Raw genomic sequence first — 134,813 nt, 5'->3', positions numbered from 1 at the left:
CCATGTTGTTAATAGCAAAACAGGGGAGGTAATTGTGTTGTTATTTCCAGTGTCATAGATTTTTAAGGGTGGGAAATAATTCCCATGATCGTATCAAAGTGATTTGATAACCTATTGAGCAAAAGACATAGAAATAATTATGTTTTGACTTTCTTAGAAAATTTGAAATTCTCGCTTTAACTCATAATTTAACAACAATACAAATCACAAGATATTTATTTGTCAAAATTTGTGCATATGATTCTGGACCTTATTATAAGGCCCGTGATATTATCTTGTCATCCAGTACGATATTTTCAATAATATTCCAAATTAAAAACACGAATTATAATCTAATATTGGTCAATTTCAATCAATATTGGTCATTTTCTTTTTGCCATGAACCTATAGGATCCTAATGTCTAATATTTAAAACACAATTAACATTTTATAATCAGTACACGAGTAGTTTACCCTATTGTTTCGGGTGTCATTTTGTAATGAACAAATAAAAACTTATCTTACAAGACTATGCGGAAATAATTGCTAAAGGCTGGTTGACAAGCGACAAAAAAATAAATAAATAAATAAATAAAAAACAAAAAAAAACGCTTAGAATGAGCTAAGCAGTCGTAAACGACTGCCGTTCCATTTGAACTGATAACGTATTTCACCAAACATTATTAATTTATGTTGTTGGGTGGGGCGGTTTTTTTTTGTTTTTTTTTTTGGGGGGGGGGGGTCGAGTTTAGATGATTTTAGGTACGACTCCGAAAAGCTCAGCGCGTGGTATGATGATTTAGAAACATTTATATTTTTTGCGCCCCCCCCCCCCCCGCTTAACTAGTCATTTATACTTATAAATATAATATATACACGTCAATTGTCAAGTAAGCTTTAAAGAATTTTAATTGTGTCTGTATATACTACCTATGATCAACCTGTTGGGCATTTGGGACACAAGAAATATGCAATTTTTAACTTACCCGCGATTTGCCTACAGTAAGGGTGTCTTTAACCTGTACAGTCTATGGTATACATGGGACCTCGGTTTTTGCTCCATTCGAACGGCTAGGCGGATTTCCTTGACAGGCTCACCGCTCTCCGCCATTACCGAAGGTAGGCCCCTATCAAGCATAACCAGAACATTAATCGTTGTTGTGAGCCTCTACATTGCGCTAGTAGGTTCGATTGTTGAGGAAGGCCTGGCAAGGAACTGCGTCTAGTCGTTCGGATGGTACAAAAAACATGTCCCTTGTACACGCTAGTTCAATTTCGAAATAACATTAGGCCGTATAACGCCCACTATCAGGGAAATAATTTCCATCCATAGGTCCCTTGTACACACTGGCGTTCACGTAAAAAGAGTTCCTGCTAATTCAATTTCGAAATAACTTTAGGCCGTAACGCCGACTGTCCGGGAAATAATTTCCGCCATAGCACATTGCATGGCATAAGCACGTCTTCATTAGTCTGGGTGAAGCAGAACAGTAGACATTAAACCCCATTCCACACCCCTTTGACAGTTAAATAGATAGATAGATTCTATTACATAAAACACCATTTTCGGGCAGCATGAAAATTATATCTCGTATATCTGAAATGAACATAGATGAAGTTGTGGGAACAGAAAAGTGCTACTTGACATCTCGATTTGACTATATCAGGCCTATTTCGAATTCCACGGGACCTCGGTTTTCCATGTCATCCGAAAAACTACACAGTGGTTCCTTACCTGGCCCTCCACCCCGAACGACATATTATACGTGACTATTGATTAAGGGATATGGCTAAATCCGTTTTAACTTTCCCCTCTGGACTTGGAATTCACTTTGCTTGTAAAGACAACCAGTAAATGGATTTGTCTCCCCTTATATATAAACGTGCATTAGATTGGACAAGCCTGTTAGGTAAGTTAGTTAATTTGGGCCCTGTTTCACAAAAACTTAAATATCCTTAAAATCGTCTTAAACTAAAATTCCATCCTAACTTAAGATAGATGTGTTTCACAAAACGATTTTAAGCATTTTAGATAAAATCTACTAGTGGCGTTTCACAAAACTATTTTAGGGACAATTTTAACTAAAATCAATTTTAACTTAGGACAGCCGTCGTCCTATCCTAACTTAAAATTATAACATTAACAAACATTGATTAGAGCTACGTTTTGAGATCTATTGCGACAATAGATATATTTGGAATAATGATAATATTACCAATGGCCCGGGTTATATAATTCAAACATACTAAAATAATTTTCATTCAATTTCTTTTCATTGCATGGGAAATATAGCTGCGGCCCACCCGTTTATTTATTGTAAGGCAATATAAGCAATTCGATGACGCCCCAAATTAAAACCCCATGGCAAGAACCAAAAAACCCTCAAAATCCCAGCAAACAAACTCTTTATTACTATTTAATATGTTACCATATGATTCAAGTATAAATTATACTATTTTCAAATAATTAATAGACCCCCCCCCCCCAAAAAAAAAAAAAAAACCTAAAAAAGAAAATCTAAACTCACTTCATATCTAATGTCTATAAAAAAAATCTTTGTGGGCCTACAATTGTTTAAAATGAGAAAGAGAGAGAGAGAGAGAGAGAGAGAGAGAGGGGGGGGGTAACGTCCACTAGGTCATTAGGGGACTAACACATGGACACATGGTTCAATTTTATTTGAATAATTCGCTTGCGCGTGGTGGTTTTTAGTAGTGGGAGGATATCGGAGGACCCGGAGAAAACCCACGAGGTTGGGCGGGCGACACCACTCCCTGTCACGTACAACCGAGGAATCGAAACCCCGTCAGTCCTATAATACTAGATAGGCCATATAAAGGGGCGGATTGGGCCATCGGGCGATCACCCCAAGGGCCCGTCGGACAAAAAATGAAAACAAAATAATTTTGTCCAATTGGTCTAAAAAAAAACCCTTTTTTCTGCTGAACATTATATGGGGGGCGGGGGTATTGGACCGGCCACGGAACAATGATGATCATGTTGTATGTGGCCGGTGGCTTTAACGGGCCGCCACGCCATCACTGGAGTCTGGAATGGGCTGGTATAATAGATTTTCAAGGCCGGGTGTGCTGGGTGTAGGCCGGAATTCGGAATCTTGCAATTGGGATTCCGAATTTCATCTTCATCGGATTCACCCGACACTGTCGCCCGCAATTTTTATACTAATTATTAAGTCACCTGCACATTGTTTGTGGGTATACGCTGGTCTGCTGGCTGAATTTGAAGAGATTATAATCAGATATGCCACCAAATCGCATATTTGGGATTCATTTTTCAAAATTTTCCCGGGGGAGAGCACCCGGCCCCAATCCGTCCCTGGCCATATACAAATTATTCATGATTTTGGTGTTATTTTGATTTATATAGGAGCCAACGGTATTTTATATTGGGAAAAAATCATTTTAATTTATTAAGATAGATAGGCATTATCCAATAAAATAAGGAGTGTGGCATTTTGGCATTTTCAAAGTATTATTGAAAGGGTCCATGGGACTGACATTTCAAATCTTGGCATCGGAGCATTGGTTATTTCGTGAGTTTAAAAGTTGTTAAATACTTTTAAAATTCGACAATACTTTATTCTAGATTAATCCTTAGAGTCAGAAATATCACATGTTTGTGACAATTCTCAATACTTTCTGTTATTCAAAATACCATAAAACTACGAAATTCAAGCGATTTAGTTTATCGATACGCGTTATTTCCTGGCATTGAAGCCTGCGATTAATCAAATGCCAAGGTCACGAAAGCGACATGCAAGTTCAAGGCCAACTAACTGATACGAAATGAAATAAAATGAATTGGGGTTTAACGTCCTACTGTTCTGCTCCTATACTCGGCTTATGAAGACGGCATACGCCATACAGTGTGCTATGAGGGAAATTTTGCCCGGGAAGCGGCACTATCGCCTACTCTTATATCGAATTCCAACTGCCAAGGGATCTTTTACGTCCATCCCAATATATACACGGGACCTCGGTTTTTTCGTCTCACCCGAAGGACTAGACAGCTGTCCTTGTCAGGCCCTCCGTTCTGCACCACTGACAAGGGGAAACCACGTCGGAAAATCAGGATGAACCGGCCAATGCAGGGATCGAACACCCGACCTCCAGGCTAGCGAGCCAGCGTCTTAACAACCTAGCCACCGTGGCTCCCCTCTAACTGATACATTTCAAGACGAATAAACTTATTTATTTCATATCTCTACGACTGTCTGACATTGTTACAGCGTATGGAACTCTCCTCATTGGTATTGTAACGGTTAGTTCAATCTGGCACAGGGGCGGATCCAGCCCCCCCCCCCCCCCCAGCTAAGCTACATATTTTTTTTTGTAAATCAACACTTTTTATGAGAAAAGTTTCTCGGCCGTGTGCTTTATCCTTTATCGTCAGATGTGGGACAGGGCGGACACTCAAAGCACGAGATAATGATATAGACATCATGTAATATCACAATTAATTGTATTATGTATTAATTCATAATACAAGCTGACGTCAAACGAGGTGTTGAATTTCTCTGTTTAAAAAGCTCAATGTGTATGTATATACAAACCCCCTCCTGCCAAAATTTCTGGATCCACCCCTGTGGCAACAGTTTTCAGTTCCGAAGCGTTTATGCTTACACCCAGTGCCCTCACCGGAATTTTGCTATTTTAGTGATTTTAGTTTTCGTTTTTTATAGTTCAAAATTTCGTTTTATCGTTTTACTTGTCTTCACTACACTAGGATTAGGAAGAGTTGTTATATAAACCGCGTTCTGGTTAATGTGAGGGATTAGCCAATGGAGCGGTTTGTTACGGCGAGTTCTTGGCGTACTGGGCTCGGAACTGTGGGTAAACCACTAGAAACGTCAACACTGGTTGATTAATCAATGTCTGACGTCATAGGGTCAAAAGCAAGCTCGTATGACCTCTGACGCGAACTATCACTACAACCGGTCAGAACATCATGTAATGTAGGCCATCGAAAGTATAAAAAACGAAACGAAATATAGATCTGTATTTTAATCAGATTGCATTATGACTCGGCTGTACATAAATTGGACATTTATTGAGCAACGATAATATATGAAAGGAAATTTAAAAATATTTTCGAAATCTGATACGGATACTCTTTATGTTTATATGTACAAATGCTCAGCCGAGCCAAGTGATGTGAAAGTAATTTTAGAAAATAGTTATTTCATTTTAATCTTTCTGAACAGTGTCCGAATTACCTATGGGCCTCAAGATCCAGGGGATTTCGGGCCTAGATGTATAATATTTTTCACACTGTAATCCTCATTGGCTTTACTCAAACACACTTTCATTTTCCTCTAGTTGCGAGGGTGGGGGGATTGGAAGGGGCCCCATAAGCTTGTTGCCTAGGATATCTCTCCATCAGAATCCTATGGTGGCTGATAGTGGCCATTTTAAATCTCGCCCTTTTCATAACGCGACAACACGACATTACGACAGTATTGACTATGGTGGCTGATAGTGGCCATGTTAAATCTCGCCCTTTTCATAACGCGACAACACTACATCACGACAGAATTGACACAATCACACAACACTTTACTCTGTCGTATCGTCGTGTTAATTTTATCGTAAATGTCGGCTTAGTCTCTTTCTACAAGTCACAAAGCTGTACTCATTACATCATACAAGTAACAGATTAGATAAATATAAATAAGACTAGTGACCAAAAGTATGGTGGCTGATTGGTATCATGTCGTGATGTCGTGGTGTCGCCCTTCATAAGGCGACAACCCGACATCACGACATTATAACCCGACACCACGACAACCCGACATCACGACATTTTTAACCCAACACTACGACATTTAAGAATGTCGTAATGTCGCGTAAAAATGTCGTGATGTCGGGTTGTCGACTTTATTTATCAATGTTGAAGCGGCCACGAAATCAAGTCATCCCTCACTATCTCATCCTTCACTAAGAATACTTACCCTTCACTAACTGCGAATCAAGCTGGCCCTCACTACGAAATTCCAGATATCATGCTACATATCAGTAGAAAGCACGTTCACTGTTCTTTTCAAATATATAAATAATTTTCTGGCACATTTATATTTACTTGCCTTGAAAAGTGAAAAGGGGGAGGGGAGGGTATTTTAAATAAAAATTCGGGGCTTCATCCAAAATTCCGTATAAGCCTATATATACTGAAAAGTAAAGTTAATCCTCTCTTGAAATGTATTTATTATATTCTCGGCGGAATGCATATATACTTTTTTAAATTAAAATTGATACAAGTTTGGTAGCCTTCACTGGCTAAATTAAAGAGAGTGGTGGGGTGGGGCGAGTGTTTAATGTCAACACCCGAAGAATCTCAGAAAGACGAAAATTCTAAAATAAACAAGGGTAGAGTTGATAATTCCGTATTTGACAGTAATCAATTTCGCTCTATTATTCAAGAGGCTGTGTCCACAGCGGTAGAGGGAATAGAAAATAGACTGATTTCGTACATCGAAAACAAATTCTCTGCACAATATGAAAGACTAACTGAAGTCGAGCTCACCCAGCAAAAAATAGGTCAGGACGTAGATGACTTTCACGAAAGATTTGAGGCCCTTGAAAACAATCTAAAGAAAAAAGAAATAGAATATCAAGCCCTAGCCGACAAAATGAATAATCTTTAGCAATATACAAGAAAATCCCACTTACGAGTATTTGGCGTTCCAGAAACGGCTAACGAAGACTGTGTAAACAAAATAAATGACATTATTAAAAACAAACTGAAAATAGAGTGTCCCATCTCAGTCGAGGTAGCACATAGAGTTGGAGCTCCACAAAAACCAGGTGTTAGTACTAATTCCAAACCAAGGGGGATCATAGTTCGATTTCTCCGTCGTGATGAGAGGCAAATTGTCTTAACTAACAGGCGTAAACTGAGCAAAACTGGAATCTCATTTGCAGAAGACATGACGTTGGAAAGTGTAAAACAACTACAGCGTCTACAAAACCACCCACTAGTCAAAGCCTCATGGTTTACAAATGGTAAAATTCGTGCACAAGGGCATAACGACAAAATCTGCAAAATCGATCTCTACCCCGAAATAGAAGAACAGTTAATTAATAAGCTGAGTCGCTAAAACTACTGTGACCTATATTACTATCATATGTGTCGTGAAAAATGACATAAGAACAACAAAATGTGCAACTATAAAATCTACTACTTAATTGTGTCAACTGGACCTACCCACATAAAAACTCTTCCATTAAAATTATTAATGTAAATGCTAACTAACACTATAATTATAATATATAATAAATTCGATAACCCATGACTCCCAACTAAACCGTATTAACAAATACTATTAGATCTCTAACTTGAATTACATGTATAATCAGTAATGAGTAAAAACTAACCCCATTATTTTAATCATAATGTATCCAAAATCATCAATGCAGTAATACATAATTCTGGTACCTGATATTAATATACTATTCAAAAAAAAGTAGGGGATATTTGATTTTTAAGTGTTATTAAAGTCACCTAATGAAACTGACGAAGAAACAAATGACAAAATGAAATGAAGTTCACATTCATCGATTTATTCCAAATGATCGTTAGACTAAGTAAGGCACAGACTGACCATTATAAGGGTAAAATGATACCCGGGGTCAAACAGCAAAGTTACCACAGCATCACAACCAAGTTAGTAACGGGTAAATCCTCCTCTGTTTGCCAAACAAGCATTGATCCGACGTGGCATACTCCTAATGAGACGTCTAAGGTCATTTTGGTCCAGATTGTCCCATTCCTGTTGCAACGCAGCAGCAAGTTCTTGGACATTGGCAGGACGTTGTTGACGTTGACGTAACCTCTGTCCAAGCATGTCCCAGACATGCTCGATGGGGGAGAGGTCGGGACTCAGTGCTGGCCAAGGTAATGTGGTGATGTTCTGTTGTTGGAGGTAACCTGTAACGATCCTGGCCCTGTGACATCTTGCGTTGTCATCCTGGAAGATGAAACGGCGGCCATGACGTCGTGCGAACGGCACAACATGGACTGCCAAGATGTTGTCCCGGTAGTACTGGCCTGTAACACGCCCTGCAACAACATGTAAAGCCGTTCTTCCAGCAACAGTGATGCCTCCCCACACCATAACAGAACCACCCCCAAATCGATCATGTCTGATGACGTTAACGTCTTGGAAGCGCTCGTTTCGACGACGCCACACCCTCCTACGTCTGTCCAAAAAATTAACAGTGAACCTTGACTCATCTGAAAACATCACATTGCTCCAGCGTCGATTGTCCCAGTGTTGACGATCCCTACACCAACGACGTCTTGCCTGAATGTGATGATCTCTCAAACAATGGATCTGTAGCATGCCAAAGGCACGTAACCTTTCATTTTGGGTAAGCCGAAGCATATCAAAATTTGTTTTCTGGTCACTAAAACAATTAAACTGATGTTTCCACCCTGGAATTCAATGCCACAATGACTGTAACATTCAAAGTCAGAGTCGTGCAAATCTTGGGTTGGACCCCCATGATGATCCCAAGCATCACCTGCATTCCATGCGGTAGCTATTGGTGCGTTTGGGCGTCACATGTAACTGGAAATGTTTCTTCTGTTAGGTTCTATAGTGACTTTTTTCGTAGTCATTTGCATATTTTAGTATTATGCCCCCAAAATCAAATATCCCCTACTTTTTTTGAATAGTATACTATGGTGTGGGGAGGCATCACTGTTGCTGGAAGAACGGCTTTACATGTTGTTGCAGGGCGTGTTACAGGCCAGTACTACCGGGACAACATCTTGGCAGTCCATGTTGTGCCGTTCGCACGACGTCATGGCCGCCGTTTCATCTTCCAGGATGACAACGCAAGATGTCACAGGGCCAGGATCGTTACAGGTTACCTCCAACAACAGAACATCACCACATTACCTTGGCCAGCACTGAGTCCCGACCTCTCCCCCATCGAGCATGTCTGGGACATGCTTGGACAGAGGTTACGTCAACGTCAACAACGTCCTGCCAATGTCCAAGAACTTGCTGCTGCGTTGCAACAGGAATGGGACAATCTGGACCAAAATGACCTTAGACGTCTCATTAGGAGTATGCCACGTTGGATCAATGCTTGTTTGGCAAACAGAGGAGGATTTACCCTTTACTGACTTGGTTGTGATGCTGTGGTAACTTTGCTGTTTGACCCCGGGTATCATTTTACCCTTATAATGGTCAGTCTGTGCCTTACTTAGTCTAACGATCATTTGGAATAAATCGATGAATGTGAACTTCATTTCATTTTGTCATTTGTTTCTTCGTCAGTTTCATTAGGTGACTTTAATAACACTTAAAAATCAAATATCCCCTACTTTTTTTGAATAGTATACTAATAATACTTTCAGGTGATGTAGAACTTCATCCTTTAACTGTAAATAATTCACTGTTTTTGTCTGTATATATGTTTTATTTGTTTACTAGTTATTTACATCATGTTCTCATGTCTCTATATCCACCAAAACTAACTAAATATTTAAGATCTAACTGTTTGATAATTTCTTAGTCCCCTCGTGCAGTACTGGCGGAAGTGCAACACTCATTATATTTTCATCGCTACTGTAATAGTTGACATTTACTACACAGTAAAGCACGAGGCATCTGAGAAATGGCAATGTCGAATAATATCTCTAATAGTTTTATGTGAACTTGATAATTTATGTCTGCTAAGTACTGTTTTGGCCTTATTAGTTCTAAGATCAGGAGACGTTCATAAAAATCCTGGACCTTTAAATCACGATTCAAATGAAAAGCTATCAGTCTATCACTTAAATGCACGCAGTATAAGACACAAACTTGAAACAATATACAACGATGTCAATGATTACCATATTTGTAGTTTCACTGAGACTCATCTGGATAACTATGTGTTAGATTCATCTCTAAAATGGGACGGTTACCATTCTCCATACCGGAAGGATCGGACGTCGCATGGTGGCGGATTATTATTATATGTAAATAAAACCATTTATTGCAAACGGCGAGATGATCTTGAGGTTACAGGTATAGAGAGTATTTGGGTGGAATGCAAATTTCCAAACACCGTATTACTTGTTGCCTTATTTTATCGCCCGCCAAACAGCACAATTGAATTCTGGTCATTGTTCGAAAGATCCATTGAACTAGCCTATCAAACCACGTTTAAGGTTGTAATTTTAGGTGATCTAAATGATGACTTGCTAGCACCACGCTGCAAGCTACGGGGTGTTTTATCTTTAAATAATCTCAGAAATGTTATTGATGAACCTACACGCGTTACTCTGACATCATCAACCTTATTAGATGTAATTTTAGTAAATGATGAAATTCAGATTAGTTCCAGTGAAACGATTAAAGTCACTCCTGACATATCCGATCATAAGGGTGTTTATGCATTATTAGATTTTCCAGTTTCAAATCCCAGGAATTTTAAACGGGAGATATTTGTATATAAGGATGGTAATTATAATAGGTTAAATACTCTTATCAAAGAACACGATTGGGAGAGTACCTTTGCAAATTCTGATATAAACTTAGTATGTTCAAAATTTTATGAAATTCTAAATAGCTATATTACATTGTGCATACCAAAGAAATCAATAACTATAAGACTAACTGACAAACCATGGTTTAATACAGACAAACCATGGTTTAATACAGAAATACGTAGAGCGATAAGAATCAGAAACAGGTTACACAAAAAAGCTTTGAAAACACAACATGAATGCGATTTAAGAAAATACAAAGTTCAAAGAAATAAAGTAAATAATTTTAAAAAAGCGTTAAAAACAAAATACAAAGAAGAAATCACAAATTTCTTGAATTCTAACGATACAAATAACCAGAATTACTGTAATAATTTAAGGAAAGTATTAGGCCAAAATGTATCAAATGATATTCCTCCACTTTTAGACCTCAATGGAAGAATTGCTCATTCAAATTTTGATAAAGCTGAATTACTTAACAACTATTTCGGATCAATTTCAAATAACACTCAGCAAGGAGAATTACCAAAATTCAATAAGCGAACAAATTGTCTACTTGATATTCCTTTAGTCGAAGAAAAGGAAATCGCAGATCTAATAAGTACACTGAAATTGAAAAAAGCCAATGGATTTGATAATATTAGTAACAAGTTACTAAAATATACCAAAACCTCAATATGTGTACCATTAAAATATATCTTTAATAAATCACTAGAATCAGGCGTTTTTCCAACAATTTGGAAAAAAGCAAATGTCCTACCTTTCTATAAAAAAGGAGACAGCTCTCTAGTTTCAAACTACCGACCTATAAGCCTATTAAGTACTTTGAGTAAATTATTAGAAAAGGTAGTTTTCAAACACCTGTTTAACTACTTTCACGAAAACAATCTCTTGTACAAATACCAATCAGGGTTTCGACCAAACTACTCTACTGTTCACCAACTTTTAGAAGTGTATCATGATATCTCATCTGCAATAGATAAGCAACTATATTCCTGCTATGTTTTTTGCGATGTTTGATACACAAATTAAGTCAATATGGGGTTTCAGTTCAGGCATGCTAATTACGTGGCTGTCTAATTATGTCCAAGACCGGACTCAACGGGTATTCGTAAATGGCTCTGTGTCATAAGAAATTACTCTTCAATCAGGAGTTCCCCAGGGATCTGTTTTGGGCCCCTTTTTGTTTTTGACTTACATCAATGATGTACAAGATGTACTCCATAATGTGGCTAGATTATTTGCAGACGACACGGCACTTGGGTGTAGCAAACAGTCAGTTTCAGAGATAGAACAGTCCCTAAACTACGATATGACATATCTCAACATTTGGGCGAATAATTGGCTTATAAACTTTAATCCAAATAAAACAAAAGCTATTTTATTTAGCTCCAAAAAAACAGAAAATTATCCGAGTCTGATATTCGATAATCAAGCACTTGAAGTGGTTAAATGTCACAAACACTTGGGCATTACCCTTTCAAATGACGCCAAATGGACCATCCATATAGAAACTATTATCTCGTCCACCTCAAAATTATTAAATATTTTGCGTAAACTAAAATTCACCTTTAATAGACAAACTCTTAATAACGTATATTTGATATTCATAAGGCCAAAATTGGAATACGCATGTGAAGTGTGGGATGGGTGTAACGTTTCCAATACCGAAAAACTTGAAAAGGTACAGCTAGATGCTGCCAGGATTGTCACTGGACTAACTAAAACTTGTTCTCGTGAAGCGCTTTATTTTGAAACCGGATGGAATAAATTGTCAGACAGACGTACACAAAAGCGACTAACTACATTTTTTCAAATTAAAAATCAGAGAAACCCAGCATACTTATATGACATTCTAGAATATTATCAACAAACACCACAAAAATACAATTTAAGAAACATTAGCCAATATAGATATCCTTATTGTAGAACAACATTACACCAAACCTCGTATTCCCCACACCAATTCGAGATTGGGAATTATTAGAGGACCCCATAAAGCAATCAACCAACATTAAATCCTTCAAATATCTATACAAACAAAAATTACGTTCCTTAATACATAAAGCGCCAATCTACTACTGTAAAGGTAATAGACATGAAAATATTATTCACACTAGAATACGGCATGGGTGTAGTTCGTTGCAAAATGATTTGTATAAAATAAACGTTGTGAATGATCCCACATGTTCTTGTGGCAAATTTATAGAAAATGCCGAACACTATTTCCTGCAATGTCACTTATATGATGTAATTCGTGCCAAACTATTAAATACATTGTCAAATTATTTTATGATAAATATAGATATCCTATTGTGCGGCAATTCAGAATTGTCAATTGAGATGAATACAAACCTTTTCCTTGAAGTTCACAAATATATCAAACTTTCAAAACGATTTAAATAAAAGTTATTGTTAGTAGTTACATCTAAGATTTAATTATTAGCTATAGCTTTTTTTTTTGGTGGATAACATTTTTTTTTTTTTTTTTTTTTTTTTAAAAAATACATGGAACAGTTCATTTATATCCCATTTATTAAACTTTATTTTTCAATGTTTTAAATATAATTTTATATTCTCTTTATCACCTCTTCACTTATTGTATATAGAGCTTTGCGATATAATTCATCTGACTTTACTTATATTACTTATAAATTATTTATTATTCTATATACTATTTCGCAATCTTGTTTGTATTAAATTTTGTCTATCATTTATATGTATGGAAGGGGCTTATCTAAGTTTTTGAAACTTGTGCTCAATCCTTTTGATATTTGTCAATAAAATATGTTTAAACCAACATACGTGTCTTAATACGAAATTCCAGTTATTGTGTCATTCATCGGGGGGGGGGGGGGGTGAATGGTTAGCGTGTGCGCACTGTATCATATAAAGTCTGTGATTCATGAGTCAACTGGCGTGGTTTCTTTTCCCCGGTTGTACGTGACAAGGAGTAGAATCGCCTGTCCAACCTCGTGGGTTTCCTCCTGGTCCTCCGGTTTCCTCCCGCTTCTAAAGACCCCTACGCGCTAGCGAATTATTGAAATAAAATTAAACCATACGTTAGTTCCGAAATAACCTAGTTTGTGTCGAGTGGACTTTAAACCCCATTTCTCTCTCTCTCTCTCTCTCATCACCGGAAAGTAGGTTTCTTAGGTTCTTTAAATTACTTATTATTTTCTGGCACATTCACGATTACATACTTTAGAAGAGATAAAAGCATTTTTATAGTGAGCAAAGAAATGGGTTACTAAAAATAGACTACTTTCAATTCATTTTATTTATCGAAGGCTCGAATTAGCCCATACCGAGCACGTGATTACACTCAAGTCATGGTCATCCAGCGAATTTGGTAGTGAGGACCAGCTTGATTCGCAGTTAGTGAAGGGTACGTATTCTTAGTGAAGGATGAGATAGTGAGGGCTGACTTGATCTCGGCAAGGGACAGCACTCTATTATTCATGGCCGCTTCAAAATTGATAAATAAAGTTGACAACCCGATATCACAACCCGACATCACGACATCACGACATTTTTACGCGACAATACGACATTTTTACGCGACATTACGACATTACAAACAAAAATTACGTTCCTTAACACATAAAGCGGGAAAGTGGGAAAGGGGTTGTTGAAAGCCTCAAATCGGGCCACATTCTTTAAAATAACCGCATTGGTGTAGCACGCCACCCCAATAGTTGCAGGAGAGGTTTTTTTTTATGAGGCACAGAAAACGGTTCGCAGCTGTTATTGACCTTATCGCATATTCACCCGTTTGGCATCACTAATGGGATCGAGGCCTAGATGATTAAAAATAGGCCCAGTATTGCCTTCAACTATGAACACACTCTTAAAGTCCCATACGCCCCCTCCCCCACGTCTCTTATTTTGTTTTACAAAAAATTTCAGAATCAATAATATAGTATCAATGATGTTTGATACGACTGGAAAATAATATGTCTAAAATTGATTAAACAACATAGGGTAGTAATAGAAAATGTTAAAGTTTGAATCCGTATCGTACATTTACTCAATACATTCTTTCCAATGGATCATCATTTAACTTGAAAACAAGGGAAGCAGTCGATCGAAGAAAAAAGATTTAAAAAAAAAACACGTTTCAATATGACAGCAGTGGTTCGGTCATGCAGTTACATCAGAGGGTGTCATCCTTTCTTTGAAAGTAATGATTGTGCCAAACTTGAATAAACTTCATCTAGAATCGCGGCCTGTAGGTAGAGTGTTGACGTCGGAAAATGCAGGGATCGGCCAATGCAGGGATCGAACACTCGGCCTCCGGGTTACCGAACCAATGTCTTTCCCGCCTAGCCACTGTGGCGATATCAAGAAATAAGTTGGTGTCACAGACCCAAGAGGGCTTGGGCATGGAACAATCAAAATTGGGCATACACCAAAAACAATATGGACCATCCGTAGGGTACGTGTAAGGAATAAGCATGCTAACTTCACAGCCGATTCAGTCAGACTTGCGGCCTCCATGAGATCCACCCAAAAACGTGGCGGGGCTGTCCCCGGGGGCCGACCATGCACCCAAAAGAGAGAGAGAGAGAGAGAGAGAGATGGGCTTTAACGGCCACTCGACACAAACTAGGTCATTTCGGGACTAACATATTGTTTAATTTTATTTCATAGTTTTAAGACTCGCTTAGTCGCAACCATCAAAAGTGTAACGACGGGATGGACAATCCGATCGATGGACTTAACACGCTAACCCCTCATTCAACTAGTTTAAAAGGAACAAACAGACCTATAAATATATTTTCTAAAACTCTTTTAATTTTGAAATTATATTGTTTTCACATGCGTTAAGAGTTTTAGCGAATAGTTATAGAAAGGGTCTCGTAGATTAAGACTATAGCGCATGTGCAGTTTTAAACTTCCGAGACGACAAGTCGATAAGTCGATGATACGACAATTTGGTGTTTTGTCGTGCCGTTGTATCAGAAGAAAAGCAGGGGCACACCACTTTAATCTAAATTTAGTCTGATCCTATGTCCCTTTTCAGTCTGAAAAACAGAACAAATGTGACCGGATATCAGCCCACTGAAATTCATTGTCCGAATACCAAACATTTCGTACTATCCTATTTTACGGTTATTCACCCCCCCCCCCCCCCCCAACCCGCCATCTTGCAGGGGTCCCTCAGATTTCGCGGACACCAGGCTGGAAAACAATGTATTAAACATTATGGTTTTCTAATCTGCTTCAAAAACGACTTGGCAGTTGGAATTCGACAAAGAGTAGACAGTAGGCAGCAGCACTGCTGTCCGAGCAAAAACTCCATTGCACAATACACGGCTTTTATTTTGAAAGTGGGATCACGGTGGCTAAGTGGGTAAGACGCTGGCTCGCTTGTCTGGAGGTGGGGTGTTTGATCTCTGCATTGGTCAAGAAAGTTCATCCAGACTTTCCAGCATGGTTGCCCCTTGTCAGTGATGCGGGACGGCGGGACTGGCAAGGACAGCTGTCTAGTCATTCGGATGGGACAAAAACCGAGATCTCGTGTACACATTGGCGTGCACGTAAAAGATCCCTTGACAGTTGGAATTCGATATAAGAGTAGGCCGTAGTGCCGCTGTCCGGGCAAAATTTCCCTCATAGCACACTGTATGGCGTATGCCCGTCTTCATTAGCCCAGTTCGCAGCAGAACAGTAGGACGTTAAACCCCATTTCATTTCATTTCAAATTTTGAGAGTTATTCTTTTGTTATTATCATTTATTTGAAGCGCAATACATTCTACTTATTTCAGCAATGTTATAGTTAAGCATTTTATGATTTATTTACAGTTCTATATATTGGAACTTCAAGCTAATAGAAAAGTGTTAAAAGAAAGTCATTATGTTGTTTCAGTTTGTAAATAACAACTTGTACTTCATGTAAAGTCAATCCAGTAACATCTCACAACTAACATAAATTTGATGTTACGTTTGTCTGACAGTTTGATGCTAGTGCCAGTCAATACTCATATGACGTATATTGTAGAAATATATTTCTAGGCAGAATATTTCCAGCTTTCTTTTAAAAAAGTTACCTTTATGTCAACCCTGTAACAATTATTGTGTCTTTACTGTAACATGATAGTCCTTTCTGTAACACTGCGAATAAACAATTAGTAAAAATGATAGCAAGCCCATATCTTCAGTTTTTCTAATTATCTTCATGGAAATATTTGCATAATAATTCATATGAGAATAAATCAGGTAAAAGTACCTTCTTTTTTTAAAAAAAAAAAGTAGCCAAATTGAGGAAAACATGCTTAAGTATGCTTGTATGAACAATCATTAGAAATAATAGGCTTTTAAAAAATGGTTTATGGAATATTCACATATTTTCATCAAAATTGTTAATCGTTATGGGAAATTTCATATTTCCAACTGGTGACCGATAAAAGCTGACAAAAATTTTTAATTCTGTAAAATTGTTCTAAACTTATTCAGGACTGACACTTTGGACTGCACTTTATCAAAATAAACAATTAACCATATTTGAAATTTGGTGATTTGTGATTTGCAATTGCTACCAATGTTGATAATGACCCATATACAATACAGACGTCATTTTTCTTTAGTCTTGAGACGACCACATGCTATTTCAGTAGGGGCAGATGAATCCTCTGCCTCGGCATCACCAGTGGTATCGTTCCGTTCTACTCCACTAACCACCCTGTCCATTCAAGGGCTATTCACGAATTCAAATTTCATTGGCCACGTATGTTGTTTCTACGAACCAATCAAAAATTAGATTACATAACAGTCTTAGTATCATTGTTTATGTTCACCACAATACAGCAGCGATTTCGAATAGGTCCGTATCCATGGAAAAAGCTGGGATATGGTTCAAATGAAATGGCGAATGTTCTAATGCGTGTGCTGTAGATCATCAGGTGTGTCATTGAGAAAAGTGGTGTGGTGGCGATTTAAAACTTGTACGATACATTGAGTAGGCACACCTACTTGTCTTCGTGGGGTTTTTTTTATCATGGTTTCGCTACTGCTATAAGTTCCGGCGTGGTTTCCTCTTGTCAGTGGTGCAGGACGGAGGGCCTGGCAAGGACAGCTGTCTAGTCGTTCGAATGGGACGAAAAACCCAGTCTCGTGCACACATTGGTCCTGCACGTAAACGATCCCATCGCAGTCCGGACTTAATATCTATTATAGCACACTGTATGTGGTCCAGTCGGAGGAGAACAGTAGGACGTTAAACCCCATTTTATTTCATTTTTGCTACTGCTATAAGACCCCTATGCACAAGCGAATCATTGAAGTAATACATTCTAGAAATGATACAGTTTGCGTTGAATAGACGTTAAACCCCATTTCTGTCTTTTTCACCGATTTTGGGATTTGAGTTATGAAAAATATTTAATTTCACTTCTTGTTTATTTGTTTGTATTATATACAGTGTACACTGTAACTGAATATGATCTCATATCATACCAATAGGGTTAAGTATCTCCTCGTGGTCTTTCAATGGGTACAATTGGATCCATCTTACACTATAATGTGTCTAGTGACTTGTAGTACCTTTATAATCAATTGTCAATACAACCTTTAACCCTACTGAGTACATAAACTATACCAATCTACCTGACCATGTCACCCTATATTGGATATATGCCACTGATGCAGTCATTTAAAACATCTTTGGCGGTGTGCATCGTTAAAATGCAGCAAATATCCAAAAGAGGACCTATAATGCGACTATTCTGTTGGTGCATGAACTGAAACAGGGTTTACGGTCCTACTTTTCTGCACCGACTGCGCTAATGAAGACGGACATACGCTATACAGTGTGCTATGAGGGAAATTTTGACCGGACAGGCGGCCCATTCTTATTTCGAATTTCTACTGGCAAGGGTTCTTTTACGTGGACGCCAATATATACACGGAACCTCGGTTTTTGATACTATAGGTTGCCCCTTGTCAGACCCTCCGTCTTGCACCAATGACAGGGCAGAACCAAGCCGATGCATCCCGATGAAACTGGAGCAGTGGGCATCACATTAATCTAGGTAATATCCGGCATGACGGTTCAGTTGTCAACTGCAATACAATGAGGTTTAACGTCCTACTTTTCTACGGCCTACTCATATTCCGATTGTTCGGAGCAGAACAGTAGGACGTTAAACCCCATATTTCATTTCATTTCATTTCTCTTATTCCGAATTCCAATTGTCAATAGTTCTTTTACGTACACGCCAATATGTAAACGGGCTTGGGGTTACTCCCCCCCCCCCCCGCCTAAAGACTAGACACTGTTCGTTGCCAGTCCCTCCGTCCTGCGCCACCGACAAGGGTTAATTTACGACGGAAAATCCCGGGAGCGAACCCGAGACCTTGCTAACAGACCAGCGCTTTACTAAATTACAACGGGACCCGATTCAGGATGTTATCGCCCTTATATCTCATTGTACACTCTGAAGATTGTGTTAGGGTTAATGTGAACAATGAAAGTTGATAGCACTTACAGATAGACGATGTCGTTGTTGGCATAGGTTTATATGTATTCTGTGTCATGTACCCTTTTCATGAAGTCACAATGCCCGTTAATAGGTCGTATCTTATGGTCGCCCCTTTCACTTAAGACCTCTAGACACGTGTGTTGTCCCAGGTGACATATGACCCGTATTTTACTTGATGATGTCAAAATATACGTATTTTCATTATCAATACTGTACACATACACCTTTCATTTTTTATTGTCATGAACAAAACGGAAACCCCTCAAATATCGGTGAAATCAATACGATCAAAATAAACAAGCCAACAACGATATAACACTTACAAACAGAGACGGTTGCTTGGGAGGTGGTCGGTTTTGTAATGTGATTGTTCGTACAGACATGAAACACGTAGAAGAATGGCGTGTCCCGTTGGACGTGTTGTCTTAATATTCTCCGCAATTGCCTTATTTTAATAAATTCATTTAGATCGAGGGTCTGCAATCGAGGGCAGTAGTTTCGTTTTAATACGGAGTCGAGGTGGGTCAGTGAGAAAGACGTTGGCTCGCTAGCCTTGTGTTCCCGTGTTGAATCCCGATATTGGCCGAAAACGTTCATCGGGATTTCCCGGCGTGGTTCTCCCTTTTCAGTGATGCAGGGCAGAGGGCCTGACAAGTGACAATGTATAGTCGTTCTGATGGTAAGAAAACCGAGGCCTGTGTACACATTGGCGTGCACGTAAAAGAACCCTTCGCAGTTTTAATTCGAAATTAAGAGTATGTCAGTCATAGCACAGTGCATGGCATATTCCCGTCTTCATTAGCCCATTTTATTTCGCTATAATCCCCATCTTGTACAGGCGACAAGGGGTAGGATCATCCGTCAAACTACGTCAGTTCTATCCGAGGGTTCATCTACATCCTCCTGAGATTGCTCTCTCTCTCTCTCTCTCTCTCTCATATTATCCCCACAGTTCTTAGTTTTATTGGTGACTAATATGTATGTTGGGGTTACGTGGACGGGGAAACAATAACACAATACTAGGGTATTGATTGTTTCATAATACTAAACTAGGTTGAACTGTGTTAAATATTTAAGCACAACCTGACCTTGAATTAATGTTCAGCAATAGGCGTGTTATAGATTTTTATTTTACGCGAAGATGTATTGGTGTATAAGATATTAGAGTGGATAGAATTGTGAATAATAACAAAAGACAAACACGATATCTTAGTCATATATCACAAAACATTGTTTGAAATTAAATAGTTGGTCTAGACCTGTAACTAGTACGAATATGGTCGAAATATTGGAGTTGTGCATCAAGGCTACATTATGTCACCATACCATTTATATACGTTTAACAACGGTTTGTTATCCTAACCTGACCTGGCTCTCAGTGTAAATAGATCGCTGAGGTGAACTACAATGGACGGAAAAAGAATGATCTGTTGTGTAAATCTATTGAAATTGGTTATTAAAACATTCACTTTTAAGAAATATATTTCATATTTCATAAGAACGTATGTTGTCTTGTACGGTTTACTTTAAGGTGATCTACAGTGATGGAAACAAAGGAAGCTGCCGTAATTTATTGAGATTAAAATCAGGCGGCGATAAGTTGTTTGCCAGATATACTGTAGATTTTTAAAACTCAAAGGAATTGGGTGACTGTCACCGATACGTGGAAAGTTCAAAATTGCTTTTATTAAGTCTTGAATTTAGTAGTGATGTAAACGCATTCATGACTATGACGTTCGGGAGATCGAGGAGTTTTATTCTCGATTGGAAATTCCCGGCATTTGCCAAACGAATCAGGTCTTCAATTGTCAGAGGTGGAGTCTATTGGGCTAACAAGCAATGTGTGTCTGGTCGTTTGAAGGGTGTGAAAAAAAAGAGTCCCGATTATGTACATGCAATGTCGAGATGGGTATCACACAAAGAATCTTTTCTAGAACACCCAATAGCACCCCCTTGCTGAGTTTACATTGTCACCTTCGTTGAACATATTACATACTTTTTAGTTAGCCCTACAATCACTGAACCGTATCTAGAGAGAATTAGTTGCATCGTTTTATTGAATTCACCGAACAATAGTATCAGTTTGCATCTGGGTGCACCGTACAAAACTTATCACTCGAAACTAAATGTAGGTAACGTGTACCCACACATGCACCCAAGACACTTGCCAAATATTGAATCTTTTTATCGTATTTGTTATAAATATTAAACATGCGCAAGAATGGCACACAAGGCTGTTTTTCTATCTCTTGAGCACAATTCATCGGAATGTGATTAATTTATTAGTTTTTATGAATCTTTTACAGTTAATCTTTTTTTAAATATTATATACTGAGAGCAGCTTTATTTAGTTATAGTTAAAATTATATATATAAAATTGACAATACTATTAAGAGACGGAATATGGAAACATATTTTATTGACCGGTTCTTACCGGACTTAAATGCTTGATTTCTCCCTATGTTGATATATAATAATATTTAGATACATCTTAATATACACTTTTTACTTCGACACTGTATAAGAAAAATTTAAACCCTGTTATTCTTTATTTTTCTATTATCCGTTTATTAGAGAATTAAATTGATATAAATGCTATTGAAAGATTAAGTTTAAAGCCAAATTACATAACTGATCTATTGACATTTAATTCATCTCTTCTTTTCTGTATTGTACTATTGTCAGATTATACCAGGAAGACTATGCAAATTAGTGAAAGATTAAGTTGTTTTATAGCCAGATTACATAATTGGTCTATAAACAATTATTTCATCTTATTATTTCTAGATTGGCTATTGTCAAACTATGCCAGGAAGACAATGTAAATTAATGTCCTGTTAAGTATTATATACTTTTAACCGTTTGTTATGGATATCTTGTCAATATCTTGTATACATTATTGATATCTGAAGACGCCTATAGAGGGCAGGCAACTAGCTTATATGATTTAATGTATGTGAATGATGCAGTTATAGATCTCTTTAACAATTAACAATGGATTATATTTATATACACAGCTGTCAACATAAACAATATTTATAAAGAATTATTTTTTATAGTTATAATATTGAGACGCCTTGGGTTATTATACAATGAATAATGGGCATTGTTTGAACACGCCTGTGCATAATCACCCTTGCTGAAATCCGCAAATCTAGCAACACCTTATTGTTATACCCAAAATATATCCCTTTTTAGTGCATTCCATTTCCAATCATTAACCACAAGAAGGGATAAATTTGATATCTATGAGAGAGGACTTTTACCAAATCTTTTTCACGATAACTGTAGCTTATTAGTAAGGAATGCCATATATTACGTCAACACGAAATTAGACTAAAATAGTAGTGGTGTGTTGTATCTAAAGTCTGTCTTACGTAGTCGTGCGTTACCCGTACGTAAAACGACTCCGTGGTGACTTCGTGGACAGTGGTGCCGCCACAGTCAGGCAAGCGTAAAACCTAAACAATGTCTAGGTTAGTTCAAAAAGGCAAGACCGATGGTCGATTTCGTCACAGGGCATGCAGGGTCACTTTACAAAGTGACAATATAATCATAAATAAACAACAAGATTATGGACATGTTAACAATTGTATACAGAGTCAGTTAAAAGCCTGATTAAATAAATTTGTTTTAAGTTGTTTTTTAAAAGAATATAGAGATGTACAACATCTTAAACTAAATGGTAGATTGTTCATAAAACAGGTGCTTGATAATTAAAAGAGCGCTGACCATAAGAGACTAGTTGAACAGTTTTGGGCTTTAAAAGTAGTTTATCTGATGTACGTAATATTCGGCCAGTATAAAGTTCTAAAAGATCTGAGAGGTAAACAGTAGCTAAATTATTTAAACATTTAAAAGTAAGTAATAAAATCTTAAAATCAATTCGATATTTAACAGGTAACCAGTGTAAATTATATAAAACAGGAGTTATGTGGCCGCATTTCTTAGTTAAAGTAACAAGTCTAACTGCAGTATTCTGTACTTTTTGTAATTTATCTATACGCTTTAACGCTAAACCAACTAAAAGTGAATTAAAGTTATCTAATCGAGAAGTGACCAGAGAATTAACAAGTGACTTAATGACCTCTACAGTTACAAATTGACGTATTTTACCTACATTTCTGATATTAAAATAGCACAATTTGCAAATATTATTTACTTGAGCTCCCATAAAACTATCAAAGATTGCGCCAATATTACGAGCAGAAGAAGATGGAAATATATCGCAATTACAGTTACAACGGGGGGGGGGGGGTATCATGCGCAAATTTACTTAATCGAAGCCTTGAGCTTAATAACAAATATTCGGTTTTATCATCATTCAATTTTAGAAAGGTTTTTGACATCCATTTTCTAATTTCACTAATACAGTTCTCAAGTTGCAATTTGATAAATTGAAAGAAAAACAAGATGGACAATTAGGTGTAAATGAAATATATAAATGAGTATCATCGACATACAAATGAAAGCTGAGACCATATTTTCTGACAATATTACCTAATGGTGACGTATAAAGGGCGAATAAAATCGGACCAAGAACACAACCCTGAGGAACCCCAGATGACAAAACAGATTCAGGCAACGATTTACAATTAACGTGTGTGCGTGTGTTTCTTGTAGATTTCATGCTGGTTGTTATGCGTGGTGTGATCCTCCCATCTATCAATAGATATAGGCCTACATTACTGAGACTATATTTGAAACTGAACTGTAGAATTTCTGCACTAATCACCGCCAAGAGTCTTTTTGGCAAAAACGCCTAGTTTTGCAACCAACTTTTGTCACCTAGGCATGATATTTATAAGGGCGGGGTTGGGGATGGGGGTGCTGTTCAACCGTGGCTGTTTGCCACATTTGGTAAGCAAGAAGTTCAAAATAACCTGTCGCCTACTGACCGCAAGTATTACCCGATTTCAATGGGGTTACCACACATTTCATGTGGCACGACTGCAGACCGCAATTATAAACCGATATCAATGAAAATTACAGAATATGATAATATTCATAATATCTCAAGAGTAGCCAAAATGTCGACCACGTCCGGTTCACGGTAATCGAGATAAGGGGTTACCACACATTTCATGTGCGCACGGCTACAGCCCGAATAATCAACCGATTTCAATGCAACTTACAGATCACGATAACATCAATAATATCTCGGAGTAGCCAAGGTCTGCAGTAGTGCCATATGAAATCTTTTGTAAACTGATATCTCGGAAACCGCTAAAAGTGGCCGAAACTTTGCCTAATCTGAGATATTATTAATGTTATCATAATCTGCAAGTTTCATTGGAATGTGTGGTAATCCGGAAGTAGTCGAAATTTTGGTTACTCTGACATATTATTAATGTTATCGTGATCTGTAAGTTTCATTGGAATCGGTTGATAATTGCGGTACAGAGACTTGTCAAATGTGACAAATAGTCTCTGAATTGTCTGACCACATGTAGCAAATAGCCCAACCGGCCAAATCTGTAGCCTGGTGCTTTAATTCCGATGTTTTGAAATCTTTATTAGGCTAATTTAGAGAATGGTGTGTAGTATAACGACAAATACAGGGAAATTAGAATTTGTCTACTTGTTCTTCTTGGGAGAGACACCCTTCAAAATAAAAGTCTACAACTCCGCTATCTCTACTACGATAGACATGATTTCTATTTTGGATATGGTGCCACAATTCCAAGATGGCGATGATGACGTCATATTCGGTTACATGTCCATAATAATAGTTCTATAACTTTACAGCTTTGTGGTCGCATATTGTGGATAGCTAAAATTTCTGATATACGAGAGCACGTGCCCAATCAGATCGTCTGCTATCCGTACGTGTTACAATGTGAAGGTTACGGATATATTTATATTACATGTTCTTTGTAGTTTATTTAGTGTCGATGTTTATCTGGAATTCCCTCACTGAATATATATTTGATAATTACATACCATCTCTTATATGAAAAACAATAGTTTCAAGGATGTAGACTAGAGGCGGGACGTTAAAGAGCTAAATCGCTATTCTTTGGCACTTATAAATGGAGACAAATGGGTCGCAATGGATATAATAATGTAATATGAATGTATATATATAAACTGATTTAAATTCAATCGTTTCTATTTTTACTGAAATGTCTAATCATGTTCGGTGAAATACAGAGTCCGAATTGAATGACAGTCTTTGGTGTCTGGTTATTCCAGCCGATAAAACTTTATTTTAAAAACCCTGTTGTCTCGATTGTCATTGTTACCGCTGTCACGATAATTAACAAAGTTTCGATTATCCAATTTTGCGTTTACTCGTCAACGGACGTTGAACAACAGATCGGATTTAAATCCAATGACATTTGGACATACGCTGTCTTCTAGAGTTAATTATGGTCTTTTCATGTTAATAAATGTCTAATTATTAGTTATATACCATTTCAGGCCCAAAGAAAGACCTGCAATAGGCATATTTACATTCAATCGTTTCTATTTTTACTGAAATGTCTAATCAGTTATGTTCGGTGAAATACAGAGTCCGAATTGAATGGCAGTCTTTGGTGTCTGGTTATTCCAGCCGATAAAACTTTTTTTTTAAAACCATGTAGTTTCGATTGTCATTGTTACCGCTGTCACGATAATTACAAAGTTTCGATTATCCAGTTTTGCTTTACTCATCAACGGACCTTGAACAGCATATCGGATTTAAATCCAATGACAATCGGATAAATAAGATGTAATAGAGAGATCATTATGGTCTTTTCATGTTAATAAATGTTTAATTAATATTTCAGGTCCAACGAAAGACCTACAATAGTCCGATTTACCTCTTGCATAATACTGTTTAAATATTGGATATTAGAAACCTAACTTTCCACGGTAAGATAACAACATCAATGTTGATTTAAATTGACCAATAAGTCGTGTTTGCAGTGTCGAAGATTGTGAATGATATTGAGTTAAAGGTTGGGCTAATTTAATGTAAGGTCAAGTGGAAACCAGCCACCTTAAACTACAATCCATTTTTATACATCGAAAATTGTACACTTACAGTCCAAACTAAAAGTTAGTTCGAATGTTGTTTCTACAATAAAAACGTCCTCCTGGGATTTCAATGCTTCAGGTCAACGCCATGAGAAATATATGTTTCTAGGTGGGTTTGGTGAATTGCAACGACGATTTCCTTCTAATTAGCGTCGGCATAAAAAGAATATACTCTAGCATTATAATTGACTCCAGTTACCTGTTGGACGTTTAACAATAACTATAGAATGCAAAACCGTTGAATTCAGACCGTAGTAGAACAGTATTAAAAGCTTTCGGTATAACAGTTTTAGAAATCGTCATACAATGCGGTTTCCTTTTAGCTCATTTTCTGAAAACGAATTAAAAAGTTACCCATGTTTGCTAACAGAATCCCTATTTACCCCCCTCCCCCGCCCCGAACTTTCCACTTCTCATTTTAGCTACTTATATTAGATTTATGATGTTGAATGCGTAAATTGATTTATAAATGCTCCATATAAGGGCCTTCATATTAAAAAAAAAGCATAAACTGTTTGACTAGTTCTGTATAGATATATTATAAGAGGTACGTTAGCCATTGTTAGATCGTGATTTCTAAATTTGAAAACGCCCTGTTTAGAAAAAAGGGGAATATTATTTTACCAAAATCGTTGCTAAAAAAAGTATAGTACATGTAATACCGATTTTAAATTATACGATGTTTGTGCACAAACGGGGTGAATTTGTTTTTAAGTGTTTGGTTCGGAAACAACACGATATCCCTAAAATTGGAAGGTAAGACCTCATATTGTTTTAGTTTTATCATTATGCGACCACTCTGGACACACGTGATGATATTTTTTAATGCATTTCCTTTATAAGCAATAGTAGAAATTTCATTTTCAGGAAATATTTTTAAAGAAGTAGTTCTTGATTTTACCGGAAAACCGTTGATAAATTGGGGTTAAGTATGCAAAATGAAACGAACCACAAATGGCAACAAATTGCGCTGGTTAACAAAAGGTACAAAGAATCACATGTGTCTCATGGATTTCAGTACCCCATTCGATGTATCAAAATAAAATTTGCAAAACGACAAAAGATAAAAATGTTGAGATTGTGTGAATAATGCCAGGCTCAATAATAAGGGAATGTGATCATTTACATAATGGTCATGAAACGAGTAATGGATGATTCAAAATTCTTGTCCAATTAGCTTTTAGTTCAAAATGTGCGTCTACAATTTTACCATCTAAGGAATTAAATTATGTATATCTTACAAAATCTTAAAATTAAAGTCCCAATGCACCCTTTGCATTTTTCGCTAAAATATCAAATTTCTTACGGCTTAATCTACGCTAATATGTACCCAGATTTATTGTTTAACATTTAATTAAAAAAAAAATCCAAATACCAACGCTTGATAATGTCCCGTCTTGGATTCAACCGGATTTTGAAATAAAGGCCTATCAATAAATAAACTTTCACGTCGCAGCCGAGGGGTATGCTGGATCAGATTTTTTTTTTAGACTTCGACCCCGTGGGTACAGCAACTAGAAAGTAGTCCAATATTTATGTGATTTTGCAAGCGTCCCCGCCCCCCACCCACCCACCCACCCACAGACACACCCACAGACACACACCCACACACCACCACCCATGTCCCTACCTGAATTCCATATTTTCGGTGAGTGTGGGGGTGGAGGGGATTTGACAGAAGCAGGCGAGTTTCCCTTCTATTTCAGCTCGTAAGTACAACTGTTTGAATGATGTCCAATATAGCCTTTTTTTATATGGTTTTGCCACCGAAATTCCATTCTGTACCACATAAATTTTAAACAAGAGCTAAATCTGCAAGTGCTAAATCTGCCAATTGCAGGTCTTTCTTTTGGTCTGAAATGTTATCAAAATTATTAATTAGACATTAATTAATTTATCCAGACCATAATCAACTCTCGATGGCATCGCTAGACTGTGATATTTACTGGATTATGATCCCATTTGCTGTTCGACTTCCATTCATAGTTTAATCATGAAATGGATGATCGAGGCTATGTTTTTTATCGTGCAGACTTTAGTAATGATGATCGAGGCTAGGCCGAAATTTCAATCGCTTAATTCTCGGTTCATAGTCGATCAATTTGACCGAAATTTTCAGCAAATTGCCTCTACATTATCTAGTTTTTAACTATTATAGCGAGAACTGTCAGCTCTTTATTTTATCTCCCATAATGTATCTTTAAACTTTGGGTGAGAGGGGTGAGAGGGGTAAAATGGTATGGGCGCAAAAATTCAAAAGGTGGTGTGCTGAATTTACAAGGGACAGGATCAGCACTGAAGGCGCACTACAGTTTGATTGCCTATGTGAAGTGACCCCCCAACCCACAAACGAGTATTCCTTCTATTCCGACCTGGCAGTACAGCAACTTTATTTAAGTTAATTGGCAACCGAATTACAGATTTTGGCACAGGTATAGGGTGACCCACCATAAATAAATATCTCCATATATCTCGACAATTACGCCACAATACTGATATATATGCCAAGCCTCAAATCAGTTCCACACAATTATAGTCACTAAATAAACGATCATGTTGTACTTAATAAGCTATGGCCATTAATCACGTATAAATAATAGACTGAAAACTGGTTCCAAGAGTCGTCCATAACATCCAGACACTTTTGAGTAAAAGATAGGTTACGTGCCCTTGTTTTGAAATTAGTCTCGCTTAACCAGTCTATCGACCATTCTACGTCTGATTGACAGGTCGGGATAATCAAGACTACTTTTTTACGAAACATAACAGAAAGCTAGAACAAGAAATTGAATTTAGAAATAAGCACGTTAGGTAGCTCAACAATCGTTTTAAGAAGCTTGTAAAAGTAAAATGAAACTACTGCTAGTATCATGTTCTTGCCTAACCTGAGTGTTTCAGAGATATTATTTGTACTAAACCAAAAGATGCCGCTCTTAACGGTACAGTTAATGATAAAGCGATTTAAAAAATGAAACGAACGTAATTTCTAAATCTGCTGTAATAACCAAGAAGCTTAATTTTACTGCTATTCAAAATCGTCAACAATAAATTTTTTACGGCTGTAATAGTTGATAGATTTGTAGAGAATTGCACGTGCCATGGCTATTTATAGTATCTTACTGTCAGAAAGTTGGTCTCGGCACGGCGAATGTGCACGCTTCAGTGGTAGTCTCGAACTATCAGCGGTGGACTGTATTTCTGTGAGTACATGGGCCACCCTAACAGGTAGGCAGATAAAAAGACAGAAATATCTCCCGTCGGAATTTATGAAATTGCTGTCCCCCTGCATTTACAATTATAGATATACATATTCTACACTTCATATCAAAAAGTTTTTAAAAAATGACAAACAACCGCTCTTAATTGGTAAAACCGTTTTTGCCAAAATTCCAATTGTCCATCATTTTCTCAATTTGAATATTATGTAAATATTAAATATGCATATCTATAATATATCTATCCTTGTCGGCCACTTTTTGAAAATATTGGGGTCCTACTGACAAAAAAAAAAACATTCTTGTCGGTGATTAGTATGACCATTTTTGTCCATTTCAATTATCCATAATGTTGTCATTTGATATGTGTAGAATATGCACATCTATAACATATCTTTCCTTTTCGGTCAATGTTTGCAATACTGTGGACGCTACTGACCAAATAACGTTCTTGTCGGTCCTTGTCGGCAATTAGTACAATCTGATTAAAACACAGATAATATTTCGTTCCGTATTTTATAGTTCAAATTTAGTTTTACTTGTCTTTACTACATTAGGGTCTGGAATAGTTGTTATATAACCCGCGTTCTGGATGATGTGAGGGATTAGCCAATGAAACAGTCTGTTTCATGGAGTTTTTGGCGCGAGGTGCACGGAACTGTGGGTAACCCACTAGAAACATCAACGCTGATTGGTTAATCAAATGTCATAGCGTCAAACGCCGCTAGGAAACAAAAATTACATGCGCTACAATATCTTATATATGGCTGTCAAACAGCATGACCCTATCATCTGCTCTCAAAATGAAGAAACACAAATGCCGTGATTAAGTATCGTCATTTGAAAAAAGTTTTACGCCAAAGCAAATTCATGATGGCATGACACAAACATTAGCCGACAATGCTACGAACGTACTATACCATAGTTAAACAGTGATGTGCTGAATTTACTAGGGGCAGGATCAGCACTGAAGACGAACCACGGTTTGATCGTCTATGTGAAGTAATCATTCAAGATAAAATTAATGCTAATACACATGGCATTAGCAAACCACCAGGGAAAAATCTATGAACATTTGCACATGAACACGGTATCTGTCTGTTGGGTGGCAAAAATGTTGACTGAAGAATAAAAACGCCAGAGAGTCATGGTTAGTCAACAGCTTCCCGGGGACTATCGAGGAGATCCACGTGCTTTTTTGGGTCATTGTTACTCAGGATGAAACCTAGATTCCTCACTTTCATCTAGAGACAAAATAGGTCATGGCCTTCGTTTCATGCAACTCCGAGGGGTAAGCATGATAGATTATCTAAAGAATGGGGGGGGGGGGTAGGCATACTGCGCAGGTTGCGTGATCAAATCAAAGAAAACGCCGAGGTGTCTGATTGCTCCAGTTCTCACCGCCAATGTAGCAGTAAGGGCAACACAGCAATGTGACCTCAAGATCCTCCCTCGCCCAACCTTGGGACTCTGCTGAATTTGTTGTGTGGTGGGATAATTATTTTAGGCAGTCCCGGAATCAGTGGAGGCGCTAGCCGCGGTGGAAGGAGTGGCAAAGCTGGGGCAAAGGTGCGAGCTTCAACTAGGGGTATGGGGGGACCTCCCCAAGAAATGCTGGAAATGCAGTCTGGTGATATTTCAGACATTGATCGTCGAGATAAATAGATCTGACCAGATACCACCTGTCGCCTGACCACTAGTTATCCGACCAGACTGGAAAGTGTCAAACGAACGGAGTGAGTGGATCAAGGTGAATGAATATTTTTGAGACGATATTTTGAGAAACAGACGGCCGGAAATGCAGCCTGGCAGTATTTCAGACACTAGTTGTCGAGATAATTAGAGCTAACCAGATACTGTCTGTCGCCAAATCACTAGCTTATCCAAACAGAGAGGTAAACTTTGATTATCGTAAAAAGCACTTCTCGAGTGATTCACGTGTTATTCTTTATAGTAGGTTTACAGCAGGATAGGGCGGATAGGCTCGGTAAGAAATCACTCGGACTCTTGAGTGGATCAAGGTGAATGAATATTTTTGAGACGATATTTTGAGAAATAGACGGCCGGAAATGCAGCCTAGCAGTATTTCAGACACTAGTTGTCGAGATAATTAGAGCTAACCAGATACTGTCTCTCGCCAAATCACTAGCTTATCCGAACAGAGAGGTAAACTTTGATTATCGTAAAAAGCACTTCTCGAGTGATTCACGTGTTATTCTTTATAGTAGGTTTACAGCAGGATGGGGCGGATGGGCTCGGTAAGAAATCACTCAGACTCTACAACATGCAAGTTTATGACTGAGTGGGAATGTGGGATTTAATCACCGTAGATGGGTGGTATTGATTACCGCAACATATCACAAATATTTGGTTTTATTTTTATTTAATTATTGGGGGGGGGGCAAACGGAGAGCAGACCAGATTTATTGGAGGGCAAATGTCCCCCTCCCCGCCTTAAGCACATAAAAGATTTTTTGGTGCCCCATATACTGTATATGTAATTCAATTAATAAACAATAATAAACCAAAAACAACCGTCGGGCCCGTGATTAGAGTTTTCTGGGATTTTATACACATCATCATTAACTGCGACAAAACAGGTAACAATCTGAAAAGATAAAAACAAATGGAAAACTGATAGAAAGTTTTTAATTATTATTTAAATTAAATATTTTAAATTTGGCACCTAGCAAAGAGGGCATTCTGTGGTGTCCCCATTACCTTGATGCCCTAAGCACGTGCTTATTTTGCTTAATGGTTACACCAACACTGATCTTAGGTCATATTAATTTGTTTTGCAACTCGGTTGGATTACCTGGGTATTGATAAGATTGTTATAGCACACTAAAGCGGCCCATACACGTTCAATGTTTTCGTAAATTAATTGATGGCAATTAATTGGCGAAATTCACCTTGTCCACACACGATCAATTTTTTAGCGTCAATTTTCATTCTGATCTTAAACTTTGAGATGAAAGCATCTCTGGCACTAGCACACACGGTCAATAAAATATCAAAGGAACTTTGATCTGTCAATTAATTGACTCAATTAAATGGTATCAATTAATTCACCGTCAATTTCCTCCATACACGTTCAATTTCTCCGTCAATGTCAAGGGCCGCTGAAGACAATAACGTCAAGCCTGACTTCATTCGAGTGTGGAAATGAAATGAAATGGATATAACGTCCTACACCATACCCTACTGTTCTCCGACTGGGATAATGAAAACGGCATACGCCTACAGTGTACTATAAGGGAAATTTTTCACGGTCAGCGGCGCTTCGGTATACTATTATATCGAATTCCAACTGCCAAGGGGACCTCCTTTTTTCTTCCCATCCGAACGACTTGTCAGCCCCCCCCCCTCACCACTAACAAGGGAAAACCAAGCCGTTAACGAGCCAACGTCTTACTCACTTCGCAACCGTGGTTCCTCCACTCTTAATAATACGTTGGTCTATTTGACGTCGTTAGTAAGGGAGATCTGCAATTTTGTATCTAATTTGATCGAAAATAAACATGACACCAATGACCAGTCCCAATCATGTGTTGTTTTTTTTTTCATGCATATAAGAGCGTTGTGGAAAACCTGAAATTGATTGGACGTCCAGCCTGTCAAATATCGTCTTTCAAAAAAAACAAATAAAGGATGGATTTGTCGTCTACGTGGGAGTTGAAAGAAAATTTGGACATGCTTATAAATGTTATCATTACGTCAGAGGGGTGCACGCCTTTAGACACTCCTTGCTTACAATGAAGAGCCAATCGCTTTCATACATATGACTGGCAGGCCATGAGTGACTGGCGATGTAGATATCAATCACTGATATCTATTATCAATCTATTAATAGATGGGTATATAAAGACCGATGGGTATTTATTTATAAAATATTACATTCGGAGACTTTCACACCAATCGCATGGTGTCCATCACATTGCACCTCAGTAAAAAATAATGTATACCTTTGTCGCACACCGAGATCCTATTCGCTAGGCGAATTAACAACGTGTTATGTTGACAATAGGCATTGTCATGGTTTTTTTGAGTGGGTACTTGCTTACACATGTAACTAATAAACATATATACATATTCGCTTATTATAGGTGTCTTTCTTAAATAAATTTGAACAACCAAAGGACGTCAAAAAGTCTGTGTCTTACCCGTTGATTATTCAGTAACGTCATAAACAGTGTGGTAGTATTCTTCACAACGCATTAAAACATTATGGAGTGTTCTTTTAATTTAATTTATCGTATTAAAACATTTTTTATAGGAGCTTTCATATCTTGAGGGGATTGCGAATTAATATGGAATTTAAAGAGAGCATAATTTATCTGGCAAACTTTTAAGAACTTCGTGAGACTTAAGATTTTGTTGATTTCTATCATATTCTGGAAATAATGTCCTTTATATAATATGTTATCTTAATTTCAAAGCAAAAAGTATCATAACGTAGTTAACAATATCGGACCGGACCCATTCAGTAGTAGAGTAACTCTTCAACTTTGATTGTGTGAACTGGTACACAATACTACAGCCATTCTGGTGCAACTATATTGTCACTTCCAGTCAATTAACTCTTTTAATAATGGTGGGTGTAAACCGATACACTACATTGAACTTAAATGAGCTAAATCCTATTATTTCGGACCTAGAAATGGACACAAATTGGTCGCAACGCATACAATAATGTAATATGAATGTATATACAATCGTTTCTGGTTTTACTGTAATTTCTACTCAGTTATGTTCGGCACAATACGCCAGAAGACTCTAGCGTCTGGTTATTCCAGTCTAAACCGATAGTATTTATTGCATATGCTCTCCTGATAAGAATATGGCGTCACCGTTTGATATGGCTTGTGAAATATGTCCTGTCTCGTTATTCGAGTCCCTTGTTACAAATGGCGCTGAAACGCGTGATAAAATGTTTATCTTGTCTTAAATATTGGATATCAGAAGCCCATCTTCTCCCGGCAAGATCACAACATAAATGTTGATTTAAATTAACAAATAATTCGTGTTTTCAATGTCGAAGACTTTGGATGACATTGAGTTAGAGACTTAGCTACTTTAAACATGCATTATGCTAGAGCTAAATCTGCCTATTGCAAATCTGTCTTTTGGCCTGAAATGTTATATAAATTATAAATTAGATATTAACGAACTTACCAAGACCATATAATCAACTTTCGATGCCATCGGATGCCTGCGATATTTAGTAGATTTATATACGTTTTCTTATCGATGCGGCTACCGTACAAATGGATAATCGAGACTTTGTTCATTATCGTAACAACGGTAGTAATGACAATCGAGGCTAGCCTATAATTGTATCGCTCAGGGTGCAGTAATTTGACTGAAATTTTCAGCATATTCTCTTTTCTTTATCTATCTTTTAACTATTACAGCCAGAACTATCAGCGCTCTTTATCTAATCTTACCTAATGACACTTTAAGAACGTTATTTGCAACCGGGAATAAAGGGTACCTTGTAAAAACATTGTTTACGAATAAATATTACGTCGTAACCACAGTGTTTACGAATAGAGATCACCTCGTAACCGCCGGGTTTACGAATACATATTACTTGGTGTTGACTGATAAAGGTTACCTCGTGAAAACTGTGTTTTCGAATAAAGATTACCCGGAATCCATAGTGTTTGCGAATAAAGATTATTTCGTAAATACTTTATTTATGAATAGTAACCCTAGCCCATTACCTCGTGTATACAGTAATTATGGTAGGATTGCCCTAACATTAAACCACGGGCTAATCCTTATTATGAGTACCCTACTCCTACCCCTGTCCCAACCCTAGCAAGTGTTTACTAATAAAGATTAACCCTTTAAAGTCGTATTTATAAATCCTGACATATTACCTCGTAGATACAGTATTTATGACATAGGATTGTCCCAACTAAAACCTACCACGGGTTAAACTTTATTAGGAGCACCATACTCCTAACCCTATGCCACCCCAAACCACGGTGTTACCGGGTACAGATTACCTCTGGTAACCACAGTGTTTACGAGTACAGATTACCTCGTAACCAAAGTGTCTACGAGTACAGATTACCTCATAAACACAATGATTACGAGTACAGATTATTACCTCCTAGTCACAGTATTTACGAGTACAGATTACCACGTATTCACAGTGCTCCTCGTAACCAAAGTATTTACGAGTACAGATTACCTCATAACCACAATGTTTACGAGTACAGATTACCTCGTAATCACAGTGCTCCTCGTAACCAAAGTATTTCCGAGTACAGATTAAGTCATAACCACCGTGTTTACGAATACAGATTACATCGTAAATAATGTACTTTGAAAATAAACCTAACACTAAAGCACTATCTCGTAACTACAATGTTTACGAATAAAGATTACGTGGTGAATAGTGCGTTTATGAATCGTAACAGATTACCTCGTATACAGGTTTTTTGTTTCAAGTAAACTACATCTATAGACAGAATAATTTAATTTTAAACAAACACATGCTGTTGTTTTATGTATTTTTGATTTAATCCCTATTGTTAATTTCTGTTTTTTACCCTTCCTTTTGTGCCATATTTTAACTTTCGTTTTATATTGTGTACATCATCTTGGTTTAATTCTTTTAATATACCAGTACACTTGTAGAACGCTATAATTATTATCATAAGAACATATCTTTAAAATTGCTATTGATACAAATTTATAAAAAAGTTATCATAAGTGCTACTATTTATTTATAGGTGTGTCCATATTGCATACTCCGCTATTAAAATAAATATGCCTATTGTCCTAAATGTGGTTGCTAAAGCATAAAATTGAAAAACAAATATTTTATGACATATTCATTATCATAACTTTATACTGGCTTTTGAACATGTTTACAGTGTTTTGGGCGTATATGCAAATATCGTTAATCACAACCTCAAATTTCGTACATTATCTGTTGAAGAGAGATAATATAGGCCAAGTCTGTTCTTCAATACCTTTCGGTGAATAAATTTTTGTTTATTAAAAATATTTATTTAGTATAATGTAGTATTAGTCTGTAATAAACATGTGTATTTAGTTATAAGTTGTGTATTAACTCATATTTCAAGGAGACTGTTCACCTATTACTGTGTTCTAATACTATACAGGACAGCCTCTCTATCGTATCAACAACTTTAATTTCCGGCATCCCCAAAATGCGCCATTCTCAAGCCTCTGCCCAACAGATTACGATTTATTGACCATTGTCACTGAATGACCAAGAATCCACCAATGTAAATCATGGTGATTCGTGTGGACTAGTACTAGTCGTACCACGGTGTGTGACGAGTCACTGCGGTTTCCTACGAGTCGCTACGGTTTCCTACGAGCCATCACGGTTTGCGGCGAGGCGACACTGTTTGCCAAACATGGACAACGTTGGATAATTATAGAAAGAATCTTAAAGATACATTATGGGAGATAAGATAAAGAGATGGCAGTTCTCGCTATAATAGTTAAAAACTAGATAGTGTAAAGGTAATTTGCTGAAAATTTCAGTCAAATTGATCCACTATGAGCCGAGAAAGAAGCCGGTGAAATTTTTGCATAGTCTCGGTTATCATTACTAAAATCATTAATATAAACAGCATAGTCTCGATTATCTGCTTTTTCTGATTTAATTATCTTTGGCCGTTAGCGACATAATATAGGAATCTAAACCAGCCTACATCGAAGGATAGCCTTGACATCGAGAGTTTATTATGGTCTGGATAAGTTAATTAATGTCTAATTAATAATTTAGATAACATTTCAGGCCTAAAGAAAGACTTATAATAAGCAGATTTTGCTCTTGCATAATGCATGTTTAATGAAGAACCCGCGGCAAGCAAAACCGGGAGACTCAAAGTTAATCGTTTCTCCACGACACCATAACTACAAAATGCCTAAGAGAAAATTATAGTACAAAATGTAAAATGTTGACCAATTTATTCAAAACCTGCCATTTATCAACTCGGCGATACCAAATTGGAAATCCTAGTAGCATTCATTAAAAAGGGGTAGATCTTGAAATGGGCCGATGATTGAAGAAAAGAATTCGAGGAGTGCAACGGAAACGGTCTAATCGATCTGAGAACACGGTCTATGAGCATAAATTTAAAACCGAAGGCGACGCGATGTCTTTCCGTCTTCTGTATCTGTTTGTGCTCTTTCAAAAATGACCCTGGTGTCAATTTGTATCATTGTGTATCAATCTGTTTTACAGATGTTACGCGAAAGCTTTCTTGTAATTCTGTGTAAGATGGCTGACCTTTATAAGTTCACATGCATTATAGGTCTACGTGTGCGTCACATCACACTAGAGACTTTTGGCAAACGTAAATTATTGGTCCGTATTGCGTATCCGTAACGATTTTGCGTGTGACGTCATCAATGCGTGTGTATTTCTCATACGTAATACGGTACACGGTTACGACAGCACGTATCGAACAGCTTTCATATGAATGTGTATCCTAGAACACGAAGATGTATATTTGACTTGATTTTAACCATGGCAAAGACTGGAATTTAATCATTACTTTTGATGAGCTTTTCGCGGAATTTTCATATTTTCCCTGTCTGTCTGCACGCTGGTTGATCTATAGCGTGCTAAATTTAGGGAGGTGGGACCTTGCAAATCTGTAAAAGGGGTATATACTTTCTGAAATGATACATTAGTGAAGATTTTTAATAAGATTCGACATTAATTTTTAAAATTTTTTTTAAATAACTCGGCGACTGTCGAACGACTTCACTCCCTTCAGGAATTTGTAGGCTAGGTACTTGACTAGTACTGATGTTGATCTTGGTAGATAACTGCCATTATGCTGTAATAAACTACGCTCAGCTCAGCTACCCATACGTACGCGGCGCGAAGTCTGCCAAAACTCTAAAACTAAATTAACGCAACGTATCACGTGACGATACGGATGGGAAAAAATCCACTTGCCAAAAGTCTCTACTGTGTAGAAAGCTCATGCATTACATAGGACGGAGTAACGTAAACCGGGTCGGACAAAACTCAGTTTACGCCTTCGCGTACCCTTTTATGTACCCATGTACAAATATTTTTTATCCAGATACTTCCATCACATTTATTTTTTTCTTAATAATTTAAAAAATTGTTTTACAATTTAATTTGCAGAAGAAAAAAGGATAATATTAAGAGGTAATTAACTCGCGCGGATGTTATCCCTTTCAGTAATTGCAGCGTCCAGGCGAATATTCACTGCTGATCCATGATCTGTTTGGAATTACATAGTGAAATCATAATCACCTTAAAGCCCTATTCCCATTATGCCGAATTGAATAAAATATCGTGAGTAGATCAAGCGAAGCCTTTAATTTGAACAAGCCTTTGATTTTTCAAACCAAGGTTTCATTAGATCGAACGAAATTTTCTGTCGATCTAATGAAACTTTACATCGTTAAGAACCACGTGCGGGTCTGTATGTTTTGTATCAAGATGTTTTTGAAAGAGTTAAAGTTCCAACTCAAAATTATCCATAATATTTGAAATTAAATTCACCAATTACAATGCAATATTGACCGATGCTAATATCCAATATTAGAAACACAACGAACATTTGACAAGCAGTACACCACCTCGTGTACTCTATGGACATAGTGCTTTCAAGCGTCATTTGTAATGAACTAAAAAACACATATCCCTGGGGCCTGTTTCACGAAATTTTAACTAAGATAAAATCCAAATTTTAGTAATTTGATTGGACAATATTAGATTGATTTTAGTGCTTAGCCAATCAATATTTAAAAATCTACTAAAATTTGGATTTTATCATTAGTTACAATTGCGTGAAACAGGACCCAGAACCAGAAGACAATGCGGGAGTCATTAGACATGACTGATTGACAAACAACACAATACAACCAGTGTAGAATGGACTAAACGGGTGCAAACGATTGTCATTCAGTGTGGATTGTATTTCATTATTGATTAGAAAATACAATAATGTTTTAAAAATTGAATTTAAATCAGTTTTTATATATTCATATTACATTGTTTTTAAACCCATGTTCGTCTATTTAAAGATTTCGAGGCATACAGCTATACACCCTTTAATGCAAGTGAACAAAATCAACCAGCGTTCGTTTCGGTCTTTCTGTTCATATGTGAACACAGAATTGATGAATATTTCGCCTTACGGGACCTGGCAAAGAACAGAACCCCCGTGTACACATTGGCCTGTACGTAAAGGACCCTTGGCAGTTGGAATTTATTTCAGAGTAGGCCGTTACGCCGTTGTCCGTCTACATTTACAGTCATGCGTGTGGCCGTCTTCATTAGCCCAGTCTGTGCAAGAAAGTGTGGCTTCGAGCTCCATTTCATTTTATTTCTGGTGTTCGAATTGAATGCAAACGATCACCATTCGAACGAGTATATAGGCCTAAACATTCACAGTGGAGATAGGTCTAAAGTGTTTACACCGGTTGAAAGAAGCCCCTCGTGTAGTATTAGATTAATAAACAAGATTTATTATATGTTATTAAATAAATCTACCGTTGTTAAAAATAACGACAATACACGGAATTGTGTGATAAAATCAGGTAAAACGGACATTAACCCCTGGATTAACATAATCATGTATCGAGGTTATTTTATGAATACTTTTCTCTGTAGTTCAATAACATGTAGTCAATATCAAAAGGGAGTAGAATTAATATTAGGCATTTCAGTCCTAATAATTATGGAGCAAAATCGTTGTCATATTAAGAGAAATATCATGTGTAAAATTGCAAAATTGTTCAGGGTTAACGTGGAACTATTCTCTCTATTAGTAAGATTAGAGAAATTTGGGTATTTGAAATATAACTGAAAATTTCTGATAGTTGAAAATACAAAGAAAAGATTACAGTGAATTTTGCCATATTTGTTTTAATACTTTCATGATGTTAAATATCTATGAATTGTATTATGCGGTATTTACAAAAGAAAAATCTCGAAAATTACCATTTTACAATTTTGACTACGACAATTTTATAGTTTTAAATATGATATTTTCTCTTAAAGGGGCAATAACACTCCTGCTGGCTTGACAGCTCCAAAAAATAAAACATAGCCTTATTCTAAGTACTAGATGTGTTAATGTCCTACCTATTGTGTAAATTATCCATTAAATCCTATTTTACTTGTCCAGAGGGTTCAAAACTATTTTTAAATCCAAGTCACATTTGAAAAGCTTTACGTCAGGCTTTTCAAATCATTTAGTTGAATTTTTCCAATTTTTTAAATTAGGTGTGTTAAGATGAAATTTGTATCATCAATTAATTGGAATATTGTAAAATAGTACAATTTGTTGACCAGAATAAAGATTGGGACATATTATTCAGTATACAACAAGAGTGGTATTGAGTCTTTAATATAACAACGATTCGGCTCCATAGATAATTTAATTGTAATTGGCCTTTACTATACATGTATACTATTTACCCGTATTTGTATTCTATATTAAACGTTATTTTATAGGTTTTAACACGGTATATATTAATATATATGTATCAATAAATAAATAAATAAATAAATCTATGTACGCTTATGAATCAGTTCAATGTGAATGGCTCAAATTTTTCAGACTATCTATGGCCCACAACTTCGCCGGTCAATGGCCGGAATTTTGAATGAGACTTTATGTATACGTTTGGAGACTAACTGGTCAATCAATGGACGGATTTGGTATAATCTGTTTACGTCTGCTCGAATCACAGACTTGAATAACTTTTATCAATCAATAATTGAACTTAGTTATCTACCCGATACTCTTCTCTTTTCAATTATATCTCAGCTTATTTGTGCAGACATCTTTAATGAATATATGAAATAGGCCCTCACTGTGTCATGGATCAGAAGGCGGTGGGTATCAAGGTCAGTTATAGCACCTCACCCTCTCGGAAACAATAATTTATATAAGCCCAGTCTTCCACCTCTCTTCAGTAATATCTCAATTCATTTCTGTAGACATCGTAAATGAGTAAATGAAATGGAGTAGAATCCGATGGGTATCAAATAAAGTTGCACCTCACCCTCTTGAAACAATAGTTTATAAGCCCTAGTCACAGTACCAAGCCTTGGCTCAAACGCACAGACATCACGCAATCAATATTACGTGGAGTCGAACCACTAATTATTTTGAAATTAAGTGTGTATTATTTTTATACAAATATCTTCTTCTGATGTCCTCAATAATGCATGCAAATAAAAAATAAAAGAACACAAATTTAGATCTGTGTTTCATATGGTTTGAATAGAAGTCGGGTGCTCTCTTTCCTCGACCCGACCCCACCCAGCCCACCAATGCTTCGCTTCCAATACCATTATCTATCATCTTTCCTCGACCCGACCCCACCGCACCCATCAATGCTTCGATTCCGATACCATGGGGAAATTGCCTTATCTATCATAATACAATTTACAAGGAATATAAATTGATAATGTAGACATAGACGGGGTGTACCGGATTGGAGTGCTGGCGTTAGTCGTGAAGAATCTTTGAGATTTGCCAGGGTTTTCCACCTGGTGGATTGCCGAGGAAAGTTTTTCTAGGTGTACAAGAACTATTGTATCAAGTACGTTAAAGATTCATTAGCAGTTGGAATTTGAAGAAGAGAATATCTAAACGCCGCTTTCTAGGCACAATTATAACCCTTAAGATCAAAATATCGTGTTGTTGATGAGTCGATATATAAAAACCGTTCTGCTTCAGTCATTTTAAACTATGCGGACTACAGATATATTTGTCCTGTGGTGATAATATAATCTATATTAGTATGTAAATGTCATGGGTTTGGTTGCATTATTAAAAACTAGGTTTCTGCACTAGTGTGATTGTATACCACATTTTAAATGTACATTATATCTTTACAACCATCAATATCAAATAGGTAACATTTACATAACATGTACATTAAAGGATGTTTAATTGAAATGCATAATTCAATCAGGTCGGCTTATACCATCTTCTATTTTTGTGATATCTTAGATTATTAAAACCATTATGAAACTTTCCACGATTCATTAAAAATGGATGATCCACAAACGACTAAATCGAAAAGAGAAAAACGAACAAGACAATTCGAAAAACCAACAAGACGATTACAATTCAATTTGGACAGTCCATAACTCCTTAGAAAAACCAACAAAGCGATTACAATTCAATTTGGACAGGCCATAACTCATTAGAAACTACAATAAAAGAATAAGAAATATACCTAGTTCTAATTTTGAAAGTGTAATGAAAAACATAACAAACATATCAGACTATGTTTCGGATTAGTTCGGATAATTTAACAGTAATTCTATTTAATGGGAAATGGACGGTCTTTGCCTAATCGGTATAATTTCGTTATAATAGACCACCATTGATGATCAACGTATATTCTTATATATTAAAATGACACCCATGCTAAAAAATTTGTAAAATTCTATTCTTCTTCAAAAATGTGTATTAATTATTAGTAACATCAAATTTAGTGAGTTTATGTGAACAATTTTCCCGTCCCTGAATTCCTTTTTTTCTTCATAAAGTCGCTTTATCTATTTATGTATTTAAAAATATTTTTTATACACCAAATTATCAGCTACATTAAAAGATAAACAACTTTTTTTTTTTCAATTGGGTTGCTAAATAAAAAATTGAAAGGATAAAAATAGTTCAATATCCGTCCACTCACGCCATTCTATTTGGACATTTTCTTTCATTTCTGTCTTCAATTCAGCTGAAGGGTGTGGAACTCAAACTTCGTACAAATACCAATAATTGCTTTTATTATAGCTGACTCTCTCCCTTTTACATAGGTATTTAACTTTTAAAAAACACATCCTATATACAGATGGCATTTCAATAAGATCTTTTATTTATATACTCATATAGCCCACTTAATACTGAAGCACGGTAAACATTTTTATTTTAGGCATATATAAATGTATTTAATTTTAATTTCATAACCTTCTATTTTCGGCCTCTTATGTATTCACTAGATGATGATGTTCCCCGGCGACATAAACTCTTTAGATCACTTTTTTCTCGCCAATGACAAAAAAAAGAGTCAATCTATTTTCTTCTTTTAAAAAACTAGGTTTGGATTTTATACAGTGTATGTTGAATGCAGTATATAAAGACAGTAAATAAAGGTGATAATACGGCAAATAAAAATAATCAACTGGAAGAAAAAAAAAACCCGGGATATTGAACCTTTATGTGAATGTGAATTTATGTTAGGCCCTTTTTTATTCTTATTTTTTATACCATACACAGGGGCGTGTCGAGGTTTCGTGGTTTCCGGGGCTGAATCCTTGATTATTATAATAAACTCGAATATAGTACCGAGAACTGAAGACAATTTATATATATAGTCAGTGCCATTCTGCACAGAGATATATCTACTTCAGAATAAATGTGTGTGTGTGTGTGTGTTGTAATTGTTGTGTCAACCAATTATTCATCCAATGTGTGTTTGATTGTGATTTTAACCAAAATCATTGAATTATAAAACGAGTTTCAGCGAACTCCGATAAAAAGAAATTCTCTCTTTAAGTTGCCTTTATAAAGTTTGCATTTTACTTGTCACATCGTTACAAAAAGCAATAATTGGCAAAAAAATCCTTATACATGTATTTTTAAAAATCATTGAAGGTTTGAACATATACCGTTAAAAATGGTGTTTATTAAATGGGAGTACCCATTAATTCCCCCTTTTTTATATTTTATTTTTTAACCAACTAGTTTAAAGGTCCTGTATTGCGGGTTTGATTTTGTAAAGCTAAAAAAATATATTTTCAACAATTTATTTCAGGTATTTTTGAAAAACTGAGGCCACTCATTGTTTATTTGGGAAGATAGCATGAAAATTATGTTGATCGTTTTTATTTTAATTTCAATGGCAGCTGCGTCGTCTATTTAATCTCAAAATGGCATTTACTTCAACATCTCACTGCGTGAATAAGCAACTGAATAACAACAAATGGAAATTTACGTTTACGTATGAATCTTTAAACCACCCTAAAACAATATTTGATGACTACTGCTACCCAAACCATGTCCCGGTTGAATTTCCTAACTAAAGTTTTACAGACTTACTTATGGAAGATTTTCCATTTAAATGCCAAATGGCAATCTGTTTCACAGATGATTACGAAGGTATTTTAATATCCCTGTAAAAAAAAATGCCTACCATCAACACGTGACGTCTTACCACGCGGCGTCAATCATTGACCCAATGGCGCATGCATTAATAAGACGTTACTAGTTCGGGGGGAATGGAGTTTTTTCCTTATTTTAATACCCATTTACACTAAATAGGAAATAATTTTTACCTACAAATACGCCAAACGCCTTTATTTATTTTTCTAATACATAAAAAAAATGTTTTAGAATTTAATTTATCGGAGGAAAAAAGTTAATATTTGTGGCTCATTAAGTCGCATCGATGTCATCCTTATCAGTGATTGTCGCGGCCTAATGAATAGTCACTGCTGACCAGTGTGGCCAAATGGTATGCGGTATAATTTGGGTAGATTTCGCTCCTATTGTATCTGATGTTTATAAATTATTCAATCTACCGAAACACGTCGCTCGGTGATGTATTTGAATGAAATATATTGGAATTGAACTGGATTAAATTTCTACCACTCGGAATATTGTCAATACGCGAAAATGCGTCCTTTCCGGAAATCTGCACGGGTAATATACGCCATACAGTAAGAGAGAGGGAGAGAGAGAATGGAGTTTAACGTCCACTCGACAGAAACTAGGAATAACATATGGTTCAATTTTATTTCAACAATTTGCTTGCGTGTAGGGATCTTTAACAGCGGGAGAAAAAACCGGCGGACGCGGAGAAAACCCACGAGGTTGGAGAAAAATATAGGACGTTAAATTTATTTCATAAAAACCCAACGTATGGGCCTTTAAATAACGTGTTAGGTTATTTTTTTCCCACCACAAATTACATAACTCTAGGCCCTAGTTACCATCATTACAAAATAAAGACTGTTACTAGAGACTTACATCTCATGATCTGTGATGAAAAGTTTCTATTTATCATGGGGTATATCCACATGTTAAATGTATTTATACTTTAAAGTTCACGAAAGTTTCGTCAATTAACCACGATTTAATTCTTATTGCGTTCCGTTTTTTGTTGACGCAACATGTCCCGTTGAAAAGACGAACGTCGTGATGGAAATTCGTCGTAACATGGCAAACCCTTTAGATATTGTATGCCATTCAGGTTACACGGCGCATGTTTTGTATTAGGTGCAGAATATAACGGCCATTATTTCAAGGGCTTGTGCACGATTCAGTTACGTATTTAATATTAGAAATCTAAGGGTTTTATTAAGTATGTCCATGCATGCGTATTTAGCAACCCTTTTTATTGTATATTCTATTATATATACACTAGGATAACCCACGTTTAAAATCAATACATAAAAGCCCTTCCCTAACTTCTGTCGTTTCGCTACAATGTCGTATTACACCTTAATAATTATTCGATTTACATACCGAATGTATTAAACAAAACTGCTTAATTCATTAAAATTTATCAACGAATTCTTTAGAGGAGTGGTCTAATACGTAGTAATAGATTGGCGTGGGCAAGGAGGGGGTGGGGTTGAATTCGAAGTAACGAGTAGCTAAAAAGTTAATGTTGATAATTCCGGTTAGTTATTCCCACCTCCCGTATAAATGAAATAAATATGAAATATGAATCCAAATCAACGTTTTCTGCATGGTAATATACTAAACAGTTATGATGTAAACACCGGTTTGTTATGACGTCCAGCCCACACTTTTACGTGGCAAGGAGTAAATGTACCTGCCTAACTTCGTGGGTTTTCTCCTGGTCCTCTGCCCCCCCCCCTCTCTCTCTCTCTCTCATAGTAAAAAGTTATTCTCACGCCGCAAGTGGTGAATTTAATCTCAAGTCGTGTGTTCTATTTCACTATTTGTATCCTATAACACCACGTGACATTTAAATAGGGATATTCATGGAGGTTTAGTCAGAATTTTCGTTCCTAATCCTGTAATATATAACAAAGTAGGTCAACATATTTAAACGATCAATAAATTGTGGGTGTGTCTAATTCCTTAATCCACATGTTACTAAACAAAAACCTGTAAATTAAAAGTTTGGAGTTCACCTTCAATAACCGTGTTATTCGATACATTGCTTTTATTGGCTTCAATCAAAGCTTTTTGTACAACGGGGATCAAGCCTAGCCCTATAAAAATAATAATACTTTTATATAAATTTACAGGCGAGTCGAAGTTGAGATTAATCGATAATTTATCGATATTATATAAGGATTTGAATATTGTCAAAGTTAGACAGACTTAAATCTGAAAAGGAAGGTTTTTTGTCTGTGTTTTGGGGGTTTTGTAGTTCACTACTGCTTCTTAAAAGGAACCATAATCTAGACTTACGCCATAAAATGATTTGATCTAAAATAAGGCTTTGATTTACTTGTTTTGGGGATTTGGAGTTTATAAATGTTTGTTAAAAAGGAACCATTATCTAGACTATTCATTGCTCACTTTCCCAGAACATATTTTACACCCCAACTTCAAATTTATTGATAGATATACAATATATTATATATTTCGATATACCCACTTTAAACAACAATTGAGTTTTATTCTGTTTCAATAAACATAAGTAAAAGAATGAAAGTTTGTACTTAGAATCCGACATCTATATCTCTTCAAGACACCAACTATCCGATGCATTATGATACAAATTCGACGCAATCCAGAAAAGCACTGATTGGTCTATTAGTTTTTTCGACGAACTACTCAATTTCGTCGGAACTTTCAAGAGGTAAGTTAGAAAAAGATATTTGTTTTTTTTAAAACAATTTATAATTTATAATTGCGCCTTTTATATAATTTTCCGAGAGCCTATATTTCTAATACCCGATTAGTCGGTACATTGTATATACATGTAATTAAACATATATTATGCAGGAGCTAAATCTGCCTATTGCAGGACTTTCTTTAGGCCTGAAATGTTATCTAAGTTATTAATTGGACATTAATTGACTTATCCAGATCATAATCAACTCTCGGTGTCATCGCTAGCCTGCGATGTTTATTGGATTAGGTTCCGATTTGCTGTTCGACTTCCATTCATGATTTAATCATGAACTGGATAATCGAGACTATATTTTTTATCATACCGACTTTAGTAATGATGATCGAGTCTAGGCCAAAAATTCAATCACTAAAATCTCGGTTCAGAGTGGATCAATTTGACTGAAATTTTCAGCAAATTTCCTTTACACTATCTAGTTTTTAACTATTATAGTGCGATGGGATTCGACGAAGAGTAGGCGGATTCTCCGGTACACTCCAATCTCCATCTTCATTTGAATTTCGGTGCTGAAAAGTAGAAAATATTACGTTAAAGATACATTATGGGAGATTAGATAAAGAGCTGGTAGTTCTCACTATAAGTCATTCCATGTCAAGTGGACCAAATTTAGGAAAGTTGGGAACATGACCCCCTCCCAAATATTATAAAAAATATATGTTACAGTACATGGACTTAAGCTAACAAATCCAAAATAATACTTCTCTAGGTCGAAAATTCGCAGAGATATGGCCATTTGAAATTGTAATTTTGGTGTAGATTATGAATATTCCCGGTTGTACGTGACAAAGTGTAGGGTCGCCTGTCCAACATTTTCTCCGGGTCCTCCGGTTTCCTCTCACTGCTAAAGACCCCTACGCGCAAGCGAATTATTGAAATTAAAATGAACCATGTGTTAGTCCCGAAATGACCTGGTTTGTGTCGAGTGGACGTTGAACCCCCTCTCTCTCTCTCTCTCTCTCTCTCTTTCCCAGGCTTTCAACGACACCGAGAGTTGATTATGATCTGGATAAGTTACAACTCTCACGACCATTTCCAGACTACAATTCCCATGACCGTTACTTAAACGCAAAACCCAATTACACGATATCAGTTGGTGAATGACCATCGGTAATTTAAACTGATTCAATTGCTACTCATCTTGCTGTTCTTCTTGCTTATTTTGTGGGGGACGATGCTCTGCAAAAAAGCCCAAGGCTCTGTCATTGCATGTACGCACGTTCGACATGAAACTCGGCACGCATCTTCCTTGGACGGACTTCACACTTTCAAGATGGCTGCGATGACGTCACGCTGGTAAAGGCTAAAAGCTCAGGGTCCTTATTCACGAAAACTAACTAAGATAAAATCCAAATTTCAGTAATTTGATTGGATAATATTAGATTGATTTTAGTGCTTAGCCAATCAAAATTGAGGTATCTACTAAAATTTGGATTTTATCTTTAGTTAAAATTTCGTGAATCGGGGCCCAGGCACATTGCAGATTTTGTTATTGGTCACAAGATGTAATTAGGGTCTTAGCTTTAAGCCCCCATCTGTCACGATTGGTTCCTGGTCCATATAGTACACTCGTTTTGAGATATGCTTTTCATCATTTTGCCCAACCTCTTCTCCACCTTTCTATTGGCAATTGTTTCTTTATGATATGCCTTGACTACAATAGGGACGCCAGTCGGATTATTCTCCTTGACTATCGGAATTGTGGAAAGTCTTTATCGAGTTTAATGGAATTTAAGTAAGACTCAAAAAGGGCCGTGACGATCATTTCGAAGACTAAAATACAATTATTATAATATTAAGAAAACGACTTATGCATGCTTCGCTCAGCTGGTTATTTATACAGATTTGTCTTTAGCCCAGTTGGACGTTAAACCCCATTTCATTTCATTTCTTTACAAAAATAGGGATTTACACTGTTTATAAAACTGCCCACACCAATTTTCTTAATAAACACAAAAACATAATATGGAACACAATTTCTATCTATATCACTTTTCTATTTACACCCCTTTACGGTTCACGTACAATTTTCACAAACTGTTCTTGACTGTCGGGACAGTGGGATTTAGTTTTTTTCTTTAGTTTGTGGGATTTGTAATAAGACCCAAGATAGAACATGCACAATAGGACGAATAAAATGTTATTAAATATTTAATCAGACCCCCCCCCCTCCTCTGCTTGTTATTAATGTAAAAACTTAAAATGTATTCATAGACCTTAAAATATGCATTAAGCAAGATTTAGATAAAGAGCTGACAGTTCTCGCTATAATAGTTACAAAATAGAAGGGAATATGTTGAAAATTTCAGTCCAATTACATCATTCTGAGTGGAATTATCCTCGTTTACATAACAGTATAGTCTCGATTGGCATTGCCACCGTTTTACGTTAATTAACAACGTATTGATTATCCATTTTTAAATTAAATCATTAACTGCCAATCGGATTTAAATCTGTTGAAATTAAAAACCATCCGAAATTCTACATAGCTGATCATGGGCCTTGAATGAAAATAAATGTCTAATTAATAATTTATATAACATTTGAGGCCAAATGAAAGATCTGCATTAGGACACTTCGTAGTAGCCGCTATAAAATTTTTAAAAAAGACGGTACAATCAACATAATGTTTACTATATAAAACCTCAGTAGGTACAATCAGCATAATGTTTATTATATAAAACCTCAGAAGGTACAATCAATATAATATTTACTATATAAGACCTCAGTAGGTACAATCAACATAATGTTTACTATATAAAACCTCAGAAGGTACAATCAACATGGGGGGGGGGGGGTGGATGGCCGAATGATTAGCACGTGCGCGCTGTATCATAAAGCCTGTCATTGAGTCAACTGGCGTGGTTTCCAATCCACGGTTGTACGTGACAAGGAGTAGGGTCGCCTGTCCAACCTCGTGGGCTTTCTCCGGGTCCTCCGGTTTCCTCCCACTGCTAAAGACCCCTACGCGCAAGCGAATTATTGAAATAAAATTAAACCAAATGTTAGTCCCGAAATGACCGATTTTGTGTCGAGTGGACGTTAAACCACATCTCTCTCTCTCTCTCTCTCTCTCTCTCTCTCTCTCTCTCACAATCAACATGATGTTCTCTATATAAAACCTCAGTAGGTACAATCAGCATACTATTTGTTATATAAAACCTCAGAAGGTACAATCAATACAATGTTTACGATATAAAACCTCAGTTAGTACAACCAACATACTGTTTATTATATAAAACCTCAGAAGGTACAATCAACATAATGTTTACGATATAAAACCTCAGAAGGTACAACCAACATACTGTTCATTATATAAAACCTCAGAAGAAGGCATATCATTTATTACGCTTCATACTCCTCGCAGTGTTCCGTTTGATTAGAGCTAATGTCAGAGAGGGATTTCTCGGGCCATTGCTTCAGGAATATGATTACGCTTACGCTTCTGGTTCTTGACTGTGATATCTCAATTGCTCAAGCAGACGCTAAACCACCAAGAAATAGCTAGAAAGTGTTTGGACGGTTTATACCCAGTCTCGCTTTTGGCGCCTTACCGACCAGTCATTTTCTATGTTTTTAACAATACGCCGAGTAGGCGTAGCATTTTAATTGCAAAAAGGCCAATAAATTAATATATATTCTAAACGGATGAATTCATTCTAATTGAAAAAGTCTTTCTAAAAATATTCAATACAACATACCATTTATAAACTTTGGATGGAAACAGAGTGGTTTCAATACAACGCTTATAAAAAGCCATTCTATTTTCAAACATGTTTTGATAGATATTTAGGGCGTGTTCTATGATATTTATATATAATAGTCTAATGGATCGTCGCTTGTGTTTCGCTTTCTATTCATGAATACAAATCGTGTATTTCATCCCTTTCTCGTAAGACAACTCAGAACCATAATATCTTATTTTAGCCTTTCAGAATCCCTTGACCTAGGATATCATTTCTTAATGTATTTTCTTTAAATAAAAGAGCCAATAAGGGGCCATAACTGTAACCTATTTTCTATTCATATTATCAAATAACCATATATAATTGTGAATTTTCTCATAAGCAAATACACTTCTGTGTTGAAGGCTGTGAAAATAATCCCGCGTTTCAAAAAACTGGTGCTGGTCGCCAGTGGTGGGTACCATTTGATTTCTTTCTTTATTGATTGATTGATTAATTGATGTATTAGAAACTAATATTTTGTTAGGATAGATATTTAAATATTAACTTTGTAGTTAATACACAAGATAGGAGTTCATCATTTGATTAATATTTGAATATTTACAAATATTGGACTACTGACAATTTATTATTCTCTAACACATCTGAGAGTAGGCTAAAACTTATAAATTTTCATATTTGAATATTTGGGGCTATCGACTAGAGATATAAGTGATGGCGTTGTATAAATGTTTTGTTTGTTATCGTACATTTTGATCGGAGCTCGGGGGTGGGAGAATTTAATGTAACTTAACGTTGTATTGATAGGATATTTGAGTCTTATTATTTCAATTCTGGTTTTTTTTATTAGGACGGATGTGGGGTGGCTGGGGGTGGGGTGGGTGTTGTATTAATCTTTGCTTAATTATTATTGTCATTTGTTTCTTTTCTTGTAATTTTTATTTTTTATTTTTATACTTTTAATTATTGTTTACTTTTAATTTCTGTCTACATTTGTGCAATTACAGTTGAAGAGCCGTTCATGATTTAAATTAAGATTATCACGTGGATTAGCTCTCTTTCTTAAAGTCTCGTTGCGTCATGTTAGCGCATCAGAAACCCCTTGCAAACTACAATATTGTGAAAGATGAATCTCTAATAGGAATATCGGCCCAAAAATGGTTCAATTCCGTCCAGTATTTACACATGTATGTTGAACTGAAATTTCATCGATCTATGTAATAAGCCCGCGGCCATTTTGTTTTGGGAGAACAGAAATGATAGGCCTATTTTTAAATTGATTGAATCCAAGCCGGGAGATTATATAGTGTTGATAATATTGGTTTTGTTTTCCAAATAAATGTTAAATAATCATTTTAAGTATAAATTAGCGTGGTTTAAAAAGTGAGAAATTTGATATTTTAGCGAAAACTACGTGAAAGAGAAATGAGGTTTAACACCCACTCGACACAAAGTAGGCCATTTCTAGACTAGCGCATCATGGTTCAATTTTATTTCAATAATTCGCTTGTACGTAGGGGCTTTAGCAGTGGGAGGAAACCGGAGGACCCGGCCAATACCCACGAGGTTGGATAGGCGACCTACCCCTTGTCACGCATAAGCGGGGAATCGAAACAACACCACGTGATTTAATGACAGATCTTGTGATTTCATGCGCACGCGTTAAACCACTAGACCCCCCCCCCCCAACAAAAAACGAAAACGACGTATTGAAAATGATGCAACTTTAATGTGGTCATCAGAATGGGCAATATTTAGGAATCTTTATATAATTTGGCCTCACTTGAAAGTTTTGACAAACAGATTACCTGATAGGTGGAGCAAATGGTCAGGTAGGAATTAACCCGTGCGTGAAATGGCTTAAATAACGTCCACTTCAACTGGAATAATATCGTAGACAATGCCCCCACCTCGACCACCATGGATATCAGTCTAATTATAATTAAACAGATACTTTGTTACATTCAGTAATTCACAATAATTTGTGGTTGCTCGACTCTACAACAACCTTCCAATCACAACTAGTTTTGTGGTGGATTATGGTTATTCGTATATTAGAGTAATTTTAGTGGTTCAACTATTTCGAATACGAACTCTTGACATAAATTTTATTCTTCCTGTCAGAACAATTTCAATGGTAATTGTACATATTTTTAGATTATACCAAGAGAATTTTCGTAAATTGTATAATTTGTTCTGATCCAGTTTGATATACTTATATTATGTATGTATTTGTAAATAAACTATCTTATTTATAAATCTGTACATGTTCTTAATAACTGAAAGATGCATTTTGTAATATTTAGATAAAGAGTCCATCGTTTGGGTTATAATAGTTTAAAAGTAAAAAATAAAAACTGAATATATTGAAAATTTCAGTCATATTACTTTATTCTGAAGATTTGACGCAGTATGAAATATCGATTTTTCCATTTTAAAGGAGCTAAACCTCTAACTCAACAGCATCCATAATATTAAAAATTAAAAAAGCGAATCATTATTCGATATTTGACCATTTCAATCACCGTGAAAATATCTATGGCTTAGAGCTCCATTGGTATGAACAAAAACAACACATATCCATCAAGAGAAGTAATATAATTTAAAATGGACAATTCACAAAAGACAAAATAATAATCAAAACAAAAAAAGCCCTGTATAATGGACTAATGCTCGTTTTTAATGTACGCGTTTCCGTGTGCTTTTTCGCATACGAATGCAAATATAAGAAAGAAAACAGTTTCAATGTACGCATACATGAAAACGGACTTAAGCCGGCGGAAACGACTGCAGTTCAGTTTGGCCTGTTTACGTATTTCACGTATCTTGAGTGTTAATCAATTTATAAATACTCATATTACATTAGTATGTTCTGTTGGACCCATTTTCGTATACTTTAAGGTTCCTAAGGTTCCTAAGAATAGAGTTCTATACCCTTTAAAAGTTCGGGGATAAATCCAGCAATTTTCTTGATTATTTTAATGCGAATCTAGAGTAAATGGACACAACCTAATATCAAAATAGTGGTGTATCGTCATGGATTTAGACCCATGCATTATATTTCAAGGTTACGGGTGCTGGACCGAAATAATAACTTGATCAACAATTTCTTTCCTCAGCAGTAAAGCTGTCGGGTAGAAATAATTATTATAAACACCCATGACCACACCTTCTATTCAACTTCATTAGCTGTCGCGTCTATCGCTAAAGAGTTCCCATGGCGCACACAATTGCTTTCATTCTAAATTACTTACCAACTTAAGACGAACTGGCAGATGGTATCATACTCTGAAATTATGCGTTCTATTTTTAGAGAAATCGTGACCAGCGTTGAATACTACGACAAACTGCATAAAGCCATACCAAAATAAATATTCTTTTGAAAATGAATGTAATCGCGTTTTTTAAAACAAGAAAAAAACCTTTATGAAAAAATATGAAATTGTCATGGTTGTGACAGTTCGCACCAGTCAAAACAAAAACTGGTTACTGATGTTTCTCTTTCATTTGGATCGTTAAAAGATATTTAGTATTGCGTCGAAGTGTATTATTTTTGTGTGAAAATTTCTTTCTTTTTTTTTCTTAATAATAAAGAAGTAACAAAATTGAATGTTAACCCCACACAAAAGTTACGCTGATTGTCGAGCTCCGCTTGAGAACATACACGAAGCTTATAATGACAGTCATTTTAAAGATACATTATGTAAGATTTAGATTAAGAGCTAGTCATTCTTGCTATAATAGTTCGGAAATAGATAATGTAAAATGAATAATTTGAAAATTTCATTCAAATTACTCTATTGCGAGTGAAGATATTAGCCTTTGAAGGTTTGACAAGACGTGTGCAATAATTGCAACCACCGTACTGTTTGTTCGAAGCTGCGTCTCGCACCTCCATTTTTAGCTTAAATCAAAATATGGCCGAACTGTTCTAATCTATTTAATATCGGAGAAATCCCATGCCATCGAGAGTTGATTATGGCCTGGATAATGTAATTAATGTCAAATTAATAATTTAGAAAACATTTCAGGCCTAAAGAAAGACCTGCAATGGGCAGATTTAGCTCCAATGTATGTTTAAGTATATTTCAAGAACTTTTATCACTAAATATTCAAATATTGCGGGTGTTCTAATCCATTTAAATCTCGGCCATTCGATGAACTAGAAACTTTATAATAGGTTTGGCATGTGAATAAATGTCTAAACAATAGTTTATATAACAATTGAAGCCAAAATAAAGGCCCGTAATAGAACAATTTAACGCTGGCAAAATGCATTTTTAAATATACGTATGTCTATCTCTATTAGCCCGCGACGTCAAGAAAATTAGACGTCAAACCCAGTTTTTTAAAAATATTTTCCCAACTGTTTATTGTTGTTGTTTGTTTTAAAAGAAAACGCCCAGTATAGTTGTCAAGGAGTGATGTGAAAAAGATCGTCCCCCGTTGTTCTTCTTCGTGCGTCAATGGGTATTTATAACGTCTATTTTAAGAAGCGGTCCCCGACCTCTAACACAGTTGCACTAACAACCATTCATGTTTGTGCATCTTGAGTTACGGCTCAACTAAATATAGGACATATGACAATAATGCTGGAAAGGTAAATGACGTGATTATAAATTTAAGGTCATCACAAAATAGATATAAGGGGCGCCTTCTCAACCTCGTGGGTTTACTCCAAGTACTCCGGTCCTCCCATGGGAAAGTCCCTGCACATGCGCTGAATGTGCTACAATAATACTATCTGTCTGTGATATCACCCTCAAACAACAACAAAAAAACAATGTAAACGAATTATATAATTATCTTGTGGAACGGGAACTGTTCATCTTGTTGTTCCTGTTGTTGGAGAAAAGTTCTTCGAAATAATCCCAAGTCATAGACTTTTAATACGATGTCACAATTCCAAGATGGCTGTGATGACGTCACGCACAGTTCCTGGTCCATGGCACGGTACATGTTCGGACGTTGAATCACTAATGTGACATAAGATCAAAGATAATGATAACGATGACTGTGGATTTAAAGTAGCTAAGTCTCTAACCCAATATCATCCAAAGTCTTCGACATTGAAAACACGAATGATTTGTCAATTTAAATCAACATTGATGATGTGATCTTACCGGCAAAAGATGGGCTTCTGATATCCAATATTTAAGACAAAATAAACAGTTTACCACTGGTACACGAATCGTGTACCATAATGCGTTTCAGAGCCATTTGTAACAAGGGACTCGAAGAAAGGGGCTAAACATATTCCACAAGTCGTGACAAACGGAGACGCAAGATTCTTATCCGGAGAGCATGCGCAATAAATGCTATCTGTGTAGATTGGAATAACCAGACGCTAGAGGTTTTGTCGCTCGGAAAGGACCAAAAACCGTGGTGTGCACGTAAAAGAACCCATGCCAGTTGGAATTCGATTGCTGTCGGGGAAACATTTCTTTAGCCCAGTCGGTGCAGAAAAGTAGGACGTTAAAGCACATTTTTCATTTCATCAATAATGCGTGGCCATAAAAATTCACCAGATAGCGAAATAAAAAATTTGTCCATATTCATCAACCCATGACGGGTTGAAGGATATTGTAATAGATAACGTGCATGCTGTTTGAATTTCTCAAAAAAAGGTTGCCATAAAAACTTCACCAGCTTGGTAAATGAATAGTATATCTTTCGGATTATTACCCATCCTAAACATCGAATAATAGATGAGAACAGCGTGTATTTCATTTTTATCTACCATATAATTTATATAGTTCATTATATTTATATTGACTTTATTCATAGGGATTTACAATACGCTGTATGTTTATCCCTGCATTTAACTTGTTCAATTAGGCGAATCAGATTGTTTTCGTTGATATACGATGAGAACTTTACTTGTGCGTGAACAAAATTTTTTTTTCTTTTACTTTGATACATCAACCAATAACTACCATTCGTAATTTCTATTTTTCGCCCCTTCAGAACGCGATAGTCGAAAATTCGGAACGTGGGAGTCACGACAAAGGCAACAGCACCCGTACCAACGCGAGATAATCTTGATCCGGATATTAACATTCTCGTAAATGACCGCTATCAGTATAAAGAAATCTATCACACGAGGTGATATTAAAGTTCCCAGGTAGAATTGAACTCTAATGGAAATGTTCCAGTTTTGGAAATTACAAATTCTAAGACCTTCTTTACGCTAACTGTATATTTGAACAAAGATTAATATAATGCTTTCCATTTCCTTGAAGTCGTTTGCCTTGGTGTAAAAATGTAAATTGTGTTAACACGTCGTATGTGTTTCAGATGTTCAATTCTTTTAGCACACGAGGCTAACCGCGGTGGTTCATTGATTTTAAGACTCTAACTCACTACCAGGAGGTCCGGGGTTCGACCACCTTGTGGGGCAAGAAAGTTACGCGTAAAATAACCTTTGACACTTGAATTTTGATATAAGAGCAGGCCGTAACGCCAATGTCCTGGCCAAATAACCCTCATAACACACTGTATGACCTACGCCAGTCTTCATACGTCCAGTCGGTTCAGAACAGTAGGACGTTAACCCCAGTTCATTTTAACCTATAAACACTTTGATTACATGAATCGTTTAGCCAGACTTTGTTATATAGGAATGGATTAGTTAGATTTAGTCCGGCTCTCTTTATATGGGAATGGATTAGTTAGATTTAGTCAGACTTTGTTATGTGGGAATGGATTAGTTAGATTTAGTCAGACTTTGTTATATGGGAATGGATTAGTTAGATTCCCCATATTTCAACACTGGTTCGATCATTCTATATTATAGTTTTCCTTAGCACAATATCAGTACTAAAAATGTTTTATTTTTAAACAATTATTTTCCCTTACTTTCAGATTCGTGGGAGTCTCTGAACGTTTAGAGCATAAAGGTAAACTAATTTAAATTAAATTAATTTAAATTAAAGTGAACAAATGCTGGTTAAAATCTTACGTTTCAATTGTGTTACGATATTCTGTTTTTTACCATTAAAATTGTTGTTCCGTCTACCGATATTTCAATGAATTTATGCCAGTGGGAATCGAGTATTATGTGTAACAATGATCCGTGGGAATTGGACTATTGACGTAACAACAGCAGCAAGTTTGGGCACATCCTTGGTATTCCCAGTGGCCTCATTCCGTTCTACTCATCTATACCCGACCCGAGGGGTTTGCGTATTCAAATTATTTGCCCTTGATCGTAGCTTGATTCTTGAACCAATCAAAGAACAGTTTACAAACCAGTCTGAGCCTCATTGTTTACGTTCACAACAATATGGCGGCTTGTTTAGTCGATTATGAGAAAGTTTGCAAGAAATTTAATATAAAAGAAGTGACATGCACTTAAAAATATGCCACAAAACATGGGAAAAATGTTTTATGCCAGTTCTATTGTATTTAACTTATGTATGTAGAGAACAGATTTTCAAACTTGACAAATGAAGACGCTTGGTCACGTTAGATGATATTTCCATTTCAACCATTTAAACTTTTCAGCTGAAATAATCATTTGAAACATGATTAATAACTGTCTCCGCATTTAGATACTCTAAGCAGTTTGATAAATATTACACAAAATTGATAATCTATAATCAATAATTCTTCATTGGATTACTGCGCATCAGTTGGCAGAATTCGATTTTTGATATTCAAAGTGGGCTACGATGACGTCATGCTCGATTCCTGCTGAACAATACGGTCGTGCTTCTTGCTTTAAATAAAAGCTTACCCATTTATTTAAATCATATCATTGGGATTTCGTTTTTATGGTCACTCCATGTGTTTTAACCCAGGGAAAATATATCACTCAGATAAAAACTTGTACTGACTTTATAAAATGTTACTGATTTATTTTTTAATGTAAATCTCTTTTCTTTTCTTGTACAGATCTATCGTATTGTCAACAATCCTGTAACACCTATTTGTGTAAAGTCCGCGCTGGTAAGTAACAATATTTTGTCAGGTATTCTGAAAATGAACAGTAGTGGGTCTACTTCAGATAGAGGACATGCGTACAAAATATTTTACAAATCCACATATTCCCTTATTTTATTAATTATTACAAGAACATGTTTATCATCAATTTGTTCTCTACTGTTCTAAATTATACTCTTCACCTTCGTTCGGATTCTAACCCAAGGTGAACTTCTTAAGGTTCATGTCACATGGATGACTACGGTCCGCACTTATAAATTTAAACCCATTTCCTTGTCGTGAACCCAACTAAAAAGCACCTCTACTTTTTATGTACAATATGGCGGACAAGGCCACTCGGGTCACCGCAACTCTTTAATATATGACGCATTGAATACAATCTGGTTTAGTGATCCATTAAGGTTTCGTATTTTCTTTTTCAATAATGATTACACAAACTGTCTTGGTTCATGACTATTACCGGTAATAATGTACAAATTTGGCGTAGTATTACCTTTAATCATGCGAACTTGCCCAATTATGAGCAAATCTACATACAACCCGAGTAACTCCTTTTTAAATCGGTTTGTACAAATAACAAGAAATATTATCAAAACAATTTAAGGCACACATTTTATTCGAGTCCAGATCTAAAAAACCCAGTGACCTCTATGTTTACCGACAAAAATATATCATTGATCAAAATCTATGTTGGAGATCATACGGTTTATTTAATTTTCGACAATCACGTGATACCAATTAAGCGTTCTAGTAAAATAAAAAAATGTACCGTTATATCTGACATTAATTCATAATGTCCACTACACAGATAGAAATTAGTTGGCTATTCTTTTCCTATTCATGAAAAAATGTTATTCATATGTATTATATTATGTATGACTGCCCTCTTCTGATTGTTATCAGAACTCAAATAACGAGTCCCTCTGACCCTTAGTTCATTAAGACATCACGTACAGTTATTGACACTCAATAAAACGTTACCGTAAAAAAGGTACCGTTCATTTTTGTCCTTTTCACTAGACTAGCCGGTCAAATTGTTATAAATAAATGTATATTTTAATATCCCGATAAAATATATACCAAATGACATCAAGGAGGTCAATGTTATCATAGTGATACCACTTGAAGTACAATAATCTGATGTTCAAGAACTTCACCGAATAATTTCGATATTAATCGTCAGAATGAAACTAAAGATTGAATGAGATACTTGTCGGTCAAACCCCGCATGTGAAATTTCCAACAGACGTATGTTTACTTCAGATCACAATGGCCGCCATAGTGACGCATCTCGAACTATAATGCATATAACTGAACTAACTTCTATTGAAAAGAATCGGCTCCAATGGTAGTTTAGTAGATCCACTAACATTTCCAATCCCTATGGATGCCTTTCATTTGATCACTATTAAGCTGCGTAACAGTCGATTTGGCTTATGAGATTGCGACTAACGTCCGTTCAATCAAAATGGAAATGGTATCCATACGGGAGCAAGAACCTGCTGACTGATTTAAAAAAACCCTTGATGTTCATTGGATCTAAAGGCAATCATGTTCGGTGTATCGATACTGTGGTCCGAATGATAAAAGTCTAGTTCGATCTAGTCGTTTAGTTCCATATTGAATACGATTGATATGGCGGAAATGGGCTTTCTCTTAATTCCGATAAATGTTAAACCTGTCTATGATAAGTTTACCACAATCCCTAGTCTCTCCCAATACCCCAGCAACTTCACCAGAATTCAGAAGTCCCCGAGTCGGCTTCAGAAGTCCTTCCAGTCCAATGAGTGCTCTGAAACCACAACCCCTTTAGTATATTATGCGACCCTCTATATGTACTGTATTAATAATATACAATCATAATATCGTTTCGTATATTTTTGAATACGATTGATATGGCGGAAATGGGATTTCTCTTAATTCCGATAAATGTTAAACCTGTCTATGATAAGTTTACCACAATCCCTAGTCTCTCCCAATACCCCAGCAACTTCACCAGAATTCAGAAGTCCCCGAGTCGGCTTCAGAAGTCCTTCCAGTCCAATGAGTGCTCTGAAACCACAACCCCTTTAGTATATTATGCGACCCTCTATATGTACTGTATTAATAATATACAATCATAATATCGTTTCGTATATTTTTGGGTCAGGAACTGGGTCCCCAAGCACTACTCATATGGTTGTTCTTGTTGTTAGTGTTATTCTTCTTCTTCTTCGTGGTGATGCTCTTCGAAAAAAGCCCAACAGTCCGCCAATTCAAGTACTATCAATATTCAAAGATGGCTTTGGCCTTGATGGCGCCATGTTTCGTTTTCGTGTCCATGGTACGCTAGTAGACTGCGCGTTTCTCTTATTTACACTGCATTGTAATCTAGCATAATTTCTATCAGGATCCGGAAACTGTCCTAGATATAATATATCAATTAGAAAGACTATAACCATGTGAATAGGTTCATATAGCGTCCGCTTCCAATGAGGTGATTTAACTGACAACCCATCAGATCCACACTTGGAATTTAAATTTCCAATAATCCACCTCAAAACGAAGTCTCGTATATTGAAAGAGAGAATTTAATTAGTCAATAAATTTATATAATCTCAACACCGTCTTCAATGAAATGAAATAAAATGAAATGAAATGGGGGTTAACGTCCTACTGTTTTGCTCCGAACAGGACTAATGAAGACGGGCATACGCCGTACAGTGTGCTATGAGGGAAATTTTGCCTGCACAGCGGCACTACGGCCTACTCTTATATCGAATTCCAACTGTCAAGGGATCTTTTACGTGCACGGCAATGTGTACACGGGACCTCGGTGTTTCGTCCCATCCGAACGACTAGACAACTGTCCTTGTCAGGCCCTGTTATGCATCACTGACAAACACCGTCTTCAACGGAAAATAAAACATGGGTCAAAATAAAACGAAATGCAGTTAATTTTATTTTATTAAGATTGATAAAAACATCCGCGATCTATTGTTACTTTGGCGATATATGGGTGGACCTTTTAATACTTTTACAAACTATGACTCAACTGGTTGCTATTTCCCTGATATAGATATGCAAGGGAATGAGGGCTTAATGCATTTTTCTAACATATGTATACGACAATAGTCATGTCTATTTACAATCTTCATTGTTCAATATTTGTTTTACCAAATTGATGTTTAGTAATTTACACACAGGAGTCAAGTCTAGAATCATATTACTATTTAAAGATCTAGAATTATTTGAATTATTTTTAAAACACGCATGTGTGAAGTCTAATCCATTAGAAACACAGATGAATAGTTTTATGCTACCCGCGTTGTTAAAGACGCGCGAAGCCATTATCGTCTTCAGTTGGGGTAGAAAGAAACCAACGGTTTTTCATTATCGTCTTTTGAGGGAGCGGAAAGAAACCGCCCGTTTTAAATTCAGCAATCGATTCTTACATAATTTTTGCCTCTGACGCACTACATCTTTTGCAGAACTATCATTCCGTTCGTTTTCATTGACATTTATTTCGGAATATTTGCAATGTGTTGATCTATTAAACATACAGATTGGGTAACGAAATGGCCAGACGCTCTTAATATTTAACTATGGATCTGATAGACCATTAATCGAAAGAATCTTGGATCAGTCCAATAAGACGAGATCTATCGTTTTAGTCAACATTTAATAAATGTGTATGACTGAGTAAAACGGATCTTAAATTGAATCTCCACTCCCTGGAATTTCAATGCAAATACTATTCTCCACCCCACCACAACGCCCCCATTATATACTGATGACCAACAACTCACTGTAATTATATTATTATATCTTTGGACCAGGAACTGCTCGCTAACCGCTTCTTATCTTGTTCATGTTCTTCTTATTCTTCTTCTTGGGGTGACGCTCTTCGATAAAGCCTAAGGCTCCGTCAATTCAATGAAAACTGGCAGGCTTCTTCCTTGAACAATTCTGCATCGATTTGGTGAATTATATTATTGAATTTCAACCAACAACATGGCCAGTTTCCTGGTTCATAGTACGATCGTACTTGTTTCTTAATTCTGTAGCTTACTGCTCTTTGGTGTACTCTCAAATATCAGATATGTCATATTATATAGGAACCGGTTGGATCTATTTGACAAGGTCAAATGCATACGAGATGTAAAAATGGCTAGCGCTAACCCTTACCCTAACCCACAATCCATGGCAATAATCACGTGCCCTTACTTTGTTCACATCTCGTGACCTTGAGAAAATATGCATTTGGCCTTGTCAAATAGATCTGACCATTAGAAACCATTATGCACAAGCCTTTTGTTTGTTGTCGTATTTTTGAGACTATACTCCTGTACCCTTATTTGTAAATGTAATTTTTTTTTTTTTAAATATTGTTTAAACCGATACCAGTTCATATTTTCCTTACTTCATTTCAATAACCCGAACTGTATTACCCCGATTCACATACCCCGAATATCAAAGGTTGAAGTCACCCCAACTGTATTACATTTCCTTTATGCAGCATTTTATTGAACTTAACTTCATATAAAACCAACCGTGCATTGTGTATATTCAATTTGGAATAGCTATGCAGAGAAATGAAAATCTCATTTAAAGCTTATCACGTTGCTCAACAATAAAACAGTCTTGCTTATTTGAACTATTTTATTGTTAGATATTGCATAAATTTATTGTACCCTATTGTTAAAATTTAATAAGTAAATTTGATTCTGTGTACTGTTTAATACAAGACAGTTACTAGGTCATAATGTTGTTGTCGGTTAGGCCGTTTAGTGAAAAGGGCATGGGTCTAGACTTGCTGAGTTCCTTCTAAAATGGAGGCCGTGACACCTCAAGAAAATCATGTACATGTACATTATTTATTATTTGAAACCGAACCAATACATCGATCTATATTATTTTTCTTAATAAAACTAAAATACTAGGATTTCTTGTTTTGGGGTAAAGTAGGTTTTTTTCTATGTCATTTGGAGTAGAGCCGGATTTCCACGGTGTTTGCCTAATGAATAATCTCTAGCAATCAGTCATATTTAAAAGTATGACCATTGAAAGGAAATCAATATAGAACAAACAGACACCACTTTACTAATTTCTTTTTTTCAAAAGAATGAAACCACGTAGTGTATGTCATAATATCTGATGTCGAGTGGTTAAACTATATTCGACTTTAAACCAGTTTCCATACGACTCTTAAGTGATTTTCAATCAGGGGTAGAGTTTCTCTTTTTCTTTCTTTTTTTTTCTTTTTTGGGTTTTTTTTTTTTTTGAAAAAAACTTTTATTTACGTATATGTTTACATTTATATTAAGATAACATGCATTTCCGTATAAAAGTCTTCCTAACAAGGGTTCCTACAGTCTAAAAGAAGGTGGGTAAATAGTACTATATTTATATCTAGGGTTTCTGCTGATGACTTCAAAAGGTCATATTCCGTGTATGTTCCGTAAGAGACTAAACGTCTAGTATCCTTTATATTGATGTAATTGTCAAATCATGGATATATTAGATTTTTTTCCGACAAATGGACAAGAGAACCAACTGAAATCTTTTTTTTTTTAATTCAATACGGGTAACGCGCGTCCTATTACTGTCAATGAATTACTTCGAGACAAGACATTTTGTTAAGAAAGCTGAATAGGCTCAAAATGGATTTGTGTTCCGATTGTTTAAATAAAATGTCGCTATGTCGCTATCCAGTAATTGAAGAAGATAAACCCCGTTACACAATAAAACTAAGAGAATGTATCTTTTTAATTATAAAAAAGGGTGGAACAAAAAGTCCAGATCATCAGTATGCTAAAATGAATGGGGTAATTTGGATTTGGACTAGAACCAACATAGATTTTAAAACAGCGAATATTATGTCCTACGATCACACGGTTGAGACCGAAATGGACTTCGTTTGAACAATAAAATGTATTGTCGAGTACTAAGCTTTGCCAAGGAAAGCAAAAGGCGTCTATTGTTAAATATGGGATACACCTTCTTTTTTTTTATCTCCTTTGCAATCGGTTTACCTCTTAGTCTTACACTTACTTACATATTGAATAAGAATGGGGATAAGGCACAACCTTGTGGAATACCGCTCACACTAAAATGGATTTTAATATAGAGAAAAGGTTTTATTTTGGACCGTCGGATTGAATTTAAATATTTATAAATATGAGATCAATTTAGGTATGTTGTTTCTTTAAATTCCATCTGCCCTCTTTTTAAAAAATATATTTTTTTTCTTTTATATGTTAACATATAGAACAAATTCTCAATGCACTGCTCATTATTAAATCTGAATGAATGTATGAAATGGGGTTTAACGTCCTATATTTCTGTACGGATTAAATTTGGACGAATAAAAAATCATGGAATGTTTAGTTTATATGTAAGTTATTTTAATCCCAGCAAGACGAAAGAGGTCATAGCGCACCCAAATTAAAAATACGCAAACGATAGATAATCAACTAACATATTGTCCTAACCCAGAGACTGGATAATTATTCTTGCCAGTCCCTAATTTAAAGTATTCCAGGTCCTTCTTAATCAAAGTAAGAACCCCTCCCTCCTCGCCTCTCCCATTTATTTCCTGATCGAAACTACCAGGTAGTTTAGGAATTTGAATTGAATGAGATCTTTGACGTACACTATGAAATTGAACACGGGACGTCTGTTTTATTAGAGAAACTTTCATTCTCAGTCCCATGGGCTCCACCTTTGGCAAATTGGAACTGGGCTGAAAACAAATCCCGAAGATTGAAATTCGAACTTTGGCATTCTGGTTAAGGCATCCCGACCGAACAATTTCCGAGGATCCCGGTAGAGATTTTAAGATACGATTTAAGCCATTGACTGATTTGATACGTTAGTTATAAATGAGATGAAATGGGGTTTAACGACATACTTCTCTGTACCGACTGGACGGAACGTGTCTAACACGTTAGTTATAAATGGTTATTTCATAGTTGAAAGACAACTGTACAAAGGGCGTGGGAAAATATTAAACTATTAATGTAAAAGTGCATTGGGCTTGTGAACTGCTACAAACTGAAAATACAGTATAAGGCCTTGTAGAAAGAGTGGATATTCGCAGTTTCGTGCATCGTCTTCGTACTTGGGTTGAACACCCGCTTTCACTCTGTGTGATATCGCATAGAAACCTTTATTTTTAAGAAAATCAGTCCATGCACAGACCACCCACCTCCTGCCGCATGCAAGGTCTTCTTCTATATATTTTTTTAATGCGGCAGGGTATTTATTCGGAATCCCAAGATATATGCATTAACTGTTTTCAAACGGAACCTGTTTATAACAGCCCCCTCCCCCCGTTTCAGTTGTGCAGAACGGGAGTTAAGGAGGCTGACATGGGAAGTATCTGGTCGTTCGAATGATATGAAAAATAACGCATTGGCGTGCAATTATAAGAACACTTGACAGTTGTAATGTCCGTCTTCATTAACCCAGTCGGAGCAGTAAAGTGATTTAATTTATAACAGCCGAGAATTGATTTATCATGGTGCTGCAACTTTTCAATATATTTATGAAACACCCACTTAAGAGCTGTTTCTATAATTCAACTGTTCATTATTAATATAAATTTTGATTTGGTGGGAATTCTTATTTCTCTTATATACTTACTATTATTCGGTCTACTTTGACCTATTGAGTACTGTAACACATAACACAATTATATGGAATACCAGTTACGTTAGAAGTTTATTTCTTTGACTGATAAAGCCGAGGCCAGAAATAAACTTGTATACTAAAATGTATTCCATAAAATTACGTCTTGTGATATACCCATTCAATTACTAATTGCCATTTAAACAATTTATTAGTACCCCTATAATATGTCTAACAATTCTCATTTATGTCAAGGCTAAGGTCGGAGTTTTTGTAACGCGAAAATGGCACAGGTACATTAATGCAAATAAACGAAACAAAACTTTATTGATATTGATATTGAGAGCTTCATTTTTTAAATGTGTCGTGTATATATGTATATACAGGTATCGATTCAATGGCGGACCCCTGTATAAATGACAATATAAAATATTAACCTATATTGTTCTCTTTCTATGAAACGTGTAAATGCAATGAAGTGGGGTTTAACACCTTACATTGCTGTCCTGAGAGGCTAATGAAGACGTATGAAACGTGTAAATTTCAGGTTTTGTGGTTTGGTGTAATGCAGCTGATGAAATCGAAAATTATATTCAGGTTCAGATATGCCACGCAAAAGTCATCATTGACACAGCCATTTTTTACAATTTTCTCGAAGGAACTACCCGGGAACCCTCTAACCAAATATCCGCCACTGTAGGAATTTGTATTAATCTGATAGCCTAAGCGGCGAAAACATGTTTTATTGTTAATGTTATATCAGGTTATTTTCTCACGCTACCATATCAATTGACGGAGTGCTCTATGGTTCAACAAATATATTTTCAACGCCTGTACACGCTCATACAAAAAAGCTTCGACTGTTAAAGATTTATAGCTTGAATGTGATTGTTCTTTTACCCTGATAAAGCAACCTAAAACACTTATCTAGAATTAACAATTACGGCTGGCCAGAATATCTACGTTGTCCACAATGAAAAGATACATTGTGCGCATTTCATACACATAATATTTTCACCATTTTTAATAGCACATTTTATTGAAATATAATTAATGACACCCTGTGTACCGTGAAATACATGTGGTCAAAGTGCATAGGTTGCTATTAACGCGAATAACGTGTATTATAAATGGTGGGGATAACATATGGAAGCACCGCTGCGTAACATTCTAATCCACCATGTAACCGCGGTAAACAACCATGTGTTAGTCTCAAAACGAACTATATACAGAGTAGACGTTCCTTACATCGTGGTATCCCTTTAAAGGGGGTAGGTAATTTGTAGGTGTGTTAATATAAATCATAATTAATAAGATCTATTGGACTTGTTTGTTAGTGTATATGGTCAAGGTTAATCCCTGTATCCGCCCGTAGTCAGCTTTGATCACAATAATAAAATACATTATCGTTATTCAAAGGTGTGTTTAAGTAAACAGGTCGATATAATAACAAATAAGCCACACAGTTCTCCGCTAATAAAACATATTAATGTTAAATGGTCAATGTACACTTTGCAATATAACGAATGTATGGAAAAACACCCACACACCCACAAATTAGGGACTACCATATGCTACAATTTCATTTAACTAATTCTCTTGAACTTTTATGATCTTTATCAGTCGGAGGAAACCGGTGGATTTCAATAATTCATTCGCTTGCAGTTGGAGGCAACCGAGAGACACTAAGAAAACTTCCCGGGTCCTTCAGTTCTCTACCACTGCTAAAGACTCCTAGTTTATATCGAGTACACCTTACCACCACCCCCCCCCCCCCTTCTCTCTCTCTCCCTCGCTCCCCGAATAATTCTAAAGACAATCACCATTAATATACACAGTCCGTGTTCTTCACTGACTAATTGACCAGCCTCCAGTGTATTTTTATGATTTATAACCGCCAGTTCTGTTTATGATTTAGAACCGCCAGTTCTGTTTATGATTTAGAACCGCCAGTTCTTTTTATGATTTAAATTTATTTATAATAACCCGAAGTGTTTTATTTTATGTTTTATTTTATGAATAATAACCTATAGTGTTTTTGTTATGTACAATAAGATTTTTTGCTAGGATTTGTCTTAAGGGGTCAATCCATTAGCGTGACTCTGTCTCTAGTGATTGTGGTGCATTCATCTGTTAGGGATTGGAAATAGATTAGCTGGACGTAAGACACCAATTGAACGGAAATGAAGTTCGCCAACTGACTTTCTGTATCGATAAGTTCCTCAGCATTTTCCAGCTTGGTTTCCAACCTATCTGTGGTAAAGGATTGTGAAAATGGTGGAATACAGGATACATCATGCAGTCGTATGGAACGAAAAACCGAGGCCCCGTTTACACATTGACGTGCACGTAAAAGAAACCTAGACAGTTGTAATTCGATATAAGAGTAGGAATTATCCCAGTCGGTGCAGAAAAGTAGGATGTAAAACCCAATTTCATTAAAACCGTCTCATTGACAATGATTAAAGCTATGAATTGAAAGGAGACTTAAGCGAAGACTAGTGGTATATTATTCATTTTTCCATTGCGAAATAAAAATAGTTTTCTTTTGTATGGCTCATTTGATTGTGGATTCTTAGTTTCAAAAATAGAAATAATCCTATTCAATTTTTTTTTTTTTTTTTTTTTTTTTTGAGATATGAAAGGTGATTTCGGATTCGGAACATGATTTAATATAATACCCGATTATAACCACTGTAAAACATATTTTGTATGCAAACATTACATTTCAATATACGTAAACTTATCAATTCTATCTATACATATTTTCTATTAAACATTGATCGAGTAGACGTTAAGGAGCTTAACAAATGAAAGACGTTTATGGGTGTAACTAAAGTGATCTTCGTGGCCTTTGAATTCATCTTTTAAAAATATGCCCTTTAGTTCACCATGGATTCCATGGGTGACACGGTCTAAGGTGTGTGATTTTTCTCAAGGTTATTTGGTCTGTTTATTGCAGATAGAAGACGAATTTACTTGAAGAGACGAGGGGGGGGGGGGGATGGCTGAATGGTTAGCACGCGCGTGCTGTATCATAATGTCTGTCATTGAGTCAACTGGCGTGGTTTCGAATCCCCGGTTGTACGTGACAAGGAGTAGGGTCGCCTGTCCAACCTCGTGGATTTTCTCTGGGACCTCCGGTTTCCTCCCACTGCTAAAGACCCCTACGCGCAAGCGAATTATTGAAATAAAATTAAACCATATGTTAGTCCCGAAATGACCTAGTTTGTGTCGAGTGGACGTTAAACCCCATTTCTCTCTCTCTCTCCCTCTCTCTCTCTCTCACTTGAAGAGATACCATTTTAAATTACATGTATTGATCCACAGCCATCTTAACATCTGTAGATGGCCGAAACTTTTACATGCCATGTGTCAATTTGTTCACTCACGAATTCAGATGCGCCCATGGACAGTGGACGATTGCAGAACAAAAGTTCATCTTTCCTAGTTTGATTCATTAAAAATACATTATGCAAGAGCTAAATCTGCCAATTGCAGGTCTTTCTTTGGACCTGAAATGTTATCTAAATTATTACTTATCCAGACCATAATCAACTCTAGATGGTATCCCTAGCCTGTGATATTTACTGGATTAGAACCCGGTCTGTTGCTTCTGATTAAATTAAAAAATGGATAATCGAGACTATGTTTTTTTATCATACCGACTTTAGTAATGATAATCGAGGCTAGACCCAAAATTCAAATTCCCTTTACATTTTCTAGTTTTTAACTATTAAATTGAGAACTACTAGCTCTTTATCTAATCTCCATAATGTATCTTTAAGCAAAGTTTTAACTGGAAACAGATTAATGTGAAAAGGATAACATTCTCTAATTGGGGTTTACATGCACGAAATATTAAAATCGCTAAAAAAAAATGAGTAGGTTTACTGCCTTACTGTTTTTTATTATGACATAAATGCAATGCGTCACTTAAAATCATCCATTGTGCCACCTTTTGCGCATGCGCCGGATGGTCATCACCCCCTGTTCTGTGGTCTCATTAACAGATTCACATTTTGCAAGTGCACATAGTCATTAAACTGTTACTATACACGGAATACAAGTACATTACCGATAAACGTTTCGACTAGAATTCTCAAGCAATGATAAAATTGGTAGAGTAATGATTGGACAAATGGTATCTGAGTAAAACACAGTCACATTATTCTATAGAATTGTGTCACGTGTAATCGTTTACTAACTTTTGGTTTTAACGATAACGAATCATTGGTCCACACCCATGACTTACATTTTACATGAAGAACAGAGGTGTTTAAAAGCATTTTACAACTACTGCTAACCCTATCCGAATTGGGGATCCGATTCAAGAGCCGAAATTTACTATTCCGCACTTTATCATAAAAAATCTACAAATAAAAATAGCCTATGTAAGGTTAAACCCCACTCCTTCCCTTGTCTGCGATATCACCTCGATGGAAGCGGACGTAAAATACAACTAACTCACTCCCTCCCCTACCTTTATGTTCCTTTACTTCCTACCCCTTTCCTCTTCTTTTCTTCCCCATTCCTTTCTATTACTTTCACTTCCTTCCTATCTATTTCATTTATATTCCTTTACTTTATATCCCTTTCTTTTCTATTTCTTTACTTCCTACCCTGTTCCACTTCTTTTCTTTCCCTTTCCTTTCAATTCATTTCATGTCCTTCCTATCCCGTTCCTTTACTTTATATTCCTTTCCTTTCTATGCATTTCCTTTACTTCTTATTCCTTCCTACCCCTGTCATTTTCTTTTTATCCCTTTCCTTTACTTTATATTCCTTTCCTTTCTCTGCATTTCCTTTACTTTCTATTCATTTCCTTTCTATTCATTCCCTTTACTTCGTATTCCTTCCTACCCCTGTCATTTTCGTCCTATTCCTTTCTTTTACTTTCCATCTATCACATCTCATTTTTAGTTATCAAATAATAACATGCATGCACTCAGTTGCTCGTATAGGGTAATAAAATGCATTTTATCTACAATGTAAATTCATCTAACGTACATTAACTATTTTCCAGGTTCGTGGACGAAAATTTGAAGAAGCCTTCAGTCGTACCCCTAACCTTTAATTGATTAATTCGTTTCTTTCGAGAAAGTGAACAGGTTTGTTGACAACCATATTATCCGAAAGTTTGATTTAATGTCTTTCTTTATTTGTAACTTTGTAGCCGATTATGCTTAAATAAATGGGACGAAGGGTATAGCTTTGTTGGTGTTAAAGAAACTGAGGTGGTGATATTATATGAGGTTTTATGTTCGTTCTCTTTAACGTTTTTGTGGTAAAAAATGTCCCCAGGGGTTTATAGCACATACATCATGCCACGTCTAGCTCAAAACATCCCCACGTCGGTGCGTAATACAATTCGGCTAGCCATACCTCCTTTCAAAAAACCTTAAAGTTAAAATGAAATGCCCTAGGAAGTAAAGTCTTACTGACCTAGAGATTTTTTATTTGCATAAGAATATTATTAGTTCATCTTTCAGTTCGATTTTACACAAAACCAGAAACAAACGGTTACTCATACTATTGAAATTCTCTTACAAAGAAAGTTCAATTCAAATATTATGACATTGAATACATTCACATAGGTTTGGCGATGATGCATTGAACTGTTGCTTATTCGGATTCGCTCGATTGAACACTAAACGGGTTTATATTCAATTAAAACAAATCTATTTGAGAGCATGAATAGGGTACTTGATCAAGTAGGTTAACTAACCTATTTCTGATACGGAAGATACAATATTAAATATTTTCTTAGTCGTCTCATCCTACTAATAATTTCTGTACCAAACAAATTAAGAAGTGATGGTAACCCGAGAAGTACATTTCTAAAATGTACTATTATAAGTCAAAGTACCAAATTTTCTTGAAGGACATTATCTCCTACCACCAGCACCCAACCAATTAAATCCTATACTCCCTACCTCATACGGTATGTCATTGAGTCAACTGGCGGGGTTTCGATTCCCCGGTTGTATGTGACAAGGAGTTGGGTCGCCTGTCCAACTTCGTGGGTTTTCTCCGGGTCCTCCGGTTTCCTCCCACTGCTAAAAAGACTCCTACGCGCAAGCGAATAATTGAAATAAAATTGAACCATGTGTTAGTCCCGAAATGACCTATTTTGTGTCGAGTGGACGTTAAACCCCATCTCTCTTCCCCCCCCCCCCCCCAACCTACCTAAAACGCCGACATATCAAGTCACTTTTTGTATTAGAATCATCGAGTTTTTGCTTAATTTAAATTATGTCTAGAGAGTATAGTTGGCATACAGAGGTTTGGTAGGGTTAGATCTAATTGATAAGGCCAACTTTAAGTTTGTTCAAAGATCACGAGATGTAAACAGTGCTAGCGCTAACCCTAACCGTAACTCTGGACTTAGCCCTAACGTTTACCCTAACCCTATCCTACAATCTCGCCAACAACGTGTCCTAACCTTATTTACATCTCAGCGATCTTGACGAAAATTGAGTTGACCTTAACAAATAGATATAGCCGGTTTGGTAATGGCTGGGACCAACTCCTTATCTGTATGCACCAAGACTCAAGTATGGGATTTAGCACACAGAAATGTGAGAAAGGTTTTAAATATGTAAAATCACATTAAATAAACGTTTTATTCACAAAGTTTACAGCGCTAATTTCAAATTTCTAAAAGCTTTAATTTTACTCTTTAAAATGGGTGCTCCACTAAACAGGATGGCCTCAGGGAGGAAGGCCGACCAGTTAAAGGTCGTGCTTGAATATATTGGGCGCAATACCTTTTGTAGTATACTAAATTTTTCGAATAAAACATATTAAATGTATCTAATAGGATGGTTTGTTCTATTGAATTAGTCAAGTATTTGAACCTATATTCACATGACATATTTCGTATTAACATAAATTCTTTGGATACAACCCCTTCTCTGTGAAGCGATTTTTGGCTTTGGGTTAAACCACACCCTTTCTTTACAATGTATTCATGCCAATCGTTTCAGTTTACACAGAAACACTTCAATGTCCTGTAATGCTGTTTAATTACGCTTCCCTAAAAAAAAGTAATAAGTTGTTATTGAATGGTAGATATCGAGAGCTATGTGCGCTGAAATAACGGATTAGGATTAGGATTATACGAAAATACGGCTATAAATTAACTTGATTATTGGAAATCCTAAGCTACGTAATAATACCGGAACAATCCTCGAAATAATAATTACCATAGAATAGAAATAATCTCGCGTATAGATTAACGTACGTTCGTATAGCTGTAATTCCTATAACATTATACGCACGAGATAGATTAAATACCTGCGAGTGTTATAGATAATATCATAAACGATAGAATGCCAATAAAAAACCGAAAAGGGGTTGAAATGTGTTTTTTGATTTAGAGACAAATTATAGGACAGTTCATGTAGGGTAATAATAGATTTAAGAAATATCTCAAATTAATTCAATATTATATCAATCATAAAATAGTTACTCTATAGCCATACAACAAAATGACAATAAAAAATACGAGACAGGGCTAAAAAAAAGTGGGATTTTGTTTAATATTATTTATTATTATAGTTGAATAAAGATGGCAGCGGGAGATCAATAAAAAAAATTCAATAGATTTGAAATTGTCAGACGCTCCGTTAGAATTGACAGATTTGAGTAATTTGTCGAGTTTTGGGGGGTTTTGGGGTTGGGGGGGGGGGGTGGGTGGGGGGGGGGGGCTGTGCAAATTGGGCCTTTATTCTGGTGAAGTATATTCCTTTAATCCCTATCCTAGGTGGGGTGGAGTGGGGGTGAATATGTGGATAGGTGGATTATTTAACATACCAGAAAGGTTTTGAAGTTTAAATTCATTTCACTTCCTATGACTAGGACTTGTGCAATATTAAATTTATAACAGACGAAAAGTCACTCAAGAGACGTTATATCGCACAAAGAAAGGGTTTGTCATATATATATATAATGTTAATAAATATTCATACATTCGTACTATATTGGTAGTATTTTTTTTTATGAATGGTAAATAAATCTATTCTACAATCACGAGTTGTACATGATACGGATTTACTTGTTTTTTATTAACATACAGCGAATGGTCATAATGAAGGGTGGGGTCGTTGTCGTGACGAAAGACACACCTAGGTAATGCACTGGCCACAAAAGCCTTAACATATTGATATATCACCCTATTGAACAACGATAAAAATGAATATTTTGAGCGCATATTTACCCGCTTTTAATAGGTTGAAATAATATTAGCTCATTATTATGTAAATGATCCTACGTCACTATGAACGCATGCGCATTACCGCTAATCGCCCCTGTGAATGGATTAAGTTATATGTATATCGTTGAGATCTATATCACAACAAGTCTTAGTGTTAACTATAGGATTATAGCGGTTGTAGATTTCTCCGTTGATCGTAGAAAATAGGCAATGCAGGCACTGCCTATGTGTGGGATTATTAATATACGTTATGACATTCTATTTAAATACTGTTATACGGAATTTACAACATAATTGGATAATTTATATTTTCACTTTTCATAGAACTTTCGATGAATTTACGGATTATACTTATAGTTAGTTTCTTCGTAAACATTTTCGGTAAGTAAATAATAATATCTTATTCCATAGAGATTTTTTCTTTTTTTTTTTCTGTATTCTTTTTTGATCTTATTTAATTTGTAAAAATAACGGACCTTGTTCTTCACTTTTTTCTCTAGTCCTAATTTGCTCTTTACTTTTTTACACAATTTTTTTTTTTAAATTGATACGAAACTATTATTCCTTAATTTTAATCGTTTATTTTTTTGCGTTCAATTTCAATTAACAAATTTATAAGTAATAGTTTGTTTGTTTTTATTCTGTCATTAAGTCAAAGTTGTAATAGATTTCATTATATATGCTTAAATTTGCATATTGTTATTTTCTGGAGAAAAAAAATTAAATTAATTAATCTTTTACAATTTATCTCTTTAATTCTACCATTTCTGGCGTTTTAGCTGACCAATCGAAGTGGTTTATACACGATGACGCCAAGGAATGGAATGACGACGATGGCGTCGATTTTATGTCGAAAGAATTACTCCTACCGGTTAAAACAAAAAATACACAGGAACCGAAACCGGTTAAAGTAACCAGGCCCGCCAAGCCCCAAATTAACCAATTAAAAACAGGTACGTACGGAAAAAGGATGTCAGGTTGAAATATTTGTGATCTTTCAAATGTCACAGATTTTAAATGATCTAAAGATGTTTATTGAACTTTCGGCTATAACAAATTTTAAAACTGAATTTTTACAAGAAAAAGATGACTATCTAGAGTAGAGTCTTGGAGGTATCAGTGAACGTTACCCCAAATTAGAATTTTATAAAAATCCTTTGGGTATGAATCTTTCCCTTTAATTAACATGTTTTAGATTATAATGACTGTCAATGGTTCAAGTGGCATTGTCCTTGTGTATTAAAAGCTTGTGCGTAACACTGTGTTGGATCGCCATCCCTACCTCTAGGTCTTCATTCAGCCATTCACCCCCACCCCACTCCGACTGTTAAAGAAAGCCTCGTATGCACGGATTATTGAGAGAAAAATATACATGAACGCTAATAATTTATTCAAGTACTAGATAGATACGGGTTTACGTATACAATACACACGGTCTTCAAAATAGTGGATTCACTATACCTAGAACAATTCAGAAGGCCCTATGCTTTTAATACTAACCTATTCATTGTTTCATTCCTGCCATTTCAGAATGTTAGTTAAGGTTAACTCATATAAAGGTACCGGAAGTCAATCTTTGCTAAAGTCTTAGTTTTGAGTCTATTACCCAGGCGGTTGGCAGTTGAAATAGTTTGCGGTGTAGAATCATGTTTCACCTTTAAAGTCCACACATAAGAATAGATGATTTTGTATCTTAAAAGAATTCTGATCTGCATAAACTTCTTAAGAGAGAAAAGTGTGTCATTGGGTGTTCTGAAAAGAGTGCTAATATACTTTTATTCAAGGAATGTTATAATTAACTTTATCTATTTTTTTCAGAAACTGTGCAATCAAAGCCCGCAACTGATAATAAAAAGACAATTAAAAAGGCTTCCAATGTTCCAAGTGTAGGAAAGCGTAACTTAGTTATAGACGATGACGAACTTTCGTCACACGAGTTTATTATTGTAGATCATAGTAAAACAAAGCCAAAACCCTCTGCCAAAAAAATACCAGTCAAATCTCAGTCTGTCTCATCTCATAATGGTAAGAATTAATACACTTTAATAGAATACTCTTGTAGAATATATTGATTGCTTATTCTACACATCATGTGTCAATTACCGTTCCCATATTTCAGCGGTAGGCACTGAAATGAAATATAATCTGGATTTACGTCATGCTTTTCGTCTCTAATCGGATTATTCAAGACGGGTACACCCCCTACCGAGTGCTATTGGGACATTTTTGCCAGGGGCTCTTCGACGTGCTGCTAACGTGCAGACCTCGGCTTTCTGTGCCATCTGAACAGCTAGACACCGTTCCTTGTCCGGCCGCCTCATTGCAACGCTGGTAATATGAAACAACGCCACATAATACCGAGGTACGTTCTCGGCCTACACCAGAATCAAACCAAGCACCTCCATGTTACTTATTAACCACCACGACTCTCTTCAGCTGTAGAAAATCGTCATTATGGGAACAACTATAATAAGGTCTAACCGTGTGCAAATTGTTGTCCACTAAAGTATATTATCCACATGTTCGTCTCAAAATGGCATTCAACCCGATGCGACTTCAAGTTCTCATTGTAATATTTCGCGAATAATTCTCCCGGGGATGACGTAGCACGCCTGTTTTCTGTTGGAATGAAACGTTTTAATATGCCATTTTGAGTGAGACTCGTTGGAATTTTGCCACGTCATACTGAAGCTAACTAGTTACTATGTGTATGCTTACGTGTTCAATACGAGTGTGCGGGGGTGGGCTGGGTGGTGTTGCGCCACCGTGGTTCAGTTACCAGGATTCTCCAGATTTGATCCCGGTGTTTGATCGAGAAAGTTCCTCATTTGTGCAGGACGGAAATGTTTTTAGTCGAAAAACTATGGTCCCGTCTACACATTGTCTTGCACGTAAAGGAGAACACTTTAAGCGGAAGCCCTGCTACCCGGGCAATATGTCCCCTATGGCGCACGGTGTCGTCTTCTTTAGGTCGATTGGTGCACGTTACATTCGACGTTTTTTTCGATATTTTCTATATCGGGAATGATTCCGGATATCTACCCGTGACTGGTAGTTTCATGCACATTCGTTAAGAAATCAAAGCGTGGGATGGGATGAGCGATAAATGATATTTCTATTTTGGGTGGTATTATATGCACACAAATCACGACGTCGCTTTCTTTCTTTGATTCCTTTATGTTTCTCCACTTATCTTTCAATATGAAGGTCCAATCCTAGACCTTCGGTGGGTGTTTGCCCCATACGGCAAAGAAATGCACTATCAGTGATAAATAAAAACTTGTAAAAGGGCTTTTGATCAGTTGGTATTTAATTACTATGCGACAAGAAATATACTGCGACATCTGGTCATTCGCAATTATCGCAATATTACAACATTATTCAGTAACTCCATGTTCAACAATGAAAGGTGTAAGAGATTTTATCCCAATAATCCCGCTCGAAACGGCGGTGTTCTCAGCCGGTAGAAATAGTTTTCAACAACACCACCTAAGAATACTTCCCTGTGCGTGAATAACGGTGCCCCGGTGAGTATTTCGCTGGCTCACTAATCAGGAGATCGTGTGTTTGATTCCTGGGTTGGCCCAGAAAGTTCCACAAGATTTTCCACTCGGTTTCAATTGTGAGTCTAATCCCTCGAATATGACGAATAATCGTGTACACATATACCTTTGGGCGCAAGTTAAATATTCTCTGGCAGTTGAAAATCGATATAAGAGTAGACCATAGTTCCCAATCAGAGGTACAACTTTTATAGCCAACAGGATCCGCTGTTCTCGATAAGCAGGAGACTTCCGGAGTTGGCCTTGTAAGTTCCTCACTTTTTCCGGCTTGGTTTCACCTTGTCAGTGGTTCATGACGGGGTCCTTTCCGATCAATTGGCGTGCACGTAAAAAAACACACCTTGACTTATAGCTAACAGGAGCCGCGGTTCTCGATAAGCAGGAGGCATCAGGTTCGCTCCCGGTTTTGGCCAAGAAAGGTCCTCGGTTTTCAGGCTTGGTTTCACCTTGTAAGTGGCTCATGACGGCGTGCACGTAAAATACCCCGAGAGTCTGCGTTCAAAATAAAAGTATAGTGCGTCATTATCCTGACAGAATAATTAGCCATGGTGATGGTTTGGCCATTTATTTCAGAAGCCAAACACACAACGATATTTGGTCTACTTAACCACGGTGTATTGTTCTCAAGCTCTCCGATCTCATCCTTAAGTTTCGATATAGAATAAGAAAAGTTTTGCCTTTCAAAGAGTTTTTTTCGGGCATATTTCCAGGGAGGCCATATCTTATTGACAAATTTGACATTATTGAACCCAAAGCCACAACCCTCCTTTCCTGTCTAGTCCCCGAATCTCTACCAAAATTAGCCATGGGGCTCGAGTAGATTTCATAGTTCGTCCAAAGTGTACTGCACCGATTCTTCCGTAACATCCTGTTGAAAATAAATTTTATAATCTCCAATAATGTACTTCTGTTTCAGCAGCAAAAAATAAAACAAAAGTTTTACCTGATTCACCTAATTCTCCGTGCTTTGACAAAGATGTCAATTGCTTATTAGCCATGGAGGAACTTTTAGCTCACTCTAAGAAATCTGCAGTGGCACCACGAGTAGCATTTATACCTAGTGTAAAAACAACAACCCCGGAACCTAAAGCAGCGGTGCAGGCTCACCGTGTAGCTGATAATGTAGTTAATGCTGGTGAACACGCCCAAAGACATCTTTTACTCGTAGAACGTAAGTATTTTTAAACGAGAACTTCACGCTTTGTAATTTAACATTTTTATATAATATTAAAGACCAATTAAAGGTGGGCATTATGCTTTCCGGTTTAAATGGAAATTATGGGAGATTAAATATTAGCGATATTAGGCCTAGCCTCGATTATCATTAGTAAAGTCGCTACGATAAAAAAAAAGTCTCTATTATCCATTATCCAATGTATTCAAATCCAGTAAATATAGCAGGCTAGCGATGGCATCGAGGGTTGATTGTGGTCTGGATACGTTAATTAAGGTCTAATTAATAATTTAGATAACATTTCAGACCTAAAAATTAGACCTGCAATAGGCAGATTTAGCTCTTGTATAATGTATGTTAACTTTTAAAAAATATAGTTTAGTCACTAATCAGTTCAGGGACACGACCGTTACCTGTATAACGTCACTTCCGTTTATATGTTAATTAGTTTGCCATTTGGGATTTGCATGGTTGAGATAATCAATAAAATGTATAAATTTTGAATCTTTGTTGCTAAGGCATTCAGTCCATAAATAGCACTTTAAACATTCTTCGCTAGTCGATGATGCCTATAAATGCACGTTAGGTCTGCTGGACGGAAAACATTGTTACCATTCAAACTGACATCCAAACTATCACGCCAATTAGTTAAAAGCACACACTATCGCGCCATTTAGTTTTAAGTACAAACTAACCCGCCAATGGTTCTAAATGATACCTAATTGTTCTTCACATAGATAACAATTAGGTATCAAACCTAGTGAATATTGTGAGCCATCAACATGTCAGTTAAGTATGTAATGAAGTAATTAGCGCCCTGAGTGAGCCGCTAAAGACGGTTTCCGGTTCGGATAACATTTAAATGGTTAAAACTATCTGATTTTGGTTCAAACTATAAAGTATTGAACTGGGTTCGCTTGATGGTTGTGTTTTCGCAAGATGAATGGAATAATGTTTTTGTATTTTAGTTCCATTGTAGTTTCAGTTTAATTGGCGTAACATAATCAACTAACACAGATTGTCATCCCCAAAAAACGCGATAATCAAAAAATTCATTTTTAAACTCATAAAAGCATGTCATTATACAACTCGACTCTCTTCACAAGGTTTAGCATTAACTCAAACATATTAAATATAGCATGAACTATAATGAAACAGCCTGTGTTCATTCCCTAATTTTATTGGCTATTGTATTGTTTCAGATGAAGTCAATGACGAATCTGACGAAGACATTTTAAATTCCATCAACGATCAACAAGTTAAACGATACCGACGACAAGCTACCGGCGAAGGCGATGGTGGCTCCGGAGCAGGTAACTTTCATAACTTTCACTATCTTATCCAAGTGTTCCCTGTCCATGATCTAAACAGACAGTCCCGATTTTACGGTGATATTCTTTAACTCCGAACATCTAAACCAGTGGTTCTCAACCTTTTTTTGCCAACGGCACACCTTGGAACATATGAAGAAATTGGGGCACACCTGACTAAATATATATGAAAAATATTTGAATTTTTCAAAAAAAAAAAATGGCAAGTCATAGACGACATACAACCGTAGACACAAACTAGTCATAGACACATAGAATGACCCAAACTAAATACATGTAAAGAAAAACACAGCTATGAACTTACGTCGTACATTATTGCATTGTTTCGAATTCCATCAGTCCAATAGCTGGCTTCTTTAGTAGGAAATTTTCTAAGTGTGACGTTCAAAATTCCGTGTCACACTTAGGAAGATCTTGCGACACACAGGTGTGCCGCGGCACACTGGTTGAGAATCACTGATCTAAACGAACGGATATTCGGAAATTTTGTGGTGGCTCAATGAGTAGGACTAGAGTTCCATCCTGGTATTGGCTGAGAAATTGTCAGTCTGCAGAACGGAGGTACAGCGTCTAGTCATTCGGATGGCAACAAAATCCAAGGCCTCGTGTACACTTGATAGTTGGAATTCGAAATAAGAGTAGGTTGTAGCACCGCTGTCCGGGCAAAATTCCCTCGTATGCCCGCTTCATTAAACCGAATAGAGCAGAGATTGGGACGCTAAACGCACGTTCCTTTTTTTTCAGAAGTTGTCATTATTTTGTAGTTCAGTTATTCAATTCGTGCCCTTCAAAATCATTTCTACATGGGCAAGCACCTTGAATACATTTTATTTTCCAACAGTTAAGCCTAGTATGCCTTCACAACCATTATGATCATAACATTTTGTACTACTTCCCATGAATGGCCGTATTACCTGCTTGTATTTAACAGAAGTTCCCAATCTTTATTTATATATATTTACTTACAGGATTCTTCGAAGAAACAACAGACGCTTTGCGTAAGTAATTACCTTTTCTATTATAAACGCTGGTGCAGAAATCATTGCTGCATGAAACCAATAAAAGAAATGAAATGAAATGAAATGGGGTTTAACGTCCTACTCTTCTGCACCTAACCTGGGCTAATTGAAGACGGGCATACGCCATACAGTGTGCTATGAGGGAAATTTTGCCCGGGCAGCGGCGCTACGGCCTCCTCTTATATCGAATTCCAACTGCCAATGGATCTTTTACGTGCACGCCAATGTGTACACGGGACCTCGGTTTTTCGTCCCATCCGAACGACTAGGCAACTGTCCTTGTCAGGCCCTCCGTTCTGCATCACTGACAAGGGGAAACCACGCTGGAAAATCGAGATGAACTTTCTCGGCCAATGCAGGGATCGAACACCCGACCTCCAGGCTAGCGAGCCAGCGCCATACCCACTTAGCCACGTGATCCCCCCCCCCAATAAAAGAAGATGAGAACATTAGAAATCAATCGCCGTATTGGTGAAGAAGAATAATATGATATTATTATGATAAAAGCGTCTTTCAGTTAGCTATATTGTCTTTTTCAGCACCGGCGGAATTGGAATTCTCGATATCCCAAACCATTACTTTAGAAGATACAGTTCAAGGCCCTTTATCAGAGACAGATAGAGCGCTTTATTCAGCAGCATTTAAAAAGGAGGTTAGTTGTTGATTTAGTCAATTTGTCGTACCTTAGGTTTGGCAGACTGAAGCCTGGGGCCTCCGGGCCTTCTGTATAATATTTTTGACGCGATCATAAAGCTTTCTTACACGTACTGTAGTCTTTAACATCCCTCATCATCTTCGGCTTTATGCTAGGTTCTCCACTTTCTTGTGATGCGTTACGAAAGGATTGTTCCCAATGAGTTCACGTACGGATACGTTTCGATACGATCAACACGATTGCTACGACTGACCTCGATATATGATAAGACCTGATAGGATCACTACGATTACTCCGCGATTAATAATAGTGATAGTGGGAATCGATCATTACTTAATTGTGTTTAATACACACTTCTATCTTACTCTAATCGTGAGGGTGGGGGACTGGGGGGGGGGGGGCTCATTCATAAGTTGAATAGCCTAGGACCTATCTTCATCTAAATCATTACGTCACTGACAGTGGGTAATGTATATTCAAGCAAAGCACACAGCCCAGCGATTCTAATTTCAGTTGTATGCACATTTTAAATGTAAATTACATATATACCAACTTAGAAAGGAGATTTACCGCATCAAATTTAATCAACAAATTAACCCATATCGGAAGAAGTTGTGTCCCTTTAAATTAAAATTAATTTACATAATAAAGGTGTTTCTGATTATTCATTTTATTTATTTTTTTTAGCTGGAAAGACTGTACGCTTTTTTCCCCGGATTTAAAAGAGTCGATATTACAGATGTAACACTAAATGCGTATGTAATTTTTCAAATATAATTTGACGATATTTATTTTATTTCATTTCATTTTATTGTATTTTGACCAATGAAAGGATGGTTCGGATAACAAAAAAAGACTTTAAAGAAAGTATTTCGGGTCTGTTTGATCTTTATTGGTCATAATTTTAACTTGAGAATCTAAGGTTTTGATGACATGATATAGATTTTTTTCTTTCAGAGAAGGAAAGCCACAGGTCCAATATTCTATTGTTCTGAATGGTGCGAAAATTGGTGCATTTGGAAGTACACCCGACGAAAGGTTGGCAAACATTCTTGGAGAAATCAAAAGTGCGGGAAATGTTTTCAGTGAATCAAATCCAATCCTTGGAAGCAATATTGTCCCACCAGACCTCAACCTTGAAGACTTTAACCAAACAGGTTGGTTTTCTTTTTGTTTTCTTTGATAACAATAACAGAGGCCCGTGTATACATTGGCGTGCACGTAAAAGATCTCTTGACAGTTGGAATTTGATATTATAAGAGTAGGGCGTAGCGACGCTGTCTGGGAAGAAATTCACTCATTAGGCCAGTGGGACGTTAAATCCCATTTCATTTCATTTTTTTGTAAATAGCGAACCATTAAAGAACTGATATTCCTTTGACATCTTCAACTTTTCACAATGTTATACTTTACAAGGCATTAACAATTCAGTAAATACTGAACTACAAGCAGAGGGGCGCTATGACGAGCTTTGCGTCATTGTTTTGAGTCTTTGCGCCCCCTTGAGTTTTTGTGCCCCCTCGCAAATGGCAAAAATCAAGGTTTTCAACATTATGCTTAACCAGTGTCAAACATATACTGTGGGTCAGTTTCCACACAGACCAATATTACCCGGCGGCAATGGGACCCCCCCCCCCCCCGACACACACACACGCGCACACACATATAAATATTGTTGGGTTTTTTTTTTTGGGGGGGGGGGGCTTGATGGGATCTTGTTCCTCGTGCAAAATCTTTGCTCATCACACCCTGATTTCAAAGGGGTTCCCAATCCCACAAATGACTATCAAGGGCTTTGAGCTTAAATTCAATTACCTTTAACTTCATCTTCAGTCTCTCTTTTACTATCGGATGTGTGTAATGCTGACGATCCTTGTCCAGCTGGTTATATGTGTACAGCCAATAAAACAGACACCGGCGAATATTCAGATGATACCGTCTGTATGCATGCTTGTTACTTTACTAAGTTAAATGTTTTGTGTCAAAATGATGCTATTTGCACACTGGATAGCAACAACGAACCTTATTGCCAGTAAGTCGACATTTGTTATTATTTATTGTACATCTATTCATTTGATTTGATATATACGCTGTTGTTTTTATATCAAGGTTTTTGTGGTCTGTGTGTTTTGTCCGCGAGTTTGGCTGCCACGTTGTATTGATGTTTGTTCCTAATGCATCAAAGCATAAAATTTACTCGATGTCAGCACTAACAAACACTCAGATTTTATTGAGAGGTCACTCCCGTTAAGCGGCCAGTCATGAAAATTCCCTTGAGTGGCTGCTTAATACAGATTCTACTGTATATGGAATAGCAAAATTATTATAAATATGTTTGTTTTAGATGAGAAAACCCTATTCCAATCTTAATAACGCAATTAGGATATCAACATTTTTAAAAGCAATTTTTTTGTCGAAGTTACGACCTTACAGTTCTGAAATTTTGCATAGAGAAGCCCCCCAATGTGATTAGTGATCCTACGCAAAAAAACTATTTGGGTCATAAGTGGCACTTACAACCTTCCAGAACTATGGCATCGAGATATACATTATGCAAGAGCTAAATTTGTCTATTGCAGGTCTTTCTTTAGGTCTGAAATGTTATCTAAATTATTAATTAGACATTAATTAACTTATCCAGACCATAATCAACCTTCGGTGTCATCGCTAGCCTGTGGTATTTACTGGATTAGGATCCGATTCTCATGATTAAATCAGGAAAAGGATAATCGAGACTATGTATTTTATCGTACCGACTTTAGTAATGATGATCGAGGCTACGTCCAAAATTCAATCGCTAAATTCTCGGTTCTGCAAATTCCCTTTATATTACATTGCCAGCTCTTTATCTAATCCCCCATAATGTATCTTTTAGTCAGAATTGGTCGATTTGGTGAACTTTTGGATCAAATTGGTTTTGTTTTTTGATTGTGTATGGTTTAAATGTTATATTTAACTATTATTCGGTGTATAGTGGTTTTAAAAGATGATATTCGTTTTATTAATTTCAGATGCGGAACATCACATAGTGGTGTTTTTTGTGAAAATGAAGGTGCACAGACATCTGACAGTCTTTCTACTGCTGAAGTCATTGGAATTACCACCGGTACTTTGCTTGCTGTTGCAGCCTGTGCATCATGTTGTTTCTTCCTGCTTTTCTGTAGAAAAAAGAGTGGCACGTAAGTAGGCTCTACAGCTCTAAAAATGTTGATCTGTTTTTGAAATTGGCTTTAGAAAGAAATGTGGTTTGGCGTCCACTCGACACAAACTAGGTCATTTCGGAACTAACATATGGTTTAAGTTTATTTTAATAATTCGCTTGCTCGTAGAGGTCTTTAACAGTAGGGGGAAACCAAGGGACCCGGAGAAAACTCTCAACGTTGGACAGACGATCCAACATGCGTAAAACCGGGGAATCGAAACCACGCCAGTTGACTCAATGACAGACTTTATGATACAACGCGCACACGCTAACCATTCGGTCATCCAACCCCCCGAAAATACCTTTAGGAACTTGATTAACAAATTATGTATGTAATGATTTGTATACTGTTTAGAATATTTTATTTTTGATACTGATTAGTACCAGTTTGACGATTGTTAACACAACCTACACCTAGTCCCAATTGATGTCGTTTTGTTGTGCCACGGCTAATATCATTTTTGTTGTTGTTGCTAGGGACATGGAATACAGTTACTATGGTGATGATGATAATTTAATGGAAGGCTATATGGACCAAGCTTCCAGTCTTGGTATCTCAAATATGGTAAGGATTATAATGCTTTATTTAGCCCAACTGTCCCTTTTTTTGAAGTTACAATTTCATATTTTTAAGTTATATTTTTAAAATGTTTTAAAATAAAGCCCTAAAATAGATGGTATCTATAAACAGTCCTACCGTGTTAAAGAATAATCATATTAATCCCATAATTCAATATTGCCAGTTGAGAAGTTGGCAAAAATATCATTTTAAACTTTAAATTCAAACGTTTGAAGATTTGATTTCTTGCTATTATACTGTCATTACTTACTTGAGAACGGCACGAGGAACTTATTGAAACGTTGTTGTGTGAAATAAACTCAGTGATTGTTTTCCATATACATTTGTGTTTTATATCAGATGTTCAGTTACTAAATGCCGTATAAGAATTTAAATCTTATTAATTAAATACGTATGCAAATTATATATGAAAATATACACTTCTACAATGTCTTGGCAAATACTAAACGGCACTGACATAAAGATGCTTCAACTTTTACAATATTGTAGTTTGCAAGTGAATAACAATTCCCTCAAATATGACGAACAGAGATATAAATTATCATTTTTACTGGTTTACATTCAATTTGATGCTTACATTGCTTGTTAATTAATTATTATAATTATCTGTTTTTGATGATTTCAGTATATTGATCGACCACGAGTTTCTATACAGCCACTAGATATATACAACGATCGAAACTTAGGAGCTCAAGCTTAATTAAGGTAAGTTAATCTTTGATATTACAGGTCTTTGTCTGTTTTTTAGCTTCAAATGTTATGTAAATTATTATTCAGATATTTATATACCGAAGTTTAAGTCTCTGAATGTTCTTGCAATCGTTAGCCATTAGATCAAAACAATAGAAGGGCTTCTTACGTCTACCAGTTAAGGATACCTTCACATTTTTGTCTTGTGCGCGTCCCATGGGTGTGCTTCGGGGCAATTATACGATACTTTTATTGGACATAACTACCCTTTAAAATGTATCTTTAACGTTGTATAAACTTTTTTATCCAGGTATGGAGGTTGAATTTCGCTTCGGTATCAACTAAGCCAAAATTCAGCGTTAACCAGAACCGTTCCAAGTGTTATTCCCGGTGCTTTTCCAAAGCTTGATTATGCACTGCCGTAGTGAAAGCATCATCTAAACATTAGTGAAACAAGACCAAATGATCGCGTAAAATCTGAACTCGAATCTTAGTATCTGTTTCGTATATCCAGTGCATATTGTGTATTTCATAGTGTTATTCAATATCAATAAGGGGATGCTAAAGCATAAATAGCCTAGTTTGCCAAGTCTTTCTTGCTCAAAAAAACGGGTGCCATGTTGTGCTCAACGATTGGTTAATTGTGTTACTATTTAATTCTTGTGTCATGTAATCGTGTATTCGTAAGGGCCTTTGTGAATAACCTTTTATTTTAAAACAATTCGTGTATTCTTAAAGTTCTTTTATTTGTATCGATTTGTGTACTTTAAAATGTCTTTTTGTTTCAATTTGTGTATCCTTAAATGTCACTTTTGTTTCAATATGTTTATCTTTAAATGCCTTTTTTGTATATGCTTATTATATTAACTCAATTACTCACGCCTGCTTTTCTTAGTTCGTTATATTTATCACCATCGGGGATCTCATCTACTTACTGAATTTATTAAAGGGACAATAAGCCAGAATAAAAAAAAATCCTTTACCACCAACACATATAAGTCAGAATATTACTTAAATCGACCGCACTAAAACATGTATTATGCAAGAGCTAAATCTGCCTATTGCAAGTCCTTCTTTAGGCCTGAAATGTTATCTAAACTATTAATTAGACATTAATTAACTTATCCAGACCATGATCAACTCTCGATGGCATCGTTAGCCTGTGATGTTTATTGGATTAGGTTCCGATTTGCTGTTCGACTTCCATTTGTAATTAAATCATGAAATAGATAATCGAGACTATGTTTTTTTATCCTACCGACTTTAGTAATGATGATGGAGCCTAGGCCGAAAATTCAATCGCTAAATTCTCCGTTCATAGTGGATCATTTTGGCTGAAATTTTCAGAACTATCAGCTCTTTATCTAATCTCCCATACTGTATCTTTAACTAAATATGATTTGTGAACTTGTTTGTTCTCTAGAGTGCTTAATATTTGCCTACACTTTGTGAACCACCTGGCTTACTGTTCCTTTAATTACAGATCATATTTGCATTACAATAAATATACTAATTTCGTTTCGTTTTACAGATTGAATCAAATGTTAAACAAATAATTTAACGAAACGCAATAACGAGATTTATTTTAATCAGATGCCAAATCGGGTATTACAGTTTAAATATTTAGAATTTAACCCAGGGGCCAATATTCAATTTAATTTCTTTAGAATCATTATTAATCCATTTCTGTTAAATTTGATATTATTTTCTATTTCATCAAGGATGAGAGTTAACAAAATATCAAAGATGAATCAATTGTAATAAATTATTTGTAATAGATTGTTTGAAGGAGATTGTATATTTTTAACATGCATCTTAATGTTCTTATATTATTATGAAATAACCCCCAGAAATGACATGACCTAGAAATATCAAATATCATTTTGGCGACAATGAAAATAATCAGAGATTTCTCGACTGAACTAAGATAAAAACGATTACCAATGTACTGTGGACGCGGAACTGAGAATGACGTCATCGCAACCGTCTTTGAATTGTTACGTCATATCAAAAATCGAAGTAAAACGATGCGCATGGAACAGGTATGCCAAGTGTTAAGTCGATCGTACTTGAATTGGCGGACCCTTGGACTTTTTACGAACAGCGTCGCACAAAACATCAACAAAAAGAACGGTTAGGGCTTAGTTCCGGATCCAATAAAAGAGGTTTTTTTTATAACGTGTTTTCGTGATCATAATTTTTTTTCTTGAACCCCATAAACTAGATATTGTAATTTTTAAACATTGTTACGGAAATTATCTTGAAATTTGCTATTGCCTTGATATAGCCTTCATTTATTTGTTTTTCAAAGAGGGAAATTTTTTATTGGTATTGTTTTATTTATTATGCGGGATAAAATGGTCAACACCTTATTCTAAAATCCTTTGTATTTTTTTCAGAGTTGAATAATTATTATTATATAATATAATAAAAAGAAATCATCCCATTTATCCTTGAACGTAGAATCAAAACTCTTCGTGTTTCACACAATAATGAAACAAAAAGATGTCTTTAGCTTTATCCCTTTTTATTATACTTTCTCCTTGGAAACATGAGTCCGAACGCTGGTCGTTCACAAAGGACAAAAAGTCATTCTTATTGTTAAAATAATTTTCACCTATGTATTATAGAAATTATATTGTTAATAATTGATATTTATTAAAAGATCCAAATAAGAAAGATGTGTATGTGATAACATGGGGTAATTTGCTTTTGCGTTTAATTGAGAAATGGTGTTAAGTTACGTCATACGGCATATTGCCGTCCTCCTGGTGAAACTCTATAATATAGATGAGTCAAGTACACTGTTTAATGCCATCTTCCTGGAGAAACTCAGTACTATGGACCCAAAGTGTTAGTGGTTAAGTGCACGATAGAATCTTTGCTGGAACTCTCTATACGATAGATCCAAACTGAGCGGAGTCAATTGTATGGTAAAATTATGATACGGCATAATGGTTTATAATATAGATGAGTCAAGTACACTGTATAATGCCGTCTTCCTGGAGAAACTCAGTACTATGGGTCCAAAGTGTTAGTGGTTAAGTGCGCGGTAGAATCTTGCTGGAGCCCTATACGATAGATCCAAATCCAACTGAGCGGAGTCAATTGTACGGTAAAATTATGATGAAAGTCTATATGATACATCCAAAGTATACACGGATTATTGTTGTCACCCTGCCCAAATTCAATACGGTAGTCTCAAATTGTAATGGTTGAATTACGTGGCATAATGTCCTCTTCCAGCTAAAACTATAGAAGACATATCTAAAGTGTGGGGAGATGTCGTCTCCAGTTGCAACTTTATGCGATAGATCCAAAGGCGGTAGGAACTCGTCTTCCTAACGAGTCAAATGGTCTTCATTAGCCCTTTCGGAGCAGAACAATGAGACGTTAAACCTCATTTCATATAATTATGTCCTTTTGCTGAAACTCGGTACGTCCTCCTATGATGAAACTCTATACGATAGATCCTAGGAACATGTCTTTCCAACGTGTCAAGTGCACGGTATAATGATGTCCTCCTACTGATATATCAAACTGTAATGAGCCAAGTGCACGGTTCAATGCCGTTTTCCAAAGTATAGCATCATCCCCAGCTGTCATCCAATAAATAAACGCAAAGGCACAGAATTCAGAAAGAGTAAGATTCCATGAGTGCTATACCCAGTCCTCTGGTCTAACACACACATACCCACCCCTCCCCCAACACACACACACATACCATTAAGTGTGATAAACATTTATGAAATGATATGAAATAGAGTTTAACGTCCGTCGATTCTTACGGACAGGTGGACATTAAACCTTATCTCATTGCATATCTTATTTCGTTTGTTGTTATGGATTTGTCAGACGGTTATTTTTTTCCGATCACTACGATATTAGGCCATGGTATCCATATTCACATATCCCCACAATGGATAACAAAACATCATATATTTTAATAGCTTGATCTTTAATTGTCTTCCTTACTGTCGACGTTGAACATATACTCAGAGAAAAACGTATCGCAACTATTTGAATGTGTTAGTTATTTTACCTTCTGGAAAGTATTCAGTTTTGTCCGGGCAGCGGATCTGTACAATCTACTATTATATCGACTTCCAACTGCGATGGGATCTTTTACTTGTGTACGGGTATACGTCATACATTGTACATTGAGGGAAATTTTGCCCGGACAGCGGCGCTACGACCTACTCTTATATCGAATTTCAACTGCTATGGGATCATTTACGTGCATACGGATATGCCCCATACAGTGTGCTTTGAGGGACATTTTGCCTACTCTTATATCGAATTCCAACCGCTTGGGGATCCGATGGGCTTTCTCAGCGCCTATTAGCATTCTATATCGATTCGAAAGGGCTGATGTCACTGTCATTTCCAAATCACAGCTATTATAATCAAAAAATCAAAGAAAGTATAAACAGATTACATTATCAGTGAGAGATGTTAGTAAAAATACAAAATGATGTGTGTGAGTTAGTTGTATTTTACGTCCGCTTCCACCTAGGTGATATCGCAGACAAAACAAAATGTCCGCTGAGGATGCTTAAAGGGAGAGAATTCACTTTTCACTTGGTTTAATTTCGACTGTACTTGTGTACAGAGAGAACAAAATGGGGTTTAACGTTCACTCGCCATAAACTAGGTCATTTCGGGACTAATATATGGTTCAGTTTTATTTCAATTATAACATATGAGACTATCAATTGAGAGATAATAGCTGTCCTAAATTTTATCTTCTGATCTGTAGCTGTTAAAGTGATTGGGTAAGAATGGTGTGAAATTTAAATTTCGTTTACGTGATAGCCCGCAGGTTAAAGATACACTTTCAAGTAAATACTGTACTGTTAGTAAAATATTTTAATTTTCACTTTGTCAAGGGCCATAATTTTTTTATCTGAATACAAAAATGTTCTCCCTTGTAGGTGTTGCGACTAGTTTACAACAAGACATCATTTATGAGTTAGTGGATGGCCGGATGGGTAGCGCGTGCGCGTTGCATCATAAGGTATGTCATTGAGTCAACAGGCGTGGTTTCGATTCCCCGGTTGTACGTGACAAGGAGTAGGGTCGCCTGTCTAGCCTCGTGGGTTTTCTCCGATTTCCACCCACTGCTAAAGACCCCTCCGCTCAATAGTCACTATCATCCAGAAAGATATTCTACGACTATATGTCTGGATGCGTTGTCAACATTGAGAATAATAGGTCATTGGCTATATTATCCAGTCTTTTACATTATCATAAACAATGTCTAAGGGAGGTAACTAGTCATAAAACAAGATGTTAGCACCCATGATATTAATTTAATCCTTATCCTTATCATTGCAGCGTATGTATGTAAGGCCATGGGGGCCTTTTGTTGATCGTAAGGTCAATTACAATCATAATAAGTATTTGGCACAGTTATGATAATGTTAATATTCCCCACTGGGTCATTGTGGCGTATCAAGTTGTATATCGTGTGTCATGGCACAAAACGAGAGTTCCAGTCACAAAGCGTCCTGGCTCATAACTTAATGATTTAATTTAAACACAATATACATAATCAAGTTCAGTTTCTGGAATACTCTAGTTTTAATCATCATCAATGTTATAATTTGCAAATGCACCCCCCCCCCCCTCTCTCTCTCTCTCTCTCTCCCTCTCTCTCTCTCTGATTTAGGAGATAAACACCATCCGTTTAGAATTAAGGTCTCCTATCCTGCTTCGTGGGCTGATGCTGCAAACCCCTGTCCCCTGACTTGGCCAAAGATACTGGATAATCAACCACATAAAAAAACAAACTCCCGGTTACGCATGGGCACTGGAACTTTTTGTCAAATATTAACAACGGTCCAGACCCTCCGTACGTTCAAGACTAGGAGGCTCGCTGCAAACCCCTGCCCCCCCCCCCTCTCTCTCTCTCTCTCTCACGAGCGCTTTTAGATTGCTGTGATATATCGAAATTTGATACTAAGATTATTATTCGACTACCCTATAAATCCACCTTTTGCAAACAACAGTTAAAATAAATTTGTAACTGAATCCACGACGATCTTATCAGTGACCTACATTTATTTATTCGTTGTCAATATTTCATATAATGCATCCTGTAGTTGGATTATTTTGGCCGTTGTTTTTAGTAAGTACAAAGGTAGGTATTTGTATATTAATATTCACGTTTTACAATTTTCATACAAGGTATTGGCTATATTTTAATTGCTTAGAAAATGTACCAAAGTTGCGGCAAAATTTAAATAATTCATCACAGTCCGGTATAAAACTTGGTTTTTAAGTCTTTTTTAGATATATTAAATTGCTTAGAAAATAAACAAAATGGCGGTAAAAATCAATTATAAAACTTGGTGTTCAGACGTTGTTCAGCCATCAGTAATGAAGGACAATTTCTCCCCGCGCAATCACTAAGGCCTAACTCACAACCCATCGTAAGTCTTTTGATACGCACGGGTCGTAAGGTTTGGTAGCTCGCAAACCAGCCGCATGTAACCGAGTAAAAAATTTTGTATGTGCAAGACCAAAAGTCTCTACGGCCAGTCTGCAATCTTCTAGGGTGCAGACCACACGCAAGTGACGCGTAACTCTCACGCACGGGTTTATTAAAATTTTAAGGCTAACACGTTGTACATTTTGTAATATAGTATAGTAAATTCCTGGTCCTTATGCGTGTGACGTCATCAATGTGTGTGAATTTTTCATACGTGATACGGCACACGGATACGGCAGCACGTACCGAACAGCTTTCATACGGAAAAGGTCCGTATAACATCGTTGTCTTTTCATCGGTTTTTTTTTTCGTTTTTTTTTTTTTACTATTTTTAGACGCTGAAATGTTGTGTCATAGCGTTTTTATGAATCTATGTGTATCCTAGAACACGAAGGTGTATATTTGAGGTGATTTTAACCATGATAAAGACTGGAATTTAATCATTATTTTTGATGAGTTTTTCTCGGAATTTTCATATTTTTCCCACTTGTCTGTCAGCATGCTGATTGATCTACGTGCTAAATTTAGGGAGGTGCGACCATGCAAATCTGTAAATGATGTGATTCTACAGTAAACGGCTATAAACTTTCTTCACTTGACTCGCACTGATGGTGATTTTATTAGATAACCGCCATCATGTTGTAATAGAACTAAGCTCAGATCAGCTACTCCTACGTACGCGGTGCGAAAGTCTGCCAAAATTCTAAAACCACTGTGACGCAACATATGAAGTATACGATACGGATACACAATACGGATGTGAAAAATCCGCTTGCCAAAAGTCCTTAATAATGGGCTTACGTCTACTCATTAGAGTGTGATACGTAAAACATGGGGAAATCCATGAGATTACGTAGGAGGTTGTTCTTATTGTCACGTACCACAATGGAGTAGAAAGGCATCGACACCGTAATTCCTGTCTGTGTTTACAATTTAATGAATCTTGGAATTTGGAGATTATGTGAACGACATCTGTAAAATTCGTGGGGTCAATTCGTAATCTCACAGAAGATGCTACTGAAACCAAATCTATACCCTTTGTGCTGTCCAGAACTGTCTATTATAATTACCATAATCCCCCGTCTTCATTAGCCCAGTCGCAGCAGAACAGTAGAACGTTAAACCCCACTTCATATCATTTATTACGATAATCCATCCGAAAAGCTCCAATGAATTCAAGATCGAGCTGCTTGCGTCGTCACTAAAATACAAGTCTATAGGGATAACTATATATCTGTTCCAGGTTATCTTTAAATCTGTTTCTGGTTATCTACAATTATGTTCCTGGTTTTCTTTAAATCTTCACCTGGTTATCTTTAAATCTAGCAATGTCTTTAAATGGATTATCAAGAAGGTTCGGTTCATTACTGGGCCCAGGCCGCGTCGGCTGTGTGGAATGCACACTTGGTTATTTAGTCGGATTATCGTTAATAATCAAATATGAAAACATTTTCTATGTGATTAAATAGTTACACATTTATTATTTTTCAATTTTTCAATCGGTGAAACGTAAATTAAATTTATAAATTGATTATAATTATGTTTTTAAAAACATTTGGAAACATGTCCGGATAGTTGAGTTGGCATTACATCATATTGGGGTTTTTTTTTCAGGAATGATGACGCGAGTTTTCACTACGATTTTTCTCTATACGTGTAAGTTTTTTGTATTATTTAAATACCACCGCTGAGTATACGACATATGCCAACTGCTAAATCAATGATTCTTAATTGATAATTTTAATAATCAATAACGCAACAAACATTTTTTTGTAAGCTCAAATAAAAATACATGTACATAACATTATCGTGTGCTTAGAATCACACGATCTCAATGATTCGACCACAATATAAAACCATCAACCTTGATTTTATTTGTTGTTACATGAATTGGGGAGAGTGGAGGGGGTCCACTTTTAATTGTTAACCTTTCGTTAATCTATATAACACCTGAGATCATCCCAATTCAATTCTTTATATTGACCTATAGAAAAAAGACTTAGATCATTCAATGTGGCTTTCGAAGACGAGCGTGTCAAACTTAAATGAATTGTATTGCAAGATTACTCCTTTGTTCATAAATGTAATGTAGTATATGCTTGTTCATTAAAGATTGCATTGGATTGGCGACGGCAAACAACAGAAGTGATGATACTAATGAATCGGAATCATCAGCTGCTTCAATTGTATCACCAAACATAGATTTGTCAGCTTTTTTATCAGCTACCGAAATCTCGGGTATTGAAGAGTCAATATCTGATTCTATATCGGTGAATGTACCCATCAGTTCTACAGAGACTCTTCTAATGACTTCAGCAACCACAGCCACGGATTCCTCAATAACCGATGCAGTTGATTCTTTATTGGAGAGTAACTCGCCGGCGCTTGAAGCATCAAAAACTCCACTCGACTCTGGTAGTACTGTTCCGACTCTCATGCACTCAGAGTCTTCAGTCACCGCCTCTGAGAGCAGCTTGTCGAACTCTGAAGAATCAAACAGTCTACTAGAATCTGGTAGTACTGGGTTAAATGCCCTTTCCCCGGAGTCCACAGCAATTACATCAGCTACCGAAATCTCTGGTATTGAAGAGTCAACATCTGGCTCTATATCAGTGAATGTACCCATAAGTTCTACAGATAGTCTTCTAATGACTCCATCAACTACAGCCACGGATTCCTCAATAATCGATGCAGTTGCTACTGATATGTGGACATCCTCAGGTAGGTGATATATTCTTTCTAAATTGTTACCCGATGGTGACAATTGCTCCAAGGTTGCCATCTATCACTACCAGGGTAGGTGTATGTTTTTATAATTACGATACTTTGTAAATGTATACGTATGACGGAATCAATATTTTATAATCATCACAGTCCATATAAATCAATTTTCTGACCTAGTATTACTCCTCGTGTGATATCGTTTGGTATTTTAGACAAACGGCACAAGTGGTGACGATCAGTGTATAGATATATTGATACAAAAACCAATGAAATTGTCTGATAACATTCTCAATGTAACATCCTTACAGCCCCTATTCTACTTTCGTTTTCATTAGCTGGTTGGTGCAGAACAGTAGGTCGTTAAACATCCGTTAATTTCATTTCCCTTTCTACTACTATAGATACGACACCAGCCATGTATCCTTCAACACAAGATGTTAACACTGGAAATGTAATACTACCAACACCAACGTCCTTGTTGCAGACAGTTATTGAATCTTCACATCCTGTTTCAGATACTTCAACTACTAGCTTATCGACACGTGCAGTATCAAACAGTCCACTAGACTCTGGTAGTACGGTACTGAATGTAGCCCCCTCACAGTCTTTGGTCACCACCTCGGAGAACAGGCTGTCGACATTAGAAGCATCACACGGATCACTAGACTCTGGTAGGACTGTATCAAATATCCTGCCCTCGGAGACTTCGGCCAGCACATCGCCTCTTGATAAACCGTCCATTTCACCAACGATGACTTCTAGTCCAGTACCAACTTCTAGTAACATATTGACATCCACAGCTCTTCCAACATTTTCTCCTACGACCCCGTCACCAGTTTCAAAGTATCCAACAGAGAAACCAAATATAGGTTTGTGATATTAAATTATTCCTTTTATAACATAGATATCGAAGGTCATAGTGACCATCGCCCAAAGGTTGCCATCTGTCATTTCACCTTATTTCTAAGAAACATATTTTATGCTGTTCATCGTCTTTTTACTGTGTTCCTGTTTGTACTCGATATGGCTAGGTAACCAGTAAAAAAGCGACCTTAGCATCGATATTCTTACAATTAATTACACAAATAAATAGTTAAATAGCTCTCTAGAAAAGTGATTCATAAAAACAATGAAAGGAAATATGAAGCAACATGCCAAATTCGTGGCCGTGTGAACACGGACAATCGGAATTTAAAATAGTTTCAGTAAATGTCTTTCTTTTAATTAAATGGTTTACTCATTATAGACAAACTCCTGTCAGCCTGTTACAAATGGTGGCAATAAAACAAACATCCATGACGTCACGATATAATTATTTTGAAGTCTCAAAAAATATGGCGGTTTGATTGTGGGTTATTTGTTTGTTTTTTTTAATCTTTGAATCAAATTCTAACACCTAAGAAGTTATATGTTTATTAAATATTCTTGGGTTCTTTTTTCCTTATTTTAATAGAAAAGGCTCATTTTGATGTAGAATTAGAAATTACGATGAAAATGGATATAAAAGACTTCGATGAAAAAAACTTCACCAAATTTGTAAGCTTTTGAATAATAATCTTCTTCGTTTAATATATTAAGGGCGAAGTGGCTATAGGATAACCACCTCTCAAAGCTTAAAGTGCCCGCCCTTGTGTCAAAATATCGATAAGCTACGTTTCATTCAAGGAGTCAACATACCAGGCATTAACTTCATATCTTCAGTTTTTTTGATACCTAGAGAGGAATACATTGTAGGAATAAAACAAAAGGACAACTGTCTAGTCATCCGGATGGGACGAAATATCGAGGCCCCGTGTATACATTGGCGTGCAGTTGGAATTCGATACAGGAGTAGACCATTGTGCTCTGACCCGGCAAAATTTTCCTCATAGCACACTGTATGGCGCATGCCCGTCTTAATTAGCCCAGTCCGGGCAGAACAGTAGGACGTTAAACCCCATTTCATTTGATTTCCTTGTTGAAATAATTTAATGTGTGTTTTATATGTTCATTATATTCTAATTATAGATGATAGATCTGACATTGAAACAATGTGAAATATGTATAACTTACATCTTAAAAAATGTTAGGTAATGTATCTTTGTTAATAACCATACTGCCATGTCTACGAATGATATCTTTAAAATAAAAACAGTAATTTCCTTCTAAGGAAAATCCAGCTTTCTATAACAATCGGCGCGGTTGGGTGGTCATGTGGTATAACGCGTGTGATTTATATCACAAGATATGTCATTGAGTCAAGTCACGTGGTTTCGATCCCAAGCTTGTACGCAAGAGAATCGTTGGAATAAAGTTCTTACCATGTGTAAATACCAAAATGAACTATACACAAAGAAAAAAGTGAAGCAACCTATATAATTTTCACACTGACTTGCGAGGTTTGGCGTTGAAACCCCGAAAACATAATCTCGGAAAATCAAAAATGATTTGCAAGAATACATCTTTGGCGATAAGAAAACATAATAGAGTTTATACAATTTTGAGATTTTAATAAGTATGAAGGTGAAGAGTCATGAACACAATTCAATATCGTGATTGAAGATGGAAAATGTCATTTAAATTCCCCAGATGACATTGATGACACAAATCACCACATGCTCGGATGAATATTTTACATGTATAATATATAGTCTTAATATGATACAAGTTATGAAACACTTTGTCACAATCATTTTCGGCCTAAAAATGCTGGGGCCTGTTTCACGAAATTTTAACTCAAGATAAAAATCTAAATTTTAGTAGATACTTCAATTTTGATTGGCTAAGCACTAAAATCAATCTAATATTATCCAATCAAATTACTAAAACTTGGATTTTATCTTAGTTAGAATTTGGTGAAACGGGCCCCAGAGATGTAAGTTACGTAGAATCGAGGTGCATTACAAACCTTTTTCCCGATGTCTAATGATCGAACGAGTCCATGGCCGGGATTTACATCATTCGGGTGTAGCACAGATGGCGAAGACAATAAGTTAATGTCATACTAGATAAATGCCTAGTCTCTATCATCCAGAAAAATATTCTACGAATATTAGTCTGGACAGGTTGTCAACATTTGAGAAAAATTGGCTAGATAATCCGGTCTTTCGCATTATTGTAAACAATGTCTAAGGGAGGTAACTCCTCTTAAAACAAGATGTTTACGCCCATGAAATTAATTTAAGAATGTCATTTCAAAAAACCCATTTGATTGCATGCGAGTTCAATATCTAACACTCTTAATTTTTTATTGTAAAATTTCTCTCTCCATGGGCCATATCTCTGCTTTTAAAATTAATCCTTATTCGTCGTCACGATTCATGTTTGTTTATATTAATGCAAGAATTATGGGATTTATTGTGGGAAGGGGCGCAACTCTTACTTGACTTGGCTAAAGAGACTAGATGGACACAGATCACTAAAGATTTCCCCATTGAATCCAATGTTAATTCTCGTATCTTAGACCGGCTCTAACTTTTTCCCAAATTTTCGTTGGGTAGAACGCTTTCTACCACAGATGGAGCAACATGTGGCAACCACTTGCCCAAAAGCACGTGTGAGGTTCTTCATGAAAAACTTGAGATACACAAGCTGGAAGTAGAGACAAGTAAACATGCAATTTCAGGCCCTACATTTCAACCTAACCAACCTCTCAACTCTTGTCTCCTTCCGCATCAAAATTATGAATATTCACCAAAACCTGGCAGAAAATGTATTTTCAAACCCTTTTCCTCGATTCTACACCAAAAAGTCAACAAAAATCTCCATGCAAAAGGGGGGAAAAGGAAAAGGGCGAGGAAGACTAAAAATAGCTTTGGCCCTTGTTTCGTTTTGGTGATCTGTGTCCGGATGATCAATAACATTAAAAACCACACTCCCGGTTACGCATGGGCAATGGACATTACGTCAAATATTGACAACCTTCCCAGACCCTCCGTATGTTGAAGACTAGGAGGTTCTGGGTGACCGAGACTAATAAATGCCCTGCTTGTATTTGTAGAAATGGAAGTGTTATCGTACAAGGTGTCGTGGAGGTAAACGCCGATGAAGTCGTGAAGAATAAAACACAGAGTGCGAAGACATTAACCGAATTAACAGAATATATCAACTCTACAAAATATAATAACGCCCCTATGACTTATACTGGAGACTCTTCACAATGTAAGATAATTCTTATTATTTCTCAATGATTTAGGAAATGAAATGAAATGAAAAGGGGGTTTAACGTCCTACTGTTCTACTCCGACTGGGCTAACGAAGACGGGTATACGCCATACAGTGTGCTATGGGGGACATTTTGCCCCGGCAGCGGCACTATGGCCTACTCTTATATCGAATTCCAACTTCAAAGGTGCACGCCAATGTATACACGAGACCTCGTCTTTTCGTCCTATCCGAACTACTAGACAGCTGTCCTTGCCAGGCCCTTCGTCCTGCACCACTGACAAGGGGAAACTACACCAGAAAATCCCGTTGAACTTTTTCCGTCAATGCAGGGATCAAACACAGATTTAGGTCTATAGCCATAGCACTTGTTTCACATTAAAGGACCCATCCCAGGTATAATTTAGTAAATCAAACGATATTTTAATTCGGTGTGGATATTCTAGTCTTTTGGAGCGCAAGTCTGTAAATAGCACGTTTTCTCCAAGCGACACTGTACTGTAGTTCGAAGGTAAACGGAAACGAAAGTAAATTCTCATCTTAATTGGACTTAACTGCATTTACTTCTTTAATATGGTCAATTATACATTTAAACAGTTGAGAAATTATTTGCTGATGTCTGTAACGCTGTGGGTACAGTGTGCAGTAACTGGACTTATACCTGTCAAGATAGTGTCTGTCGTAGTCGATGTGGCGATGTTTCTTGTGGTGATCATGGGATATGCGAATTCACCGAGGAAATATTAATTTGTAGGTGAGTGAATGAAATGAAATGGGCTTTAACGTCCCACGTTTCTGTACAAATCTGGATTACGAAGATCGGCATATAGTGGGCAGTGGAGGCCAAGTTGTCCGTACAGCTGTATTTACAACTGTAAAGTGTTATTTTAGGCGCACGCCAAGGTGTACACAGAGCCTAGTTTTTTTCTCCTATCGGAACGACTAGGCGTTTTTAATGCCATACCCTCCCTCGTGCACCAGTGACAAGTGGAAGTCACAATGAAAAGTCTCGGGCAACTTTCTTGGCCAATACTGGGATTGCACCCCGCACCTTACTCGCTGTGGCTCATCTGCAGGTGAGCTAGCTTAACTGCATTAGAGAGAGAGAAATGGGGTTTAACGTCCACTCGACACAAACTAGGTCATTTCGGGACTAACATATGGTTTAATTTTATTTCAATAATTCGCTTGCGCGTAGGGGTCTTTAGCAGTGGGAGGAAACCGGAGGACCCGGGGAAAACCAACGAGGTTGGACAGGCGGACCCTACTCCTTGCCACGTACAACCGGGGATTCGAAACCACGCCAGTTGACTCAATGACAGGCCTTATGATACAGCACGCACGTGCTAACCATTCGGCCATCCAACCCCCCTTAACTGCATTAGTTGATGCCCTTAGTAAGAATGGCCATTGTGATACGTGTTAAATTAGTAACATAAGATTTATATACTTTCATATAAAGGTTTTCCAGTGATGATTTATATAGTTCCTATGGTGATATATGTGATAATAGTAACATAATGTTTATATATTTTTTATATAAAGGTTTTCCAGTGATAATTTATATAGTTACTATGGTGATAAATGTGATAATAGTAACATAATGTTTATATATTTTTTATATAAAGGTTTTCCAGTGATAATTTATATAGTTACTATGGTGATAAATGTGATAATAGTAACATAATGTTTATATATTTTTTATATAAAGGTTTTCCAGTGATAATTTATATAGTTACTATGGTGATAAATGTGATAATAGTAACATAATGTTTATATACTTTTTATATAAAGATGTTCCAGTGATAATTTATATAGTTACTATGGTGATAAATATGAAAATAGTAATATAATGTATTATATAAAAGTGATAATTTATATAGTTACAATGGTGATCATTGTGAAAATAGTAATATAATATTTATATACTTTTTATATAAAGGTGTTCCAGTGATAATTTATATAGTTACTATGGTGATAAATGTGAAAATAGTAACATGAAATGGGAAATACTGGTCAGTATCACAGCAGCTGTTGGAATTGTTCTAATAATTCTATTAACAATAGCCTTCATCTGTTACTGTCAGAGAAAAAAGAAACGGTCTCAACAAGAAAAGTAAGTTAATATAGTAGGTATATTGGTAAAAATATACACATCTCGGTCTGCTTTGAAGACCATTTCATCTTTAAATTGTAGTTTTCTGATCTCTAAATAGTATATCATTAAACAGTCTGATTAAAATACAGATCTATATTTCGTTTCTTTTTTTATATACTTTTGATGGCCTCTACTACATGAAGATCTGACCAGTTAGGCATTTGATTAACCAATAATCGTTGATGTTTCTAGTGGATTACCCACTGTTCCATGCAACTCACGCCAAAAACTAACCGTAACAGAACGTTTCATTGGCTTATCCCTCACATCAGTAGGGAGAGAGAGAGAGAAAAATGGGGTTTAACGTCCACTCGACACAAACTAGGTCATTTCGGGACTAACATATGGTTTAATTTTATTTCAATAATTCGCTTGCGCGTAGGGGTCTTTAGCAGTGGGAGGAAACCGGAGGGCCCGGAGAAAACCCACGAGGTTGGACAGGCGACCCTACTCCTTGTCACGTACAACCGGGGATTCGAAACCACGCCAGTTGACTCAATGACAGGCTTTATGATACAGCACGCACGTGCTAACCATTCGGCCATCCACCCCCCCCCCCCCCACATCAGTAGGAATCCGGGTTATATAATAACTCTTCCAAATCCTAGTGTAGTAAAGACAAGTAAAAACGAAATTTTGGACTATAAAAACGAAACGAAATAGGATCTGTGTTTTAATCAAATTGATCTTTAAACTAATTAGAGACAATGTGTCCAATCATTGTCTAACATTTTTAGGCCAGGCTGTTATCATATTATATTATATGGCACTAATCCCCAATTAAAAATCATGCACCCCTGTTAAAGAAAAAACACACCGGAAAATACCTAGGAACTGTCTCGGCCAACAGCAGGAGTGATCACGGGACCTGAAGGTTCCGGATGTAATTGCTGGCCCATGACATCTCGCAGGTATTCGAGATATAAGTCAAGTACCTGAATTTATTCAACTTTATTTAAAATACTATAGTGTGATTCAAATCGTGTTGGTACTACATGTCTGATCCTTAACTTCTTATAGTATATCTTCAAACGGAGCCACGGTGGCTAAGTGAGTAAGACGCTGGAGGTCGGTCTCGGTGTTGGGCCTGCAACGTTCATCGGGATATTCCGGGTTGGTTTCCCTTTGCGCACATAAAAGATCCCTTGGCAGTTGGAATTCGATATAAGAGTAGGCCGTAGCGCCGCCGTCCAGGCAACATTTCCCCCATAGCACAGAGTATGCCAGTCTGGGCAGAACAGTAGGACGTTAAACCCCATTTTATTTCATTTATATTTCCAAACACAGCATTAAGTACAGTATATAAACTTATAATATTATTTATTTTAACCAGGGGTACTGAAAACGTGTCGGTTCACTCTATAAGTTCTGGTCTTCCTGACGACATACCGCTACAAGAGAAGGGGAACCAAGAAGAAAATCAACTCTATGATGGACGATATTTTGGAAAAAGACATCCTAATTCAGTAAGTATCCGACTTCTGGTCATAAATACCATGCCGTACATTTTTTTAAATGGATGTTTATTTTAGGAGGTGGGAAGGGGTTCTATCAGTATCCAGATACCCAGTTCCAGTTTCCACTAGCAATTCTGAATTTGTTTCGAGCTGCATATATACATTTCCTGGACTATCTAATTGCTCGACATTCCAAGATTGTCTGTTCAAACAGTAATCCCAGCCTTAATCCCCTGTCCACCGGATACGATTTACCAACAATATTCACTAATATTTACCGTATACTAAAATTAACATTTGTATCTTAGAATCAACATTTGTTTTACAAATGAGACATTTGCAATTGTCATTTCAGATTTGTAAAATGGATCTTTCTTAATTTAATTTTATTTTAATATAAAGATAAAATTTATTTTAGAAACAAATTTCCAAATACCAATCTTGCAAAACCATTGTCAAAAACATTTCGCCAATTCATTTACCTTGAATATTATGACGACAGAGGGCGCTAGTGGTTTAAACACTGCTTATGTAAAATCGCAAGTGGCGGGCTGTAAAATGCCGAAATAAATCACCATGCAATAAGTCGGCTTACCAGAAAAAAACGGGGAATCAAACCAGCATACATAGGTAATATTTGGGATCTAGAAATTGACACAAATGGGCCGCAACGCATATAATAATGTAATGTGAATGTATATAAACTGATTTACATTCAATCGTTTCTGTTTTTACTGTAATTTAAATCAGTTATGTTCCGGTTCGTTGAAATACGTCAGACGTCTCAATCCAATGGCAATCTCTAGCGTCTGGGTATCCCAGTCAACACCGATAGTATTTATTGCGCATGCTCTCCAGTTAAGAATATAAGAATATGGTGTGACCGTTCTTCGAGTCCCTTGTTACAAATGCTGCTGAAACGTACCGTGTACGTGTACCAATGGTAAAAAGTTTATTTTGTCTTAAATATTGGATATCAGAAGCCCATCTTTTCCTTGCAAGATCACAACGTCAATTTTGATTTAAATTGACAAATATTTCGTATTTCAATGTCGAAGACTTTGGATGGTATTGAGATTTAGCTACTTTAAGATAAATAGTTGTAAAAACATTAAATATTCTTCTTTATAAAAGAAATGTGCGTACATCCCTTCCTTATACCTTACTCACATAACATGTTATTATCTATTTACCGGTGCATCATTCGATATAAAGAGGAACTTTTTTGCACTGTAAATTTATGAATTTTGTATTCACTGCTTTCGTTTCGAATTTCAATTAATTCGCTGGAGCTTGTGGAACGCCGAATATCGATAGGGATCGTCCTCTCATCAAATTTTCCGGCACATTTATATGTAGATACCTTGAAATAAGATGAAATTTGGATGGTACTAAACTCTATTAATGGAGATGAGGGGATCGTAATGCGAAATTCGTTCGTGATATCGTTTCATATACTGCCGGAATGTATGTTTAGGCTTGCTTTAAAAATGTAATTTATATTCTGGCAAATTTATATTTAGATACCTTGAAAAAGATCAAATTTGGATGGCATTTAACCTCAAAATACGGGCCATTATACGAATTCAAGGTATTGAGATGCATTCTATTGGAAAGCAGGTCCATATACCTTTTTTTAAAATGTTACTTATATTCTGGCAAAATCATATTTACGTAACTTGATCACAGATTTGGATCGAACTGAAAACTGTTTAGTGAAGGTGGGGTGGGGGAGATTTAACAATCAAAATACGGGTCTTAATATATAATTCCAGTTATCGTGTAATGCATCACCGTAAAGTATTTTTCCATCGCTCTGTGATTTCACAACAGTAACGGTCATCCAGTTAATTTTCTTACTGTGTTCTGGCTTGATTCCCCGATTTGTTTTATGGTGACTTATTGTATGCCAGGTTGATTTCGGCATATGCCAGCACCTCCACTAGCGCCCCTGTCGTCATAATATTCAGGTTAGATGAATTTGGAGAAATGTTTTTTGACAATGGTTTTGCAAGACTGGTATTTGGAGATTTGTTATTGGAAATTTGATGTTCGAGATTTGTTTTTCGTTGTATGTGTTTCTGATGAATTTTTTTTATTTCCTGAAATAAATTTTATCATTATATTAAAATACAATTAAATTAAACATAGATGCAATTAACAAATCTGATATGACAAATGTCTGATTTGTAAAACAAATATTGATTTTCAGATACAAAATGTCGAAATACGACAACAAATGTAGAAATAAGAATTAAATACTATGAATTAAGAATTAAGAACTTTGAATAAAGAGATCTTTGGTCTTCCATAGAGGCGATAGTCTGTCTGTCAATAGATAGTGTGAAGCGAGGTTTGGAAAGAAGGTTTGTATCGACGATATATTCCCTTGCAAATTCCTCTAAAAATTATTTGTCACTTTAAATTTTTTAGTCTTAAAGTTTCTTGACCGCGCCAACGAATCTAACACAACGCGAAAAAGAAACGTAGCACCAACAATAACGTTCATATAAACTGTTTGAAAATTGATAATCTTTGAACATAATATTTATAACAGGCCACAGCCGAGATACATCAAATAAATTTGCTAATAAATTAAAAACTATAAATTACACTTCATATAAAAGTTAACCGTTGATATTCACGTAATAACTGATTCAAGATGGGTGACTTAATGGCAAGAAAGTAAACAGTACGTTTTCAAAATGGCTGACCTCTATATTTCTATGTGCAGAAGGACTAAAATGACTTCACGGATTGCTTATTGACGGAAAGTTCCGACTACCGACGGAGAACGGCGGAAATTACTAATGTTGAAATTTACCTGTTGCAGGTAATATTGACGTTCGGGCTGGGGTTATACTTATGGAAAGGATATGTTGACATAATTACTTGCATTATTTTAAAAAAGTTGATACTTTTCCGGTGACCTTTAAACAACGCTTTAAAATATTATAAAAATGCACTCTGGTAGACATAACTAATGTAATGTCCCAGTCAGTGTCAAATTTACCTAAAGTTTTGGCAGGCTGAAGCCTAGGGCCTCAAGATTTATGGAGTCTCCGGCATCATCATCGACTTTGCACAATTATTGTATTTAAAATACACGTTTGTCTTCTTCCAGTCTCAAGATCTACGGAGTCTCCGTCATCATCCTCGGCTTTGCTCAATTGTGTTTTAAACACAATTTTGTCTTCCTCTAGTCTCAAGATCTATGGAGTCTCCGGCATCAACCTCGACTTTGCTCAATTGTGTTTAAAACAAACTTGGGAATTGGGAGGGTCCTAACACGTGGAATAGATAGGAACCCTCTTCATTTAAATTTTGTTGTTTGGTTCTTGTTGTTTGAACAGTGTACAATTTAAGTCATATTCATTTCATTTTATTGTTAAAATCATTTTTGTTTCTTAAAGTTGAATGAACCACGCAACTATGAATATCCTGTAAAATTAGGACCATCACGAGGAGATTATGTTGATGTTGAGGAAAGGGAGAGTCGTCACAGTTCGGTATCACCTGCCTATCGGTCTAAATTTGGTCATATTAATCCACAAGCTGACGTAAGTGGCAGGAGTCTGCATTTATTGTTTTAATGTATATCATATTTTAGTTAAAGGGAAGTTTGCCTCTGTTTCGAATTGGATTGAAATAATACCCAAAGTTATGTACGGAATCCTGTAAAAGGCAATACATCAAACTCTGTATGTCAATTTTTAAATAACTGGTTTGTGTATATAGCGCTGAAAACGTTTACGACCATCCCTGAACTTCAGTTAACTTTGGTCCAGTTACAAAAATAACTTCGCCTGCAAGAGTTTTATGTGTATGATATTTTTAATTTCAGTATAGTATTAAAAGGCCGCAGTTAATACTACGACCCGGTAAGTATTTCTTTTACATGCGGTATTTAAAACATAGCCACGTTATTTTCGGTTTATTTTGACATTTGCACAAGACACGTTATTTTCGGTTTATTTTGATATTTGCACAAGAAGGTTCTTTTTTGGCATACGTTGTTATGCGTTATGCTGCACTGTACATTACGGTTAGCATAAAAGATGTGCAGATATCACATCTTGGAACACTAGGGCCCAGACAAACAAGTGTAGGTTCTTCTTTCTCTCCCTTTCGATTTTCACGATTTTCCCATTATGATTTTAGTTGATTTAGTTTACATTGTCTGTTAATGTCGGTGAATATGTACCATTTAGAGGCGGATGTTTACGAAGTTCTTTGCGTTGAGGTGTAGAGTGGCTATCGTTCCACTCTAACTAGTATACTGCTTCCTGTTTGTACATCCATAGTGAACGTCATACCTGCTCTTAGACAAGACGTTGTCACGTGTTGCTCCATCTTTGGTAGAACACGTTTCAACCCGACGATAATGGGGGGGGGGGGGTTGAGGCCGGCAATGAAACAAGACATTTTGCCATTAAACTCGCCGGATGTTAATTCAAACGGTGTGATGGCCATACTTTTTTGAAATTCGCTATGACAACATTGCTCCATCTTCGGTAGAACACGTTTCAACCCGACGATAATTTGGGAAGGGGGGGGGGGTGAGGCAGGTAATGGGACAAGAAATGCCATCAAACTCGCCGGATGTAAATTCAAATGGCGTGATGGCCATACTTTTTGGAATTCGCTATGACAACATTGCTCCATCTTCGGTAGAACACGTTTCAACCCGACGATTATTTGGGAAGGGTGGGGGGTGGAGGGGTAGGCAGGGCAATGGGCCAAGAATTGTCATTAAACTCGCCGGATGTAAATTCAAATGGCGTGATGGCCATACTTTTTGAAATTCGCTATCACAACATTAGGCCTTAGTTCGTTTAACATCGTTAGTTTATAGGCTTATCCTTACTTCATATACATGTGTTTTATAATTTCAGGAAAAGGACCCGGTTTGGGACTGCGATAAAAACTTGACTTCTGTCCAAGATAACATGAAACATAATTATAAGAGAAGAAATCGATGTTTTTAACAATATCTATACATGCTTAATAATAACGAAAATAAGAGCTGATAGTGAAATTATGTCCATTTTAAACGGGGATCTTTGCCCCCGAAATAAAAGATATAAATCCGAATGGAAATAGATCCGCATAATATTGGTGTATATTATATGATTTAAATTAAATATTAATTATTTGTGAAATGAAATTAAATGAAATGGGGGTTAACGTCCTACTGTTCTGCTCTGACTGTGCTAATGAAGACGGGCATGCATACGCCATACGGTGCTATGAGGGGAAATTTGAACCGGCCAATGCAGGGATCGAACACGCGACCTCCACACTAGCGAACCAGCATATTACCCACCTAGCCACCGTGACTCCCTAATTATTTGTATTCAACATTCGAACGCTATACCAGGCAGGGTTCTTGGCTTGACAAAGACGGGAGAACCCTCGTCGAAACGTCGCTGTAATAAACTCTTTAAGTAACTTGTATTTCATATAATTGTGTCATGTGTTACACCTTTAACACCATTAAAATGGTGTTATGAAATATTAAATGTCTAAAAGATGTGTGAATTGTTGTTTTGATGATGTAACTATAACAGTAGTTAATTATTTGAATGATCAATATGTATTTTTTTATTTTATTTAATATGTATCCTAGCGTTTTGAGTTCCCGTGTGTAATGGCACGGGTGGCGGTTTTTGTTGCGCTTTTGTACAACGTTGTTATGCACACCAAGTTCCTGTGAATCAGGAACACTTATAGATAGCATGGAGCACACAGCTGTAGGTGGGCGTAGCCTAAATATAGCTGTTGTCCATCTTGTTTAACTCATTTTATGCAGTTAAACTTCCCATCTCAAGCATTGCACACGTGACCATGGAATAAAATAACTGTATGTTAGTCCCAAAATGACGGACATGATGCGTTGAGGAGTCGTTAAACTTCAGTGACCATGCAATAAATAAGAGTATGTTAGTCCTTAAATGACTCGCCTGTTTGGTCGAGGAGACGTTAAACCCCATTCTTCTAGCTATGGTGTTTATTACTAGTTATGTTTTATGGTAAGGATATAAACTACGTTGATTGCTGTTAAAGTCGTTAAGTAATAAATCTTCACATTTCATTACGCCATCTTTGTTGCCCAATATATAAATATTGTAAATTTTAAAACGCATTAAATGAAGTAATGACGTGTATTTAGACTGAAATCTCTATATTATCTATATTAAAGGTTCATGGCTATTTGTTTGTTACCTCCATATTGGGATAAAAGTACTTGTTAACATGGTCACGCTTTTCTTTGTACGCCTGTCACTTTAAGAATGAATGAGTGAAATTGGGTTTAACGTCCTACTTTTCTGAACGAAACAGGATAATGAAGACGATACATATGATATTCGGTGTTCTATGAGGAACATTTGGCATGGATTGAATTCCACCTCCCCCCCCACCCCCAAGTTTTTTTTACAAGCACGCAGGCCTGCAGACTAGTGCCACTGACAAGGGGAAACCATGTTGGAAAATCCCAGACAAATTTCTAGGCCAACATAGGGACCAACCCCGGACCTGTCGCTTTAAGGCGTCGTCGGCACGATGCATACAGGCAGATGACAAATAATTTCTAGGTTGGGTATCTTCGACATAATGTGTAATATAACCCTGATAAGGAAATAACTTTACAACATAATAACCTCACTTAGTCAACATAGTTATACCATAGCAGGTAGCACTATACGTCATTCATTCATAGCACTTGTAGCAATCATACTGTTATCGCGGTCATAAATCCCAGTAAAATCAAATATTCCAACATATCTCTGTATCGACGTTTCTTCAAGTAGACTAAATACTGTGAGTACTATGTTATATTGTTAACCGCTACCAGAGAGTAACACGTATTAAGGAGAACCCCTATTCATTTTACCCGTGGACTGTTTTAAAGGTAAGTAACACAATGTTTATACATATTTATAAACCTGTAACGGTAAATATCTTTGATCTTTGGGGTATATTCTAATGCCCGGAATAAATTGAGGTCTGAAAGATATATACAGGGAAATTTGGGGTTATTCTTCTGAAAGTTTTTCTTTAAACCTGTACCGGGTTATTCTTCCAGGGTAGGGGGTTTTTTTTCACAAGAAAACACGATATAAGGTTTTTCTTACGGGAATTCTGGGATATTCTCATCTTGCGTACATGTAAACATAGACGTTTTATAAGCACGATAAAGTCCTCGACTTCGGGTATGCTGTGGAAGAAAGACTTCAGAAAAAACCCTCGACAGAACAACTTTATCGGGTTATTTTCTTCAGTCTTTTTTCCCCAGCATAACCTCTGTCTCGTGCTTTATCCTACACATAGATACTATTATATTAAACCCAGGATATTATCAATCATGACAATTACTCGGACAATAGGTTCTAACTGAGAAATTCGAATCTGTGGTTCGGATGATTTTCATTGAATTTAAGGCTTTGGCAATTATCAGTCATGGTGGAGGAATTTTTTTTTTGGTAGATGGGACGAAAAACAGCGCGGCCCCGTGTAAACACTGACGCGCACGTAAAAGAACCCTAGATAGTCGAATTCGAAATAAGAGTAGGCCCTAGCGCCGCTGTCCGGGCAAACTTTCCATCATAACTCACTGCATGGAGTTTGCCCGTCTTCTTTGGCCTGGTCGGTGGAGACAGATAGAATTATATCTTAAACTCTATATAAAAGAATATGAAATGTGTAAATGGACAATCACAAAGCTTTAAGCCCTATTCCTACTGGTAATAATCAAGTGTGCAGATGGAGGGAAACACAATGAGATCGAACCAACTTGTGATCGTTCCAATCATTGTCTTCTGATCGAATGTCAGTTAATTGTCTGTCGTCTTAGAATAAGACCATGGTTGATAAATCTTTAATTAAATGGATACTATAATATAATGTATGGGTATTCATCATTTTGATAAATTCTCAGTATCCATTGACCATTTTTTTAATCTGGCATTATGTTTAATGGATTCTTATATGTGGCTAACCCATTTACTTGCAAATCAATTTCCAGTATCATTTGCTTTTCCTGCTCCATCGGGTGAAATTAACACAATTTTAACAAAATAAAGTTTGGGTTGTCTTATAATCGGTAGCCTATTTGGTAGCCTATGAGAGAGAGGGAGGGGGGGGGGGTAACATCCACTCGACACAAATTTGGTCATTTCAGGAGTATGTTATGGTTCAATTTTTTATTTCAAAAATTCGCTTGCGAGTAGGGATCTTTAGCAATGGGAGAAAACTACTCACTGTCACGTACAAGCGTGAAATCGAAACCACGCCACTTGACTCACTTGACTCACTTATGGTTTCACGCACACTCGTTCACCCATTAGACCATCTAATCCCCGAACGAGTTTGGCACGGTTCGAATAAATCCGAATTTCATTGGAATGATGCAGGGGGGAGTCGGATCTTTTTCATTCTGAAATAAAATAGAGTTTAACGGCCCTATTTAAAGAACAAACTCGGTTATTGAAGACGGTATTCATTTTAAATAAATGGATATATATATATAAAGTTTCGTTTAACAATAACCAGCTGAAAACTAAGAACAATTAAGGTACATTATGGTGAGGTTACAAAATATTACAGGTATATATTGCGGTGTTGACTGTATGGATATATAATCATTTAGGTCGTTCATCTATATGATTTTCCAGCGTGCCCCCCCCCCTTGTCAGTGGAGCAGGACAGAGGACCTGACAAGGGACAATGTATAGTCGTTCGAATGGGATGAGAAACCGAGGTCCAGTTTACACATCGGATGCACGTAAAAGATCCATAGGTTTTTGTAATTCGATGTAAGAGTAGGCCGTAGCGAAGCTGCCCGGAGAAAATTCCCCTCTACACTGTATGGTGTATGCCCATCTCCGGAGCAGAACAGTGGGACGTTAACCCCCATTTCATTTCATTCTATTTCCTTCATATGGGACTTCCTTAATTCACCAGGATGTTCACACAGGTGAAACCAGGCTATCTTTCAATTTTATCGAACAATTAAAACAATTTGTGTTAAAGGCGCTCGGATATATACATTGCGTTTTTCTTCTAAATCTTTGTTTTGTTTTTCATTTTGAGCAAAACCTGAATCATTACAGGCCCAGGTTGTACAACTTACGGTTGATTCCCGGATCCATTCACTTGATTTGATATTTGTTGTTTACAGCTTGCAATGTCTGTGTAATTTGTTTCTTGTTCATGGGTTTGTCTTTTCGGTTCTGTTTGTGTGTAGTGGAAAACGCTAGGTCGGAGACGGTCAAAAACATATGACGTCATATGTGGAGTGTGGGTTAGGGTTAGGATAGGGTTAGGACTGTAGATTTCGTCAAGGTCTCGAGATATAATTATTAACTTAATTGGATTCGGTATTATCCGACCTTATATGTCCCCTCGATTTTATCCACCCCTAAACAAGGCTGGCGCTAAACCTAACCCTATCCCTAGACGTAGCCCTAAACCTTATCCTAACCCTAACCCACAATCCACATATGACATCATTTGTGCTAGACGGTCTTCGATCTAGCGTTCTCAATGTGTAGTACTGTCCCCTGCACTTACTATTTAAGAATTATATGCAAATTGAACACTTACATCCTAGCCTTATCAAGAATTTTTCGTGTAAGTATGACATACTTTAGAATAGAATTTATGTGATCCTAGTCTTATCAATTGATCCTGTCCACATAAAGATGGGGGGTTGGATGGCTGAATGGTTAGCGTGCGCGCGCTTTATCATTAAGTCTTTCATTGAGTCGACTGGCGTGGTTTCGAATCCCCGGTTGTACGTGACAAGTAGTATGGTCGCCTGTCCAACCTCGTGGGTTTTCTCCGGGTCCTCCGGTTTCCTCCCACTGCTAAAGACCCCTACGCGCAAGCGAATTATTGAAATAAAATTAAACCATATGTTAGTCCCGAAATGACCTAGTTTGTGTCGAGTGGACGTTAAACTCCATTTCTCTCTCTCTGTCCACATAAAGATTTCGCTGTCCACTTGTATCAAACTTTTGTCATGTGTAATAGTCAGTACAACAACGGAGATCATCTGTCTTTGTGTGAGGGGCGAGGGTGACCAACAAAACCAATTTAATTTTTCTTAAAATCTCCTACATACACCATTGAGCATTCCGGACTGGTGTGACATCCTACATACACCATGGGAAATTCCAGAGAGGTGAACATCCTGCATGCACCATTGGACATTCCGGAGTGGCTTACTCTTGTCAGTGGTGCAAGACGAGAGGCCTCGCAAGTATTGTCGGACAAACATCTGAGTTCCCATGTACAAATTGACGTACACGTAAAAGAACCCATGGTAGTTAGAATTCGAATTAAGAGTAGGCCATAATGCTGTTATCCGGGTAAAAGTTCCCGTATACATGTAGCTCACTATATGCTCGTCTTCATTAGTCCAGACGGAGCAGAACAATAGGACGCTTACCACCATATAATTTCATTTCACCATTGATCAGAGCTAAAGACATTAATTAGAACCAAGGAAAACGGAAACCCGACGCTCGACCCTTGATCAACCGTCCCTTTAAACGTTTTTATGGAATGTGCCTATCCTGTATACTGACTACAGGTGTTACACCCTGATTTATTGACTATTGAGATTAAAGTGACATTATATACGTGTAGATATCATATGTCAAGAATATAGATAAAGATATAACATTGTGATGACAAGTGCTACGTCAATATTTGTCAATATGCACACATTTTTAAAAATAGACCTCCTGCGTGATCCTCAAACACAGAACGAACCAAATACCTCAACATTGAAATCACATCGTCAACTGGGAATAGAAATCAACACCTCTACTGATCGACATACTTCTCTAGTTAAAGGATTACTTCTCAGTTTGATCGAGGTGCGATAGGCATTTTTTAATCAACTCATATTACATAACGACATACCGTACCGACTAGAGAAAGATCTCTTTTACGTTTTCCTTGTTCCGGTTTGCGTGTTTCCTTTTACCAACAAAGAAAAATAGGGGAATAACCGGGAATGGGAATAATCATATGTAACAAAATCCTTGAAAGACATTTAACAATAATTGACTTATTACATAATATGTGACACGTGCTGGCAAAATGAGTCACAGTGAGGAAATTTTAAAAATGGGGGTCCATGTTATTTACACATTCTTCATCTCAGTATCTTGAAAATGATTCACGGTTTGTTTGAATCTAGCAAAAATGGACTGAAATATATCCGTTTGTAGTTGACTAATGAAATGGGTTTTAACTTCCTACATTTCTGATTCATCCGGGTTAGTGAAGACTGACATACGACATATACAGTGTGGGGTATGGAAAATGTTACCCCAGACAGCTACTGAATTACAACGGGCAAGGCTTCTTTTACCTACCTGAAAGGTTTTTCGTGCTATTGCACCACTGACAAGGGGAAACCACGATCGAAAATTTCGGGGAACTTTGTGTGCCAACACCTGGGTCGAACCCCAGATCTACTGGTTAGTGAGCTTTTCAGTTCTAAGTACAAGTGTCTATAGCAAACATTAAAAAGTTCAACATTGTCAAATAGGAACAAGTGAAGTATTACAAACTTAGAATGAAAATATCCAACTGTTCTGCTCCGACTGGGCTAATGAGGACGGGCATACGCCATACAGTGTGCTATGCCGGAAATTTTGCCCGGACAGCGGCACTACGGCCTACTCTTATGTCGAATTCCAACTGCCAAAGGATCTTTTACGTGCACGCTAATGTGTACATGGGTCTTCGGTTTTTCGTCCCACCCGAACGACTATACATCTGTACTTGTCAGACCCTCCGTCCTGCACCGCTGACAAGGTTAAACCACGTCGGAAGTGAAACAGAAAGGGGGTGATATTATTTCATTCCAGTGGAATATATATTATAAATGGCCAAAACGCGAACTCGAACACGAATGCCTTTTTCTGATGGAATGTAACTTCTATGTCTAAAATATATCCACACTATTGTTTCACAATTACCTGTCCCGTGGTGGCGCAGTGAGTAAGACGATGGCTCGCTAACCTAGAGGTCTCGTGTTCGATCTTGGTGTTGGATTTTCCGCCGGCGTGGTTCCTCGTTGTCAATGATATATGACGGAGGGCGACGAAAAACCGAGGTCCCCTTTACACATTGGCGTGTACGAGAGAGAGAAGAGAGAGAGAGAGAGAGAGAGGAATTTAACGTCCACTCGACACAAACTAGGTCATTTCGGGACAAACATATGGTTTAATTTTATTTCAATAATTCGCTTGCGCGTAGGGGTCTTTAGCAGTTGGAGGAAACTGGAGAACCCGGAGAAAACCCACGAGGTTAGACAGGCGACCCTAATCCTTGTCACGTGCAACCAGGGGGACCCGGAGAAAACCCGAGAGGTTGGACAGACAACCTACTCCTTGTCACGTACAAGTGGGGATTCGAAACCACGCCATGTGACTCAATGAGAGACACTGTGATCTAACGTTAACCATTGGGCCACCCAACCTCCTGGTGTGCACGTAACACTACCCTTAAACAGTTAGAATTTGAAATAAAAATATGCTGTAGCACCCCTATCCCTGTCCGTCTTCATGAGCCAGTCGAACTGTCCAATGCTGTATGCACTTTTATATATAACGCTTTCACTTAACCCAATCATAACCCGGGGATATCACGACCAAATGAAAATATATTGTATGAATCACAATTATGTTCTTTATGTGGCACGGGTTTTATGTTTGTTTCCATTTTCCAGTTTTTTACTGCTTTCATATAAACGTTATGTAGGTACTTTGATATTATAAAATCTTATGTTATCTTTGGTTTTTCAGGTATTTTCAAAAATGTTAATCCTTAGTGTCCATAGGATTCTACTTTGTTTTCGTAAGTAATCTTCTTATGCTTCTTATCCAGTGTTTATCACAAAGGACTTTGATTTAAATCAATACAATTACCGATGTGGCTACGTTTTATGTTGAGGTTTTCTAAACTAAAATTAACCAACAACAAGCTTAGTACAATAGCTCAATTAGTCGTAATGAAAGCGTAAATATCACTCATCGCAATAGCACACCACCTGAGCGACCAAATCCAACATTTATATATTGACTTAAATAGAAGCCTTTGATGTATGGTATTTCCTGTTCTCTGATTCACCTATATCGCTCATTATCTCACGAATTTAATTTTGAAATATGACATTTATTGCCATATCGTCTGAGATATACACGTGATTTTAGTTTATTGTTATCCATATCATCATTTTAGTATTGATAATGAACTGTTCAAACATACTAGCCAGCGTTTCAACATCACCGCCATCATCCGAATTCAGTACCGCATCAGCATCAACATCTACAAGCTCCACGCTGTCAGAGACAAATACACCTGAAATATACGCTACGACCCCTGTCGTAACGCCTACATCATCACCAGATGGTTCTACAGAAGAAAACTCTCAACCGACGTCTACAGATGGAAACACAGCAACGAGTTCCACAACAGAGGCTATTAATTCTACACCAGCCGGATCAGAATCTACACCATCACAAGCTCAATCGACTTCTACAGATGGAAACACGGCAACAGGTTCCACAGCAGTCACACAAGTGTCTAGTTCTGCACCAGTCACAACAGAGACTACATTATCACCAGATGGTTCTACAGCAGAACAATCTCAACCGACGTCTACAGATGGAAACACGGTGACGAGTTCCACATCAGGGGTTAGTTCAACACCGGTTACACCCGATACTACATCATCACCATATGGTTCTACAGAAGAACACTCTCAATCTACAGACGGAAATCCGGCAATAAGTTCCACAACAATGACACTAGAACCCAGTTTCACAGCAGTCACATCAGGGACTAGTTCTACACCAGTCACATCAGGGGTTAGTTCTTCACCAGTCACACTGGAGACTACATCATCACCAAGTGGTTCTACAGAAGAACATTCGCAACCGACTTCAACAGATGGAAGCCCGTCCACAAGTTCCACGGCAGTCACACCAGAACCCAGTTCCACGGCAACATCAGTCGCACCTGAATCTAGTTCTACGGCAGCTACATCAACACAACTACCGTTAACAAGTCCACAAACACAATCTGCAACTCCCACATCAGCACCTCAAACAACTCTGTTTCCTACTTTAAAGCCAGATACAGGTAAAGTACATTTAGAGCATGATATACATTTCACTTTTTATGTTAATCCCGCTGTACCGCTTCTCTTTTGATTAAACAATTCCATGTCATATTATCAAAATATACTATGCTCTATTATAGTATATTAGCGTTGCTTTAGGTGTCATAACACGGGCTTTTCTTTTTCTATTTCAGAGGGTTCATATTTTGCATTCAAGTTGGAAGTAACAATTCAGATGAATCTCAGTCTGTTTGATAAGCAAGACTTTAATGAATTTGTAAGTACACGTTGAGCCCGTTTTAGTGCCTTCGATACTAAATTCAATAGGTATACACAAACACAAAAGTTGAGTACCCCCTAGTTATTTTTACAGTGACTTATCATACGATGTTTGGCGTCAAAATCCTAATGAATAACCACGCAAAACAAATGTGGTTTCCAAGAATGCATATTTGACAATACGATGTCATTTTGAGTCCACAGATGACGTCCCGTGTATAACTTGGCGTGTACGTAAAAGAACCCTAGACAGTTGGAATTCGATTGTTGTTCGAACAAAATTGCCCTCATATATAGTATTTTTAAGTTTAAATTCTTATAGTTTAAGAACCAATGTGTATAATGCTGTTGAAAATGGTTAGCATTTTGATTGTAGATGTTTGGTATCTTGGCAGAGCAATGTGGAATATATATCTGCAGATCATATCACATCTATGATATAAGGTAACCTTGAGTAATGTATTAATTATAAGGTCCTTCTAATTACCGTCAAAGACCGACAAGAGCGTTTTATATAAAATTTCTTAAATTTGGTGCTTAGTAGGTGTAGATCTATAGCATACCGTTCCCTGTAGGACACCTTTAGAAATGTTAAGGGCGCGGTTGACAAAAAGAAACACTCTTGTCGATTCTAGTGCCTGACCAGTTTCTTACAAACTAGTCATAATAACTCTTGACTGTTGGAATTTCTTCCAAGCAGTCAATGATGTGAACAATGAACCGTTACATGTATCGTCTATCTTGAATAAATTTGTACTTTCTCACAGACATGATGGCCTGTTAGCCCAGTAGGTCTTTAAGTGGCTCCTATGTAGTTTTGTCCACAGGTTTGTTATCCGCTTTGCTTGTGTGTAGTGCTCCCATCCTGTTCTTGCTATTTAGGACAGATGGTCAGCTGGTGGACAAAAATACTCACTTTTAACAGACGTTTACCTCTGCTGAATACTTATATCTGCTAGAGACTTCGGCGCCCCCACTCTTCTTTCATATAAATTTAAGAAACTTATTATTTCCAGTCTGTTTTTTTGTGTTAAATTGTATTAATTTGTGGATATTTTTCGAAGGGTATCAGTTGACTTAATTTGATTACAAATTTGTTGCGTTGTTTTAATATCATAGTATACTAACTAGTTTGGTTATATTTTTCAGAAATGGTAGTACTATAGTTGAAGCCAATGTGGGAATCCCCATGACGGCAGTGAGAAATGAGAGTATTAAAGTCATCGAAACACTAGAAAAATTGACGAGCTATATCTCCAGCACACCTTACCTTGACAACTATACTATGAATTATACAGACAGTTTTGATAAGTGTAAGATTATAGACATATATATATATAAATCGCTTTTCGGGCAGTTAACATATAACACTTTGTTTTTGCTATACGTATTTGATACGACATCGTTTTCGGAGTAGGAGACGTGTTCGCTCCCGGTGTCCAGATTTTCCGTTGCGGTTTCTCCTTGTCTGTGGTGCAAACCGGGAGGTCTGGTGAGGACAGTGTATAGACGTTGGGATGGGACGACAACCGAGATCCCGTGTTGGCGAGCATGTAAAAGAACTCATGGCAGTTGTCGATTTGAGATATGTGTAGACCGTAGCCACGCTGTCTGGACACCCCCCCCCCCCCACACACACACACACACACCATAATCGATGCAGAAAAGTAGGACATTAACCCCTGTTTCATTTCCTGTCGTTTTCGGAGTTTTTTTCGACCAACCAGATAAAGCGATATATTCGACCAACCAGACTGAAGATAATGCGATATTTTCGGTCAACCAGGCTGAAGATAATGAGATATCTTCGGCCAACCAGACTGAAGATAATGCGATATTTTATACATATCAGACTGAATATAACGCGATAAAACAGCAGAGAATTTAACATCTCGTTCACTCCTCTTTAAAGAGTCCCTCTGCAGTGCTGGGAATCACACGGGATATCTCGACATCGACCCCGCATAACTATTTTAAGCTCTTGGGCCGTTTCACACAAAAATACCAAAGTTTCAGGATCCATATGCTTTTGATCAATTATCTTACCTTCCCATATTATATGTTTTAGTTAAAGTTTTAATACAAGATGATTGTAATGCTGTGGGTGCAGTATGTGAAAGTTGGTTATATGAATGTACAAATAGCGCCTGTATACATAGATGCGAAGGTAAAGACTGTGGACAACATGGAGAGTGTACTGCAACTGATGAAAATCCTCTAATCTGCAGGTATATCTTTGCACAGTAACTGTGGCGTCTTATTTTTATGATGCCCTTACTATGAATATAAGCCGGGTGAGGTAGTAGTCTAACGCGTGTAGTAGTAGTAACAGTAGTAGTATTAGTAGCAGCTGCAGCAGTAGTAGTAGTAGTAGTAGTAGTAGTAGCAGTAGTAGTAGCAGCAGCAGCAGTTGTAGTAGTAGTAGTAGTAGTAGTAGTAGCAGCCGGGGTAGTAGTTAAAGTTTATACATTTTAATATTAAGGTGTTGAAGTGATAATTCATAAAGTTACTATGGTGATAAATGTGAAAACAGTAATATATAGTTTATATATTTTTAATATAAAGGTGTTGAAGTGATAATTTTTATAGTTACTATGGTGATCATTGTGAAAATAGTAATATAAAGTTTATATACTTTTATATAAAGGTGTTCCAGTGATTATTTATATAGTTACTATGGTGACTGATATGTGAAAATAGTAATATAATGTTTATATAAATTATATAGTTACTATGGTGATAAACGTGAAAATAGTAATATAATGTTTATATGCTTTTTATATAAAGGTGTTCCAGTGATGATTTATATAGTTACTGTGGTAATAAATGTGAAAATACTAATATAATGTTTATATACTTTTTATATAAAGGTGTCCCAGTGATGATTTATATAGTTACTATGGTGATATATGTGAAAATAGTAATAAAGTTTATATATTTTTTATATTAAGGTGTTCCAGTGATAAATTATATAGTTACTATGGTGATAAATGCGAAAATAGTAATATAAAGTTTATATACTTTTTATATAAAGGTGTCCCAGTGATTATTTATATAATAAACTATAACACATACTTATGGAAGAACAATTACTGATTTATTTGGGCGACGTTTCGAAGAGTATTCTCTCAACGTTTTCAAGCAAGTGCAGTAACAAATGTGTAGAGCAATTATATATAGACAAGCAATAACAACAATTCAGAAACCATGCATGACAACAACAAGATCAAAGGATTAAAAAAACAACATGATCAAAGGCAATATACATATGACGGATTATAGGGGTAAATAATTTTAATTGGACAACCAATCATGACAAATGAGAAACCATACATGATGTGATTGGCTAGGTGAGGGTACATCAAGGGAATAATAAAGGACTGATGATAGGGGTAAACATACCATTAAACCAAACAAGAGGGAAGCCATACATGTTACGAAAACATCAGAGGAGTAGTGGCTACATAGGGATTAAATGGTTAAGCCATATTTAAGTGAATTACAAAATATTAGTATTAAAATGCACACAACATAGCACAACTAATGATAGTCCAACATTCTTCCTTCCGACAGACTCACACATACATTTATTCCTAGGATAAGTACAAGAGACACTTAACTGTTTACAAAGGATAATTACATAAATGACCATAAATAAGTGGTAAATTATAAATATTGGAAAGCCACACCACAGTCCTATCCACAGGCTTCTAAGTAATTATGTCCTGCACACTCCTTCCCATTAGACACACACTTATTAAGATTAGTTCTACAAATGGATAACGAGAATAAACAAGTAATACACATGATACGCGAACTGAGTAACCTAAGCACGAATGGAAGTGTAGGCATGTACACATTAGTTGAGAATTAGTTCATCATAGGCTCTTGGGAGGAATATTCCTGTGTCGCGATTGAGGTCTGGTTTGGATCTCCTGATGTGTATTGTTTCCATGATTTTCCGCGTCTTTTCGTTGTGTTGGTTGAGGGCTAGGGTCTTAGAGGACTGGGTTTTGTGGCCTGGATTGGACTGGAGGTGCTGGGCAACTGCTGATTCTGCTGTGGGGGACCTTGAGTTATGCTGGGCGAGTCTTTTAGGTAGGGGTTGTCGAGTTTCACCAATGTATGTCATATCACACGAGCACACAACTTCATAGACACATCCTTTTAAGTGGCAGTGGAATGGTGGGGTGCAGTTTACCATTCGCTTTCAGGTGGTCTTTAAGCGTGCGTCCTTTGGAAAAAATGACTTGGATGCCTGTCGTTGCGAGTAGCCTTCGGATGTGGTACGATAACGTTCCTTGAAACGGGATGGTTATCCGTATGGGTGGTTTATCTGGCTTGGGCTGTTCAGCAACGGTTTTCTTTTTTGTTTCTTTTATGGTATTCTTGACTAACTGGGGCGGATATCCGTTCAAATTAGAGAGTATGTTTTCTATATGGGGTGAGTTCACTGGGGAGGGAGTTGTCGTCACATATATTGATGGCTCGACGGGCTAGGGTAGTTATGGTTGACTTTTTGACACTATGTGGGTGGTTCGAATCATAATGGATATACTGGTCGGTATGGGTAGGTTTTCTGTATACACTAGTGGTGAGTCCTGTGTCTGTTTTCGTAACAAGGACGTCTAAGAAGGGTAGGCACTGGTTATTTTCTTTTTCAATAGTGAACTTAATTCTATTATTCTGGTTGTTTAAATGCTGGAGAAGGGTGTCTGGATCATCATTTTGGTCAAGGATTACGAAAGTATCATCAACTTTTCGAAACCAAGCTATCGGCTGGACAGGTGATCTTGACAGGGCCACCTCTTCAAAGTTTGTCAAATGAATCTCGGTAAGCACTGGGGAAAGGGGACTTCCCATTGGTAAACCATGTGTCTGTTCATAAAAATCATCTCCCCATGCAAAGTATGTGGATTCGATGCATGCTTTGGTTAGTTCTATGATGTCCTCGACTGTTAAACTGGTTTCTAATGGAGTTTCTAAGTTGTTTAGTCTCGTCGGATTACTGTTATGGCATCTTCACGGGGGATATTGGTGAATAAGTCAATAACACCATAAGATAAGATCTGTACATCATGGGGTTGGTTTTGTAATTTGTTGCAAAAGTCTTTTGAATCTTTAATGAAGGAGTCTGCTTCTTTACCTAATGGGGACAGCAGTCTTGATAAGTGTTGTGAGGTGTTATAATAAGCTGAGTCACGGGAACAAACTAATAATCTAGCTTTGATGGGGTTTTTGTGTGTCTTGATGGTTGCCCTGGCATAAGGTGGTCTTGGATGGGAGGGTTTGAGCTTGTAGAAAAGCGAAGGTGTTAGTCGGTTCTGGGTCTTCAGGTTAGTAAGTTGAGCTGTGTGGTTGTCATTGTGGGCCTTAGTTGGGTCTTTTCTTAACTTTCTGTAGGTGATGCGGTCGGACAGTAGAAGGGAGACGGTTTCATGGTAGTCACTTTTGTCCATAATGACAGTTGATTTTCCTTTATCTGCAGCTACTATAGTGATAGTCTGGTCTTTCTTCAACTCTTTAAGGGCTGTATTTTGGGCCTGGGTTAAGTTGTGGGATGGTCGTTGAGTCTTAGACTTAGTTATGAGGTTGGTGACTTGGTGTCTAAGAAAATCGATCTTCCCGCCAGGTGCTAACTGTCTTAAGCCTCTCTCTATATTGGTGATGAATTGATCATGGTTGACTGGACGGTTCGTTGGGGTGAACTTCAGACCTCGGGACAGTAGTGTGATCTGGTCATTGGTTAGATTGCGACTGCTCAGGTTGATGACTGTTTTAGTAAGAAAATCTTCTTTGGTTGTCTTGGTTGTTGTGGGGGACGACGGGGTGGTCTTGAGGTTATTAAATTTCTTCAGATGGTTGGAGCGAGTCGTTTCTCTAAGATTTTCTAGGGACTTTAGCTGCTTGGTGCGGAACTGATGGAAGTCAGCTGGGGACATGAGGTCCTTCAGATCAGAGAGTTTATCTTCACGTAGGTTATCAACCTGAGCAGTCGCAATCTAACCGATGACCAGATCACACTACTGTCCCGAGGTCTGAAGTTCACCCCAACGAACCGTCCAGTCAACCATGATCAATTCATCACCTGACCACCTGAAAGCGAATGGTAAACTGCAACCCACCATTCCACTGCCACTTAAAAGGATGTGTCTATGAAGTTGTGTGCTCGTGTGATATGACATACATTGGTGAAACTCGACAACCCCTACCTAAAAGACTCGCCCAGCATAACTCAAGGTCCCCCACAGCAGAATCAGCAGTTGCCCAGCACCTCCAGTCCAATCCAGGCCACAAAACCCAGTCCTCTAAGACCCTAGCCCTCAACCAACACAACGAACAGACGCGGAAAATCATGGAAGCAATACACATCAGGAGATCCAAACCAGACCTCAATCGCGACACAGGAATATTCCTCCCAAGAGCCTATGATGAACTAATTCTCAACTAATGTGTACATGCCTACACTTCCATACGTGCTTAAGTTATTCAGTTTGCGTATCATGTGTATTACTTGTTTATTCTCGTTATCCATTTGTAGAACTAATCTTAATAAGTGTGTGTGTCTAATGGGAAGGAGTGTACAGGACATAATTACTTAGAAGCCTGTGGATAGGACTGTGGTGTGGCTTTCCAATATTTATAATTTACCACTTATTTATGGTCATTTATGTAATTATCCTTTGTAAACAGTTAAGTGTCTCTTGTACTTATCCTAGGAATAAATGTATGTGTGAGTCTGTCGGAAGGAAGAATGTTGGACTATCATTAGTTGTGCTATGTTGTGTGCATTTTAATACTAATATTTTGTAATTCACTTAAATATGGCTTAACCATTTAATCCCTATGTAGCCACTACTCCTCTGATGTTTTCGTAACATGTATGGCTTCCCTTTTGTTTGATTTAATGGTATGTTTACCCCTATCATCAGTCCTTTATTATTCCCTTGATGTACCCTCACCTAGCCAATCACATCATGTATGGTTTCTCATTTGTCATGATTGGTTGTCCAATTAAAATTATTTACCCCTATAATCCGTCATATGTATATTGCCTTTGATCATGTTGTTTTTTTTAATCCTTTGATCTTGTTGTTGTCATGCATGGTTTCTGAATTGTTGTTATTGCTTGTCTATATATAATTGCTCTACACATTTGTTACTGTACTTGCTTGAAAACGTTGAGAGAATACTCTTCGAAACGTCGCCCAAATAAATCAGTAATTGTTCTTCCATAAGTATGTGTTATAGTTTATTGCTCTATCCAGTTACTAAATGCCTCTAAAAGAATATTATTTATATAGTTACTATGGTGACTGATATGTGAATATAATGTTTATATACTTTTTATATAAAGGTGTTCCAGTGATAATTTATATAGTTACTATGGTGATAAATGTGAAAATAGTAATATAATGTATATATACTTTTTATATAAAGGTGTTCCAGTGATAAATTATATAGTTACCATGGTGATAAATGTGAGAATAGTAATATAACGTTTATATATATTTTATATAAAGGTGGGGGGTTGGGTGGCTGAATGGTTAGCGTATGCGCGCTGTATCATAAAGTCTGTCATTGAGTCGACTGGCGTGGTTTCGAATCCCCGGTTGTACGTGGCAAGGAGTTGGGTCGCCTGTCCAACCTCGTGGGTTTTCTCCGGGTCCTCCGGTTTCCTCCCACTGCTAAAGACCCCTACGCGCAAGCGAATTATGTAAATAAAATTAAACCATATGTTAGTCCCGAAATGACCTAGTTTGTGTCGAGTGGACGTTAAACCCCATTTCTCTCTCTCTCTTATATAAAGGTATTCCAGTGATGATTTATATAGTTACTGTGGTGATACGTGTGAAAATAGTAATATAATGTTTATATACTTTTTATATAAAGGTGTTCCAGTGATGATTTATATAGTTACTATGGTGATAAATGTGAAAATAGTAACATAAAGTGGGAAATACTTGTCAGTATCACAGCAGCTGTTGGAGTTGTTCTACTGATTATATTAACAATAGCCTTCATCTGTTACTGTCAGAGATCTGGGAAGAGTTCAGAACGGTAGGTTCTCATTGCCATCTTCATTATCCTAGTTCTCTTTTAGACTGACATGAACTAAGCCTCTTTGATTTAGGGCAAAATAGATATTAAATGAAATGGGGTTTAACGTCCCTACTGGTCTGCACCGACTGGGCTCATAACGATAGGCGTACACCATGCAGTGTGTTACGATGGACATTTTTCACTGCGGCCTACTCTTTTTTCGAATTTGAACTGTCAAGGGCTCTTTTACATATTCTCTGTTTTTGTTAGGCCCTCCATCCTGCACCACTGACAAGGGGAAATCACGCTGGAAAATCCCATGGAACATTCTGGGTCAACAGTAACACCCACTGAAACAGGGTTGTTTATACAGAAGCTTGATCACCCATAAAGCTTGAAGATGACGGATAGGTTTGAAGTGGGAACAAGTCGGCTATTTTTTAAGAATTTCATCATGTACAAATGGCATTATAAAATTGGAAAATTTCTTTTGATAGAACATATACTGGCTACCATAATTTAAATGTCGGTTAGCGGGTGTATGTTCGGACCGAAATTCGTGCATATTGTTTATTATGGATACTGTATTTTCAGGGGATACCAGAAGGATTTTGATGATGCTTCATATAATCCTGGTGACATTTCACTACAGGAATATTCACAACGACAAGAAGACAAAATAAACCGCTATGGAGAACTAAAAGATGGCGGTGTCACTAATACTGTAAGTAGTAATCTACCGTCAAATGGCAACACCTGGTAACTCACGTTTGTCTTATTTTGAGAAAACAAAGGAAAACGTAATGAATGAATATTAAACCCCAGCTTAACCATTGATTTGACTATTGAATTACCAAGTTTTTATATGGCATTCTAGTCAAATGAAGGAAGTTGCTAGATTGCGTCATGGGTGCAAACAATAAGAATATCTAGTACAACAACCGGAAGCACATACCCTAGTAACTACAAATTTGGTCCTAACTGAATTTTGAGAAAAAAAAAGCGAGTTACTAGGTTTTGACTTTTGACGGGAGTAATATTCTCAAATTTAATTAAATCGCTATGCTTAGCTAGGCCTTTTCATCAGGCGATACGTTTCAAGTCAGTAGCTTGAAGCGTATATATGGTATTAGTGTCAGTGGCCTGTGGCACGAAGTAACAGTATATTGTCGCATACATAATATATTATGTCAACGCTTGGGCGATATAATATATTATGTCAACGCTTGGAACTAGGATGGAGGTGACTAGGCATGAACTTGCAACGATAGATTTAATTGGCGCTTTGATAACCAATGAATGCTTTGGAGACATATTTTGGCGGTATTTTCCATCATGGAATCGGTAAGTTTCGATTGTTTTTTTCTTTTCTGTTTTTTCTCTCTTTTCTGTGTCCTAACCCTAACCCTAACCCTAACCCTAATCCGAAAGAAAAGTGCCCTTTTTTGAAATTCTGACATCACAGGTGCCCTTTTTCTGATAAGGATGCCCTCTTTTATTTACAGGGACACTTTCTATTGTTAAGGGGGTGGACCGGTCCCCATGGTCCAACCCCTGGATCCGCTCTGATGACGCGTACATTCCACTGAGTCTACAGGTCTAATATGCTAACACGCTTGGAGCGTCAACACAATATATTATGTCGCCCAAGCGTTGACATAATATATTATGTATGCGACAATATACTGTTATTTCGTGCCACAAGCCACTGACACTAATACCATATATACGCTTCAAGCTACTGACTTGAAACGTGCAGGGTGTTTTCATATACAAGCACTGGGTGAAAACGATGACATCTGAATCGATTAAAGACCTTCTTCTCTAAATCAGGAAAAGACATTGTTATATGTACTAACGTATGTCCTGGGACAACTAGTTATAATATAATTTGGGGTTGAAGCCGAGTAGCTATTTCCATCGGGATTTTGGAATTGCTATGTGGACAGTAGGGGGTGTTGGAATGATCGCACTGCTCTGCCATAGACGTCAAGAGCATTTGTTATTGCAGTTCCACATGCTTTAAAGTTCAAAATGTTGACGAAAATGTTGGCGAAGATATAAACACGTTTCATAATATTTCAGGTCTATCAACCGTCTGGGTATGATCATCTACATGAAGCTGACCCAAGATATCGTGGTTATCCAGATAATGATGATGGGCTAAATAGCAGCAGGACACATGCCGAGGTTACTACATTTTCATCATCCTATGAATACATAGATCCCCAAATGGACGTAAGTAGTTCATTTTGTTTTTTGATTATTACTCTGACCTAGTGCCGGGTTTCGAAATGTTTTCTTCTGGGATAATGAGTACCAGCATACATCATACAGTGTGCCCGGACCGTGGCGCTACGGTCTGCTCTTATTTCCAATTCTGTCAGGGTTTCTTTTACGTACACACCAACAAGGGACCTCGGATTTACATCCCATCCGAACGACTATACGTTGTTCCGTGTCGGGTCGTCCATCTACACCACTGACCAGGGGAACCACAACGGAAAATCGAAGACTGTGAACTACCGTAGCTCCCTCCTCGGAAATAAAAAGACTTTTGTAGTTAAAATATGGCATGCAATTCTTAATACCTTTATTTCGTCAATATATGACGTTAAACCGAATACAACAGACTACTATACATTTTGCTGATCATTTTCAGATACGGTACTAGAGCTATTTTGTTCCACTTGGGGAGGTGCGTAGCCAAGTGGTCTAATGCTTGTACTGTAGATCTGAAGATCTGTAATTTATGCCAGTCGTGTATTTGATCCCGGATTTATACACGACTAGCAACAGGGTCGCTTATCTCACCAAGTGAGTAGACTTAGACAAAATAGTGTAAAAATAGCTTAAAATATTTTATGTGTTTCTCTTTCAGTATAGAATAAAAAGACCCCAAGTCTCCATTGAGCCAGGTAGGATATGTTTGTTTTTACATTATTTTGCAACTAACAACTTATATTTATTTTATTTTATGGGCAAGTTATGCGGTATTATTATATACTAAAGTGGGGTTTGCCATGGCAGCACTTCAACACAGTATGGCAGCATAATATAAATAGCAGGTGCTTGCATTGCACATACCTGTTTCACATTATGTTAACAATAAACGGCCACGTAAAAGCTATTTTGCCACCGATAATTGATCGGACTTACCCGTTGTTGTAATTATGCATATCTCCATATCACGTTATTTACGAAGTATGAATTCACGTTGAACTAAACAGGGGACACGTTTATCGACCGACATCTTTCATCGCTGAATTTTATCGACCTTGGCTACATACGTGTCTTTAGATAATCGCTAGGAGACTTTGTCCTAAGACAAAGTATGTAGGTTACTTTCCCTTTGTTTTACCCATACCAAAGACTGGGCGTGTTTTCCTTACCTGGTCGTCCGTGCCGCAACACTGACAAAAGGAATCCTGAGACTGGGTCGGAGCTACGATCTCCTGGTTAGTGAGCTTACACCGTACTCACTGAACCAGCGTGGCCCCGGTAATATGGAGAACACGTGACGGAAGTCTGCAGTGGTATTATACAGGGGGGAGAGAGGGAGAGAGAGAGAGGGGGAGGGAGAGAGAGAGAGAATGAAAATAATAGAGGGAGAGAGAGAGAGAGAAATGGGGTTTAACGTCCACCCGACACGAATTAGGTCATTCCGGAACTAACACATGGTTCATTTATTTTACTTCAATAATTCGCTTGTGCGTAGGGGTCTTTAGCAGTGGGAGGAAACCGGAGAACCCGGAGAAAATCCACGAGGTTGGACAGGCGACCCCACTCCTTGTCACGTAGAACTGGGGAATCGAAACCCCGCCAGTTGACTCAATTACAGACCGTGTGATACAGCGCGCGCACGTGCTAACCATTCGGCCATTCAACCCTCCTATTATACACGGTGACAAATACTTGATATTACTAAAAATATTTATATACATGTAGTTTGATATAACGTACTAATAAATACAACTAATCAAATTTCATATTCATCAGTGACAAACACCAGATTCTAAATCAAGGTGTGTAAGAGGAGAACAACTAAGGAGAAGAAATTGTAGATCTGTTTGTTGGCCGGATCGATGTTAATATCCCTCATCTCTAACTGGAATCCCAATGGCCGACTGGCATCAGGTGTTCCGAAACTCTTTGTATATTTTTGTTTCACAGTGAAACGTTATTACATCAACCATCTTTAATTGTTTATTTCTAACAAATCGAAAAAAAAAAATTCCAAAATTATTCTACACAAAACCTATGGGTTTTCAAATCCACATTTATATTATTTTTTATATGAAAAGACTATTAATGAGTGTGTTAGAATCTCGAGCAAGTGAAGATGCTCGTATATCGTATTTTATATCTTTCCTAAAATATTTTTAAAGAGGGTGCTGTGTCAGAGCTAAATTTAACTACCGGTATTACAGATTTTTGGACCAGCAACTGGTCGCTCACAGCTACTCGCCTTGTTCTTGCTGTTGTTTATGGGGTGACACTCTTCCAAAAAAAACCTAAGGCTCCGCCAATTCCTGTCCGATCGACGTGATAGTTACCATGCCTGTTATTTGAACAATTCTGCATCGATTTGGTCAGTTCCTGGTCAATAGTACGATCGAACTCGTTTATTCTAGCTTGAATGTTATATAAACTATTATTGCACATTTATTCACATGATAAGCAAATAACTCGTTTATTCTAGCTTGAATGTTATATAAACTATTATTGCACATTTATTCACATGATAAGCAAATAATTAACTCTCTAGAATTTTGACTAACAAAATGAAGGGATTAGACACAATGACCGTCATATTTTTAGGTATAACTTATATTGTTTTTTATCGATTTTGATTAAAATGGAATTACATTTCCAATTGATTTATTATTCATTTGAAATATTTATAACCCGTGTTACGTATGGAACTTATGTTATTTTAATCATAATATGCCTCATTACGTATTTTGATTTGTTATTTTAATCATAATATGCCTAGTTACGTATTTTGATTTGTTTTGTTAATTTAATCATAATATGCCTCGTTACGTATTTTGATTTGTTTTTTAATCATAATATGCCTCATTGCGTATTTTGATTTGTTTTGTTATTTTAATTATTATATGCCTCATTACATATTTATATATCATTACATTTTTATTTTCTTATATAAAGTTTGTACATATTTATATACCCTCGCATTTTTATTTTTTTTTATACAAAACTTGTATAATATGTATTTGTATTATTACATGTTGATATTTATTGTACATGTAGTATTATCATCTATCATCAGTATTCTTCGGTGTACAGGAGCAAATAAAATATTTTTTATATTAACGTTGTTCTTCTTCTGTTTCTCAGCGAGTAAATGAAATGAATAAAGTGGGGTTTAATGTCCTACCGCTCCGCTCTATATCGAATTCCAACTGCCAAGGGATCTTTTACAGGATCACAGTTTTCCATCCCATCCGAACGACTAGACAGTTGACAATGGGAACCAAGCCGAAAAATCCCGATGGTATTTCGTGTCAGCCTTCTTCTCCAGTGACCGTCTGTTGACATATGGCTAAAGCACAAAAAATCGTCAGGTTGATCGAAATACAAATCGAGGGAAATCAATTATTTACATACTTATATATTTTTTAAAGCCCTAACCATTGCATTTTCTTTCTGATCACCCATTAAATGCAACCTATGCTTCCGAAGACAGCGCAAATGACCTTCATCCTTTACAGGCATTACTCCGGGTTCAATGAGTTTTTGGGTCAGTGATGCAGGACGGAGGGGCTGACAAGGAAAGCTGTCTAGTCGTTCGGATGGGACGAAAAACCGAGGTCCCGTGTACACATTGGCGTGCACGTAAAAGATCCCTTGGCAGTTGGAATTCGATATAAGAGTAGGCCGTAGTGCCGCTGTCCGGGCAAAATTTCCCTCATAGCACACTGTATGGCGTATGCCCGTCTTCATTAGCCCAGGTTTATAATTTGCTTTAATATGTGGTCATATTATGTACATACTGTTTGACACATAACAGTAAGAGTGTGTTGAATATATTACAAATTGTTGGTGAAGTATAACTTATGGAATTTAGATTGATCGGATTATCGCGATTCGCTGCAGAGCTTCCAGAAGGTTTCGGCCTCCAAATGTCTACAAATTAAAAAATTGACAACAGCTGTATTTTGTAAATATATTGAGAGGATGGTTTGTAAGGAGAAGATTTGAAAGTTACTGTGGCATCATGTAACATCGATGTCGTTTGTGATCGGAATGCCAATGTCTGGAAATGTTGAGTGTTTTTTTTTAGAAAGATGGGACGAACTGTCAAAAAAGTTGGTACACGTGGTTTTGGCGACGAATGGTTTCAAATTCGTTGAATAAATTTTATTTTCTTATTGGTAAGTAGAGACTGCATTCTTGCATTGCAACGTTTATTGTGGTGGTATCCATTTGCGAAAAAATAGCTTTTAATGGGTTTTTTCCTGTATTTTGTTTGTGACTACGGAACGCCACAGGTAGCACCTGCCAAAGACGCCAGTCTTCTATTATTTGCCTAATCACGTACTGGGCTTTCTGAAATTAAACCTTTGACAAAATGCATTATTATCAACTTGAAAATTAATTGTTTGATATTTTTTTTTAGTTTCTTCTATAGTGCTACATTTTGTGGGTTTTGTATAAGTTAAAATTATAAAGTTTACCCTATACTATTAAATTATTTTTTGTGTCTTACTTTATTTAAGACTCGGTTTGTTGTTTTTTATATTTAAAATCATTATATAATAATTATATTATTATAATTATGTGTCGTTTAAGATTTGTTTCATATAAACTTTTCATTGACATACCCATACATTTGTATTCTTTTTTTCACTGAATCGGACAAGATAATCTACGCATATAATGGTGGACGTGTTGCTTTAATATTGTATAATTTGACAGATATACACGTAAAACTAAGATCTCTTCGGAATTTAAAGCAGCATTACAAATTATGTGGCATTTACGATCAAAAATAACTTTAAAATGGCACTTTTTGCCGAATTATATGAAAAAAAATCCCAAAACATAAAAAAAATCCTATTCAATATTCAAATAAAATATGTGAATATGAGTATTGTGCATGAGTAGGGTATGCTCACTCTTCTTTCCACAACCCAAAAATATCACTATTACACAAAACCTGTTGGCACCTTTTCAAATCTACATTGTACCAACCCTTCTAGAAGACATGTAAATTCTACATCTGCGAATGAATGTGATTCATGTATGTCAGCATCTAATTAACTAGAACATCTGATATCACTTCCCATGTGAAAGTTTTGCAAATAATGCTGAATGCTTTACACATGACACATTGAAGTCTTTACCGCAAATTACCAGTACATGTACATGTATATTGATGTTTAATTATAGAATTTGTATTTGTGTTGTATTTAGAAAATTAATTGAAAAATACGCCTTTATATTATTTCTTTTTCAGAAATATAGGAAAACTTGTCGAATGAATGCCAGGAACTGAAATGTGATTAAGGATTTGTTGACTATAATATAATAACAGGTGGGTATAACAAATTGTAAATGTAGATTAAAAATTCCACTTGATGTGCATACCTGTACATTAGATGAATTGCTTGTTAAACATATATTATTTAAGAGCTATATCTGCCAATGGTCTTTCTTTGGGCCATTCTTTATCTAAATGATTATGTAGACATTAATTAACTTATCCAGACCATAATCAACTCTCGGTGGCATCGCTAGCCTGCGATATTTACTGGATTGGAACCCGGTCTGCTGATTCTGATTAAATCAAAAAATGGATTATTGAGACTATGTTTTTTATCGTACCAACTTTAGTAATGATGATCGAGGCTATACCCAAAATTCAATCGCTAAATACTCGGTTCAGGGTTGATCAATCTGACTGAAATTTTGAGCAAATTCGCTTTACATTATCTAGTTTTTAACTATTATAGTGAGAACTGCAAGCCCTTTATCTAATCTCCCATAATGTATCTTTAAGTAAATTGGGTGGCCGAAAGTTTAACGTTTGCGCATTTGACCAAAAGGTCTGTCACTGAGTAGGGCTGGGTAAAATATCGATATAAATCGATAGTATTGATTGGACGGCCCAGAAAAGCACTATCGATAGCGGTGGGTTACTATCGATTATCGCTCTTCGTCTATTTTTCTTGCGTCTGAAATGTCAATGTTTTCTTTCAGTTAATCATAATACACCGCTCACTTTAATTACTATCAAGTATCAATGTAACACATAACAAAATTGTGACTGCTTATTGAACAGCCGTTTTCATAAATTCACTCTCATTGAAACGTTACTTTAGTTTTGAAGAAATTATTGTTGAATATCGCTAAATCGGAGATACCCGGATGTGTAAATAAAGTTAGAGTTATTTCCCTTTGCAAGCTTCAGAATTCGTCTGCCATATTGATATTTTCGCGCGCACGTACGCAATGTTTTGAATCCGAACAAGTTCATTTTGGTTGGTCCCTTAACATAATTATTTACGATATTTCTTCATTCGGAACCACGTCTGCATTATTTTAATAATAAACAACATCAATTT

General features: G+C 36.7%; 2 protein-coding genes and 2 long non-coding RNA genes across 7 annotated transcripts; all 4 read left to right on the top strand.

The window, feature by feature from the left end:
* The first annotated feature begins 26,725 nt into the window (after window positions 1–26,725).
* Window positions 26,726–89,458, top strand: LOC126832583 (uncharacterized). Of its 4 annotated transcripts, none has more exons than XM_050563421.2 (18): window positions 26,726–26,746; window positions 57,657–57,691; window positions 58,689–58,742; window positions 71,374–71,458; window positions 74,890–74,946; window positions 75,345–75,518; window positions 76,384–76,590; window positions 79,045–79,299; window positions 80,505–80,615; window positions 81,602–81,631; window positions 82,192–82,304; window positions 82,995–83,062; window positions 83,265–83,464; window positions 84,141–84,339; window positions 85,319–85,486; window positions 85,987–86,074; window positions 86,715–86,794; window positions 87,090–89,458. In XM_050563421.2, the coding sequence occupies exons 5-17, from the start codon at window positions 74,898–74,900 to the stop codon at window positions 86,787–86,789; spliced, it is 1,737 nt and encodes a 578-aa protein (XP_050419378.1). In that variant the 5' UTR covers window positions 26,726–26,746; window positions 57,657–57,691; window positions 58,689–58,742; window positions 71,374–71,458; window positions 74,890–74,897; the 3' UTR covers window positions 86,790–86,794; window positions 87,090–89,458. The 4 variants fall into 4 exon arrangements, with proteins under 4 accessions (XP_050419378.1, XP_050419380.1, XP_050419377.1 ...); XM_050563423.2 differs by lacking the exon at window positions 26,726–26,746 and adding an exon at window positions 51,157–51,245 and having other exon boundaries at window positions 79,048–79,299; XM_050563420.1 differs by lacking the exon at window positions 26,726–26,746 and adding an exon at window positions 51,157–51,245.
* A 10,515-nt stretch (window positions 89,459–99,973) lies between these two features.
* Window positions 99,974–109,231, top strand: LOC126832592 (uncharacterized). The gene is made up of 7 exons (XR_007684785.2): window positions 99,974–100,136; window positions 100,737–100,893; window positions 102,082–102,255; window positions 103,631–103,763; window positions 107,168–107,314; window positions 107,599–107,635; window positions 108,650–109,231. It is a non-coding gene; the product is annotated as an uncharacterized LOC126832592 (long non-coding RNA).
* A 1,259-nt stretch (window positions 109,232–110,490) lies between these two features.
* On the top strand, window positions 110,491–118,192 carry LOC126832693 (uncharacterized). The gene is made up of 4 exons (XM_050563560.1): window positions 110,491–110,667; window positions 116,582–116,633; window positions 117,018–117,920; window positions 118,095–118,192. Exons 2-4 carry the CDS (start codon window positions 116,594–116,596, stop codon window positions 118,190–118,192), a joined length of 1,041 nt encoding a protein of 346 aa, XP_050419517.1. The 5' UTR covers window positions 110,491–110,667; window positions 116,582–116,593.
* A 363-nt stretch (window positions 118,193–118,555) lies between these two features.
* LOC126832591 (uncharacterized) lies at window positions 118,556–131,209 on the top strand. The gene is made up of 8 exons (XR_007684784.1): window positions 118,556–118,623; window positions 119,329–119,492; window positions 120,248–120,407; window positions 126,073–126,240; window positions 126,817–126,946; window positions 128,308–128,460; window positions 129,104–129,140; window positions 130,222–131,209. It is a non-coding gene; the product is annotated as an uncharacterized LOC126832591 (long non-coding RNA).
* Window positions 131,210–134,813: the final 3,604 nt, after the last annotated feature.

The sequence above is a fragment of the Patella vulgata genome, chromosome 9 (assembly GCF_932274485.2).
Source record: "Patella vulgata chromosome 9, xgPatVulg1.2, whole genome shotgun sequence".
In the NCBI taxonomy this organism is placed as follows: Eukaryota; Metazoa; Mollusca; class Gastropoda; family Patellidae; genus Patella; species Patella vulgata.
This window is presented reverse-complemented; position numbering and strand designations above follow the sequence as displayed.

Excerpts from the sequence above, each read along its gene's own strand:
- LOC126832693 (XM_050563560.1), top strand. The coding sequence starts at position 116,594 with ATGTTAATCCTTAGTGTCCATAGGATTCTACTTTGTTTTC. Across the intron at positions 116,634-117,017 it reads TAGGATTCTACTTTGTTTTC|TATTGATAATGAACTGTTCA; the intron begins GTAAGTAATCTT and ends TCATCATTTTAG. Across the intron at positions 117,921-118,094 it reads TACTTTAAAGCCAGATACAG|AGGGTTCATATTTTGCATTC; the intron begins GTAAAGTACATT and ends TTTCTATTTCAG.
- LOC126832583 (XM_050563421.2), top strand. The coding sequence starts at position 74,898 with ATGAATTTACGGATTATACTTATAGTTAGTTTCTTCGTAAACATTTTC. Across the intron at positions 84,340-85,318 it reads AACAACGAACCTTATTGCCA|ATGCGGAACATCACATAGTG; the intron begins GTAAGTCGACAT and ends TATTAATTTCAG. Across the intron at positions 86,075-86,714 it reads GTCTTGGTATCTCAAATATG|TATATTGATCGACCACGAGT; the intron begins GTAAGGATTATA and ends TGATGATTTCAG.